Raw genomic sequence first — 136,771 nt, forward strand, 5'->3', positions numbered from 1 at the left:
GTACTTCCTTCACCTCTGCGTTTGCCCAGTCTGCTGTGTGTGGGTTGCCAGGTCAGATTAGTGGTAGTCTGTTTCTTCTCAAGGAGTTGAAAGCCAATCTTATTTACTTTGTATGTCTATTAAGCCTCTATAGCAGTGCTTTCTTTACTTAAGTGTCCTGCACTAACTTGGTTTGTGATTTATCTGTCTCCATAAATTCCTTTTAGACCTCAGCTATAGAATTAAAGAGAACTGTTATGCATGTACATTTGTGCATGGTGTGTAGATTTTTATCCATGTTTCTCTAATTGATCCATGTGTTTTAAGACCTCGGTGGAGAGTTGTGTAATCGACAAGCAGATTACTTGTGCTGGGGTGTCTCCAATGAGACAAACCAAAACATGGACACACTGCAGTCTGTGCCAACACACGCCCAGACGAGCATTTTCTAAGATCCCAAGCAGCTGTCTGAGACACACGAGGCGAAGTTCACAGCGAAAACTTAGTGAAAGAGGGCTCTCAAAATAACCGCCCTACTTATTCCACTTTGTACTGACACCAGCGAAGAGCAGACAGACAGACTGAGGGAGAATGAGCACAGAATAGTCTTTGCCCTATATAATGGAAATAATAAACACATTTTCACACAGGTCTGTGAATACAGTAGTAAGTTTTATTCAAACTATATCTTACTGACAAAAAACAGTGTCACAGTGATTTGACAAAAAAAAACGAAAGTGCTTGCGAACTCAATCAGACTAGTTTCTCTCACAGTAAAGAAACCGAACAGATACAGTGTGTTACTATGACGTTAAGCCACACTCACAGCGAGAAATCAAAGATGCATAGGAGACCTGACGATGCCTCTCTGAAGGCTCCAGCCGTGTTACTGCATGATGAAACTGAATCAACACATTCTACGCAAAGGTTACGACAAACGGTACAGAACATGCCGATTTCCAAAACAACAAGGCTGCTTGTTATTTTGAACATCACATCGTTACTAAAAATTTGACAAGGATTATGTAGAAATTAGAAACTTGTCGTCGGAAAGGTTGAAGGGGTTTTTTTTTGTTGTTGTTGTTCCTGTCAGTGATGACGTGACAGTAGCAAAGGGATATTAACAGGCTAGTATCATTAGAGTGAGGTGTGCAGTGTATTCAAATAGGCTTACATTTGCACAAATACTTAGAAATGCAGCTTTTAATTACCAAACACCTGATGATTTCATAGTTACAAATGAAAATAAATAAGTCAATAAATAAATAGTCTTTTTAAAATTACATCAGGAAGCTTTTGTTGCTGTTTTTTTTTTTCCACAGTCATTTGCCATGATGTATGAAACTTGCTAGACTCCCCCATGTCCACCCTCCACCTAAAAAATCAGCAGTTCATCCTCGTCTTTCAAATCCCACGCGGTGACTGGCATCTTCTTTCTGGAAATGATCTTTGAAACTTTATCTTTTAAATCATAAAGTTTATAAATGATTACAAGAAATAGTTCAGCAACTCACATTTTTTCGTGAGTTAGATGAAAAGAGGAATATTTTCATGTTAGCATGCTAAATATGAAGCTACAGCAGCCGCTTAGCTTAGCTTAGCTTAGCCTGAGGACTGTGTGGCCTTTACACTTCAGTCTTTGTATGAATTAAAATAATGTTATATAACGTGTTTCAGAGGTGCTCTTTGGCAGATTTTTTTTTACCTTCACACAGAGTCAGGCTAGCTGTCTCCCTGTTTTCAGTCTTTATGCTCAGTTACGCTAACGGCTGCTGGTGGTAGCTTCATATTTAGCATGGAAGTTCCCATCTACCTCTTAGCAAGAAAGCAAATAAGCATATTTCCCAAAGACTCAAACCATTTCTTTAACATTATCAAGTTAAACTGACAACCCATTGGATGGGAACTGCTGTGTTCCTTCTTACACATGCTTTAGACATTTCAAATCAAGCTGCATCGCTGCCCAAGCACATCTTTATTTAATCACTCCATCCTCTGCCCATTCCCTGACCTTCCTCCCTCTCCTTTCCCCAGTTTCCTTCCCTAAACCCAAACCCTCTGGCCTGGTTTCCCAGTGGCAGGCCCAAATAACATCCAGCTACTGTCTCTACCACCAAAACTTAAGACCGTCATAGGAGCTGGCTACAATAATACTGGATTTCTACATTTGCCAAGTATACAAAATACAGTAGTGCTACAATATTAAGAAGGAAAATAATTCCTTAAATGTGGAGCTTGTCACAGCTCCTGAGGCCGGAACACATTAAGAGTTATTTGGATCTTTGTCAAACTTGCTTTCCACTGTAAGTGCATTCATTGTTTTCATTTGGCAGCCATGCACTAGCAGGGTTTTGTGGTACGTCACACCACCTTGTAAATGTTGAAAGGCAGCGAGACGAGACGGCCGATCTGAGCAGCTGTGCCTTTCACATTAAGCTGAGCCTGGTCATTAACAAGAGAAACAAATGTCATTTCCTTTTCCTTTTGATTCGATGTTCTACTGTGAGGCAGCCATCTCCATCTCTTGTTGTAAACACAGACACAATATGGCTAAACTGTCCAGTTATCAATCAAATGTTTGTCACATGACTTTTGGCAGTGATGGCACATTATTTACATCAGTTGGTTGCTTAGTTGTAAAAAATAAGAGCAGGACTCCACTGAGCTGGTCCCTCGAAGCTTAAACTCTCCTGCAGTGTGACCACGGAGCGGCAAGAAAGCTAAACTGGGTCAAATTTCTCAAAATGTGATTCGGCCTCTTCAACATCCCAACTCATTGAAGACATTGCTTCCCGTACAACCACTATTTTCCCAACTAAAATATATTCCCTGGGTCAAAAATAAAATGCGGGCACGAAGCCCTGGACCCTAAACTTCAAACCCTAAATCAAAACAGTCAAACGATGAAACCACGACCTCCAAAGAAAAACATTCAAACGTATACATTCAAAGCTTAATTTCAAATGCTAACCTTGATACTCAAACAACCTTCCATAACCAGGTCACCTCTGGCCGAACTCTGCGGTACGCCAAGCTCCGATCCCTCCTCCCCAGACCTGGTCCCAAACCTCACACCCGGAAAACATAAAACCTAAAATAAAATCCAAATCCCCCATTGCCTTTGCTGCCTCGTAGCCTGGAGTGCTGGTCTAGGAGCTGATGATCTGACCTGACCAGGTCTCGTGTTTGGTGCCTGGATTCAGATGGGTGATCATCACGTCGACAGCCTGGATCTTCTGGTTCTTGGGTGGGATGGGGCACACCTTGTACGTGACCTCGTCCCCTTCCATAGGCACGTACTCTCCCTCAATGCTGTCCGGGAAACACAAAGAAAAAGACACATTCAACAAAGTATTGTGAATTCTGTCATCATTAGAATAAATTTTATTTTTTTACTACAATGAGTCGGACAAACTGAACTGAACCCTCTAGGTAGGAGATGGGATTGCTCCATTGATAACCTCGGCATCCACACAACCCAAGGCATCTCCTTGCTGCTACCAGCCCCCAAACAGCTACCCCAGCAATTTAGTGCTGCACTTCCATAAAGCTGGGGGCCTTGGTAGAGACCCTCCTTGTCTGGGAAAAACACCACACTATCAATCTGGAACGCTGTGTTTTCTTTTGTAGTCTCTAGGGCCAACTGAGGTAACCCTGATGACATAACTATGACATAATCAGGGGTTATTTTTTCAGTCCCACTGCAAGTAGGAAACTGATCTTGTAAGTGGTCTCATGTTCAAATTTAATGGCGTGCTCCTTTAGTATAAATACTTGCATATCCATGATCTGTTGTCTGAATTCCGTCCTGCATATTTTGTTATATGAAAGTATAAAGTCTTCCAGGATGGTCAACCTTAGTCCATATGTGAACAGTTTTAAGGTGATCACCACAAATTAATTAAAAGATGCAGACGGAGAATCAAATTCTTCAAATAAAGATCTGTCTAACAGCATTGTATTGTGTTCATAAGCTGTCTTGTTTCATCTTTTAGCCAAGTTCATCTGAATGCTGTACATCCACTGGTTCTGAGGGAAGGTGTGAGGTTCTCACATCCCTGGAAATGAGGTCAGAAATGTCATAATATGTGTGAGTTCAAAGGTCAAGTCTTGCAGTCTCGTAGAAGCAGGTCTACTCCCACAAACCTTCTGATGTCAGGAAACCCCTGACAGTGCAGACGAAAGAACTTGACTCACTCAGAGATGTGGACAAAGATGTCCTCTCCTCCGTGAGAGGGGCGTATGAATCCATGACCCTGAGATCTGGAGAAGTTTTTACACACCCCTTTAAATACTGGACCTGATCTGGCTCGCACTGTCCTGCAGAGAAAGAGAGACATGGACAGAAACAGAGGGAGAAAGAAATCATTACCGCAGTTATTCAGAGACAGTATTCTGAAGCTTTGTATCACCTCAAATGGAACGAAATGGCGAAACAGATTTAGAATTAAACTAAAAGCTGCCGAGACTCTGGAAAAACGTGTTATAGACTCACGCTGAGTATGTGCGGGTACGTTTGGTGGGCAGTGGGCTGGGCAGCTCTCCAGGCTGTGGCGGTTTCCTCTCCCTCTCCCAAACCCGGCTGCCCTCCCTCAGGAAGGGGAAGGAGAGCTGCAGGGGGGTCCGGGGGGAGGTGAGAGGCAGCGGAGGGTCTGCCGGCGAGGAGGCATCAGGCTCTGACATCTTGACGGGTTACAGGTTGTTTTTTTTTTTTGTTATTTTTCTTTATCAGGTCTCCTCTGATGGCGCACAAGGAAGGAGAGGAAGGAGGGTTACACCTCCTGCATGGCAAGAGTGTGTGTGTGACGGCGAGGAGGTGGAGGAGTGGAGCACCAGCACCCTGCAGTAAAGGAGAAAGAAAGGTTTCAGCACCTATCAAAGGTAAACAAAGACATACAGGCATGTGATGTGACCTTCAAACATTATTTTATGACGACTGATCCTCAAAGTTTTCCTGTACGAGGCTGACGATCACACTGCTGACTCAGCTGAAGGTTTCGTAAATAGAAAAGGGTAAACAAGCTCTCTCCGATTAAAACGAGAGGTTTAGATTAGAGTTAGATATCAACTTTTTCCCCACTTAGGCAAACACATTTGTAGTGGCTGTCCACGGAAAACTCCAAGTATGGCGACGTGGAAACTTCCAGATAAACAGGAGGATTAAATGCTCCTTTATTAGTTCAGAACAATCTTTTACATCTTAACATAAATAAATCATTAAAAAATAAAGGAGATTCATTATTGACAGCTCAGTGTCATAGCAGCCGTAAAAAAAACCCCAGCACTGATAATGACTGACATATTGTGGGCTCCTAACTGATTATCTCAAGAGTCTTCCTCATATTACAACATGTCCTCTGACTGCTTTGCATACTGGGCCTTAGAGGCTCTTATGAAATGGATTTCTCTCTGTGTTAACGTTGGTGCTAAATAGTGAGTCTAGATTAAAGATGCCCATGATCTTTGACTTTGAGGCACTGACACTGTTTTTGAATGGAAAGGTTTCCAGTCAGACTCCACTGAGTTTAAGCTGACTATAAGCTATAGGAAAGAATCATAAAACAACATAACGGACCCTGACAGCGGCTCTGGAAATGACCAATGATTTTTCTATCAGTGTTAAAGTGGATCCTTCCTTGGTTGTAGATATAAAAGAGGGTATGCGACGTCTGGATGCTGCTGGGAACAAAATGAGAAAAACCAATTTGATTACCGAGCGCCTGACTGTAATCTCGCTGCCTTTGAGAAAGTCCCAAGATGATGTAAATAACAAACCTGCCCCGGAGGGCCTCGGCTCAGCTCGTCACACTCTATTATATTAAAATCCCCACTCGTGCAAGACAGACGTCCATTACAGGATTGCTCCTTCCGGTGTGCACTCAAACAACAAGCTGCTCCCTGAACCGTTTCAGACAGTCACTTTAGGACGAATGAGCTCGGTCACCATGCCATGACACAAACCCAATTATCATTCTGTAACTGGGGGTCGTGACGTGTGCGTCATTATGAGACTCATTGTTCTGACACTCACAACAAACACAAAGGGCTGCAGGGCATAGCTCTGCACAAGCTCAACGCTTCCACTCAAACCTGGTGGATGTGCTGCTGGCGCTATCAGCTGCCACCTCCCACTGAATGAAGGTATTGATGCAACATCTGCAGGCTGAATGCTTGACAGGCACTGATGAGTTCAGTGTGTGTCAGGCTGCGTTCAATATCACACTCGGCCTCTCTCGCTGTCAGTCTAAATATAGCAGTTTGTGTGTGGTTCGATGGGAGCAGTTTTTTTTTTTACACTGGACAGCGTGTATTGGGATGTATACACACACATACATATAGAGGTGCAAACCATCATTTCAGTGAAGGAGTGTGTGTGTGTGTGTGTGTGTGTGTGTGTGTGTGTTTGACCACAGACATATCAGGGTTGTTCAGCTTTCAATTGTGCCATAACAATTTTTACTGCATTTAAAGAAGTTAGCATCAGTGTTCTTGAGGTAATGTAACTTGAGGTTTAATGCTAACATGAGCACGTGTTCCTTTAGCCTCTGTGGAAGCGGGAAGTCATCATTCCACCTGCTAACGGCTCTGTGAGACTGTACCAGTCACGGCTGCGCTTTGAGCTGAATGCTAATATCAGCATGCTAACATGCTCACGATGACAGCGCTAACGTGCTGATGCTAAGAAAGTATCATGTTCATCATCAGAGTTTAGCGTGTTAGCATGCTAACATTTCTCCTGGGCAGCCTCAGTCAGCTGCTGGGACAGCAGCATATCTGCTCACAGGTCTAGCTGAAGTGATTTTGTTGATGATGATGTTCATATTTATTGTCTTGTTATTGGTAAGATGATGTCACCTGGTGACCTGCCACACCTGCATGTTTTCAACCTTCACATCAAGGACCACAGTGATTTAATACCTCCATCTCATACTGTCAAATAAACTTAAAGGTACAGCATACAGGAGTTGTGGGTCGCTGTTTGTAAACAGTTTTCGCTGCTGTGTCCACCATTTTCAGAGATTCCTCTCAAGTGCACCCTGTTTATGGTCTGGCACCTCATCGCTACCTGTTTACAAAGGCCTGACCTCGCCTGTGCTGTTATGCGCTGGGGTTTGGGGGACCTCCTTTGAATGGATTGCAAGATTTTTATCCTTCCAGAAGCATATTTTCCCAATTAAATGGATTCAAAAAGAGACTTAGCAGGTCAGGCATGACCACAATTCCAAAGAGTGAAAGGTCTCCAGCATCATGGCAGGAGTGGCTTTAACCTCCACTGCTTAGGAAAAAGGCCCTGCACTTGGCTGATGAGCGAGGCTTTTCATCCCTCGGTCATATGCGGAGAGTGTTGATGCAGCGATGATTAACACACGTATCCATCGTCACGGTGGCACAGGGGGAGGCTGACACTGCGGCTGATGGATGACACGGCATGAATATGTAGCCTAAATAATTCAGCAACTTGACCGGCTGAGCTCCTCTTTCATTGGCCCTCTTTTTTAGGCAGGCCAGCAAGTGGACGCCTTTAATTCTCTGCAGTGCCTCAGTGTGAGATGAGTTGATGAAACATTTAATCAGGAGGAGCCACACTGGACCGGAGGAAGGACGAGAGCTGGAGGAGCACAGAAAAGACAGACAAAAGGCCAAGAGCACCTCCCTGTGAAACCAGGGCACTGTGGCTGTCTGTACTCCTCTGCATCAGCATGGCAGACACGTCAACTGCCCTGCACACACACACACACACACACACACACACAGAAGGAGCCAATCTTTAAACTTTACATTAACCTTTTAAAGGGCCACACAGCCTGTTTTAGGGTATACTTCATTTGAATGTGAGGCTGGCAGAGCCTAAATAATTCACTCCACAATAAAAGCCCTCCAGGCGGCTGTTTCCAGAACATTCTCACACTGTGGCAGCTTGAGACAAGGGGGCGAAAGGATGCTTCACTGGTGGCCCCAAAAAAAAAAAAATTAAAAATGTGACACCAAAATGCGTCGCGGTAGAAAACAAAGCACGACTGAGATTGAAAATCTGAGCTCTGAGCTGAAGACATTTTATCACAGTGCTGCCGTGAAGCGACGCCGTCCGCCCGCCACAGAGAAGAATGGGCTCGGATGCGAGGGAGCCACGCTACAAATCACACAGAAACCCGATCGATTACGCGATCACTCACCGTCAAAGCGCCGATCAGCTGTCGGTCAGACGATCGGCGATGCGGCCCCCGTGTTTTGAGGCGATACGAGGCGATTATGTCATAAAAGCCGGTGAGAGCAGCGGGGACATGTGGTGAATAAGTCAGGGGATCTTGGTATGGATGCGGCGCACACAGGCGGGATGAAAAGGCAGCAAATGAAAAGGAGGCAGCGGGGATGGGGCGGGGGGACGGCGGCAGGGGGTTACTGTGCTAAAAACAACAGAGGGCTTCAGCGCACTACAGTCAACTCTTTGTGTCCTCCGTGGACGGACACATTTCTTAATGTTGTCTTTTTAGCACAGTGGTGAGATTAATTGGATGTTGAATGGACTGGGCCAGGGCGTCTTTCTATTGGATACAACTATCACATAATGCACGCGCAGGTATTGCATGCACGCTGAATATTCTTTAAATATAATACGGATAAATCTACTTATAAGTGATGGATTTCTCACTTTTTACAGAGGATATAGACTGTGCCATTTCTTTTTAAACCCCGTCCTTTGCTTCCCTGTGTTGCTCCAGTTTTATTAACATTATCGTCTAATTCATCCTGTCACATCTTGGCGTAAAGTGATTTTGACTTTGTTTCCTTTCAAACAGTAGTTATTGTATTGCAGGCTGTGTGTGTGGCAGCTTTGAATCTGAAAATGTAGGCCTATACTGGCATTTATCCCCATTTCCCACAAACTCTCCCATTCACTGTTAGTGGGCCACTTCCTTCCATGACGTGTCTGATGACATCATTTAGAGTAAATGACAGTGGACAGCACCGTGTGCTTCCTCACACACTCACTGACCACTTCATCTGTACTGCAGTTCAATACAACGGCCCATTTAACTTTTTTTTTTGAAGGAAACCATAACAGATGCAAATTATTTTTTGAGATCTTAAAACAAGTCTGGAGGACTTCTTTAAACAAAGTCTACTAACTGATGTTATTGCTCTATGTTAAGGTATATTGATAGTATTGTTGCTCTACAGCCTGTTGCAGTTATCAATTTTTTTATCTTCTCCAAGAGGAAACTGGAAATTCCTCCATATAAATTGTTTCCGGGCCCTCAGAGCTGCTTCTTGTTTGTGACATTTCAGTTACCGCTTTGTCAGAAAGAGACCTTTTTTTGGCACATTGAAAGTGTCCTATTGCAGAGGGATGACAGTATTCTTAAAAGGCTACTTTGGACCATGATAATGAATAGAGGGGAGGCACATGTAGAAATGCACAGCTCAAGCACTCTTTAGACTGGCTTCCTATCCAGTTTATCCTACATCTCCACAGCTGATCAGCGTTAGCAGTGTCAGCTTCAATCAGGGGAAAGGCTCTATTCAGCCCTGAGCGTCTCCTCACAGGCCATACTTACAGGCAGCATGTCCTGTGTGTGTGTAACATTAAGCCCGATTGCTATATTCAAAATGAAGTAAGGCAGCTTGTGACCAGTCCAACTGCTATTAAACTACATTACCTCCCTTTTAAATTGTCTTATTTCTTCCTGTTCTTCGTTTCAGATGTGTGAATGTGCAGATCCATCTGAGCTGTTAAGAACTTGCTGCTCCTCACAGCTCACAATGATTCATTTATACATCAACAGAGATGATAAACACTCGATTCTTCAATCTAACTATTCTTTCCAAAGCCTCCTTAATGAGACCAACAGGATGATTATGACCACTCTTTAGTTTTAATACTTTGTTCAATTGTTTATCTTGCACAGTACAGTACATTGAGTTTCAATGAAGAGGATGGATCAGTATATTGCTGTGAATCTCTATAAATACACACCTTGTACAGATTTAAGTCACATCACTGAAGCCAATATAAATAAATGAGATCTGTGAATTTTTATTGTACAACCCATTGGTATTTCTGTAGCACAGAAAAGATCATCTGGGAGCAAAAAAAACCCACAAACACTTAAATGTACATGGAACCAGACATTTAACATAAAGCAGGTCCGGGGAAGAGAGTGGTATAATTTCACTTCATGTGATTAACTGCATTTTGTTGGCAATGGCTGGAACAGTGAAGGTAAAGATGAGGACAAAAACATCTTGTTTCTGATCTGATTTCCCATGTTGAGGTTTTGGCATGAAATCCAGTTAACTATATCCACAGAGGACCAAAACCAGCTGACACAGTAATCTGGGTTCATGAGCAGCCACATCACTGAATTAAAGTGAGTGTTTCCTTCCTTCTGTTTCTTCTTCTCCATTGCTACTTGTAAGACTGAGTGTGCTCTTTCCTTTTGTTAAATCTAATTTCATTTCATTAGGGTAAAAGTCACTTGCTGCCCTACAAAAAAGGCCCTGAAAATATGGGATGGAAGAGGACACAGTCAAAGTTCAGCCCTGTTCAAGGAGACAACCGATTGTGACGTATTTTATGTAAAATGCTCACAAGACCTGAACCTTTTTCAAGAAAAAGTTTAAATAAATAAACAGTGGGAAAAACCATGTGATGCGTTTGACCTTGTAGAGAGGTTAGGACTGATCAGGAGGGCAGTGTAAAGATGGTGTTAGTGTGAGGGAAGAGGAGGGTTTGGTTCTGTATTCTTCCACAGTATTCAAGCTGCTAAGTCCTTCTGTATATTAGGAAGTGTCTGCAATGGTTCTCTGCAGCCTTTTCTAACACTGACAGTCAGTACTGTGATGGATAAAAACACTGCTAAAAGACATGGATACAAAAACTGACCAATAAACATTCTGTTAGATATACAGTAATCAATCTTTGATCTTGATGTTTTCATCATAAGTTACAGTACGTTCGCTTAATTTGGTATTTTGATGAATCCACCCGCACTCAAACTGCTTCACACACTTCTAAGATTTCCCAAGTTTCCCTTTCAACAATCCCTAGAACACAGATGTATTCAAAGTGGGCCTTGAAATCAAATTAGTGAGCTACCCTGTAGACACTGTGATGTCTCCTCATGGCCACGAGGGGGAAGACTAGCATGTGAGGAAATGTGAATGAACTGGTGTGGCCACAAGTTCCCTTTAGATCTGTGTGATCAATGCAAGACCTATGCTGAACAACAAATGGACCCAGAAATGCAACCAAGAGCAGAGTTTACCTGTTCAGGGTAACATGGTGAGTGAGTGTGATCATCTGGCTGAGCTCCAGTGGGAAGCTGTTTGAACAGCTGCAAAAACACCGAGAGTGTTATGTCACTGCTTGGGTCAGAGCTTAGTGTGTCAAAGTGCATGTATGTATATGTGTATGTCTATGTGTGTATGTGTATGTGTGTGTGTCCTTTGACTGATTTCTAACTGGCTATCACTGTTTGACTTTGAAACATAGCAGCGTATTGTACCTTCAAGAGCTACGAACTGACAAATGAAGGGTTTCGAGATATCTGACCACAGACCAGTTGCTATTGTTCCTTCATCAACATTAGCTTGGCACTTCGTCTGAAGTCATCTACTGACAACATTTAACTCTTTGAGGTATACCGACAAGTTGCTTCAGTCCAAACTGTGTGCAAATGCAGATGATGGAACAATCGTTAACAGGATCTGCATTTCTTCATCCCTCTTCTTCCCCACAATCCGCACCACCCGGTCTCCCCTCTGAAAATCCTCCTCCTCCACATTTTGTCTCCCCGCTCCTCTTCTTCATTTCTGCAGCTGCTTCATCCTGTTGAGGGCGGAGCCTGCCTTGAACCATTCGATCTGCGTCTCGTTGAAGCTGTGGATCAGTTCCAGGGTCTCCTCGCTGCCGTTGCTGTGCTTCACGACCGCGCTCAGAGGCTGGGGAGAAGGAGAGGAAGACGAGAGGCTCTCATCACAGACGCTTTTTGATAACAGGGGAAGAAAAGCCACTTTTCAGCAGCCATGTCCTCTTACCTTCCCTGGAGCAAAGGTTTTGAGTCCTCTGATAGAGATCTTGTCATCAGGGCAGATCTTGTCATAGTCTGACGGGTTGCTGAAGGTCAGAGGCAGCAGACCCTGCTTCTTCAGGTTTGTTTCTGACAGACGGGAGACATATTCATTAACTGAGAGGATGAATGGTATGAAAAAGAACAACATTTACTTCACATAAATTCAGCAAATACCACTAAAGTGATACGCTATTACACAAATCAACAGCAATGGCCCCTCTAGGACTTCTTTTCATACACTGAAGCTGATGACAGTTCCACCATCTCCAGCAGTTACTGTGCAGTACCGTGAATTCTGGCAAAGCTCTTGACGATGATGGCTCTTCCTCCCAGATGCCTGGGCTCCAGCGCAGCATGCTCTCTGCTGGAGCCCTCACCATAGTTGTCATCTCCAACCACCACCCAGGACACACCGTTGGCCTATGCACAACAGGGTGGAAATAGTATTAAGGCGGATTTATACTTGATACAAGGGGTCAACAGGAGCCCTGCTGCAGATATCTATGGCAGTTTAGCACTGTGGCTAAAGGACAGGCTTGCAAAAGTGGTGGTGTGTTGCCAAAGAGCAGCTTTGGCCCAATAATCCGGTACCTGTACCATTCCCCCCTGCAGTCCTCACCTTGTAGTGACGGGCCACATCAGGGACTCCTCCGTAATCCCCTGTCAGGTGATTCTTGATCTTGTTGATGGCATCATTCTCGCTGTTGACTGCACCGATCAGCATGTTGTTGGAGATGTTGTCCAGGTGGCCACGGAACTTCAGCCAAGGTCCAGCAGCACTGATGTGGTCTGTGGTGCATTTGCCCTTCACCTGCGGAGACAGAAAAGGGGAAAGTTGAAAACATTTCCATTCTACAACTCATCTGCAGCATTTAAAGACAAACTGCGACAGGAGGATTCCCTTTCAAAGACCTGACCTTGATGAGGACCTTCATGTCCTCCAGATCTTTCCCGTTCCATTCGTCAAAGGGCTCCAGCAGCTGCAGCCGGTTGCTCTCAGGGCTGACGTCCACCCTAAGGCTGAGGCCTTCGGCAGGCGGGTGCTGGTAGGTGTCCTGGCCTGGGTCAAAGTCCTTGGCAGGTAGTTCATCTCCATTGGGGGGCTCCAGCTTGAACTTCTCACCGTTGGGGGCTGTGAGGTAATCTGTCTCTGGGTTGAAGTTCAGAGTGCCGGCGATTGCGAGGGCAGTGACAATCTGAGGAAGAGGAGGAGATGGAAGGCATTCAGCTTCAAAATGTAAGCTTGATGTTGAACATGTGACAGGATGGATTGGCTTGGAGAGAGTTTACCTCAGGAGAGGTAACGAAGGCGTGTGTAGCAGGGTTAGCATCATTCCTGGCAGTGAAGTTTCTGTTGAACGAAGTGACGATTGTGTTCTTCTCTCCCTTTTTCACATCACGCCTGAATGCAAACATACACAACATAACTCACATAAAACTATTGAATTGAATTGAACTATTGTCACACTGTAAGTCATGGCACAAACACCTACCTGTCCCACTGTCCAATGCAGGGTCCACATGCGTTGGCCAGGACCACACCTCCGACATCACCAAGGATCTTCGACTACAGGAAGACACAAACACATCTGAGCATTTGTCACATCACATGGAGCCGAATCACCAGTGTGACAGAGACGCAACTCCCTGCTTTCTTTGTGCACCAACACTCACATATCCATCTCTTTCGATGGTGGCGCGAATCTGCTCAGAGCCTGGAGTGACTGTGAACTGAGCTTTGCACTTCAGGCCTTTATCCAAAGCCTGCTTGGCCACAGAGGCAGCGCGGCCCATGTCCTCGTAGCTGGAGTTGGTACAGCTGCCAATCAGACCTAAAGGGGGAAGGACCAAATCTCAGAGACGATCTCGCTGAAAACAAACTGCAGGTTTAACAGTGAAACAGCAGAGGTATGACTAAAGCTGCACAGCCTATCCATCCCTGGTCACTTCTTACCAACTTTAACCTCCAGCGGCCAGCCGTTCTTCTCAGCAACAGCACCGACATTAGACACTGGGTGAGCCAGGTCAGGGGTAAAGGGTCCGTTGATGTGAGGCTTCAGCTAGAAAATGAAAGAACACACTGTTCAAGGAACTCAGCTGTTCTGAAATAAATCCAACTCTGAACCTGTCACCCATGCATAGATTTCACAGCAATGTCTGTCAGTCAAGTTTAATTGCAACTGTGCAATATATATCTGATAAAAGTCAAATTCTGCATTTTACTTGGACAGTTTAGGTTCTCCCTCCAGGGTACACCTCATAAATCACCAAAGTGGTGTTAAGTGATCCCTGGCCAGAGACCTTTGTTTCATGTCACCCCCTCCTTGTATTTCCTGTTGCTCTCCACTTTGAACTATGCAACAGGAGCCAGACACACCAAAAGATGATTTCAAAAATAGACGGACCTCGTCCAGATTGAGCTCGATGAGCTCGTCGTACTCGCAGCCTTCATCAGGTACCAACAAGTCAGAGTATTCATCAGCCAGGGCAGCGATCTCTGGGAAGAAACAAGAGGACGAGTGCTGAGACGCTCTCACAAGACACCAAACTTTCCATGAAAATTCACACTGGCACACCCACACACACTGTTTACAAGGTTGAAGCAGACACTTTAGAGCTATTTTTGCTTGTAATCTTGAATTGTTGCATCCATATTTCAGGTGGTGAAATGGTTTACACGTCCAAATCTAAAGCAGAAGTCTGCAATTTGGGTTATTATAGGGAGAAGATGAGTGACAGAGATCCAGGCCCAGATTCACACTCAGAACATTACATTTATCTCAACATTAACATTTTAGAGTTTATTGTCTGTGGATTTTATCCTTTTTCTCTTCCATTGTCTCTGTCACTATGCAAAGGGATAAAACTGTTTAAACTGTGTGACACTGTAAAAGACCAAAGGCCTAAACATACGTCCACGTCCAGTCTTCTCCAGATACGTCCTCATGCGGTGGTTGTAGGGGAAGACAGAGGTCGTTGCTCCGATCTCTGCTCCCATGTTGCAAATGGTCGCCATTCCTGCAAACGCCACACGACAAAACAGATGATTATTACATGTGCCAAACAGCTGAGAAGTGTAATGACGCCAGATTGAAAAAGCTTTTCTTTTACTGACCAGTGCAGGAAATGGAGTCAACTCCTGGTCCATGGTATTCTACAATGGCTCCTGTGCCTCCCTTCACTGTCAGGATGCCGGCCACCTTCAAGATGACATCCTTAGGAGATGTCCAGCCTGAGAGGGTGCCTGTCAGCTTCACACCAATCACCTTTGAGGAGAGATCAGAGAGTTCACTGTGCTGAACAAAAAGTTCAGAGATGGAGAGAAAAAAGAAAACTACCAAAACAGAGTCCCAAGAAGACACAGTTAACAGAATGTGTGCAGTGTGTTGTATTCAGCTGACCTTGGGGCACTTGAGCTCCCAGGGGATTCCAGCCATGACGTCTACAGCGTCTGCTCCTCCAACCCCGATGCAGATGGATCCAAGGCCGCCACCGTTTGGTGTGTGGGAGTCTGTGCCAATTAGCATCACCCCTGGGTAGGCATAGTTCTCCAGGATGATCTGTTTGTATAAAAAATCTGAATGTTAAAGTCACAGTGGCTTCATTTGCTGTCTGATCCAGGCGCTGCATCCAGACTTTAAGGGATAATACCTGATGGATGATTCCAGAACCTGGTTTCCAGAAGCCAACTCCATACTTTGCAGCAGCGCTGGACAGGAAGTTGTAGACCTCTTGGTTGACTTCCTATAATGGGAACCATGACGACAGAACATGTTAACAAGTCATTACAACATTACTTTTTGAGATTTGTGTAATTATCCTGAATAAATAAAATCCCTCACCTTTGCTCGGGCCAGATCCTTCACTCCTCCAGTCTGGGCCTCGATGAGGTGATCACAGTGGATGGTGGAGGGCACGGCCACCTTTGGCAGGCCGCTGCTGATGAACTGGAGCATTGCCATCTGGGCCGTGGCATCCTGCATGGCCACGCGGTCGGGACGCAGCCGCAGGTAGGTGCGACCACGGTCGATATCCTGATTGTGGGGGTCATCGAGGTGGCCGTACACGATCTTCTCTGACAGGGTGAGTGGCCGGCTGAGTCTGGACAGAAAAAAACAGACATTTTTTTTCATATTAGGTTGCTGCATGCAAGCAAGATAATATGAAGACAGGAAAAATAGAAAGATGACCAACGAAAGTAGCTGAAAACACTTGTGTTTTTACATATTGAGATTAAAACAGCGTGGAAAGAAGAACATTATGGTACTAAAAATGTAGCTTGATCCTAACTAAATAATGGGAGTTTCCTCTTCTGGTTTAAGTAAAACATACTTTAGAAATCATAAAGTCTTTCTTTTTTCCACCTCACAGTCCAGTGTTTCACCACTCATCTCTTCATCTTGGCATCTTATAACTAACAGTTCATGCCAGTCTAAACCTCAGGAGTAATTACAGGGCCGAACAAGCAGAAGCCATTGATCTGCACATCCACCAAAGAAACATGTCTGCCCCATGCACACACACACACCCTCCAAAGAAGAACAACTGCACTAGAGTTAGTAAAAGCTACAATTATGACCAAAAAACTAAACTGTGGTAAAGGGCAAACAAACACGAGATTCAAACATTCACACAGATAAGGGCATGTTTGAGGAAACACTGATGCGCGTCAGAGCAAATACACAGTAAAGTAGACCAGGAGGACACTGACCTTTTTCGCACAATGTCCACATTGGATTGGAGCCTCTCATAGTTGACGAAGGAGGTGGGTTCAAAGCGGCTCATAGACACATTGGCCTTGGCTCTGTACGCTGCTGATACATGCAGGCGCCGTGCACCGTGGCCCAGAGCCAGCTGGGGACAACAGCAACAAAAACACGGGCAGCTTAAATTGATTCGCCCTCACACAAAAAGGTTTTTGTACATTTTTTGTCTTCTTTTGAGAATCTTCTTAGAATAGAGCTGAAAGAGCAGATTGAGAATACTGTGTCTAAAATGGTACTGATGGAAAATGAAGTCAGCTAGTGAATGTAAGGCTCTTTTATAGTCCACTCTCAAGCATCAGATATCAGGGTGACACCAGGTGAACATGACCACAAATACAGTTAAGATAAGCTACATCTTACCATTTTCAGATCAAATGGTGTGTGTAAATGTATCTACACTGTGTAATGTTCGCATTATATATAGGTAACAAGAGGACAAGGACCAAATCAGCAGCTCAACTCTTCCAAAATCCATAAACTATCAAAGAAGACACACAAGAGGACAAGCTGTGAAACATCTGAAGGTCTTCAGTGAGCAGACAGTGTGTGCTAAAGATCAGCTGACGCTCAGTGAAAGAATTGACAGTGAACAGCTGAACAAGCTGACTTTTGCTGTTGAGGTGCTAATGGAAAAGATCTGCTGCCAATCAAAAGACAAGCTGATTCAAGTGTTAATGCACTGTTTTGACATCAGTCACAGAACGAGTCAAACTGAGGCTGGGCATTTAATATTCACTTTCTATTAGTCTAAACCAAACCGTGGTATTTCTTATGAGTTACAAAGCACAGATTTTTCATACGTGTAATTCTAAAAGGGCTTTTAATGGCTCAAGTTTCTTCAAGGACCTCACAAACAGTGACAGTGCCCGCTGAAAATGTCAGCCAGTGCTTGCTGTCCAGTGTCATGAACTACTTAACATAGTTTTCAGAGACATTGTTAATCATGTCGATATTAGCAGAGGATGCTCTGGATATCTGCTCTTTTTCTTCTGTATCACCCAGATCGACGTAGACATCAAAGTGAGCTCGTGCAGACGTCACTTAGGGCTCACTTGGAGGTCAGATAGGAGTTTAGGCTCACCTTTATGTGAACTGAAATCTGAACAGCACATTGCTGTTGTTGAACATTACAGCACAGATCCTTAACTTTAAAACGCGCTGAATGAACTGATTTGTCTTGAGGCAATAAAAAAAATGTGTAAGACTGTGTTTGCTGTCTTACGTGCTGTGATTTAACATAGCATGTTTACACATGTCTTTTACACGCTGCTCGCCTGCTGGGAGCTCTAACCTTGTGGTTAACCTTGCTGTTAGACACCAAGCTCCATTTCTAAAACTAACCTAGCTATGCTCATGTAAGAGCTGAGGATATCGGCAATGGGTTCCTGTGAACAGAGACATTAGCTGTGCTTTATTCAGGCAGTGGAAATAGTTGCTGCCCGGTGGACGCGTTCAGTGCAGTCAGGACACGATGACCTGGCCGGCTAGCCGGTGACTGATTCACAGCTTTTTTATGCTCAGCAGAAGCTCCTAGCGTTTTAATTAGGTCAAGTTAAGGTCACAGTGGATTTATAGCAAGTGACATCCTTCACTTATTTGTTAATATGGTCAAATTAGCCAATTTTCGTGTCTTACCTGGAGCCGGGCGACAGTTAAACAGTAGGTTGCCATTTTGTTCACTGACAAAGATGTGTCGGTCAGTGGTGACGTCACAGCTTTGTAAGGCGCCGTCTTGCAGGTCCTTGAAGGACAAAACATGCAGGGTCGTTGCATTTTGTATTTAGATTGTTTTTAAATGTAATTTTGACGTAGTTGTGTTAGCCTCAGTTTTATTATATTTCTAGATTTAATAAAATATAAAATCAAATTGTACCAATGCAAGATATTTTAGTATTCGATTGACTTTTATGCAACTGAAAGGACGAGAAGGATTTTTGTTTTATTTCCACTTTTGTTTTTATCTACTTCTTTTCCATTTTTGACAAAAAAAAAATACAATTATAATGTATGCACTTTTTAAAAAAATACAAACAAGGTGGATGGAGCGAGATAAATTGATAATCGTTTTTCCTGTCGCTCTTTTTGGAGACGCTAGGTGGCGGTAGTGCGACTCCTCACACAAAGTTCACCGGTCAAAGGTGAAAGTTGAACCAACCCGCAGCGTCCGCCTTGCGTTAGCCAACAATGGCTAAACATCATCCAGATTTGATCTTTTGCAGAAAACAAGCCGGCGTCGGTATGTTTAAACAATTTATTTTCACACATGTGCTAACACTGTTATTGTATCTGCTGCTGGTTTGTTATCATTGCTGCTAACCTTAAGATAACGTTAGCAGCCATGCTAATGATAGCGGCATGGATTCCATTATATTAGCCTCGGTGTTAACTTCGGCAGGTCCACAAGGCTAAGTCGCTAGTATGGCTAATGTTTTAGTTTCACAGAACATTGCTTTAGTGTATTTGATAATTGACTTTACTGTAAATATGTGAAATATAAAGACTATTCACTGTAATTTAACGAATGTGAATTAGCTAACGCTAGTTAACTGACTCTGCTTTTCATTCATCAGCTATCGGGAGACTTTGCGAGAAATGTAAGTGTTTCTGTCTATGATTCATATAACAAATTGAGTGTTTTAACCGTCCTGTGTTTTCCCTGAACCTTATAGTAAATATTAAAGTCTCCTGACCTAAGTTTTAGTTTATTTTTTCTCAGTTTGCATCTGTGACAATAACGCCAAGTTATCAGACAGTTTAATCGAAACTGAATATATTCTCGTTCTGATCATCGATGTAGTAATGTTACAAGTAAAGATAAATACAAAGTGTTTGCTGTAAATTGCAACAATATTAACACACTATGCACAGTACATTGTGTACTTACTTATGCGGCCATTGGAAAAACAGTCTGCTCAAAGATCTCTCATTGAGTCGAGGATAGTTTCAGTAATTATTTGTCCTTATATGTGTTATTTTATTCACTACATTATCAAGCAAATACTTCATACAATCAATGATGAAAGTCGTTTGTGGCTTCTGTACATTGACAAACACCCAAAAAAGTACATGTCTTGATAGGGGAAAGATTGATCTGAAAACGCCTTTCTGACCTTTTCCAACTCACCATAATGTCTCCAGTTCTCAGTATTGTTTCAACATTGACATCGGTGGTGAAGGCTGTTACACTGCAAAGATTCATTGATTAGTTGCCAACTATTTAATAATAACCACCCATTATTTTGCTAATTGATCAGTCGATTTGAGGATTTCTTTGACATGACAGTATCCTGAATATCTTTGGGTTGCGGACAATAAAACACCTTAGAGGACGTCATCTTGGGCTTTGAGAAACTCTGATTGATGTTTTTCACCATTTTATAGACCAAAAAACTAATTGATGACTTGAGAAAATAACTGACAAATGAATCGACAATGAAAATAATCATTGTTTGCAGCCGTAGAATACATTCTCAGTCCTCTTGTCCGTCCTTTATTCCCAACAGGTGATGGGAAATGTGTCATCTGCGACTCCTATGTGAGGCCATGCACGTTGGTGCGCATCTGTGATGAGTGCAACTACGGCTCCTATCAGGGACGCTGCGTCATCTGCGGAGGACCCGGAGTGTCTGATGCCTACTACTGTAAAGAGTGCACCATCCAGGAGAAGGATGTGAGTGTCCTGAAGCACACTGCACCTTTTTTTATGTGTGCTGATGCAAATAAATAGAAGAGGGACTGTATAAGGCTGTGGCCTGGTTATATTTAGGAGCTTTTTGTTGTGTTGTATTACTTTGTATGTTGCAGCGAGCCTTAAGGAAACAGATTGCTGTAAATGCAAAGATTTAGTTGCTTTGAGATGAAAAATTAAAGTTTATTAACGGGCTTCTTCCCCCTCTCCGTTTCCTTTCCAGCGAGATGGCTGTCCTAAGATTGTGAATTTGGGCAGCTCCAAAACAGATCTGTTTTACGAAAGGAAGAAGTATGGCTTCAAGAAGAGGTGAAGATGCTCCTGCCAAGTCCCTCTTTTAGTTTTTCAGCTTTTTTTTCTTTCTGTTTTTTTGAAACCTCAATAAATGTTTTTGGACTTTTCAATAAAACTCTCTTTTATATTTCTGTCCTTGTTTGTCCAGCTTGTTTCTTCACATCATCTGACTGAACTTCCTCTACCAGTGTTAAGGTGTTGACAGGTGATAAACTAGTGGAGACTTGATGTTTGAGCTCCACTGTTTTAAGTCAGTGTCTATTTTTTTTTTCTATGTGTGATCATCCTGACGCACACATTTATTCACACCTTGATTCAAATCAGAAGGCAGTATGTTAGTGGTACTCTCACTTATTCTGTATCGTCTAACTGTGTATCTCCTATTTTGGTGATTCTGAATTTGAAGTTGCCTGTTTGGGTTGAGAAAATTCAGTTAGCTGGAAAACGCAGTGTCACTCAGGAAGACGGGGCTGTTGTTCTGAGCTCATGAAAAGTTGACTGTTTAGAAATATGTGTTTTCCACAGGACGTTACAAACAGGATGATCTTATAGAATATGAAGCATTGCTGGATATCCAACTTCCCAACAGTGCATAAAGTAGTTAAAATGAACTCAAGCTTAAACATCTACAGCAGTGAAATGCATCATACACAGTAATGCAGCAGTGGTATTAATCCAACAACACTGACAGCGAGTATTTTACTGCACAGTGAGTACTTTTCATACTACTGTGCTAATAATTTGCTGACATTCTTTTCCTTTAAGTAAGGTTTTGGATGCAGAGTATTTGTGGTGGTATTGCTACTTTCACTTAAGTAAAGGATCTGAACGCTTCTACTACTACTTCCCATTTTCTTTTCAACCTGGTTTCATCTCGTATTGACTTCACTGTTGATCTGAGCTTCAGCTCATTTTATTTCTAAATGAGCTGCTCACTGCTAGACAGAGATCACCTCTTCAAGAATAAGCCTTTATTTATACACACTGTATGAATAATGAGCGATGTCTGAACGGTAGACGAAAATTTAGGCTGAACAAGTCCAAGATTTCACCTCCAACTGCCTTTAATGAGGCACCAATGAAAGACATCTAACACTTCATAATTTGATTGCCTGGTGTCTGTCCAAAACTGAACTGTATCTGAGGGGGCTGACTGGCAACGAAGGAAAACATCAGTCTGAGTTTTATTCGGCTGCTGAGTCACAGTGAGTCTCCAGCACTGCTTCACTGTGACATGACCTGATCTCTATCCTGAAACTCAAATGCAATTCTCTGCTGCTCTTACATCAGCAGTGCACTTGGAGATTGGCTGATGAAATTACAAGTCAATAAAATACTTAGGTTCCATTTCTTAACGTCATTTTATTTTAGAATATCAAACTTCCGGCGTGCTTTGAGGAATGTTATCAAGCGCTGTTTTAAGTCTGTGCTGGCACATGAAAAGCAGTCATTAAATACTCTATATGTCGCCAGATTAGACCATTCGAATTACTCTCAACATGATCTTACATTGTAAGAAGAATGACATGACATTTTTTTTTTTTTTTTTTGTATCATGGTGTCAGCTAAATTAGAAATCATTATTACGCCTTAATATGAGCACAGGCTGCTATTCTGTAGCACCCTCAATTCTTCCAGCATACAGCTTCACAGTTGTGTTTCTGCTGTTTTCTGCTCAGTCTAAGAGACTCTGGACTACAGCATCAGCAAATGTTTTCAAGCTTTGAATTCATTATTCTAAAAACTTGGCATTGTTTAACATACTTCTAGGGTTGCTTGTGTAAAAAATGCATTTGCCATAATATATCATATATTACATAGAATCAAACGGGAGTCCGGTGCTTATAATTTTATGTCTTGTAGGAAAACCGCAGGAAACTCCACACTTTGAGACTTTCTCAACAAGGCTTTATTTATACATACTGTATATACAAGACACAAAAGGTAGCCACACTCAAAATGCCAAAGCATTTCTTTCAAAAGAAATACAAAGACGGAACCAGGAAAGTTAAAAACAACCCCTCAAAGTTAACAAATTGACCTGTTGTAGATAGAAGGCAGATGCAATCTTATCTTACTATATATATCTATAGCAGAAAATGTAAAAAAAAGATAATATATATATATATATTCAATCGAGTCAGGAAGCTCATCATCATCATCTTTGTCAGAGTTATTGTAAAAATTGAAATCTAAAAGTTACACTTCAGAGACATCATGATGAAGAAAGTGACTCATCGTGGCTGAAAACAATGATGTTGGGAGTAAAAGTGTTTTCACAAAAAAAATGTACAATCCTGACTTTTAGTTTTACTCCACAAGAAAGATTTACCGTGTCTGTCCATGAGAACGAAACAAGCACAGAGCAACACCAGATGGAGCTGTTCACTGCAGGGTGTGATTAAAAAAAAAAAGGTTCAACTCTCAGGATATTGTTCACATATGGACACATGATTAAAAAAAAAACAAACCACACTGAATATATTTTGGTAAAAAGTCACTATAGCTACGGATGGAAGCACAGCAGCAAAGAACAAGTTCTCCTTTTTGTCAGAAGTGGACAGTAGAATAATCCTGGAGTTAAGTTCCATGTTAAATTTGGGCTGTTGCGTTCGACAGTACACCCCCCCACCCCACCCCACCTGTAAACTGGCAGACCACACACTGCATTGAAATGGCTTTAAGAGTTCTGGGGGTTCCTTGTTGATGACAGATCCCCTGATACAGTCTGGAGCTGCTGAGGCTTCCTGGTTTGTCAAAAAACAACTTTAAAAACCAGCTGGCAGCAGAAACTAATGAACACGTTGGGTGATATCAACACATCCTAAAAAGCTGACAGCTGATACCTTCTAAATGCACATGTGACCCCTGTCAAAGGTTTCTGAACACTTGGTTTTGAGTTTCAAGCAACACATTGTCACAAATAGGCGAGTATGAGCTCGATTACTCTCATCAGCAGACAACAGGTCACCTCCGCCTGCCTTTAACGAGGCACTAGCTTAACTCCTGTTAGCATTTTCAGCCATTAAGCACTCGATCATTATGGAGGGCAAATGTCAGATGACAGTGCAGGCAGTTAGCTCTTACAATGACACTGCTCGATATCTATCCAAAACTGAACAGTAGTTCAAAAACTTGACTTGCACTGATTTTAGGCTACAACAATTTACAGTACATGCATCAGTGGAATCTACACACGACACTTCTGAAGCGTTACTGATGTAAATGGACGAGTCAAGGCTGACCACCTGCCGAGGGCAGAGCAGGCGTCCTACCTGATGACAAAAACGACACGAGAGCGACAGTGACAGTGACTGAACGATGGAGAGCAGAGCGTTTGCATACAGCTCTGCACTGCTGGTAACGACGACTTGTACATGAAGAGAAGTGAACATGGCCGCACTTTGTTTTGCCGCGTCACCGCGATCCCCTGAAGAAGCTTAAATTATTGGAAATGTCACAGTTAAAAGTTTTTGTGGGCCAGGAAAAGCCCAGCTCTTCACACAATCTGCCACATCGTGAGAGAAATTTGAAAACAAAAGTGGACAAGTGGGTTTTCCCACAATTCAATAAAAAGGCGAAAAGAACTGAAAGCAACCTGGAAATTTCTGCAACACTACAAGAATGGCTGTCAATCTAGTCTAAACTGTTGCAGCACCACCTATCTCATATGAAAAACTGACAAATAAAACTCAGTTTCTCCAAAATAAACATTAAAAATGATCTCATTCGGCCAAAGGCGTACAAAACATGATAAAGGCGCACGTCAAAGAGGTGCACCGAAGAAGCACTTGAATATCCTCACACTCGTCTCACTCATGTGGATGGTAAATTAAAAAAAAAAAAAGCCACTGCATCTCCGTGGCACATCCCTCTTGCCACCACACACGCGTTCTCCTCCTCTTCTTCATCTGATCGATTCTAGCGTTTTCACACACCGTCACCGCTGCTTTGATTTATTGATTCATGAGGAAAAACAAATGAATAAATCAAGTGCTGTCTATTGGTCTTCTGGCACCTCACTTGAAAGAGAAGAGAAGAAGGACGGAGGAGGGGAGGAAGGAGAGGGAGAGAGGGCAACATTAAACATCTGGAACACAAGGTCACATGGTTTTAGACGAGCTCTGACCGCTGCGGGGTGAGTCACCCAATCAAGAGGCTGAATTAAAAACGACTCGTATCAGGAAGTAGAGTACTCAACGTAACATCCCATAGCAGGCAGTCATTCATATGAGGCTGATGTCTACCCAGGGTGCATCTGGCCCAGCTCTGCTCAGGAGGCAGGGGTCTATTTTTATTTTTTTCGGATCTGCGAACTCAGATTTAACCTCTAATGTGGTTGTATTAGTCTCAAAGCGGTATTCCTCTCCCTCCTTGCATGTGGACTCCGTAACCCAACAGTCAAACGGTGTATTTGGTATCTGTCGGCCAAACTCGCGTCTCTAACCTGACGTGTTAAAAACAAAGCGACTGGTACTGAGCTAGCTGCTATAAGGATGTCCGTTTAGTCCCACTATCCCTTACAGCTCTCCGAACTTGTCCTCGTAGCGACCCACGACGTTCTTGTAGCGGCCGCACTCCTTCCGTAGCTCGGCGACCTCCGTCCGCAGCGCCGCGTTCTCGCGCTCCAGGAAGGCTGCTCGGACGGTAATCTGATTCTCCTTTAACCTGCGGGCGTCACGTGAGCGTTTGGCGGCCATGTTGTTCTTCTTCCTTCTCTGCCAGTACTTGTCGTCCTGGAGAGGTGGAGGAGAGAGAGAGAGAGGCGACAGCGGGGTTGGACTGAGTCAAGAAACACAACACCAGACGCCACCACGCTCTGAGGCAGCCTGTTGAGCAGGCTTATTCTGAGAAACATCAACCCACGAGCTCAAATCTGAAAACGGCAGAGTGCAAAACATGGCAACCAGCCAGGCTCTCCTTTGTGCATGTAAACAAAACCCATGCACTGAGGCAGACTGGGCAGGAAGGAAACATCTATTTGTAAATGAGTAGACTGCTGAGTCACTGTGAGTCTCCACAAGTGCTTCACTGTGACATGACCTCATTTCTACCCTGCAAAACAAACCCTCGACTGCATCAGTGGTGCACTTGGAGACCGGCTGATGAAATTACAAGGCAATAAAATATTTGCATTCCATTTCTTTAGGCAAACATTATTTTATGATGATATCAAATTTCCGAGTTATGGAAAACGATCATTAAATAAAAAATAAACTGCACAATCTCAGTGAAACAAACTGCTGAGGCTGCCTCTTTCCCTCGCAGCGTACCTTCTGTTCCTCAGGCACAAACACCTTCTTGGCCTTTTTGATCATAGGTTGCGGCTTGAGCTCTTCCTCGGAGAACTTGTGTTTGCGGGGGTCAAACAGCTCGCCTCCAGGCACGCTGGACAGGACCAGGTCGGTGGGATCTGGCTCGTAGTTGATTTCGACCTCGACGTCGTCGGGGCTGATGGGCTCGGGCGTCACTCTGTCCTTTTCGGTGGTCACCTCTGAGCAGATCGAAGAGGAACACGAGAACTGAAGGTCAGCGAGACTGAGTACAGTGACAGGATGCATTTTTAAAAAATGATTGTTTCTTTCCACCTTAACACAAAAAGGAAGAATTCAAATTTTAAGAACTCTCATAGAAAATGACATCTGGAATTTGCTGAATCTGCCAGCTTCTACACATCTGAGTAACTGATCGATTGAGAGGTCAGTGGTGACCTTCATCTTCCACTGCTTGTCTTACACTCTTTGCAGGGTGGGTGGGTGGGTGTTCTAACATGTCAACACGTACCGACTGCTGATAATCCTGTGGTTAACTCTGCTATCTTTGCTAAACAGGATCTATCTATCTATCCATCTATTTCTGCCATCAACCATTACCACCCACAGCTTGTTTCAGGACTAACTGACACTCTGAGATCACCCCGGGGTCACAGCACATCACCTGTGACATGTGTGACAGAGGCAAATACTTACACATAATTGCAATATGAAAAACATGAGCATACATTCACTGATGCTGGCACATTTTAATCTTCTGGTCAGACCCATTTGTGTCTAAATGGGATCTAACATAACCCAAACACCCGATTTTCTGCCTTGTAAAATACAGATAGTAAGAGTTATGTGAACCCCTGCAGCTGTCTAGTTTCTGCTCCTCAGACCTCCACTCACCTGTGGTAACATCATAGATGATATCAGACTCGTTCTTGGTGATGATGACCACTTCCTCCTCACACCTGTCCAGCTCCTGAATGGGCAGCAGGGCTGCTTGAGACACGCTCGCAGACTTGGTAACCTTCACCTGGGCCGCCTTTGGTTTCTTCGTCTCCATGGCGCTTGTTTCTGGGCTGCCCTTAGGGGAGTCCTCATCAGGCAAGGTGGGGATGCCGTTCTCCATGAGGAACTCCTCGAGGTCCATGTACTCCAGGTGGAAGTTTTCACCATCGTAGGGAATGGTTTTCTCCCAGATGGCGGGGGTCAGGGCGGCTGAAGGACCAATATCGCCACCTCCTCCGCCCAGGTCGACATCATCTCCCAGACACAGCTTTTCCTTACTGGTTTCTGAAATACAAGAAAGATCCATATTCACATTACATGCAGTCTTCATGACACATCATCAGACTGGAGGTTTGAGTCTAATCTTACGAAGGTCAACGAGAAAACTGGTCAAGCGAAGCTCAACTGACAGTTCACCCTGTCTGAAGGGGTGGGACTTCTTCTGTTTTTCCTATCCAAAGAACTCAATGCCAGAAATGTCCCTCGGGTGTGAAACTTCAACAGGAAAAGGACGGGGTCTATGTTCCCACAGCTGCAAACTGCTGCAGAACACCTCAACTCTGCAGAAAACAGCATCCAGCCAGTGTTCTCTCAACTTCATCAGTGTCTGGATATCAATGTGACACTAAAAACTGAATATTTTTGTCACTTATCGCAGACGTGGTTAACTTTTAAATGGACTGTTGTTAAGAAGTCATCTGACACTGAAACCTTTTAGTGGACAGCACAGTGAGCACAAGCATGAATGAAGGTGAGCCTGTGGACTCACATAAAACAGCTGGGACGCACAAACTTTCACATGTGGCGCTTTCCGACATTCATTTGTGTCATTAAAACACTCACTGCGACTGAAAGGAGCGAACTTTCGGTCGAAATATCTGCATTTAACTGACGGGCGTGTTCAGAAAAGTCTGGATGCTGAGGTGGGTCTCAGCGATGACTGACGCAGCTCTGTCGCCATCCGCCGATCACTCTAAAATTAAAGCCGTAGACTCTTTTTTATAGGTTAGTACACGTTTTGTTGAAGATAGTAAAATGTTGAAAATGGTAAGAGATTTTATTTTTCCCGTGCAAATAGCAGACCAAAGCTTTTGCCTGCAGGTGTCGCCATTTTCTGCATCAAACTCTTCGACACAGTGAACCACTTTGAGCACAACAGCTTCGAAATGTTTCGGTGGTTCAAAAAGCTTCATTTGCATCAGTCGATGGCTCTCAGACTGTGGGCTCCATCATGCGCCCCGTGTACACATGTTAAAATGGATGCACTTGTGTTAACTCCGAGGGGAAGTCTCTGTCGGCTGCGTTGTTATGACCCCGTTTGTTTTCACGTGTTTTCGCCTTTTTTTCGGCTAAGCTCGTTTTAAACCTACATCGGTCGCTTCCTCCCCTCCCCCCGACAATTTGCTGCACTTACCGTCGTCGCCGTCCAGAATATTCGGCGGAGGCATTTCCATTATCTTCTTCAAAACCACAGGGAATGAACTGTGGGCCCCTGTGGCCGTTTCCAGTGTTATGAGGATCGGCTCTCCCGACATTTTCCCCCCTTGTTGTTACTGTGATCCACGTAGCGAGTAGCGACTGACCCAAAGGGCTCTGCAGTTGTCCTGTTTGCTCGATAAGGTTAGCTATCCTCGTATCAATGTCGTTCCGGCTGTCTCGTATGTTTTTAAAACCACAAAATTCACGCTGAAGTGTGACAACGAACGTCGATGTATCCCCCGAAATTAGCTCCGCTGCCCCACTTCCTCGAAAAACTAAGCAGCCGGGAGGTTTTGGTGTTAAAGATAAGCCACACCTCCTCTTCACAGATCCCCACCCAGCCCTTGTTTTTGATTGGTGGACCATACCCTATAGTTATGAATATTCAATCAAATCGTTCCAATGGGGGCGGGAATTCTAGTGAAGAGACAATAGCTGCTGCCAGTCTCAAGTAGCTGAGCTGTCATTGGTTGACCGAGTTACATATGTTCCACTATATACGTTAACTGAAAAACGTGCCATGAACCAAAAACATTGACGTCACTGACCTGGATCGAATTCGTTTCTGCAGTGATCGGCGTCATTCATGAAAGTTTGCTTTTTTATCCAGATCTTAAACGGTGTTTCACATTGAACGCACAGATAAAGGCCGACAGACGGGCTTTACAACTTTCAGTGAAGTGTGTCAAGTTGCGTCAGTGAATGTCTCTGCTGTGCCGTCGCATCAACACCGATTCCATTTCTTTTAATCTTGCAACTTCATTCATTATTCATCTCCTAGCAAAACACTGCCTAGGATGTATATACATATGGCCAACGTAATGCTGCTCCCCATACATGGCTCCGCTCACGTGCAAAAACACGTGCGGCTGCCGGCCTTACATATCTGCAGGCTCCGACCAATGGAGCGGCGGCGGCACGCGTGCTCACATGCAGAAACAGCAAAAATGCAGACACGCACTGAAGACGCACGTATAGGTTTTAAGTTACATTGCTGCAGCCCAGTAGACACCCCAAGGGCAAAGATTCGCGTGTAACACCACAGTCCTTGTTGTGTTGTGGCCCCCACAGCACGGATCAATACAAGTAAGCTGCTCGTTGTGTTTACTGTGTAGCAGGAAAATAAGAAGGTCAATTTTGTGCGACTTATAGAAAACATACAAGGTAAATCTCATTTAGGAAAAAATGCTTATTTTTCATTTGTTAAAGAAAACAAAACAGTACAGTTCCAAACAAAACAGGATGTAAGAGGTCTTGATCTTCAACAAAACATGGTTCTAATATAAGTACATCCTGTTCTCTTTGACAGAGGAATATAAATAGAGGCTGGATCTCACATAACATCCAATTTTCTCTCCAAAGTGTTTAGCGATGTCTCTAAAGGGGTTAGGTCAGTCTATTTGTACCCAACCCAGGGTTTTACAGCAGTGCTGATGCTGGTGGGGGCCTCTTCCTCCCATGTTGCTTACATGTGTCACACACAATCTGTTTTTGGCACAACATTATGAGGGGAGACCAAACCTTCAAGGTCAGCTCTTCCAGTGAGCCAGTGTTGGATTCACAGTGAACATCACCTTCAAAATACTTAATTTAAAACATATGGTATTAAACTAATGGCACAAACATTTCTCCACATTACTCCAGAAATATTACTCTCAAGTCAACGATAAAGGCAGGACTTTCAGCACCTTCCATTTAAGTTCCTGCGATCATTGACCATAAAGTAAGAATCTCGTACTCGTGTTCATGCACATCTCTACACAATTCTACGCTGACATTTCCCAAACAAGATCATCGTATTTTTAGTTTGCAGGCACTCGTCACCTTGACATCATGTGTGTGAGTTGAGACAGGAGCATGTTCTTGCCCTGCTATTTCACATAAACACCTTAGCTGGCAGGTGCAGACATGGCCAGACACAGCAGCAGACACGGACTATCTTGGCTCACGTGGATGCATGGTCCCAAATCTAATCAGTCCACGATGCCATTTCCGTGTCTGGGACAGTTAATAAAAAGTGAATGGATTTCTCTGAAAACAAGCTTTGTCGTCAGCATGACTGCGCGGTTTGGAACAAAATAGATTTCACTGACACGTCAACTTAACCAGAGCCACACGTTCGTACTGTGCATGCACATTGGAAATGTGCAAAGTATCATTACTCACTATCACACACAGTGAAAACAGCCCACGTTCAGAGCAGATAGTGAGCCCTGCGTGAGATCATCTACATAAAGATGTGACTTAAAGTGCACATGTTAGGTTCTGTCCCATGGGTGCAACAGTTAACAACACAATCTAAAAATAAAGAAGGCGACGCTTTGAAGCCTACATAGTAAATTCTTAGCAAGTGCACGTTGAGGGTCCTGCAGTGCACATACAAACAGGCAGGCAGGGAATCATGAAATCTGCTCTGTGCTGGTACACTGTCTCTGCACACCCTGCAGATCATGATCACGGACTGTAGGGTGTTATGCTTTAATCGTTGGAATAAAAGGAGCCATTCAGCTGTCAAAAATCTAAATCTGAGAGAAGACAATTAGAGTCACGAACCCCATGACTTCATCTCACACTCCTGCCAAACTCCTAAAGACACTGTGAACATCTTCAGACAGCTCTAAAAGCCTTAAATAATTAAGTACCTCCAAATAATTTCTGCACAGCTGCAATATTCTGGATCCAAACTACTGCAACTACTACAAATCCAAAACTGCCAAAGCAGCTCTATTCTACTCTAACATGGAAGAGAGAGCATGACGATTAGACATTTGCGAAATGTTTTGTGGGGCTCCTGTAACACAACACACAACAGACTGAGAGGTGATTGTGACATCCTGTTTAATGGGGCCAGCAGCAACAGTACACCTCTCAATGTAATGGCATTATTCAACTCTAATCTGATTTATCCAAACACCATCCGCAGAAGGCAAACAGAGCCATCTAGTGATTTAATCAGGAATCTATGGACCCCTTCACACATGCACATCCACTCAAGCCTGACAGACGAAAGCAGGTGACAGACACAGATGCACACAGGCTGGGGGTTACATCAGCACAGAACTGCCTTCACCATCACTTCGATTTGACCACAAACATTCACTCAGGACCAACATCAAACAGATGGACAATAGCAGGACCACAGTGTGCTCGCTTGTCAGCAGAGGGAGCTTTGTTCTCCTTTATCTGATCAACACATCAAGGACAGGATTTGTTTAGGCAAAAAGAACACTGATGTGTTTCAGCGATCGCCCACCAAACATGTGCTTCTGGTGAAGCTGCTGGTGCTGAAGGACACTTGTGGGATCTGTTAAAACAAAGATGCAGCAGGACAGAGACACCCTGCTGGCAGCAACTGTTTGTTTTTGTCACTACACAGGCAAACCACTGTCATGGTGTGAGTGGGCTGACATTAATCGCAGCTTTTATATGATTACTGAGCTGAGTTTGGGGTCTAAAACACATGGATATAATGGTTAAGCGGGCAGAGACATTAACTGATCATCTTACTACAGTAGACAAACATACATTCAGAAAGTGTGATACATCTAAGTTAAGGTCCGCAAAGACATTTTAAACAGGCCGCTTTACAATATGATGAGGGCCAAAAAGTTTGATACCAAAATATGAATCATTTCACTGCTCCACTGTTATCTTCCCAGACCCCAGGACCATTACAGATGGTGCTTTTCTTTAAAAAGAGCTGGAAAAGTACTGATGCTACTGAAGACCGAGTGTCTGCGCTGCTTCTGAGGGAAATGGGGTAGATTCTGGCAACCTTTGCTCTCTAACTAAAGCCAGAGAGCAGAGCCCTGCAGTCCAACCACTGGCACAACTCCCCTTCCAGCTCAGCTGACAGCGATTACGCAACAAGCATGCAGTTGTTTGCAGAAACTTCAGAAACAGTGCATGAATGGTGATCCTCCTTGGCCTTTGCACGAAAACAAACCCTTAAGTCCCGGAGCTGAATGCAACTTTAATTAAAACTTCAACAAAACACACTGCACTGTGTGAGTGGACAGCCACTTACCATTTTCCTCAAAGTTGGGGAGAGTAAATGGATGCTCAAGAAGAGCCCTGAAAACCTCCGGGATCTCTGCAGACATGTTTTTTTTCCCCTTTAAACTGCAATTAGGTCAACAGATGTGTCAGCGCAGGTCAGCAGCTCAAAAGAGGTGATATTAGAATAAAATGAGAAGACGGCACTAGATCCAGATGGCCGAGTGACGGGCCCCACAGCCCCCGTGCAGAACTACGAATGACAAAACTTTCACAGGTCACACTACGAACTCCCCACAAGTTATTTAACGCGGCCCGCCCCCACAGCTCCCGTGTAGCCAATCAGCGGCGTGCATTCCTGCAACAATCGCCAGAAAGAGCAACGATCGCTCGGTAAATGTGTCCATCGCAGCGGTGACAGCCAATCACGAGCCGAGTGTGGATTACCTAAGGTTAAAAAAAAAAAAAAAAAAAAAAAAAGGGAAAAGAAGTGGGGACCCTAAAAGTAGACCGTTATGCAATGAAGCGGGTAATAAAACACAGAAAAGAAAATTATAAGTTACAAACTTCAGCTCGAGCCTCGCCTGATTGTCTGTTGAGACGAAAACAAACTGAGTTTCGTAAGAGATGCATTACAAATATCACCATTGAAGTACAAATATTTTATTAAAGTGATGCTGCAGGGGCTGTGGGAAAAATCAAATATATACCTGTGGCTACAAGGAGCTAACTTTAGCTTTACGTCCCTAGCGTAGTTGTAATATCTTGAAATGTGAGCTGGTGGATGATGAGTTTGTCAGTGTGTCACACACCCGTGTGAAGAGAACACGTGTTTCTCACTTCGGCTTGTCGCTGCAGGGAGGGCGCAGGTGAGGCTCAGCTCATCAGGACTCATTTCTACCTGGGTGTGCCTGCAGGTGAGGAAGCACGAGGACCAACTGTCACACCTGCGTGGGCCAAACCGACTATTAAAGTCAGGTGTTTTTGTCAAACGTGTGAAAAAGCGCGCCGAGCAGGTCGAAGCTGGAGTTCAGTCACATTAGGTTTTCACTACTGTCCATGTGCTGTATGTGCATAGGTAAATATCACAGAGGTGTGAATGATTTGACCTATGAAGTGACCCTTTTTAAGTGAGGAGTGCCTTAACTGCAACTTTTAATGAAAGTCTAAAGTCTATTAATTAAAGGCGATCAGTCTTCAAACAACAGTCGAGCTCTATATGAATACTGAAACATGTTGGACTGCTTTAACCCTTCCTCCTGTCCATCATTAGACATCCCCTCCTAGCATACTGTGGAAAAACTTATTCCAGAAATACCAACTTTATTTGTCTAAGCCTCACATTTACTTAAGTTAAACTTTGGGATGTATTCAAGCAGAGTGCTCAGAACAGCAAACATTCATGTGCTCTAATTGTACCAGCCACACATGTCAGGGTGTGTGCTTCAATAAACAGAAATAATAATCAATGTATGCTTCTTCTTCTTTTTTTCTAAAACAGTCTGTTTATTAAATGCTTTCAAGAGATTTGGTCCACTTGTGTGATCATGAACGTCCAACCAGGGAGGAGAAAAGAGAAAACAAAGTCAAGAGGATAAAACAAAGCATAAAACAACAAAATGTAAAAATACAGTACAAAAAGAGGCCTTGTTTTTTCCACTTCTTACAACCCTGGTGTCTTCATCCGAGTTGTTGCAAACAATTTTAAATAACCAATCATTTCTGACGGAGTGAAAACCGATAAATTAAGAGTTCTGTGTGGCTGTGTAAGGTGTGTGCTGGTGCCGGGAACCGAATGACACAAACTGTATCGGGGGCCGCAGGGGAGAGGCAGGGTGTGATGAACGCTGGCTGAGCAGCTGATAGCTCAGTCCCTTTGACCTATAGCAGGGTGTAAGAACCAGAACTGATGCACGAACTCAGGTTAGACTGGGACTAGAGCATGTCAGAGGATGCATAAAGGTAAGTTTTAAGTCAAGTGACTTCGAGGAAACAGCTACCGAGGATGACGATTACCAAAGTGCCACTGTGCCTGTTTGATAACTGTAATAATGATGACTGTAAAGACGGCATGAAAGGCAATACGAGAGCTTCCGTGTGTCTTATCCTGCAGCCAGTGTGGGGAGGTTAAGACAGTTTGAGATAAAAGTCAGAGGTCAAGGCACGCAGTGTGTAATAATAACCTTTCGGGGTCATTATTGACGCAATATGGACCATTAACTGATATTACCCTCGTCTGTTAAACAAACCCTAAATGCTGTCAGTCTGAGTGACACAAAGCCTGCTTTCTTTGAGTTTAGCCACACTTTCTGAGCACCATTCATGTTGAAAATCAGAAAGCTGCGAGGCATAGGTAATTCACTACTTAAACAACTTACTGAGCAAGACGCCTTCTGAAGTGAAAGGACTTTGTTTTCTTGGTTGCGTACAGCTGACTGATGCAAAGCTTTGAACGTGCTTTGCAGGACCAGGAAGACAAAAAAAGATGGACACAAACGGGAACAATGTAAAGCCAAATCTCCTCCACATCTGCAGACATGTTATCAATGTGCACAATGGACTTTTTTTTTTATCGTAACAAGAGTCAAAACAGTGATTTTAGCAGCAGGGTCGAAGTCCTCTGCCCAGCAAACCTCAGGACCCACGGACTGGTCTCTCCACTGTCTCAGCATGAATGGAAATCAATAGTATTTGGTGCAGCTGGCTGACAAAGCATACACTGTGCAAACCAAGTGTGTTTGAGACAGAAAATCTGAGCTTGTTACGTGCACAGACAGTAGCAGAAACCTGCCTCTCCTTCAGTTTGTGTCATGATTCACCGGCCTGTAACAACACACACACAGAACATACAGCACAGCTATCCAGTTGTTTTTTTTTTTTTCCCCTGTGTGTGTCCGTTACATCATTAACGCTGGCCATTCCCCCACAATAGAAGAGGAGCCCCCCCCTCAAATGCTCTATTTGATTCAAATCCGATTTGCCCAAGCTTCATCCATCCCTTCCCCAAATATCCTGAATGATACAGAGCATTTGAGTGTGTGGCGCTCTCCTAACAAACACCCTTCCACAGCCACAGAAAGAAAAACAGCTCCACCATCTCTTATCTAAATTACCTTATAAGGGTGTCTAAGTATTATAATAGGTATCAGGTATCATATACTGTATATAGTAAGCAGGATTATACAATAGGGGCATGTATCATCTTATAGGTGTAGTATATCGAATAAGGCGCTATACGGGAGTATATAGGCTACTATGTATGCTTTTGTTTCCAGATCTGTCTTTGCCTGGTGAGTCAATTTCAACACAAACGCACAGCACAGGCAGTGAGCAGCGAGCTCTTTTGGTAGGACCAACACTGCGAAGGGGGAAACAATTAACAGTGCATATACTGAGAACTTTAATCAACTTCTTTTTTTTGTTCCTTTGGTCAGCGCTCCAACAATCCTGAAGCTGACAAACAGAGCTCAGACGACATTATATATAGCAGGTGTACGATACTGTGTGAAATGTCTTGTACTACAGAGAGTCTGCAGCTGCTGGCAGCTGACGACTGACATCACGACCACCTGCCGCATTAAAAACTCAGGAGCCTGACGTGAAATATGGGAAGCTGGACGTGTTCTGCTCACTGCCTCCCAGACAGAGCTGTGCACTGCTGCATACACAGACGCATATTTACTGTCAATTATTATATTCATACATGGATACATATATAAAGAGAGTTATACATTGCAATTAACATACATATATCAATAGCATATAGAGAAGAAATAGTCAATAGATAGCAATCATTATCGTCATCATATTCATCATAATACTAGGAGGAGTAGTAATACGATCCCTCGAGGAAGCTAATACCTGGGCTGTTCCAGACAAGGGCTCATTAGCAACAATCCCCAGAACTGCTGCTGGGTGAGCAGCTCGGATCTGCAATTTGGGCCGACCCTCGGCTGCGCTCGTCCACGCGATTCTGATTAGGCATGAAGTCAGTTTTGTGAAGCCGGATAATTAAAGATACGTTTTGTATTTCTCTGTGGGCCTAAATGTCACGAAACAACCGTAGACTCTTCTCTACTTTACACTTTCTTCTAAATGTTTTGGTCCAATTGAGCGTAATGTTTTTCAGCACTGGGAATTTAAGTCGTTTGGTGTTTTTCTGTGCTGAGCTGAAGTCACTCTGGACAGGAAAATTAGATTAATACTTAAATTATAAAGTGCCTCTCCTCGGAATTTTAATCTATACAGCGCAGAACAGGAACATTTTCATATTCTGTACATCCAGGTTAGCTGCTGCACTCGTGAACAAAGAAAGAAAAAAAAAAAATAACTGTCAAGTTGGGTCACCCACTCGATTTCTATCCCCCCCCCCCCGCTCACAGCGTAAAGATTTACCCCTTTGTCATCTATTTCGACACATTCAGCCTGAAAACTCAAATCAATCTCCGCTGCGACCCCGTCTGGAACAACCCACACAGAAGGAAAAATTACGAAATAAAAAAAAATCATTTAAAAAAAAAAAAAAAAAAAAAAAAAAAAAATCACTATAGTCATCTAGTTCAGCGATACATGTCATATAGCAATACCTCAATAACAAGAAGTTCTTCTATGTAATCAATACAGGTTTTCAGGTTATATATTTATTAAGCTTAACCGCTAAGTTATCAATTATTATTAGTAGTATACCATTATTCGTAAATATGTATAATATGCGTGTATTTGTATCTGAATATAGACATACCTTCCTCGTGTCTCCGTCCACATTAAAGGCTAGAATAAGATGGCAACACATATCCTGCCTCTGTGTGTTTAAGTGTGTGTGTCACATGTTGATGTGTTTATAGGCACAATATGAGGTGCGAATGGTTTCCCTGTCTAAAGCTAGCAGGTTTCCCATAATGAAAGGGTTAATCTTAGGGCTACCGTTAGCTATCAGGAACATACCACTTGGATGCATATGAGGAACACAGGTTTCCGTCTGAAGGCTGTGGGGGCAAGATTGGTTTGCACTGGAACGACGACCCCAGCTCAACTGAAGAAGCGACGACGTGTCCTTCCTTTCAAATTAGCTTCAATTTTCTCACAATAAACTACAGAAAATAGATCCTTAATAATCTTCCATGAGGCGTTTTCTCCCAGCTCTTCACTCTTTAAATTATATATCATCTGCACATATTTTTTTTCTTTATTACATAACTCTTTTTTTTCTCAAATGAATTCTTCTTCACGGTCGGTATTTTGAGTATCTCGTTCTTCAGTTCAAGTGGGGTCGTCATTCTTTGTATGGGCATCTGCGGTCTGATCTGATCTATCGCTGAGAGCAGCTCTAGCCAGGACTCTGTATGTGTGCTGCAGTCACTTCTGTCAGCTGCTTACTGACACACCTCAAACTATGTGACGGTGAACAGCATCTTGGTTGCTTTGGCAGCAACTGCTCAGCCATTAACCATGGCTGCTTAAGCAACAGGTGATTTTTTTTTTATCCCCCATCTGTGTCAACCTGAGAGGAGCTGACATTCACGCATGCTTTGATTCACCTGGGCATCGGCTGACTGCATGGTTAATATGTGAGTGTGTGTGCGTGTCTGTGCTCATCCCATGCAGAACGGTTGGTATGAATACATAACCAGCCATCAAGGGGCCTTCTTACATCAATTAAAGGGAGGGGGGAGCTGTCATGTTACACAAGTTTGTTTTTGGGCATGTAAATATACTTGCATACATTCCACGACCACAGCAACATTTTAAATGACTAATTTCCTAGTTTTAAAGGCCCATGCAGGCGTTACATTCATAGCATTCTACCAATATGGCAGACAATATTACAAGGAAGCACAACTCCCCTTGAAAAGAAAAGAAAAAAGAAAAAAAGAAGCACTCAGAATCATTCATCTCAGAGTTTGATTCTCTCACTATACCCCAGTGAAGGAAGGAGAGTGGGATTTGGTTGTTTTGCAGCTCAACAAGGAGTGTCCAACAAGAACCCCTTTAAACAATGCTCCATAGTTTCTTCAGTCTCGCCATCGACAGCACTGAGGGCTTGGCGTTTTTTGGCACTCCAAAGTTCAAATTTTAACTTTTAAGCGCACGAGCACGGAGCTTCGATTCAGTGTTGAACTCTCGCCAAGCGACATTTAAGGGCTGCGACCAGCGCGCCCACCCAAGAACTGCATCAGTGCTGCGAGGATTTAAAAAAAAAAAAAAAAAAGAAAGGAAAAAGAGAAGAAGCACTAGGGAATACGAGCTGATTACTTTAGTCAGAGCAAAACTAGCCGTCTGTGGAACATCTGCAGTATAATCTGCTGAGGGGGAACCTAAAGGTACTGTGTGTAACTGCAGCATGATATTAAAACACAACTATCAAGCAAAGTCCTGTATTTTCACTTGCAAAGCTTTCTCTTTGTGTTAATCGGTGCCTGTGACTGTTGTATCATGTGCTGTGTGAAAGTGTTTTGCGTGTGTGTGTGTATTCGTAGGTCAACCATTTTGTTGCGTGTCGATCTGCTCTCACGCTGCTGGCTGGACGCTAGAGGAGGTCAGACTGGCGAGATGACCGACTGTTCAGTGGTAGCTGGTATGGCAGGCCTGTCCCTCTGTCTCTGTCTGCAGAGTCTCCATTCACACAGTGACACTCAGAGATCGTCCCCGTCTGACAACCGCTGGCCTCCCTGAAACGGTACACATCGACGAGTCACGTTCCACTAACCACTGAACTCCCAGCGCAGAACACTATTGTTACCACAGAACATCAACAGCTTCTTCTCCTGCCCCGATGACGCCGTTCTAAGCACTCACCATGCTTTCTGTGTAATCTGCTGTTATGGTGACCTGCTTGTCTTCTGGGGGCGGGGTCACAGCAGAGCTATCTGTGCGTCGACTCTGATTGGTGAGCTGCAGCCACAGTTCGTACATCTGTTGCATATCTCTCACTGCAGGGGCAAGAAAGACAAGAGGAGGGACAGGGTGACCTCTGCAACCTTGAGTGCAATGTGTTTACGCAGAACAAGGAGCAGCGCGAGCGGAGTGGGATCGGCACTTGAAAAATCTGTTTATCAAGGTGGTGGGCGAAAGGAGACACAGAGCGGAGGCCACGAGACACACACAGCAGAGACCATGATTAGAAATTGAAAAACAGGCTTAAAAACATAAAGCACACCTTAACAAACCATCTTCATTATTGATATACTATAAATAAAATGCTAAACTCAAAGCTATCCCCAATTAAGGCCAAATTTGAGGTGGAACATGATCTGAATGTGCAAAGTACAGATCACACACCACCACTCAATGTGCACCACTTGTATATTCAAAAGCTCTGAATACGCTGATCTCAAAATGCAGCCGTTCTGAATGGAGCCAGGAGCTTACAGCTGTTGTTCTTCATGTACGTCCACACGTCCCTCTCCTCCAGACTGTGAGCAAAGGAGCAGTTCCCAATATAGTGGCACTTCTTCTGCTTCATCACATGCACACACATCTGGATGAGACACAGGCAAAAGCAAAGGGTTATAGAGTGACATCAGAGTGCACGGCTGCAGATTTCCCCCTCGAAACTGTGACAATGTCACCTTGTCAATCATGTGCTGTGACCAAGTGCGTCAGATAACCAGGGTTGCAACTCCTATGGTTGCTGGTAAGAGTTGGATAAAATATACTGGTTGTTTGAAACACCTTAAAATGAACTCTCTTTCATCACTACAACACTGTGATCCTACACTGACTTCAGTACTGTGTCACTTTCCAGTCTCCACAGTCACAGACAAGCTGGCAGCTACAGACTAATAAGACGCAGGGGAACAGAGGTTCACAACAACACCTGCCCCTGAGGCAAAAACAGAGTCAGCTGTACTCTGCATGTGAGAGAGTTGGAGGGGCGGAGAGCTGAGAGGACTGTGTAACGACTACAGGAAAAAGGAGGAACTCACGTCATATTGCTGTGGATAGGTGCGGGAGAAGGGCAGAGGGCGAACAACAACCCACTTCTTCTTCTCAAACGATTTCACCAGCAGGACGCGACGCTCCTTCGTCCAGCTAAGGAGACAGATTGCCGACGTGAGTCCAAACAACGGAAACAAACATAAAGGCTAAAAATCAGCAGCTTTTGTCCTTTGGTGCACGACTTGAAGTGTAATATGGACAGTCAACCTTAAGGAGAAGAGCCACAGTGAGGTACTGATGTGCGTGCGTGCGTGCGTGCGTGCGTGCGTCGGGCCTCACCTGTGCCGTGCTTTGGCAGTGCAGTACTTGAGGTTCTTGTCGGGCTCATTGACCTGTCCTTCCCTCCAGCACTGGCCACACACAAACTTCATTTTCAGGTTGAGGGGGCGCCCTCTTCCTGCGACCGCTCCTAACCCTCCCACCCCCACCCCGCCCACTGGGCTCACACCACCCCCGCCAATGCCATCTCCCCCGACCCCGCCGCCCCCCATCCCCCCTACTCCTCCTGCAGGTATGCTGCTGCTGGGGTGGGGGATATGGATAGGCTGAAACACACAGACAGAGAGGGAGAATGAGAAGCTGACGTTGACAAGACAGACTAATCAATTTGGGTTTGTTAAAATCCTATAAAAACACAGACAACAGTTCAGCTGTAAATAATCGTGAAGCTAGATATACAATCATGGCCTGAAAGGTGAAGGAAAAAGAAGTGAGACCATCTGACAAAACACACGATTACATTTAGTTTGAGCTACACAGGAGACTCAATCCAGCAACAAAACCCTGTCTAATAAAGAAACAACTCTTGAGTCACTTTGACTCCAGTTTGGCAGCCAAACAACAAACTACTGGTCAAACTGTAGATGTGATCTTAACCCTCAAACAGTTCACCCACACATGAACATGAAACAAGTAACTTTATGCTCTTAACCTACAACTCTTATAAAAAAAAAAGATCAATGGTGAATTCATTTCTGTGCTCACTATGCTCTACAGGTGCAGCTCCTTGTCAGGTGAAAAGAGCCGTCTGGCTGCCATGAGTATCAGAGGACGTGCTGTCCTCAACCCTCCAGGGCTAACAGGGAATTCGCAGCGACAGTACAGGAGGAACTGCCATACTCGACTGGTGAGAAAAAGAGAAAAGCCGGGCGAGTTTTCCAACTGTCTCTGTGCCCTTTCTTGTCTCACCTTTTGCTGCTTCTGTGCGTTCTGCTCCAGCCTTTGCCAGTGTCTCTTAGACTCCTGTACCATCTCTTCATGGGTGATACCTGAAGGAAATACCAGGAGAGCAGCTCCATGAATGGAGTGATAGATCACCGAAGCTCCCTTCATGGATTCCTCGCTCGAAAAGACAACTGACATGTGTTTTCTACCCACCAGTGTCCTGCTGCAGGACCCAGCACTTGAGCTCTATGACAGAGTGAGCAAAGGAGCAGCTGTCCTCGCGCTGGCAGCCGTAGCGCACCTCGTGGCGACACACGTCGAACTGGCAGAGAGGGTGCAGAGGACGCACCTTACTGTAGCGCACATTGGCTGACCTCACCACGTGCACCAGGCACCTGCAGCGGATAGAGATGTGTAAGTATTTAGAAATAAGACAAGAGACAAAATGACATTTTTGAGTGTCCCCTCTGGCTCTGATCACACTATTAATACACCTAACTCAATTGAATTTGAAGACTCCTTTTAAGCAAACTGAAGACCCAGAAAGTCCATTTCACTCACTTGTTGTCGTCGAACGGGTGTCGAGCTGTGAGGTTTGAGCAGACCGCTAAGTTTTCTTTGCTGCGTTTGCTGATTATGCGAGGCTTACTGTCAAAACATTCCTGTTGAAAGAAGAAAGAGATGCCGGTGCTTCAAAAGTGCAGGTGTGAAGAGACCAAAAAGAACAAGAGAAACGCAGACTGTGCTCTCACCTCACAGAGGAACATGAACATGCCCATGTGGAGCTGCAGCAATCTGGTGACGCTGAGCGCCCGTCTCTCTGTGCTGCCCAGCGGATCGAAGAGCAGCTCTCGGCTCAGCGCGCCCTTCCTCTCCTGGGTCCACACATCGATCTCCTCCTGGCAGTAAGCGAACGTACAGTTCTCCCCATACTGGCACTCCTGACGTTCCTGCACCTCTGAGGGAGACGGGAGAGAGAATGTTAAAAAGAATATAAACACACTTTTTGCCGTACTTCAACTCCATTTGGCTGTTAGGGATATTTCACAAACTGATTTCCTCCCCTTAAACAGACATTCAATATTTTACTCATAATATACAGATACCTTTGCAGAGTACAAATGCCCCCAGGAAGTTGTTACGTGCAGGCCGTGGCCGGATCCTCTTCCAAGTGGGGTCGTCTGTGTTTTTGAGGCGGCACAGCAGCACATCCCGCTTGCAGCGGTGTGCTGCCTCTGGCTGATACTTGTAGTCCATCACTCGTGGACCTGTAAGCAACAGGAAGAAAGAGAAGGTTAAATTACTCCATAAAACAAGTTACAGCTACAATTTGCTTTTAAATCTTTCGTAAGATGAGATAAATTTACAAACAGAGCTTAGATATTTCACATGACAAAACACAGACAGTGTGCTAACACTGTGCAATGCTAGGCTAACAGGAGAAGGTGATTCAGAAGTCAGTGACTCGAACCAACCTATTCTGCTGTAGCAGGCATGACAGGCCTGCCGAAACTCATGTGTGGCTGCCAGAGGATTCCTGGAGAGGAGAGACAGGTTGGTTCCTGCCGGACCATTCTGAGGAAGAAGGGGACACAGAAACGTGATGTCAAGCACAAAGGCTTCTTAGCAGCATAGTCAGAAATCATTGCTAATTAATAAAAAATGGCAACATTAATGTACCACATAAAAGCAGTTTGTCCTGCAAAAAAATGATGTGATGCAAAAAAATTACTAAAGAAGCCCTTTGTGTGTGTTACTCACTGCATGTGCAGCACTGTGGTTGCGCATTCCAGGGATGAAGCTGTGACACACTCGTCCCCCTGAAGACCAAGACACAAGGACACTGATGTCAGACACCGTATTGTAATAGTGCTGACTCACACTGTCTGCTGCTGATGCACATCTCAGGTTAAAGCCAGCTCCTTAAGAACTGCTCTGCTAACCGAGTAAGAGCAAGTTCAGACACTGCACTGACGCAAAATGCTACAATGAGGCAATTAGTAATGATTGTGCATGTAGTTAAATCAGCATTCAGGTGTTTTTTTTTTTTCTTTAAACATGACAGCTGGCATGCTTATCATTCCTCTAAACAACAGCACAGTGTGCAGGTGTGCAGTATGTCTAATTTTCAATTAACAAGATTTCTGGTGATTCAAGTTTTAAAATATCTGAGATTTTGTCCCCCTGCCATGTCTTTGAAAAGAGAACTTAATGCAAAATTTAGAAAAAATTTATTTCCCCTAAATTATGTAAAAACACAGATATGACTTTAACCCTCTGCTCACCAGGGAGAGTGTACTCAGACAACGAGTCTAGCCCGCCTGCAGCGACTCCCGCCTTCCCTTCTCCATCGGTGGCCCCTGTGGGGAAGCCTCCCAGAGCGTCCTGCGCCTGGGTGGAGCCCAGTGATGAGTAAGGATCCAGAGGGGGCATGTCACTGATGGAGGAGCTGAAGAAGGCTGGGGGGAGCTGGGACGACGTGGCCGGAAGGTTTGGGGAGTATGGAGGCCGGAGACCCACCGCCGTGTTGGGGAGGTTGGTCGGGATAGCACCCTGGACTGGATTCTGAACCAGGAGGCAGAAAGAGGCACAAGCATTACTTTCTAAATCTTAATCAAGCAAAAATACCAACTACAAATGATCAATTTACAGTGTGTCCTGAAAAAAAAAGAGAAAAATGCACAAATAAAACAATTCTGGTCATGGTTGTGGCCTATCTCTCATTCGCCTGTCCTTCACACACCTCACTAACTTTCTTGGGGATGCACTCCAGCAGACTGTCTAGCTCGTCCTTGATGACACTGCTGCTGCATTCTTCCATGTGCTCCGACACAGGAACAGAATATGGCATAGGAGGCAGGGCCTGGCTGCTGGGACTCTCTGACAGGTCAGTGCATGGAGTCACCACGGAGGTCGCTGGGTCATCACTGACTGGGATGGGTGTGGCCAAAGGAGCAGGTATGCACTGCGCACTCGACAGGTCAGCTGAGGGGGGAAAAAACAGCAATAGAGATAAGGAAAATGTATATGGGAAACAGATGTGAGTCTGGTTAGGAGCAGATATGTCTGTTTGTCATACCTGGTCCAATGTCACCCAGAGATTCCAGCCCATTGGAGGACATCTGAAGACAAATTTTTTTTGAAAACAGGATTAGCCTCTCATTCAGTCTCTAGCTTTAGTCTATAACTTCACACTGCATCAACAGCACCCACCTCTCCTGTGGGTGGGGAAGTCTCCCCATGGCTCTCCCCTTCTGTGGTGGTGGACTCTGTCTGTGGGCTGACGTAAGCTTTGCGGCCTTTCAGGCCCAGTTTATTGGCCAGATCCTGGGCCAGGTCACTGACCTGTCTGTCCTGTAACATGAGTCACAAAAACAAGAGGTCCCACTTACCAAAGACAAGTTTCACTCACTTCAAGGTAAACTATAATGAGGAACACAACATAGTCCAGGAAGTCACCAAATAAATTATATCCATGACGCAATATGTACAAACACTGAAATGGACTATTCTAATCCCGATTTCAGCTAAAGCGCTTACCAACTAATTTCCTGGGGAAAACCCTGAGAGGTAATCAAAAAACTTTGACTAGATCTCAAAAATGACAAGCGGAAAAGGTCATTTGCATTTATGTTCTCAGTGTTGATGACATACATGTGGTGCTGTGAGGAGACACTTGGTTCCACACTCATAGGCCTCTCTGAATCGTCCCAACTCCCTCAGACAGAGCGCTTTGCGGTACAAAGCCCTGCGGCTGCCTTCTGACAAACACAGTGCGCTGTCACAGTCCTGAACACCACGCTCATACTCCCTCTGAGACAGAAAGGCACGGAGATATAAAGTGAGAGCAAGAAAAGGTTTTGAAAGTTAAGCATCATTTTACATGCACCAAAAAGTGTCTTACACAAGAACAAACTGGACTTACAAGGCTTTCCTGCAAGTGAAAGTACTAGACTGGCAATGATCCCTTGATATTATAAGCACAAATGAGACCACATTCAAGGACTAAGAGCTTGTATTTCAACCCAGCACTATCACAGATACTGTGTCTCTAATTATTACATTTCCCATTGACCCCAACTGCTTGCCGTCAGAAATAGGATCTGGCACCTTGTTCCAACCCTGAAAAAGTGGGAAATCATGTGATCACTACAGTGCTTGTAAGCACAATAATTCACAGGAGCTATTCTAAATTCTCAAAAGTTTTGGTGGTGATCAATAGAAACTATGCCCTAAATCCAACGTGGTGCCAGACAAAATACAATATTTTTTGTGTCAATACAACACAAAAAAGAAAAAAGAAAAAAAACTGTTCACTTTGTTGGTTTACCAGTAACTGATCTATAAGTCAAACTGATAAACATTCCCTACTGTGTTTTCTATTTGTCAACACACGCCTCTGCAAGTTACGCTTCTCCCTCACCGTCTGGTAGAAGGCAGCTGCCCTGTTAACATAAAGGCTCTCCAGCAGCTCGTAGGGGATGACGAGGGCCTCAGCCTGAGCATAGCGGGCCACACTGATGCCCTCCCCATACTGCTGGGTCGCCTGACGCCAATCCCCATCTCGAAAGCAAGAATTGCCTTCGTCCAGCAAGTTACACACCAGCTGGGTCAGAAATGCCTGAAGGGAGCATGCAAAGAAAGGTCAGAGAGAGAGAGAGAGAGAGGGAGGGAGGGAGGGAGAGAGAGAAGGTGACATAGAACACAAAATGATCAAAAAGAGAAGAAAATGAGGGGGAAAAGAAAAGAAAAGCAAGAGAGAAAACAATTCAGGACAAGAGAAATCACAACCTCTGAGCTCATCTAGGTCCAGGAGATAATAGAAAAAAATGTGAGTATGATTCACTGTGAAATCTGTGTGTGTAAATATTGTGGTGATTAAATTGGGAACTGTTGGGACAAATGGGATAATAAAGATCAATGCAAACCTCATAACTCTCCGGCTCTGGGAAAGGCAATGATGACCTGTGGTCAGGAAACAAGAACACTGTCATTGGTCTCCACATAACAAGCGGCATGCACTTTGGTCGTCATACCGCTAGTTAGTTATAAAGGAGGCAAAGTCAACATTATCTCTTCACTTACTGGATAAAGCTCATCGCTTTCTGAATTTCCTCTCTTCGTTTCTGTCGGTCTGGATCCATAGCCTGAGGGTGAAGACAAGGTTGACTTGCAACAGCTTAAATCTCCACTTCCTGGCAAACAATCCTAACAGCTTTGACAGCGGTCAGAATACCCCCACACATTAGTATCCTGGTGGATGAGGTTATGTTCTGCCACTGTTTGCAAAAACCGCTAACTACTGACAGTTCTCTTAGAAAAGCCAAGGCCTGCCTCTAAAACACGCTAAGCAAACCATCGGACTTGCGTAAATAAACAGCGGAGACATCGAACGGTGAAGCTGGCTACTAGTTAACGAAGGTTACAATAACATTTCTTTAATCTGAGAAACAGAGCCGAGAAATTTTTGAATGATCTTTAGAAGGGAGTATAAGATGGCGTGCAAACGTTAACAGTGGCATACAAACTATAAACGTTAGCCATCACAGTGTTGGGGGAAACGATAGCGTTAGCTAAAGTTAGCCTGAGATTTGTAGGCTTACAGATTGTCAACTCCAACTAAACGCTGCACCGACAGCGATGCACGTAAAACATGTTACACAACTCGCATTGGGTTTACAGCTGATGGCATAAGTGAGAGTAACGATGTGTGAGGTTACAAAGCGTTAGTTGGGATTAGCCACCTAACGCTAGTTGCTCATTCGCCTAATGGCTAATCACTAACTTAGCTTAGCTAAAGAAAAGCCGAATAGCAAAGTCAGCTTTCAAAAAAATATTTCTCTCCCTTCTAAGTCACAAGCATTGTTTTGTTTAATTTACAGACTACAAAGAATAAATATTGAGCTGACATGTGTGGCTAGACTGCATAGAAATCTAGTGTTAACTAGCTACCAGGTAAATTAGCTAACTTCATTTACTAGTACTACAGCCCAAGCTAATAGCCAAAGCCCTCATTTAGCACGGCAACTCACCGAGAGTTCAGTTAGTGCGCTTTTCAGATCAGAGATAGCTTCACAGAGCGTTGGCGATAAAGACAGGAAAACTGGCCAGCCAAGTATCACTCAATATCCAGGCGCATATTTGTAAGTTTAGTGTCCCTGTCATTGGAATGTGGACGGAGCACGAGTTTCTCTGCGCTACGACTGCTGCTGGATAGTGACTGGCTAATGTTTGCTAGCTAGCTAGCTAACTGCTAACTGTTTCGGTCAGTGCAATATCGCAACAAGTTTGTAGAAGCGTCGTCAGAAGAGGGCAGCAAAAAGTGTTAAGGTTGGTCTCAGTTTCCACCTGATGTGCAGCGGTGCTTTCCAGAGGTAGAAAATTATTCAGTCCTGTACATAAATAAAAGTTGTAATACAACAGTGTAAAAATACTTTATAATTAAAGATCCTCCATCTGTCTAGATTGAGTTAATTTCTCCCACTTCATACACTTCTGGTTATTAAGCTATAACAACACATTATATTCTGTCAAATTCTTTCACATTTTGAATGTAAAATCTTAATCTGCACAACTGCCAGGTCAGATAAATGTAGTGTAGAGTGAAAAGTACAGTATTTGATCTATGAAGATAAGTACAAATTCCATTAAGTTGGAATTAAATACAGTACTGGAGTGAATGTAGTTACATTTCCATTACTGGTATTTACACCTTTGAGTTTCAAACATTTCCCAACACACACATCCCTCATAGATTTAACTGTATAATAACCAATGTTAACAGTTATTGCCTCTTTGTTTTATTATTATTTACAGGCTAATATAGTTTTATCATCATATAAAGCAGCTCCCTTTGTATTAAACTGTTTTATAAAAAAAAAAAAAAAAAGAAAGAAGAAATGAATTTAACATATATTTTCAGCTATTGTGGTTTTGTACACGCCTAAAAAAGTATTGGTATTGGTCCAAGCCAATAATGTAATAAATGTCCTCTTAAAGAATATGATGATGAGTATGATACAGGTTCAATATGTTGCAGCATTATTGGATTTTCATCACTTTTATTTTTATTACATATGCTCAGCCTTACCTCTCTGTCAGGTGCAGGCCTCGATGCCTCTCTCCCTGTCGGGGGTTTCTGCAGTGTCTTCTGGGTGGGGGTGACCATACTGGTCTCTCTGCTCTTGACCCCCAGGTCCTCCCACAGAATGGGCTTTCTCCAAGGCTCCAACTCCTCACATGATTCCACCTGAGGGTTCAGATCATCCTCAATGGACGTCTGCTCTGTGAGTTCTGCCATGAAAGGGTCAGGATCACCTCCAACTGACTGGAGACCAGCTGGAGGAGCCAGTCCTGTCGTCTGTGTGAGGGTCTCTTCCTTTGAGGAGTTCTCTGAATTCCTGAACTTCTGCCACATTCTAGTAAGGAGGCCAAAGAAGGTAGCAAAAGCGCACGTTGAATAGCGACCCAAATCGTGCAAAGGCATTCTAAGTTCGCTGAGCAGCTTTTACAGGGATGAGTTGAGAGAAAACCACTCGCCTCGCCTGAAGCAGCAGAAATCCAATGAGTAAATTTTATCTGAGCACTGAAATAAATCCAATAGTACCAGCAGGTGGCGGTAAACAACCTGTAAATCAAATTTAATTGACGGACACAGAATCAACGAAGAAGAAACTGGGTCAGCATGACGTCACATAGTTTAGCTACCGGCGCGCGGCGCGGAAGAGCGGCGTATGTTCGTGATCGCTATCGTTTCCCTGGAAATTACTCTTTGTGGTAAGGTTCAGGACTTCATTGAGAGCGGTATGATTGACACAGTGACAGAGAGACACGAGAATAGACTTTATAAAATCCGGACTCACAGTCACATCACTTTTAGTTTAGCTATTGCTGTCATGTTCACGTACCTCTAGCAGCTAGCACCGGCGAAGCTACATAGCTACCGTGAAAGTTGCTGATAGTTCCGCCACTGTTGTAATGTTAGAAAATGATTTGTTTGTCATGTATGAACTCTCACTGAGGAATATTTCTCGATTTTGGGTGTAGTTGGTAATTTAAATGCAATTTCTGTTCATTCACATGCTGAGGAAGTCACCAAACTCGAATCCTTTATTCTATTGTCTGGCTTCTGGATGTCTCCATAGAGTCATCATGGCCTCAGATGACATTGCTCAGCTGGCTGATGCTCTTTCCAAGACCCATGTTGGAGATGGAGAGTTGAGCTTCAAAGGTTTGGGACTGAAGCTGGACAACGCAGCATCAGGTCAGATGCTGAATGGGGCTGTAGAGAGGGTTTTGCTTTGTTTGATAAGCCACTGTATATTTGTTGACATCAGAGGACTGGCCCCCGTGTCCTCTTCAGACCTAACCACCTGTTCTCTGTGCCCTCAGTGGAGGAGCTGATCCGTGAGATAGAGCAGTATCAGGGTCTGAGGGCTCTGCGCCTGGAGGGCAACACTGTGGGAGTGGATGCAGCCCGGGCCATCGCCAAGGCTCTGGAGAGCAAAGACCTGCTCCAGGTACTCCTCAGTTGATAGTTTGCATTCACAGTGAACATGGGCCAGACCACAAATTTTGGCTGCAGACTGTCAAATAGCCTAAAATCAGTGAAGGTATCACCAGTATTGATCATAATAATTTGGACCTTTGAATGTGTTTTGACAGAAGATAGATATTAATATAATAAACAATAGATTTCCCTTGTTTGAGGTACACCAGCTGAACTTCTTTGTATCTAGAGCAGGCTTTCATCCTGATTAATTTGAACCCAGTGTTATGTTCTAAACTCTGTGTCTTTCAGAGATGCTATTGGAGTGACATGTTCACCGGAAGGTTACGCTCTGAAATCCCAACAGCCCTGGTGAGAATTAGAGCCACTGGTTTGTGCAGTTCATTGGCCTTCCAGGATTTGCTTTGTGATGAAGCATTATGTCTGAAAACATGGCTGCTTCACACGTTCTCTGTCTCTGCATTCATCAGAGGTCCCTGGGCAGCGCATTAATGAGCGCAGGGGCCCGACTGACGGAGCTGGACCTGAGTGATAACGCCTTCGGGCCGGACGGTGTGAGGGGAATCGAGCAGCTGCTGAAGAGCCCTTCCTGCCACACCTTGAGGGAGCTAAAACTCAACAACTGTGGCATGGGGATCGGCGGAGGAAAGGTGAGCTCACAGTGCTGAATGCCTTAATATGTTTCTGTCAATCTCCTGTGCACGTCCAAATAACAGACTTCAAATAGTACATTTCTCCTATCCGCAAACAAACTGGAAGAGAAGAAGTTCCAGACTTACAGTAAACCACGACAGATGTTTACATCGCAGTGCAGATCGTAATAGTGCTGTGTGGTGTTTGTAGATCCTGGCAGAATCTCTGATCGCGTGCCACAGACAGTCATCAGCGCATGGAGCTCCACTCAGACTGAGAGTGTTCATTGCAGGGAGGAACCGCCTGGAAAATGAAGGAGCCCGAGCCCTTGCCAAAGCCTTTCAGGTAGAAACACTCACTCCCAGACTGACTGACAGGTTTTTTAACACAATAAGGAACACTAGACTACCTAATCAAGTTTTTTTTTTCTTGATGGTGTTAAAGCTTCAGTATTATTTGTTAATCATCAGTAATTACAGTTACTATAGACAATTACCAGATGAGGAAAACACTAAAGATATTTTTCACGATTTCCTCAAGCTCATCTGCACTGTATTCTCCAAAAACCATTACCAAATGACAGCGATGCCCTCTGCGGTCTACTCAGTGGTTAGATTGAGCAGGGTTAATCTGTGGTTTGTCACTGTGCTCAGCTGATGTTCTGTGATCTCGCCAACTCGCCTGTTAAATCCAGCTTGTTCTCGGCATCAGTGTGCACTGAAACAGCAACCTGCTCCAATTCAAATCTGCACAGATTTTGATGCTAAGCTTCTTATTTCTTTCACCAATGACTGGTGATTTCTTCTGTTTCTCAGAGGTGCAGTGTCTTCTGCCTTTTCAGTTGACAGTTTGAATCATTGTTTTTTATACAAACCTTCATATAAAATAACGTCTATTTGTAAAGCAGACGTTCCACAACATAAATATATAGTAGTCCTCTCAGTCATCCGACAGCACAGCATCAGGTTTTTGTGACAGGAGGTTCCAAACTTTTGAATGGAAGTGTATCTCATTAATATTGTTAGAAAATAAAAACACATGAAACACTAACTGTTACATCATCTGATAATAGAGGCAAGATTTCACATCGAGCTGAAGCCAATTTGATTAATCACTTCGTCAGTTGAGAAAAAAATGGAAAACTATTTAATAATCAGTTAATTGTTAATATGTCATGTCAAACATTCCCTATTTCCAGCGTATCAAATGTGGGGATTTACAGCTTTTCTCTATTTTCTATCACTGAACACTGAAAGTCTTTGTGTTTTGGAAAAGATGTGACCCAGCTCCTTAAACCTCAAACTCCCCTCTGTTATTCCATGTAAGCTGATGGGCAGCCTGGAGGAAGTCCACATGCCCCAGAACGGTATCAACTATTCAGGCGTGATGGCATTGGCTTCAGCCATGCGACACAACCCAGAGCTCCGCGTCCTCAACTTCAACGACAACACCTTCACCAAGAAGGGAACGCTGGCCATGGCGCAGGTGAGGCCTGTTCACACGCTCCCTGTAAGTGAAGCAGACATGTAGCCGAAGCTGTTTCTGCACACGGTTTTCTCCTGTCGCTCGCGCAGGCTCTGAGACACCTGAGGAACGTACAGGTGATCAACTTTGGCGACTGCCTGGTCCGCTCTGAAGGAGCCATCGCCCTCGCCGCAGTCCTGAGAGAGGGACTGCCAATCCTAAAGGTCAGTTCACCATCGCCATCATCAGCCTTTTTATGTCTGCGTGCGTCTGCCTGGTTACAGCGCTCTGTCATGTGCCTCGTCTTCAGGAGCTCAATCTGTCATTCGGTGAGATCACAGAGGCAGCAGCACTGGTGGTGGCTCAGGCCGTCACGGACAAACCTCACATGGAGAAAGTGGATCTGAACGGTGAGTGCGCTGACTGTGTAGTTCCCGTGGCTGTGAAAATCCTAGAGAAGTCATGGAATTTGTTTTCAAAGAATGGAAATGTTCAGGGAAAACTGTTCAATGTGGTGAAAATGGAGATGCACAGGAGTTAATGAAAATATCAAAGGACCCCTATTCTAAAAACCTAGAAAGAATGTGATCATTTGCTGTGTGTTTGACCTCATCTGCTTCGTTGATTTTTGTAAATATATGCTTATTCTGAATTTTATGTCAGCAAACAACATTCCACAGGTAAACAGGTTGATTGTTAACAGGTGATAGTATCATGATTGGGTATGAAAGGGGCGTCCTGGAAATGCTCAGTCGCTCACAAGCGAGCATGGAGCAAGGTTCATTACTGTGTGAACACATGATTGTATGAAGGATATTAGTACACTGGCGTAGTGTCCCAACTTTTTTGGAGTCAGGTTTGTAAAGGAGTTAAAAATTACTCTTTAATTTGACTTGAACAGGTAATTGTCTGGGAGAGGAGGGCTGTGACGCTTTGAGAGAACTAATGGAGAACATGGACAAAGGAGACATGCTGTCATCACTCAGGTAATATTGTTTTTGTGTGTGTGTGTGTGTGTGTGTGTGTGTGTGTTTGTGTGTTTGTGTGTGTGTGTGTGTGTGTCTTACTGTAACATCACATACTGAAACAAATCCTGCAGCTCTCACCTGGTTCCTTCAGCATGAATAACACCACATATCCATGATCAGCTGGTCATCCAGCAAAGAGCCAATGGCATCATCAGTGTCTCAACAGTGTTTGTGTAATTCCTCTCACTGCCAGAAGGGGGAGCCAAAAGATCTGCACTGCAAGTTTAAAAGAGAGGCTGAAATTAACTGACAAACAAAATGATGTTCCTTTGACTTCACCACAGTGATGATGAGGGAGAACCTGAGGATGAAGAGGACGAAGACGACCAGGAAAACGGTGATGATGATGATGAAGATGATGCAAATGATGACTGTAATGAAGACGATGAAGAGGACAGAGACATTGTGAAGGAAAATGGAATCATAAGAAAATACAGTCCTGAAAAACCCCAGAGCCCAGTAAGATGACACAAAGTTAGATCTGTGTTATTTCTCTATTTCTGTACCATCATAGATGACTAAGAAAAACAGCAAATCCTTACATTTAAGACGCTGGAACCAGCAAATGTTTGACTATTAATCAATTATCAAAATATTTGAGAATTGAATTCTTTCTATCAACTAGTCGATTAATTGACTAATCATTGCGGATCTACGCCGGGGTCTTGGAGCGCCCTGTTAAGGCTGAATGACTCGACATACAGCACATTCAAGCCCTTGATTGTTTTGTTCTCACCTGCTGTGTCCCTGATTGAGACTTTGTGTCCTCCCTCAGCCAGAGGTCATGTCTTTCCTGAGCTGCCCCTCTGCAGAGAAGCTCCTTCAGATGGGAGAAATGAGGACAGACCTGTCGCAACAGGTAGGAATTTAAAATAAGGCAATATAAAGTGTCCCCTGGTCTGCTGTAGCTGTTCCGTCCTGATGTTCAGTGTGCTGGGCGAGCTGTGTGGATACATCCTGTTAAGAAAACTCCTCTTCTCACCAGGTGGATGTATCTGACCCACGCGAGGCAGCAGGTGTCTTTCTGAAAATCGCATCTCTGTACAGGGAGGAACCAGAGACCAAGACGGCTGTCCTTGAAACGACGGGTGAATAAAGTGCTGCTACGACTAAAACAATCTGGATGTTGCTGTTGATGTCGTCGTTATGAGAGTTAATCTCTGCCATGTCTTTTCCCTTCCTGCATCACATGTCCCACCGCAGACGCCGTGTTGAAGAAGCTCCTCTCTGCCTCAGCCCTCCACTCATACTGCTTCCTCTCCACGCTGCTGGTCATGATGGGACTCCTCAAGGTAAAGCGCCGCTACAAGTACCCCCAACCCCGAATCTGACACAGAACTCATGGGCACCAGGATTATGTCAGCACGTCAGAGCGCCTTGATGTGCTCTTGAATCTGAAGCTGGCACAGTCCTCCTCTGTTAAAGATACTTACAGAGTTCCCCATTGATTTTCTCTGCTGTTAAACCCGACGTACTGCTCATTTCTTTTGTTCACAGTCATTTGATCTTCCTACATCTGAAATGGTGAAAAAGAAAAACCAGCTGATCCTTTCAATCACATCTGCCTTCCTTCAGGGCGCCTTTAGTCCTCGCTGGCTTTTCTTTGCTGGTGTTACTGACTAAAAGTTCAGTTCATTTAGTCTTTACTCTTCCGTCTTTCAGGGGGAGGACAAGGTGAAGAAGGTGTCACTGGTTCCAGGTCAGCTGTTGTGTTTGGAGCATGCCATCCAGCAGGAATACTTCCCCCAGCACCATGCCTCGCTGCTTCACGCCTTCACGTCCAAGTAGGCTCTCCCTTCATCGACACAAGTTTTGGTTTACTGAAGCATGAATGCAGCGTGTAGCGGTTTGTAACCCTCGTTCCTGTGCGGTTTTTATTTGTTCTTCGTGAATCTGCAGGAACAGCGAAGCTCTGAAGTGCTGCAGCAGTGCCGGAGAGAGGCTGAGCTCTGCTCTGGAGAAGAAGTGCCGCGACCACCACTGATCGACCGACGCTGGGACACAGACGCACACACACACCGCACTGACATTCATCTTCTCACCAACAAAACCAACAGGGACGCTTTGCACTTGAACAAGGGACTCAGACAACCACTCAACATATCTCCACTCCTGATTTGTATATTTTATGACAAAGACTGTCCAGGATCTCTTAATTTTTATTTTTTTACTTATACTTCCGATTTATATTTTTATATGAAATAGAGATACAAATAACAAAAATATAGGAAGGCGCACATCATTTCATTTTGGGTTTGCGTGTTAAAAAAGGAACTGATTGTAACCTGGACTGGAGCTGACGTAGACGGTGTCATTGCGGCACCTTTTGCAACATACTGCTTCGCATTTAGTTAGAAATGGTTTCAAAGTTCTCCGTTAGACAACAGCAAAACAATGCATCTGTTTCACAGCCAGCCAGAGAAATGTCCAGATTAACTCAAGGTTTTTTCCAGGTCCTGATAAATTTTGGGAATTGTAAAAAATTTGGCAGATATTGTGACAGTATTCTGATAAACACACAGCTGCACATTGGCTGTTTTTACACCTGTATCTCACATACTGGCATTTGTCGCTGTGAAACTGTTGTTATGGAGTGCTGAGACCGAAATGGGAAAGCAAAGGCAACCAATGTAAATCATAGGGAACAAAACAAACCATCTATAAATCAAAATGAATAAAGAGCTGACTTTATCGTTACCTTTTACTGCTAGTACGTCTTGTTTTTTAATCCTTGTTTATTTGAAAAATTCTATGATAAGGGGAAAGAAAACAGACTTTCAGGACAGTCCCTCCAGTCAGAGTGCTGAGTGTGTCAGACTGTGAGCGGGCATGCAGGAGCACCACACACTCACAAGCCTGAATACACAGCATGTGTGTGCATCGCCATAACACTGCAGAGCTCAGGGGGAGCACGATCACCTCTACCTGACGCTTCTTTCTGTGTCCACTGTCAGTTATAAAAAAATGTGCTCTTATATGACTTTGTGTTGCAGGAGTTCAGCTGCTGTGTGTTACCTCGTGTTGGTGATGTGACGGCACGAAAGAGAAGCAGGATGACAACAGAAGACACCTAATGGCCTTTAGATACTCCTTTGATTAACATTAGGCCATGTGGACTGCATTTACTGTATGTTGTCAGGATGTTTGTTTACAGGAAATCAGAAACAGAACTGATCTAACAAGCCTGACTCTTGGTCTGTGAGTAAGGTTTTCAGAGTAAAATTACCAGCATCTTTAACATTAGTTTATATCAGTGAGTATTATGGACAATGTAAATGCTGGACTTGGGATGTGCAACATTAGCTCTCTTCTACAGAATGAGAAAGCTGAGACGAATCTTCCAGCATCAGTGGAGATTCAACAGGCCTGGCACTGAGGTGAAACAGCCAAATAACTTATTTTGACGCCAACCATTCCCTCGCCGGGCTCAGTGGAGCAGTGTGCAGACTCCAGAGGCGGGAGGTGTGGGGGGAGTGTCGGTGAATGAAGGGATAAACGCAGTTTGTTTTGGATGGGGGGACAGCCGGGGGAAGAGCTGCAGAGGGAGCAGAGACCGTGAGAGAGTCAGCGGCCACTGAACGACCGGCAGCTGACGGAACCACGACGAAACCACGGTGAGTCTGTGCGTAAAATGGATCCTCACAGCGAAGAGTCAAATGTTAGGGTCTGTCTATTTATTGGAGTGTCTGTAACGCTGACAGGTGGGAACACAGAAAATGAAAACTTGAGTCTTTAATATCCAAGTTGCTCAATTCTAAAACCTCGTGGATACGCTTTGTTTTATTTTGTGCACTTTAGCGTCAAAAAGAAAAAATAAACACACTTTAATCACATTGGTGATTTCATGCATTCTTTGTTATTAAGTGCGAGAATTGAACAAATACATACAGCTGGTATGTACTGGCCGAATCAGATCATTTTGCAGGTTTTTGTCAGAGCTTCGTTAAATCAGCGTCCGTGTTTACGCACGACAACATGAACATAATGTTGAAAACAGGGGAAATGGTGCAAGGAAATTTCTGGTGTACGCACTCAGAGCCGATGGAGAGCAGTTTTCTCACCGTTCCTGGGCAGAGGACACATTTTTTCGGGAGGAAACGCATTTTGGCACAACACCGGCAGGGAAAGACACTGTGCGTCTTTGTGCGCGGCCGGCGCGGCGGCTTCTCTGCGGTCGGGCCTGTTGATCCCCGGGGGGGACGCGGACAAACAGTCCACCCGGAGGAAATTCCTCCGTCTCCAGTTTCTTTCTTGGCCCCTCTCTGCTCAGGGGGTCCAAGGAACAAAACTTGGTGTGATGCTAAATGATCCAGGCTTTTTCATACTGCATAGTCAGCTCGATTCCCATGCAAGCTTAATGTCAAGTTCAAGCGTACAAATTAATAAATGAAGTTTAACCATGTCGTCTGTGCTTCTGTGATTTGCACAGTCATCATCCCTGACAGGGTCTGGTGCAGCAGCTTTGACAGAAAGGTTTAGGCATGGCACCATTTCACCGTGTCAACATTTTGAGACTCCAAATTTCAGAGTGAGCTGTGAAGCTTTTCATGTCCATTCCTGCGGATCAAGACTGTTGATCCGACATGGGAATGTGGTTTTAAGGCATTCCAGCGAGAGCTAGGGCAGCCCGATCTGACCAAAATGACACTAATCCCCCAAAGCACAGAATGATGGAGAGGGTTTTCGTCAAGCTGAGCATTGGTCAGTGAATGTAGAACAATGCGACACACACGTTTCTCTGGAAGAACGGAGTCAAATCATTTGAGGCTTGGTCACTGTATAGTATATTCTGTCATTTACTGTAAATCATACAGCTCCAGCAGACAATATGCTGACACTCAGGGACCTGTAGGGGCCCCTGAATGTTTCTGAGTGTTTACATCCTCTTTACATTTTACCTGCGCAGGTACACATTCTTCTTGCTGTTACACCAACTATAAGCAGTAGTGGAAGAAGTACTCAGATCCTTTACATAAGTAAAATTAACACACTGTAAAAATACTCAATTACAAAGTCCTGGAGGTTTAACAGCAGGTTTGTACAAGAGCTAATCATTAAAAGAAGATCCAAACATTTACTGCTGAAACTGTTTATTTCTGGTAAACTACACACAGTGATAGATGTGACACACTGCACACAGTTCAGCAGTTTGCACAGAGCAGAGTGAATGATGTTGATTTACTGGGTCCTCTGTGGACACTGCCATGGCCAAATAAGCTGAATGAAATGTGAGTGAATGAATGGGTAAGTGATGGATCTATTAAGGTACTTAACATCTAAAAAATGGAAAGAAAAAACTGCCATTTGTGGTGGTTTTTTTTTATTTTTCTTATTTCCTAGTTACTGTGTCACTGGCCAAGAGGAGCCTCAGAACAGATTATTAACCACAAATCACTGTAAAGGCTGTTATTGTCCCCCCTCAGATGTACTTCCAGCTTCGTCCTGACAGCCTCTGGGTCGTATTGCTGCTCTGCATCCCTACTGCAAGTGCATCAAAATGTCCACAGCAGTGCATCTGCGACCAGATCCAGCTCACCGTGACCTGCGTCAACAAGAACCTGACCCAAGTTCCTCCCACAGTCGATGAGGTCTCTTATTCACACACATGCACCAATTTCGACAAGATACTTAGTTCCCATCTTGTTCCATCTAATCCCCTTTCTTTATAGATCACGGTGAAATTAGACCTCCGTGGCAATGACATCCAGGAACTTCCTACCGGGGCTTTCAAACACACTCCCTACCTGACTCACCTGTCGCTGCAGCGCTGTAACATCCGCAGGGTGAAGGAGGGGGCTTTCCGTGGCCTCGGCCGCCTGGTCTTCCTCAACCTGGCCAACAATAACATTGAGATCCTCTACCAGGTCGATCCACACACGCAGATCCAGTTCTCACAGCTGTTATTTATCCCATTACCACTTTAAGATTGTTTTTGAACTAGAATCACCTCCAGTCACCTCCTCATTAAAACAAGCTCCCCCCTGCTTGCTATCTGTCCTCCTTTGTGTTTGGTGAGTCCAGGAGTCATTCGATGGCCTGTCCTCACTGAAGCAGCTTATGATTGACCGTAACCGTGTGGAAGAGATCCAGCCTGGAGCTTTCTCTCAGCTCGGCTTCCTCAACCTGCTCTCCCTCACACACAACCAGCTGGTCTACATTCCCAACATGGCCTTCCAGGTATGCACACCACCACCTACACAAGCTCCTCAAAATGACAAATTGAGAGGATGACTGTGTTATTATGTTCTTTCATTATTAAAAAAGTTCATTAAAAATGGGCGTCACAAGAACTGCTTTAGCATCCTGTCCAGTATGGCACAATGCAGCCTCCACTCCCTGAATTTTAACCTTTGAGGAGCTTAGAAGGAGATGTAACTCAAATACAAATACTTTCTTACAGTATGCCAAAGTAAGTAATTTTGTCCCACTTAATTATTTATAGTCACTTTGACTGCAATTAAGACACAGATAAACAATTGAGATATTTGGCATCAGACAGAGGTACAGCCTCAGGTCTGTGTAGGATGCTCAATCACTCCTCCTCCAATCTCAGCAGTCAGACTCAGTCCCAGTGGGGACTTGGTTTAAGGGTCTCACTCAGCTCAGTAGAGCGGGACAGAATGCAGAGGGAGTCAAAGCCAGTCAGATTCAGAGTGATAGAACTGAAAGTCCATCACAGAGAATATATCACTCTCTCCTTTCACCCCAGCTCCTCTGATATCTGTGGACGAGTGTGGATTCATACTGTATGCTGTGGCACTGCCCTGCAGTTAAGTCCTTTTGGGCAGCATTGTTTAATTCAATTTCTGTAATAATGAATATAAATCGCTCTCCGTGTCTGGGTGTTTTCTTGCTTGACCTGCACAGCTCAGATCAAAAAAAGAAGAAAATAGCACTTTTAAATCGTATTGTTTTGGAACGAATCGCTGATATGATCGATACATTCTGGAATGAACTGGGATCAGGTTTGTGAATGTGTTGCAGCATCTTGTATTTGCAGGTAGTACAGACTGGAACTGAGCGGCCTTGTGCAAGTTTATTTTGAAACCTTGGGTCCCTCTCCCTATACCCTACTCCTATGTTACGTGTTGTTGCATAATGTGTCATTGTAAAGTTCTGTACTTTTTGTTGTGTTTTTTTCTTACATAAATGTAAAAGTACAAAGAAAATATTGTTTAAAGAAATGCAGACACCCCCTGTTGGTGAACTTTCATGAACAAGGCCACCTCTTCTCTTCCAGGGCTTGCAGAACATCAAATGGCTTCGCCTCAGTCACAACTCTCTGAACTACCTGGACACTGAGGCCTTCGCTGGTCTGTTTACACTCACCCGTCTCAGCCTGGACCACAACGAACTGCAGTTCTTCCCCACTGAGACCATGACCAGGTAGTGATTTGGCACCTGTGTTCTGCCACAGAGTGACACAGAACTCTCACGTGGATGCTAAGTCTACTTTAGGAAAGTATGTCTAATAAGAAATTGTCAATATTTTGATGAAAACAAATTGCTGTCATATGGGGAGCTACTTTTTTGACACTAAGAACAAACAAGAGTCTTACAGCCATGCTAGCTGCTCTATGAGCTTTTACAGTGGTGTTTTGTGCTAAATGCTAACATCATCATGCTAACATGCACAAAATGACAATCCTAACATGCTGATGTTTACCATGTTCAACATCTAAAGTAAAACACTGACTTGATGATGGAGCTAGATTGCAAGTCAGAGGTATAGAATACATCTTGAGGGAGGCACCTGTACCAACTTTCATGGTAATCCATCAAATAGTTGTTGAGATATTTCAATCTGGAACAAAGTGGTGGAATGTCCAACTGACATTACCACCTGTGGAGCTACACTACTAGCATGGCTGAAAAACTCACAGTTGCTTGGTGTTTTGCCAGGAAAACACCTGCAAACACCAGATCTGACTGCTCTGATAGAGTAATATTGGAGCAATAATCCCAAAATTTCCATCCTAATTTTTCACATTTCTCCCTCTCTGTATCCAGACTGCCAGAGGTGACCCGTCTTGATCTGAGCTACAACCCAATGACCTACCTCGGGGAGGAGGTGGTGTCCATGGCCAAGCTGACGCACCTCTTCCTGGACCACATGTCCCTGCAGGACCTGGCCAGCACGGCCGTATCGAAGTCCCCCAGCCTCATCCACCTTGACATGAGCTTCAACCAGCTGCGTGTCATCCAGCCCTTCTCTGAAGGCTCACCCAAGCTGGCACGCCTCAACCTGGCTGGGAACCCCATCCACTGCAACTGCTACCTGCGTCCACTCAGGTACAGCAGAGCTTTGTGGGTTCTGAACCAATGGGTGACATGTAGGCCACAGTGCTGTAATTCAGCCAACCAAAAGGTACAAATCTCTAATCTCTTTTTGACCACACTACAGGGAGTGGGCGATCCGTAGCAAAGTGAAGCTGATGGGGACGTGCGGAGGACCGGCCCACCTGACAGGAGAGAACTTGGAGGCAGTTTACCCTCCTGAGCTGCGCTGTCAGAGCCAGGAGGCCATGCTGAAGGCAGAGTTTGAGGAGGCGACCAGGATCACGCCACCACCCACTGAAGAGCCAGAGAACAAAGTCAAGTGTCCTGCCAACTGTGTTTGTGAGGTGAGTGGGGCATATGATGCTGGATTCCAAGGGAGACAGTTTTGTGATTTACTTACGTAGTGCACTGACACTCTTTTCTTGCCTACTTATACTTTGCTGGCTGATTTCAAGTTTGTGATTGAACCAGCAGCTTCCTGGAGTTTTGTGTGGTTGACAGGCAGCCAGTGGAGCCTCCAGGAGGTCAGTGGTACCAGTGTGCCACAGCAGAGGTAGCAGCAACTAACAGGCCACAATATAACCTGAATGCCTCAATAGACAACAGGGTGGTATCGAGTCTCTCGTCTAACTCTTGGCAAGAAACTGAGCACCGTTAGCACATTTCTTAAAATGTCAAAACTATTCCTTTAGCTGTCTATTATTTCTAAATCACTGAAAGATTCTTTGCTACCAAACAAACATCATTGTAGCTGACGGAAACACCTGAATCCATGGAAATAAAGTTTCCAGGTAGATTTTCTTTCATCAGCAGTATTTAGAAATGACAGTTAACTGATAAGAGTTAATTTGTAAAAGTCTTAAAGCCTTAAACAGGTACTTTTGAAAGAAAAATAACTCAGTCTTCCAGTTACAAATGACAAGAGGAACATAAGCAATGAAACAGTCACTAATAACCACCATGGCTGCTGTACAGAAGTTAGACTTGCTTTAAGTTATCTTTGGGTCAGTTTCCTGCTTCCATTAGCATCACAGACTTTACCAACACCACTAATTTTCTTTTTTGAAGTTTCCCCAAACACTTCCTTCTCAAATGCTTTGTAGTTTAGCTTCAGGTTTGATTTTCATATACAGGTGACAAATAAAAGAGGAGAAGACGGGGCAAAAATGTTCAAAATATAACTGTTATATTTGACAGCAGTTCAAACCTGGTCGTCGGGACCCTCGGGGGGGTCACTATAGGGTATAGTGGCAATTGCTGCCAAAACGGCCGGTGCTTATGATACTATGATTTGTGCTGTCCCATGTCCATTACCTTCCTGTCTTCAGGCTGAGACACACCATTCCTCATGTGAGAACCGCGGTCACACCAAAGTTCCTCGGGGGTTCTCTCCCAGCACACGTCTCCTTGACCTGCGTGGCAACCACTTCCACTACATCCCCAGCAACAGCTTCCCTGGTGTTGCCCAGGTGGTGTCCCTACATCTGCAGCGCTGCCAGATCGTGGAGGTGGAGGATGGGGCCTTCAGTGCAATGAAGGGACTGATCTACCTGTACCTGTCTGAGAATGACCTCACTTCCCTCAGCCCTGACGCCTTTAAAGGTCTGTCTAATGCAAAATTACATTGGTAGAAAATGCCTTTATTCTGACTTACGTGTTCATACTCAAATAAATTTCAATAATCTAAATCCACAGGCCTTCCTCAGCTGACTTACCTTCACCTGGAGAAGAACCGCTTCACCGGTTTCCCAAAAGGAGCCTTCAAACTGCTGCCCAGCCTCCTGGCGCTTCACTTGGAGAACAACGCCATCACCAAGCTGGAGCCGGACACCTTGACCGGAGCTGAAGGCCTCAGAGCCCTCTACCTCACTGGAAACGGCATCGACCACGTGTCGCCCAGGGCTCTGGACCAGGCTAGTGACCTCGATACGCTCCACCTGGGGGGAAACAAGCTGAAGGAGGTGCCCACTGAAGCGTTGAGCAAGGTGGGAAACCTCAGAGACTTGAGGCTGTCTGGGAATTCAATTCGTTGGGTGGGACCAAATGCTTTTCGACCACTGGAGAGGTCGCTGAAGGAGCTGTACCTGGACAACATGGGACTGGAGAAGGTGAGTGGGGTCCAGAAGTGAGCTACTAGTCAGAACAACTTCCAGAACAGAACTTCTTCATACCATCTTCATTGGTTTTCTCACCCATTTCATCAAAAACAGTCTAAAAAGCAGCACTCAAATAATACCTTCTGCCACATTAGTAGCAACAAAACATGCCACAACTGTTATTCAACAATTTTTCTGATGTGACATCTCGTTCTCTAGATGTCACAGAACTCCCTGGCAGGTCTGGGTCCTGGGCTGAGGAGTCTCTTTCTGGAGGGCAACCAGCTGGAGGAGGTGCCCAACCTTCACCCCTTCACTTCTCTGGAGGTCATCAACCTGGCTGACAACCCTCTGATGTGTGACTGCCCTCTGCTGCCACTACGCTTGTAAGACACTTACAGCACAATGAATCTGGTCAGACATGTCAGTTTGTAGCTATGCCCTGGTGTTATTAAGTTACTCACGTTTAGATACTCATTTGGGAGGTTTATTATCAATGAAGAATGATCTTTCCTCTTCATCTAGGTGGATTGAGAAAGTCAACCTGAAGGTACGAGCCACCTGTGCCAATCCCCCAGAACTGAGAGGTCGCAAAGTCAAGGACGTCCACGTCTTCAAAGCCTGTCCTGGGGGTGAGAGCCTCCCCTCCGCCCCTGCCATCACCCCAAAGCCTGCCAAGGCACCCAAGGCAACCAAACCCAAACCAATGCACCTCAATGGCCTTCGTCAAGTCAAAATGCTAAAAGCCAAATCCAAACCTCGCAAAAGTCCCAACACAAAACCGGCAGCAGCCAAGAAAACCACCAAGAGTCGCAGCATGGCCTGAACCTGCTGCCTTTTGTACTGATGTTTTGACACCACAGCTTCTAGAAAACTGGCAACTGTTGAAGATTTTGAGGTGAAACCGTGACTCCAAGACTCGAAAACTGCACCAAACCTCTGCTGCCTTTGAAAGCTGTAGCTGCTGAGGCTGTTTCACATCTCCTGCCAGCCAGTTTCCCTCAGCCAGTGTGTTGCAGTATTTCCTTTTTTGTTGTATAATCAATAGTGCTGAAAAAGGTCAAAAAGATTTTTTTTTTCCCCTCCATCATCCAGGGAACCTACACGGAGCACACATGCTCTTTGTCAGCACCACCCTGCTTCACATTCACAGCATTAGATACACATTCCCAGCTCGTCGAGCAGCTCTGGTGGGTGTTTTAGCATGCTGAAGGAAAACAAGGTGAATGTCATTCACTTCAGTTTCATTATCATTCAAAAATGATACTCTGGCTTTACACTAGTTATCCTTAACCACTACACCAAAACAGCAGAATGTACTGAACTCCCTGAAATTCAAGCCCCAGTTGTACAGAAACTCTGAGACAACATCAAATATGAAAGTTGAACAATATTTTTTTTTTATCAGTGATTTCACATTTACAAGAAAAAGAACAAATCTAGATATAAAACATGATGACAATCTATCTGCTACGTTAGCCAGGAATGATCGAACACTTCAGAGTCACATTCACAGGTTTGACGTTAGAATGTCAACTGAAACAAAAGAAGTTGAAACCAATCAATTCTGATCAATATCACTGTAGTGGAACTCACCAACATGGAGAAAGAGAGGTAGTTTTGAAATTGGCGAAGTTAATCCTTGTGCAAGTTAGTCCACATTCAGTCATGATTTAAGGTATTTTAAAGGTATACTATGTGCAGGAGTGGTCGGTTACTGTTCGTAACCAGTTTTGTTTAGCTTCCTCTTGGATGCACGCTGCTTACGGTCTGACACCTGGTTGCTACCTTTCTATTAATTCCCAACATCACCTGCATGCTTTTTTTAAAGAAAATCCTGAATAGTATACCTTTAAGTTATATCCTGTATCCATGTATGGGCAATGTCTTTTTCACCAATAGCTAATCAAGTATTTACATTCTATAGTTACTTCTCTATATAGCACTTTTTATTGGTAGTCCACCATTCCTGCTCTGGATTCAAATTGTCAATCTAAACCCAAGAGATTAATGGGAAACATTACAGTTTGTATCTTTATCTTGTTGATATCAGCATGGCTGTTTACTGTTTTGGTTGCCCCCAAACTTTTGCAACCCACACACTGTTGAGACTGTTGAAATCACCCAGGACTGAAATCTCAAGGATCACAACTTTAAACCACCAGAGAATAAACTTTGCACTGGCTCTCCCAACTGATGTTGTACCTTTTTTATTGTCTCTAAATATGCCAGCATGCTTTTGTTTGTCTCATTCTGGCTTTCTTTCAGTTTTTTCTTTATCTTTCTGCATCACAGAGTCATCCCAGTCTCTTTGCTCATCTGCCTTTTCTGCAGGTCTCTTCTCCACACATATGTCCATTTCCGCAGCCTCTCCCATTGTGTCCTGCTCTGCATTGCTCTCTGAAATTCCTTCCATGGCGCTGTCACCTTCATGGCTATCTTGGTCCAGCTGTGGACTCTTCTCTTCCCCACTGCTTTTGTTTTCACTCTGCTCCATGTTGCTTTCACTCGTAAAGCTCTCCTCCAAAGATCCGTCTTCACTTCTTCCTGCTGTTCTTTCACTCTGCTCCATCTTTTCCTGTGCAGCGTTTTCCAAGCTGCTCTGCTCTTGCACCTGATGTAGTCCTGACTTACTCTGCTCCGCTACTGCCTCCTGTTTGATTATACCCAGAGAACCTTGTTGGGGGTCATCTGGAGGATCAATGGGGGTCTCCATCTCCACCTCCTCCACTTTCACCTGCACTGCAAAGACTACAGAGACAAAGTCAGCAAACTACCAAAATTGTCTCTCTCTACCAAAATGAGAAACAGCACGTTGTATGAGTTTGTCCACTTACTTTCCAGCTCCTCTGGCTCAGGCTTGGGCTGAATGACGGCCACTTCTGGTGGAAGACTGAGGTCTTCAAGCCCTGTAGCACCGTCAGTGTCATTGACTTCAGGCTGCTGAGCGTCGTCATCTTTAGCTTGGTACTGAGACAGCCTCTTTTTTGCATTCCTCTTTTCTACAGAAAACAAAAGGGGGAGAAAGAGTGTTTCTATAGCTGTCAAATGTAAGAAAACACTAAATGTGATGGCTGATCTGGTTTCTGTGGCAACACACTTCATTTACATTTCTGAGTCAAAACTTACTCCTTTTCCCATATGGGAAGGTCTTGCATTTCTTATTCTGTGCTGTCTGGTTTTCAATGACATCAACTAGAAAACAGAACAAAACATTTTAATACAGAATCACAAACATCTACATGGCACTGACCACCAGCACATTTGCTGTGATGAACAGTTTTCTGCCTCATTTGGTCTTAAATTCCACCAATAATTCAAATTACAGTCGGTCACAGTCAGAATTAAAAGGCCTCATGTGAACACCTTACCAGGCCCAGGAGGCGGCTGTAGCTGGTAGCCAATGAGCTCACACCAGCCGACGGGGTAGATGTCCGGGGACTCGTGGTTGACCCACTGGTCAAACTCATCCTCCCAGCCGTCGAAGTGGATGAGCAGCAGTCGGCCAACGCAGCGCTTCACAGTGGCCACGCACACCAGGCGCGGCTCCATTAAGTCCACTGCCTCCAGCTTCATCTCGGGGAAGAAGCTGTGACCCGGGTAGTCCTGAAGAAAAGACAAGCAGCAGGTTCAGATGCTGTCTGAGGGTCCATTTTGTACCAAATTTTAAATTGCAAGTTGGGATTAAGGCAAACAAAGTGTCTCTGTGATCACTTTAATATGCTGCTAAAAAGCACTAGGTCGGGACTTCCTGTCTTACAGTGTTGAAGAGCCGTGCAGGTGCAGCTTTAGCTTTGGTCTCCTTTAGGTATTTATCCCAGGTGAAGGTCTGCAAGTCATAACCTGCCAAGACAGAGATATCAGCAAGTATTTTCATTCATTCAGAGGAAAAGGGCGGTAAAGCAAAGTAGTGCCAGCAGAAATTGCCACAGTTTGAGCTGCAGAGACTGAATGAATGGCCATGTTTTACCTTGAGGTACTGTGAGAGGGATGTTGTTCTTTTTACAGAAGTCTACAGGAAGGATGGCATGAGATGAGGCGTGGTAGCAAAACCAGTCAGAGCCGTTGTTCGATATGGTTCCATCGATGCCCACCATCAGGTAGCCATCAAACAGCACCTGAGAGGATTGGAGGATAGCAGAGTGAGAGACACAGAAGAAACAGAGAAAAGAGACAACAGGTCAGGAGAGTTTAAGACAAGGTCCAACCAGATGATTTTTACACTGACTGCTGGCAACATTTAGTTCATAAAAAGGGACGCACATGATTAGTCGTCCAGCTGATTAAATGTTGCTACTGTCGCCACCAGAGACAACAGTTGAACTTATCATATTAATGATAAACTACAGGATAATGTGTTCATAATGCACGGCAGGGTTTCCTTGACTTTTTTAACTGGGAAGTGCAACATCTAACACATCTAACTCAGTGAATTATTGGTTTATTTCAATCAAACAAAACCAGAGTTGATGGTGATTGTTTGAGCAGTGACAGGATGAATCAAGAAGATCAAGAAGCTGTCTTACCTTGTGTACAGTGGCCACACAGATACTGCCCAGGTTCAGAGGGTCAATGGCCTCCAGCTTCATTCCCTCCTCAAAGAAACCTCCCTCCATGTAGACGAACCTGGGCTGCAGATCACACAGCAGTTGTCACGAGTTGTGCTAAAGCAGTGACTACTTTTCCTTTTTGATGTCACGTTTTCCTCACCTTCTTAAAGAGCAGCGATGCACTGTCGGAGTTCCCCCGATAACTGCTGGCAGCAGGCTCCACACTTTTTGCTAAGATTAAAGCAGAAACATTAGATTTATTTCCAGGTGAACATACATCTTAAAGTTAAGGGGGGGTTTCTGATAAGTTAAAAAGTTGAGTTCAAGACAAGTGTGAAATGTGTGTGATTCCTGTCAGTCAAGGGAAAAACTGACAAATTACACATGGCACTGATAACTTTTATCCGTTTAGATCACTGCTTGTGAGTTTAAATTAAAAATACTTTATAAAATACTTCAACCACCATGTGTTTCCTGTCAAGGTGGATGGGAGTATGCACAGTCTCAACACAAATGGCCTACTGTTAATACTTTTTACTGCCTGTCCTCCCAAAATTTTTCTCCCGATGTCATTACTTCAGTCTGTTTCTGATTTGCATGCTTTCAACCATAGGTGTGAACAAACTCAATCTTAAACGTACCGGGTGCTTTAATGGCGTGACCCACTTTGTTGGACCAGCCTATCGGGTGCAGGAGGGGGCTCCACATGTGACACCAGAAGTCAGAGGTAATATTGTCAGGGGCGTCACTTTGGTCCGAGTACACCAGCCGCAGGCGGCCACCAATGATCCAGTCTACGATGGCCACGCGGGTCCGACTCACATGTTTGGGGTCCACCACCTCCACACGCATACCTGGTCTGAAAATGGGCCTCATGCTCTCTGCCAGCTGGAAGTCAAAATGAAAGGTGGTGAAGGGACAGAGATGCTGATTCATTCAGGGAAATTAAATCTTTCATCCCAACTTTGTGGAATTGGGGTTGTATAAAAAAGATGAGGTAACATTTGTGAGCCAAAGCATTCTGTCAGGCAGCATCCATTTTTACCTTCAGGTAGAAGTCAACAGGTAGCGTGTTGGCCCCCACCAGCTTTTTCATCAGATACTCTTTCCAGTCTGGGATGTTCTGCTTCACATCTATGAACACACAGTTTGCCAAGGTCAAGACCTACATAAATTCATCAGTGTCTGCAATATCAATCCCAATAAAATAGAAATGCCTCTTTATCTTCAAGTGCTGGCCCAACAAGGACAGTAAGAACCAATGCTTACTGTCCTAATGCCACCGGGAAGCCACTGAGGATTATATGTGAGAGACAACGGTCATGCAGTTCTGCGTTTGTATGGCAGTATGATTCAGGTCTGTGTGTGAATCCTCACCTTGTGGGGGCACCAGCAGCTTGCTCGTCATGGCGCACCATCCAATCGGGTTCAGCTCTCCCGAAACAAGGCTGCACCAGAAGTCATGGCTGCTGTCGTGCTCAAAGCCTTCATATCTCAACAGGGCTTTGTATCCTGGAGACAGGGCATGGGAGGAAGGCAAGGGTTACTATTCATGCTACTATCAGTATCAGGCCAATGTAAAGGTTTTATTTAAGATTAGATATGAGATTAGAACATAAATATGAAGTGCTTTCTTCTCAGTATGGATTAACTGCACTCTTGATCAATATTACTCTGGTCATTGAAGAGAAGTGCTAAACTAAGAAAAAACTTCATTTTGGGGGCTGACAACATGTAATTTTTCCACATTAAAAAAAGAGAAGACATTCAATCAGAGTTAAAATTGTCTACGGTGTCATATCCCCTTTATTCCCTCCAGCTGCTGTAACTTCCGGGAGCACAGATCAGATGATAGGTCAGACGGTGAGGAAGGATGTCCACAAACTAGCTGCTAGCCGCTCTATTGTTTAATATTGCTTGTGTTGCTCACTGGTAATGGAGCATGATTATTCATTTTCATTGACAATGGTGGTTGTTTAACAATGAAGACAACAACTCCCATGATGCCACTCTACTCATGACATCATCAAACTCTGTCTTTTGTCATTGTTTTGACTGGCGCCATGGCCTGCTGACACAAACACCAGCGGACAGATGTACACACCTGCGATCTGGATGACAGTAGCGATCCAGTAGACTTTACTGGGCAGGACCGCGTTTTTGTTCAGGACCTCCACCTTCATCCCTACGGTGATGTCATCCCACTGGGCACACAGAGGAGCCTGCAGATGGAGGTCAGATGTTTCCTTACAGATCATCCAGCGTGATGTGTGTGTGTGCACAGTAAAACTTACACACTAATATTAGAGATAAATCCCACAACAGTTATTTTCGTGACAAAACACAACAGGACTCACATGTCTGAAGCAGGACACCGATGCAGCCAGAGAGGTTTCCTTCTCCAAATAGGTGCCCCACTCAAAACCTGCAGCACTTCCTACAGAACAGAAAGAACAGAGGAATCAAACAGCTGGAGTAACATTTTGTGCAACGTTCATGCAGATGTCCCTGTGTATGTGTGTGTGTTCGGTGCCCTCACCGTCCAGTCCTGGCGGGGTTGGAGGGGTTTTGTTCACCTTGTTCAACACTGTGGCTTTTTTCGTGGGGGGCTTTCCCTGGAGAGACAGAAGGATAAGGAAAGATCGCGTAAAATCGTCTCATCGTCCCCCATTTTTGTGGCCATTTTTACCACTTGAAGCAACTTCTGGCACATTTAGCCATATGACTATGTATTTCAAACTGGTGACAACGTATTGAAGTTTTGGTTAGACATCTAAATGAAGAGAGGCCTGGAGGCATGGAAACACCTGTGTGTGATAAATAGCTCTGGACACATTAGTGTTCTGACATACAGTTGGTTCAGTATTCATAGGTGAACATCATTACTATGAAAGTGAAAAGACGACAGCTTTAAAAGTGGCAAAAGAGATGTAACATTTGTCTTTTTTTCTCCACAAAACTTCACACAGGAACAAAGACCTGGCAAATGCTTTTTCAGCCTTTATTGCACTTTTTCCCCAAGAATGTTATTCATGAATACAGCTGCACATTTCAAGTCTTGAAAAGCATGAGACACACGAAACAAACAAATTCTAACTATAATTACATACAATTATAATGACATGTCAGTAAATAGCAAAAGAGGGCAATAAGATTTTCCCTGAGTGAATCAGTATTTTCAAATTAGCTTTTTTGTCTGTCCAACAGTCCAAAACTCATCCATATTCACTTTACTGTCATAGTGCAGCGTTTCCCAACCACTTCTCATGGCACATAAGTGTGCCATGAGAAAATCATCAGGTGAGCCGTGGAAGATTATCCAATTTCACCTGATTGGTGCTTAGTGAAATCTTCCTGTGTGTCTTTCTTCAATTCCAGCAAGAATATCAGCTTTGTGTTCAACTAAACAGGCCCAGGTTTCACACTGAGTAAGTAAATTGAGCAAATTAAGACTAGATAGTGATTTTCTCTGATGTAAAATATGTGCCGTGGCTCAAAAAGGTTGGGAAACACTGTCATAGTTGACTGAAAGAAAGGTTCATATTCACACTTGAGAAGTCAGAACCACTGAATGTTGTCAGCTTTGCTTTAAAATGACTTAAACATTAATCAATAATTAAAATAACTGCTAATCCATTTTTTATGGACTGACTAAATAAAGGGCTAATGGGTTCAGCTCTCACTCAGACACTCATTTGTTTGTGAACAACCGCAACAAGATGATCCTAAAATAAACACATTACATTCGGTGACAGAGAAACGTTCAGGCAAATAATAAAATGAAAAAGAAAACATTTACACGTCATGCTGCTCTCATCTCATATTCAGCCTGTTTCGACAGGTTTTTTCCATCAGTTGCCATTCAAAGCTGAATGATTCCTGCTCTTTTAGGCCCAGGACTGATGTATCTGCCGGCTCCATCTGAGGAGAAAAAGAAAATGTATCGCATCCTCTCTTCGCCATGCCAACCTACCAGCTGATCCAGGTGAACGACGCAGGCGGCGGGGTCACCTGTCTCAGAGGTGCGCGCGTGCCTGCAGTGGGAGGGGACGGCGGTGGCCTTGAGGAGCCGAGCGCGGCGGATCGGATGCTCCGGGGTGTGGTAGTCATCCGGCTGAAAGTGCTTCTGGCAGACGTACAGCTTGCTGAGAAGGTGCAGCGGGGTGTCCATAGCCATGTTCAGAGCAAACAGCCATTGCTTCAGTCTCTCCGGGTGGACGAGCGGAAACCGATGAAAGGCGACGCTCGGACGTTTCGTGCTCCAGCAGGTATCAACGCAACACCTGTGAACCATTTGTTGTGATGAACAGACGCCTCCGGCCAATGAAAGGGCGACAAGAGTCACAGAGACCCGCAGACAGGTCGATGCACTGGTTTCAAGTCCAGCGCGGGTTTCTTCTTCTTCTTCTTCTTCTTCTTCTTCTTCCACCCTTTTCTGCAACTGCGACCGAGTGACGGCTTTGTGCTAAATACTGCCCCCATTTGTCCGCAATTATTAATCTGCACCTGGTATCAGTTTCCAAAGATTCCGGATCCAGCTGCTTGAACTTTGCGTATAAATAAAATGAATTTGATGGAAATGGTGAAACAACTCGTCACGTGACAGAACATTTTGATCACTGATCCTTTAGAGTTAAACCAACTAAATGTCTTTGGGTGCTAAAACAAGCAACTTGAAGACATAAGTTTTGAACAGCACATGCAAACCTGGAACTTGAGATGAGTCTGGATAGAATAATCGTGCTCAGTTTTTGTCCCTACCAAAAACCAATGATGTAACAATAATCACCAAATCATCACCATGATGCTGATGACAACTATTTTCTTGTGTTGAAATAGTTCCACAACACAGTGTTGCTCATACTGTAGATCTGCTGATGGAGGCTGCTTACAAGAGCAAAGGACTCCTTCCTGATATAAGACGGATGTGAAAGAGCTTGAAGTAAAAGGAGAGAGAGGCAGCCTTCATCTGTGTCTTAAGAGGAAGGACAAGAGGTGGGAAATAAAGAAGAGCTAGATGAAGACCACAGAGGTGTCACAGAGACACTGTTGTCCATAAGTGGTACCAAGTAATGACTGTCAGTGATCTACAATCCACTACCTTTCTGTATGATAAATAATTTAAGAAGCTATAGAACTGGAAACAACAGTAACTCTGGATACTAGCTCGATCACCTGTGACTCACTTACTGTCTGAAACAACATTAGTAAGCACAGCAGACATGCTGGAGGACATTTGGGGCAGAAAACCTCTTGATGTCCAATATGTAAAGGAGCACAGACTTTTAGTTTGGGAAGCATTTGAAAAAATAAAGCTCTGCTTGACAACAAGCAAGCTGAAAAACACCAGAAAGCTTGAGTGAAAAGCCTAAAATTTTACATCTCCTACATGAGAAAAATGCCACATGCAATGACATCCCTGCAAGAACTTTAATCACTCAGTGCTGCTGCACGCTCACCTGCAGACGTGCCAGTATGGAGGTCTTCTTGGAGTTTGATGAATAGGACCGTGAACAGGATGTGCTGCAGAAACGCTTGGTCTTTGAAAAGAAGCTGCTGATGTTGCCGGTGGTGCCACACATCTCACACACCACTGGAAAGATGAAAAAATACATTGAGGAAACATCATCTAACTTTATTAACAGTCCCTTGAGCTTATAAAGAACTCATTCTTATTGGTCCATCACTCCTTTTGACTCTTTTAACAATGTTAAAATTCAAATGAACAGACAGAAAAGTGACATTTTGTCTCTCTGCCCTTGTTCTCCTGTCTTGTTGACGCCTCACCTGGTCGTTCTTCTCTGTTCTTTTCTCCTGACTTCACCCCTCTGCCTGTCAGATGTTCTCTGTCACCTTCTCCGTCGGTATCATTCAACTGAATGGGCGCCGTTTCATTGCACTCTACCTGTGAAGAGAAAAATCAGACAATCATAAATAGAAAGCACAAATGTGACTTTGATTTTACGTCACACATTTAAACATACAAAAAGGGCTTGTTTGAAGCTCTCAGAATGACTGGCTTTCTCTCTGCAGTGACCTTTCCATGATCACAACTACTCACACTTATGATACGCTCTCTTGGTTCAGCTGTAACGCCCCGCCGTTGGATAGCAGGCAGGCACTTACTGCAGCCCACTCCCCCGCAGGAGGAACAGTGCGGACGGACAAACACTGTAGGAGCAGCTCCCGGCCTCAGCTTCAGGGCACACGTCGATGGTCTGGGCTCAAAGTACTCCCTGCCGAAGTGGTCACTGCAGAGGTGACAGTTGGGTGTGGCAACCCACTGACTGCGGGTGCGCTGCACCTGCTTCTCCCATTTGCGAAACTCCTCAGGGTCCTTGGGGAATTTAAACAGTGTCACGCCATCCTCTGAAGTTTTGCCGCACCCATAGGCCACACAGTGGTAGGGCATCCTGAGCTCTGTTCACGTGAGGACCATCAATGCCTGAGAGTACGAAGCAGGATCGACAGCCAGCGCTTTCTTTTAAGAGCTCTGCAGAGAAAAGTGAAGACTTTACATTACAACAAGCAGACAGTTTTCTAAATCTACCACAGAAAACACATATCTGTAACATTTACTTTTTGGTAACACCAGTTCCAGACACCGGAGTTAAGAACACAGTTGGTCAGCAGGGGCAGACACAGGCAGAGCTGGATGATAGTTTCTAAAATATCCATGCTGCTTCCTGGTGCAATATGACTTAATATTGAATTCTGCATTATATTTTCGACTGAAATGAATGATGAATGACTCTAGGCGCCTGGATATTATAGTCACATCAGAAATAACAGTTTCCCTACATCATCTTAAGAGTTAATCTTAATAGTTTGATTTTGGCAAAAATATCAAGCCCTAAACACACAGACTGATAATCAAAACATTAGATAACTAACAACAGACAATGAAACGTTCGTTCGTTTTAAGGTAAGACAAACTTCTACAAGCCAGAACTTGAAAAAATGACTAATTGTAACTTACAAAGGTTTATTAAATAAGTGAACAAAAAGTAAACGCCAGGCCTAACATGCGAAGTAACACTTGTAGCATCAATTAATTTTGCTATTAAACTCACTGTTATGAGCAAATTGTAACGGCTAACAAGTTTATTAGCGAACTGGTCAAAACATAAACAAGTAAGACTAGCTCACATGCTACTGCACGTGGAAGCTAGTCGAGCTACGAGCGCGTTTGTATAATTCAGAGGCAGCAATTAGCTTTTTTTTGCTTTAAGTGTCTACTTACAGACGTTAATAACATCTAGGTATTCAATGAAATGTTTCATACAGCTGCAAAATTGAAGCTAATAACTGTTTAACTACATCTCGCAGACAACACCGGCACTGTATGGTGGTCGCCTACCTTTGACGTCATCGTAGTGACTTCTTACGCAACAAAGCATTATGGGAGTTGACGTTTGTGCAGGTACAGGTGGGAAAAAAAATACTCTTAAAATGCTGGATTAATTGAATAATAGTTAAAGTAAAAGTTAGTAGTGAAGCTATGTGGTATTTGTAACAATAAAGGTGTCAAATAAGAAATATTAGACTATTATATATGTTATATTTTCTGAGTTTGTAAATTTTCTTTTCTGTGATTAGTATATTGGATGCTACCAAGACTGTGGAGTAAGATGTTATCTTTTTCAAGATACCTACATAAATGCTGTTCATAAATTCTGCCATAAGAAGAACCATCATGAGTAGAAACACATTGGTGATTCAACCAAAATGGTAACCGAGTCAGCACCGTAGCATGAGCCCAACAGGAACTGAGATATTCACATACCCTGGCAGAGTTTGGGTTAGCTATCTCTTCATGGTTTTCTTCACCTGCTGCTCAGCACCCTCTTGTCTGTGCCAACACCACAGCAGTTTATTCTCAGAGGATTTTATCAGTGCAGTCTGATAATTATGTTCTCCAGGCTGAACTGCCCTTGCCCTTTTTGTCTTACTGGTGGCAAGCCATAAGGGAATCAAAGTTTTGTCGTGTTCTCCTTGGTACCAGTTTCTGATTTAAAAAAGAACTGGAAACCAGCATCAATCCAAGCACAGGACAACAACTAAAACTAATCTAATAATGTGCCTTATATGGTTAAATACTTAAGTATTTCTATCAAAATAGAAGCAATGCTGTGTTTTCAATGAAAAACAGCTGAGAAATGGAGATTTTTTTCATCAGCAAGTAAAAATTCTCAGTTGCCAGTATGCACAAGCCAGGAACCTGAAGCTCAAGCACTAAATAAAATTCAGTCATCTCATTATTTGCACTTGTGCTTTTCTGTCAAAATGTCTTGTGTGAAAAAGGCTTATTTCCAAAAGAACATTGCTGATTTTATCTAATCATCCACAATAATTATAATCTAAATATAATAATTTAAATAGGGCATAAGTATTTAGACAGGAATGTATCCCACCACACCGTTAACCTCAAGCATAACATTACTTCTGTGATAATATAAAAGCATTTCCATGTCAAAACATTACAAATCATATCACCAAATCTGTTGAATTTATTTGACATTATTCATCAGTACAGATCTAAAACGGTTTATACATCACAAAAGACCATTATTCATATACATGCGCATACATATAAAACAAAAAACTACGTGCATACACACACACATGCATTATGTGCACAATACATACACAGGCAATGCACTGCAAATGCAAGTAATGTGATTTTCTTCCATTTGCAAGCATGATAAACTGAGTGCTAAACAGCCAGTTATGCCTGTTGTTTAAAAGGTGCAACACAGCACACAGTGTGTGTGTGTGTGTGTGTGTGTGTGTGTGTGTGTGTGTGTGTGTGTGTGTGTGTGTGAATGGATGGATGGTCTAAAGTCTAGACAGTATGGAAAGATATCTTAGAAATTTCTGGACAACTGAATTAGCTAATGTGTTCTTGAATAAAGACAGAATCCTGTTTTCCCTCACAAGATCTCTCATTTTTGTTATTTGATAACGAGAAGATGTTTAGGCCCTGTCTGAAACATTAGTCTCTACGTACTAGTGTGTATGTATTGTATATATTGTAAATTACCATAGGGTATATAACACTTGTGCAATATTTTCTTGTCTTCTTGTCCTCTGACTTCTTGCACTCTGTCTTGTTGCTGCTGTAACATGTGAATTTCCCCCCATTGTGGGATAAATAAAGTCTATCCTATCTCATCTTATCTTATCTAACCCTGCTATGAATAACTCACTTGATAACTATGGCCTGGCAGCCGTACTCATGCTAAAACTACATGGCAGTGCTATTACAGTAGGCCAAAGACAAATATATCAGACTTCCAGTGAAATTCATTTGCCCTTCCTCTTTAAGGAAGTTGCTTCTCTTCTCATGTTTAAAAGGTTGGTATTCAAAGTAATGGCACAGTTCCACCTCCCACTGATCATAAACTAACCTAATATCAAGTCTTCATCGACACATTTCTTTTGTTTGCTCTTCATTACTGACAACTTTCTGAATTTTTACACTACACTTAAATTAACTATATCTCTTAATTCATTCATCTTTACCAACAGCAACTGTACTAATTATGAGATAAGCCTAGTGTTTATTTAGTCATGTCTGGGACTAAATCCACAATGCACTCCACTATTGTCTCAACAACAATTGACTGTCATAAGCTTGACAAAGGAAGGTGGGGTGACAATATATTATGCAGGTGCTCATGTTATTATATCATCTCATTGCCCCTTCAAAAGGTAGATGCTTTCACTTGTTGTGTCCAGGGTAGGTGTAATGGAGTGAAGCAATAAATACAAAAAAATTAACACAATCTTTATGTATTTTAACAAGTTGTATGCGTGTCCCTGGCTAAAGCAGGATTACTCATCTGGCAGAGGTGGTAACTGCCACAGGGCCCTGAAGGCCCCAGTTTCATAGTGTGTCCATTGGTTTGTCATCTTTTGCTTAAACTGACATATTTTTGGGAATGTGTACTATTTAAACATTTTCTGAACTTGGAAGCATATAATAACTTGTGTTGTATTAAAGCCACTCTAAATGGATGTTTGTCCCCTGCTGGGTTTTTATCTTTGGTGATTTACTGAAGCTTCAATAAATGTCTCAACCCTTTGCATTGAGGGTGCTTTCATTTGTCTTTATCTTGTGTCTTCCTTTGGAAGCCCTTTTTCCCATTTTTAATTGTAAGCATAATATCTTCTGCAATGGTAGGGACCTTGATAAGGGCCATGCGTGATTGAGGCCCTGGCATGTAAAGTTTAGTCAAAATAACAGAACTATATTATTCTATTTTCAGATCCTGCACAAACAGGCTATGATAACTTTGCTTTAACATTTATGCATATGAAAAATCTACAAAGTAGGTAATGCTGACCACTGGCAGAGTGGGGGCATAGTATAGATATTTGCTCTGGGGGCCCCCTAGTGGGTTCATCCAACCATGGTCCTAGGCCTGTGAATGGCAATGGCACTGGCAGGGTTTGATCACCAGTATAACGTATGAACTTATGGTCCCGTCCCCAAGTTTCATGATTCACTGATGTGGTTATTAAATGATAATGCTGGTTTGGTGAAACCTTTATATCCTGTTTCTCATGCAGCAGAGTCTCATGTTTTCATAGCAATAAAGCAGGTCAATGGATGTGATGACTTGCAAAATATTAAAACGGAATAAAGTGCCAGCAGCAACACAGGACAAAAGCGACTGGACTGAATGTCAGGTTTCTCTTAGAGACATGTAGATAGACTTTTAATTGTAATCTGTTGGAGTTTTTTTCTTCTCCATGTTGGAATATGGACAGAGGTTTGGGGCCTTGAGGCTATGTGCTGTAGACAATTTATAGATTTGAAAAAGTTATTTTTCATAAAGCTTTGACTTGTTCAACTAAAGGAGTATTTTTCAATTAGAGGGATTTACAGTCTTACTTTTGACTCCGTCTATCGAGTTCCCGTTCAAAAAATACCATCTCCTGTAGTAAAGACGGTGCATTTGTTGTGCTAACCAAAAAAGGTAAGAAGAAAACCCACACCACATGCAGTTCTAAAAGAACTTTAACTTTAATAACTGTGCTTTAAGTGTTAATCATTTCAATGAATGTGCATCCTCAAAAGGCCTGAATAAAACAGTCAACAAAGTCATATGGTTCACATGGTATGAGTGAGTCCATTGCATGATGAGGCAGCAGTAAAATCCCACTCTTTCTCACTGCTGAAAGCAAACACGTTAGTTTTCTGCTTTTACAAACTGCCTTTGTCCCACTGGCTAGTCTTTAGGAACATTCAGGGGCCAAACACATTTCAGATTTCCAAAACTTTATCCTAAATTATTGTGCAGATCATGAAGTTTGAAAACATCAATCATGTTGCATTGCAGGGAAACATGTAAGAGAGCATGTGCGTTGTCAAGACATCTGCATGTTTTTATGTGATGTAATGGTGCAGTAACTAAAATGACATCTTTGGGTGAATCTTTCAACTCAATATAAGCACAATCTCGAAGGAATTTGTGGAAAAAAGCAGGTAAAGGACATACAGTTAAGGTGACACTGGCATACAGTGTGGAGGTTTAAATGAACCTGTGTGAATAAGACTGAGAATGGATGGGTGTGAGGCAGATCCATCAGTACTGAGCAGTGTTCACTGTAAAAGCTCCTGTGCAGCTGTAAGTGTAGGCTCAGGAGAAAATGCTTTTCAAATTGGTCATTGCTTTGCTACTATAGGATGATTTTGAACATCCTCCAGTAAATTATTTAGCATGTTCCATGAGAGAGAACTAAAGTGCAACTGAGACTCAAGCAGCAGATTAACTTTTACAGGCCGAAAAAACACTTAACAACAAGTGACAGAATATTTCTTGGGCTGAAGGAGAGAGACTGGCCGTGCAGCCAACCTGCAGAGTAAATACTGGGACAAGACGAGACAGTTGCACTTCTCTGTACTGTATGATAGAGGATTTACAAGTGTATGAATGGGGAAACCATTTTGCCCATGAGAAAGCAAGCAAATGAAAATAAGGATGACAGAATTAGCTCTTTAATTTAGTGAATGTCAATTATTGAACAATCAAGTTCCGTAAAACCTTTCCAGATACATATGCATCCAGTTTTCAGTGTTTGGTCTGATGCACTGAAGTTTGTATAAATGTGTAATTTGCTCTTTTTACTGGCTGCAAAAGTGATTAGCAGCTAAATTACTTGTATTTAAGTTAAGTGTATACTATAATCCAACTTTAATAATGGCAATTAACCTGGCCAAAAAGCAGTTGCAAGCTCAGATTGCTGCATAGATTCATTTCATAATAAATGACTTTTTCCGTTTTTCTTTTGCATGCACACGCAGGGAAATAAGCATTCTACTTTATCCACCGTTGCAGCTGCACATTTCTCATCTTTATTTTTTTTTATTTGCATCCCCTCATCCTTACCCGCTGCCACCAGCAGCACCACCATCACTTCGCAGGCAAACAAGCCTTTTCTGCCCGACATTATCTCCATCCAGAGTCCGCTGGAAAGGAGGTTGAAATGACGGATGCAACCATGGGAGAGAGACCCGGGGATAGTTTATTTACATCCGAAGAGGCTGTGTAAGTTTAGAGGGAAGCCGCTGCGTGTGTCTCCCTCTTTACTTTCACCGACCCCCTCCTCCTCCGCTGGCAGAAATTTATAAAGAACAAAAAATCCGACGAGGGAGGGAGGGGGGTTGATATACGCCGAGGCTGAAATCGAGAGGCGAACCCAGGGAAAGAGGAGTAATTTGTACACGGGACTTTCCCCCTCTTAGTTCCCCAAAAGGAGGGGGAAAAGTCGCAATATTGGAAACGAAAAGGAATGAGCTTCTAAGGGCGTGAAAACGTCTGCAATTGTGGATACTTTATATATTTTTATTTCGAAAAAATATGGCCGAGAACGTTCTGGACTCTGGCCCGCCTTCAGCCAAGAGGCCTAAACTCTCCTCTCCGGCACTTTCCGCCTCCGCCAGCGATGGAAATGGTAAGTATTGTCTCATGATATCATTTGTTACGGTGTTATTTGTTAAGTTTGTTATTTTTCGGCGGCTTGGGTTTACTTGAATGAGGGAGAAGACGCGGGATTACTCCTCTGTTTTTGTCGTAGCTTGCTAATGTTAGCCTGCTAGTAGTGAGTGTGTCGGACGTGAAGAAGAGCTCCCCCAGCTAGCTTGCATGCTAACAGCCATTTTAGCCGGAGGTAGCTCCGTTAGCCACTCGGCTAACGCTAGGCTAGCTAACTGAATGCGGGTCCTAAACTGACGGTCCTGGGTCTAATGAATACTTTAGCCGGGCTGACAATAAGCTCAATGCCAAGCCAACTTATGATAAAGTTTTTGCTGTCTTACGGTCTTGTCAAACTGACAGTCAGCTACAGCCTGCCCCATTCTGTTATTTGAGTTTTCAGGCTTCTACCGTCTAAAACAATCTGTTGTGTTGCCCCATGATAACTCGGACCCTTTCCCAACCAGCGTTAGCTAACGTTACCGTTGATAGTAAAATCAGAGGTTGGAATGGGGATAGCCTTGTGGGAGAGCTAAATTTAGGCCCACGGGTCCGACTGATTGTTGAGCTCAATTTGCCATTGTTGGTATGTTTTTTGTGGATGGCGTGTGACAGCAGCTGGAATAGTGGCCTGCGAACAAAACTGTGGAGCATGGACAGCGCCATGCCCAGCCACCGCGAATTTAACCAGCGAGTCAAGTTAGCAAGCAAATGCTGCTCCAAGCACGAAATAGTCATCCAAATTTCTATACTCGATCATCCACTCAATCATTTTACCTTGAACAATTGCATACTAGACTGTCCACTCGGCTAAGGTTGTCAGTGGCAGTCAGCCTATGTGGAAAGAGACTTTTACTGTTTAGTCATCCAGACGTTGCACACATTTGTGTTACCTTGCACGATGTATTTTGAGGATCAGTGCAATGCCTTCCAGAAAATCATCTGTATTTAAGGGGTGTAATTTATAGCACTCAAGTTTGTCTTCTGAGATTATCTGTGACAGTGCCATGCTGAGTGATTGTACTTAATTTGAGAAATAAAAGCCTATGATGAGAAATTGGTACACCTCTTGAACACCATTGTTTCTGTGCTTGTATTTTCAGAAAGGAGTTCGTAAATGTGTGTTTCATATGATTTCTATTACTTTATTTTCAGATTTAGTTATTATGGCTGCAAATGCAACCTAGTCACAGTTCATCAAAAAAAGTTGAATGCCCATCAATAAGTCATTTGAGCTGAAAGTCATGTCTACATAGCTTAGTTCACCTGACCATTAACAAAAAAAATCTAAAATATTCAGTGTGTAGGTCTATGAAACAGGAAAATTACTTTTTTGATTTGCAATGAGTAAATGTCTTGCATTGTAACTTCAAAATCGATTTCAACAACTAATTGATACAGAATTGTTGGTTCGGTGAGTTGAACAGTGTGTGGTAACTTACAGTGTCAGAAAACATATCAAACAGATATCAAGAGTCAATTGTATTCTTTACTTTGAGGAATTTGGGGGCGTGTGCTTTTTGGTCATGATGTACATCTTAATGATACAGAAGTGTACATGATGTTCATCATGAGTCTTTCTTGATTGCCTAAGCTGTGTGCTTTTGAACTTGAACAGTGAGTGTGCGTCTCTACCGACTTGGCTCCATTTTGTGGTGTTACTTCAATGAAATGGTCCATTCGTCACCTTGTCTGCACAAACCTGTCTTCGCAACACGTTGAATCACTTCACTGGTCAGGGATTCTCTGAGTGAGCAAGCCATGTGGGCGTGTGTTTGCATATATATTTGTGCAGGCAGCTTCACACACACACACACACACACACACACACACACAGACACAGGTTCTTCTGGATCTCACCTGTAGTTTATTGCTCAATTGTTTTTTTGTTTTTTTTTTGCTTGATGGTCTGTTATTCATTTCTGATGGGAGAAAATTGGTCATACACCTATAAAGAGCTTTTTATCAGTTTTTAATGACAAGCATGCAATTGCATTTTCACTCAGTCATGCTGAAAAATGAAGGATTATACCAGCTTAACATGGCTGTGGCCCTTTTTGTCCTCCTCTCACCCTTTTCCTGCTTTGTCTCCCATCTCATTGTCTCCCCTCTCCTAAACTTTGCATTTCTTTTCCATTTTAGATTTCGGCTCACTGTTTGACTTGGAGCATGATCTCCCAGACGAGCTCATCAGCTCTAATGAACCAGGCCTGATCAATGGTGGGGACCTCATCCAGTTGCACACCACACTGGGACCAGGACCTGCAGGGCTGGGTCCTGGAGGAGGCAGTGGAGGGGCAGGAGGAATGGGTCTTGGGCTTGGCCCTGGAGGGGGTCCTGGGGGTGTTGGCGGAGGCCAGGACGCGGTGGCCAAGCACAAACAGCTGTCTGAGCTTTTGCGCTCAGGAGCACCCGCTTCAACCCAACAAGGGCACCAAGGAGCCATGGGGAGCCCAGGAGGCCCCACCTTGGGACAACATTTGGTGAACATGAAGGCATCCCCTGGCCAGGGGCCTCCACAGATGATGGGCCAGGGGCAGCAGCAGCACCTCTCCCCTCAGCAGCAGGCCAACATGATGCAGCAGCAACAGAATGCTGCAGCTGGAATGATGGGTGGCATGAACAGGGCCATGATGGGAGCGCAGCAGAAAGGCAATAATGGACAGCAGCAGCCAGGCATGATTGGGAGCCAGGTGATGAATGGCTCCCCGAGGATGGGCTTCGGAAATCAGGGGATGGGTGGCAACAGCAACCTGTTGGCTGAGACCCTACAGCAGCAGGGACCTGGGGGCCAGGCCGGGATGAGAGGACAGCAGCCTGGAGCGATGAACAAGGTAGGGACTCCTCCAATTATAGAAATGTTGTTCTTTTCTAGTGGACACGGTTTAACATCGCGTATGAATCCATTTCATTCATATTAAAATTTGATGGAATTTATATGAAACAAAGCAGTAAATGCTATATTGAGTAAAAATATTTATTTGTGTATTGCAAGTACTCGCTCAGTCTCTCATATGTAGAACATCCCATTATCTTCCAGTTAATGCTCAAAGCCTTTACTACTACCCAAAACCTTAACCTCTGAAGCAGAAAAAATAGACTAATGTGGGCAGACTTAGGTGTATACTGTAATTATTAAAGACATCGTTACCTAGATTTCCTCACTCAGTAAGTACAGTTGATGACAGCTAATTTTTTCACATGATTGATTGAAGGTCAAGATCATATGTTTACATGCAAAACCTGTTCACAAATTCTATTTTGCTATTGTCTATCCTTTCTTGCTTTTTTACTGCATGCTCTAGTTTTTTTCCCCAATCAGAAAGGGATGCTTTTTTTTTTTCATGTGCAATCACAAAGTAGTGCTTTGGGACCATGACTGTATCTGTGTATTTTAACAACCACGAGTGATGCACAGCAAGCTTATGCTGGCAGTCGAAGTGCCAGAAAAATGCTCTGCTTGTGTGATTGACAGTCTCACAGGGGTGACAGTAAAAATGTTGCAGTGGCAGGCTGATGCTGCCGAATGAATGTGGTGGGGACACTGATGTTTGATTTAGCCATAGAGATCAAAAGCAGTAAGAGGGTTTTCAGGTAAGATATAGGATGCAGTAAAAGAAAAATGCAATGGAACTTGTGAATGTGATGGAAGGAATAGGGAGAGAAAAGAGACAGGGTTACTGATGATGAATAGATCATTGATTTAAAAAAAAAAGTTAAAATATCCCTTTCAGTGTGCAGGGAGAAAACGGGACCTATTCACGGCAGATTGCTGTTACATTGGCATGGCTACAGTTACTGCTGTTGATGTTGAATTTTGGTTTGCTTAAGTTTTAGATCATTTTCTAATGATTAAATGATACATTACTTGATGCTGTACACACTGATTTAGAGGAACATTTTCTCCCTTCAGTAGAATATGACTTAATTGCTGTTGAGCAACAAATAGTGCAAAAATAGTCAAGATTTAATGTTCTTTTTGGGAAATGAAAACTTCCCTTTAACATTTAGCTTTGATGGAGTTCATGTTGTATGGAAGTAGCCACATGTCCTGCTCATTAAACAGCTAAGATTTGAGATCTCGGGAAGGCACTGGAAGATTATGTTGCCAACTGTTAGAACACAAAATACTGTTACATGTACAGTTCAAAAGCTGTCACGCAGTGAAATGTGGCGTTAACCACGTAGTTAATTGTCATTTTACTTTGCCTGATGTATCCTACATATCCTACATTCTGACTGTGTCCGTTTTTTTTTTTCCCTTTTTCTCCTAGATGGGGATGATGGGGAACCCAGGGGGCCCTTTTGCAGGTCCATATGCAGGGCAAGGGAATCAAGGTCTGGGAGGTGCAGGGCTGGGCCCTCAGCTCCAGAACAAAGGTCCCATGGCCAACAGCCTGGCACAGTTCAATGTGGACAAGAAGAACCAGCCCATGCAAGGAATGGCCGCCATGGTAGGGAACACATACAAACTGACTTAAAAGATATGTCGATCCAAGAATGGGTCGTACTGTAATTCTTTTACCAAGTTGGCAGATTTAAGTATCAGCTCAAAAGTATTCCCTCATCTGTCATCTCTTCCCCCACACCGCTGTTTTATTGCCCTCTTTCATTCCACTGACCTCACTCACCTCTCATTGTAAATTAAACACCACCTCTATTTTCTTGTTCCTCTGCCCTCCTCACTCACTGATACCTTCTATCTCATCTCTCCATTTTGCCTATTTATTTACTACTCCTGTCCCGTCCACGTCATCTTTTTTTATTTCTTCCCTCTTCACTTACCAGGGCTCCCAGCAGTCACAAACAGGTGTGGGTGGTCCCTCAGGTGCACCTGTGGGAGGGGCCCCAGGGATGGTGGCCAACGCTCAGGCAGGTTTGGTGGGTCCCGGTACCCAGGTTCCTGCATCATCCGCTGCAGCCGGAGCACCACCCACAGCTGACCCTGAGAAGCGCAAGCTGATCCAGCAGCAACTGGTGCTCCTGCTTCATGCACACAAATGCCAGCGGCGAGAGCAGGCCAATGGTGAAGTTCGGCAGTGCAACCTGCCCCACTGCCGCACTATGAAGAACGTCCTCAACCACATGACTCACTGCCAGGCTGGCAAGTCCTGTCAGGGTGAGTAGAAGGGATGCTGCATGCTCCTGCTCTCAGATGATAGCTATGATGTATCTCCGTGTTTGACAAGCAGGCTGGTTACAGAGATGTTCAAGCATTATCAAGGATAAGCTATTTCATCTTCTGTATTCTAATCACAAGACTAATGAGATCACAGTCATCTTGTATTTATCCAGTTGAATATTGTCTCTGTGGTCCCACTTAGATAATGCTATAGAACTCCATTGTTGTCCCAAAAAATATAATATAAACATAAAGAAGCCACATTGAATTGGTTGGCATATTCTGTCATTGCAATGCACATGGACAGTGTGGTTTATTAGTAAATTGTGATTTACTGTCCATAGAGTAGCTCTGTGTTGGGCAGCCACTGGGCATGCTCAGGGATGAGGTTCAGTGTTTACACTGATTTGCTTGGTCGATGCGAGAAACAAACTACACTGGCTGTGTACCTCCTCACCCCTAAATTACACCAGGCATGGTTGTGCTGCGTTCTGGCTGCGTTTCAGCCGCCAGAGCTGATAGCAGCCATTTCTATACAGTGCTAGCAATTCCACCAGGCACGCCACGGTGCGTTTCAGAAGTGTCCCAGGAGAGGCTTTCTGCTCGGCTCCGTGGAGAACACGCACCTAGTCTAGTTTTGACACCACGTCAAGCTGCACAGAGCAGATTGAGCCAGGCAGGAAGTGAGACACAGGAATGGTGTAGAGAATCCAGTAAATTTTCAAAATAGAAGACCCTGTGCAGACTCCCGATCAACAATGAACACAATTAAAACAGATGATAAAAGAAACCATTTAACTAGGTAGCCCACTTACCCATGGTAGAAGCACAAATAGCAAGGATCAACAAAATCAAGCAGGCAGAACGCTCCACTTTCTACAGCTCTCTGTGGGGTTTGAAGCTGCATGGATGGAACAAAACCGTGACATAGCTGAAACGTGACGCAGTCATACCCGGTGCAATTTGCGGGTAATATGTCTGTCACCCAGTACAGCTTTTAGGCAAACAGCACAGGCGGCATAAGCTATATAAGTGTGTGACTACACAGAGAATACTGGTTAATAGATTTTTAATTAATTTCATAACAGTTTTGTGTCTTGTTTATTCAGCAGTTCTTTTTAGGTTAGGCCCAACATCTCTAATTTTATCTTCATCTTTTATTTCCTTGACCTCACTTTTTTTTGTTGTTCTTGTTGTTCTGCCTCTTTCCCTTCCCTCATATACCTCTGTGATTCCCAACTCTTCCTGTATTTCTGCCCCTTTTCGTCCTCAGTTGCTCACTGTGCATCATCAAGGCAGATCATCTCCCATTGGAAGAACTGCACACGACACGACTGTCCTGTCTGCCTGCCACTGAAGAATGCTGGGGACAAGAGGAACCCGCAGTGTGAGTGTCTGTATCTGACCAAACAACACTATACTTATGCATCCTTTTTTTCACACTACACAATGATACTGTATTGTGTTATAGTTATAATCATCACCAGTTTTTCTGTTTTTATGTCATATTATTCACCCTCTACTCTCTTCTTCTTATGTCCTCACAGCTCTACTTGGGGCGGCCACTGCAGGTCTGGGCAGCTCCCTTGGGGCAGTACCTGGTGGCCAACCAAGTGCTCCCAACCTCAACCCGCCAAGCCAGATTGACCCCAGCTCCATAGAAAGAGCCTACGCAGCCCTGGGCCTCACCTACCAGGGAAACCAGATCCAGGCTCAGACTACCCAGCCCAATATGTCCAACCAAGGCCTCCAAGGCCAGGCTGGCATGAGGCCCCTGAACCCAATGGGTGAGTTAGGTTGCACGTTCACTTGCTTCATTCTCCCAGTATTGTTTAAGACTTTATGAGAATTACGTAGAAAGCTAGATGCTTCATGTGACCTTTCAGTGGTCATTTATTGCCAGACGGCATTATAAAAAGTGCCTACCAAAAACATCTTTTTACGGACTCCAGGTAAAAACAATGTATAATGTCTTGTCCTTTCCATGTGTAGGTGCAAATCCCATGGGAGTCAATGGAGGTGTGGGAGCTCCAACTCAGAGTCAACAAGCCAACCTGCTGCAGGATACTATGATGCACCTCAATGTGAATAGCCAAGGGTAAGCACCATAACATGCTGTTGGGCACATACCTCGATTTGAAGGGCCCATCACAGAGCTTCAGATTTTCAGTGTTTTACTCAGTTCCGCATCAGACTGGCCACATCTGTGTTACTTTAAGAAGTTAATCATCGAAATTATGCCTTCGTGTCTCTTCCAGTCTGATGAATGATGCCAGTGGGGTCGGCTCCATGCCCACAGCAGGCCCTCCCTCCGCCACAGGCATGAGGAAAAGCTGGCATGAAGACATTACGCAGGACCTACGAAACCACTTGGTACACAAACTGTAAGTATTAAAGAAGAGCTACATTTTTGTTTGCACCAACAAGAATGGGATGTTGTTACTACTACTGTGTGTTAAGTAATATTTTTCAACAATGGGCATAATGAGCATACCAAAAAACTGTTAGTAACATTAGCAAACTTTCACAAGCACTGGTGGAGAGATGATAAATGGGAGCTTTTTTCCTCTTCTGTGGCAGTAAATACAACACATTGCAGACAATTGTACTATATTCAGAGCTTGACAAGATATTTATTGCTGATGAACGGACATATTATCTATGACAAATGGCACAGCTATGACAATGCACTGACACACACAATGACGTGCACACTCCCAGTAGTGAGCTGCTAGCCCGGCTACGACACAGATGCCATATCAACTAAAATACAAGCATTAACGATTACATAATTTTTCATCTCCTTCCCCCTTTTCTCCTGCTTTTGCTTCCCTTCTCTGTTTGCTTCTCCACCCACAGTGTTCAGGCCATCTTTCCGACTCCAGATCCTGCTGCCCTCAAAGACCGTCGAATGGAGAACCTGGTGGCCTATGCCAGAAAAGTTGAGGGAGACATGTATGAGTCAGCCAACAGCAGAGTAAGTTGCTCATTGTGTTCCTCAGAAAAGAAGGGGAAAACTGCCGGGAAGTTTGCGTGTCATGTTGCAGTTGTAGCCAGTCACTCATTCCATTATAGATCGATGTCAAAAGTTAAAAAAAGTCACAATTCACGTTGCAGTGTGAGACGTGGGTGAAAACATAGAGTATATGAGCCCGAGTGAATTGCCTTAAGTTTACAGCAGCTGATAAAGCTCCCCTGTGTTATAGTGTTGATATTTCAACAGTATATATATATAAACTCAATGTTCGAGAAGTTTACCCTCGAGCCACATTTTCCTCATTTTGTTCCTATCTTTTTGACAGGCTGAGTACTATCACCTGCTAGCAGAGAAGATCTATAAAATCCAGAAGGAGCTGGAGGAGAAAAGGAGGACACGACTCCAGAAGCAGGGTCTGGGCCTTGGGCCGGCCAGCTTGGGTCAGCCCCCCACTGGACTGCCTCCAAGTGAGTGGACATGCAGCATGTGTAGACTTGGATCAGTGCTAATGCTGCGCTGCAGGCATTCGTGTGAATGATAATTTAATCCAGCAGAATCTGACATTGTGATATTTCTTTCTTTTTTTTTTTCTTTTTTTTTCTTTTTTAAAATCTCTTGGGTCATGCATTGAGACTTAAAGCAAACCATGATATGAGACTATCGACTCGGATTATTTGTATCATATTGTATTATCTTGATGTCCTCTTTTTGCTGTGTTTGGCAGACTTTACTAAGTACATTTTCAAGATATACTGTACATTGTGTCGATTATTGGGCTGAGGGTGCAATCCCGCCTCCTGTGGCTTGTTAAATGCACAGTTTTGGTAATCCTCCTACCTGCTCGAAAGGCTTCACATCTGTGAAGGTTAACGTAAATGCGATTTGTTCCTCTGTTACCTTTGCCATGCGTTACACTTGTCAAGTGTTTATTCACTGCTTGGTTGGAGCATTTCCACATTTCCCTCTCTACAGTGCCCAGGTGATGGCTTGTCTTTCTTAATCCTGGGTATCTGTTTTTACAGATGGTCCCCTCCCTGAACCATCAATGGTTCGACCAACAGGCCCAAATCAAATGGTCAACAGGATGCAAGGCCCAGGTAAAGAACAACAGGGAACGAGGATGCATTACTGTTAATCATCAGTTTGTGGAAGGACCAGAAGTGTGACACTGTGTATATGTTGTATCAGCCCAAATGTTACTCTAAGTCAAAGAGACTGAAACCTGTTGTCACAGGAATGTTTTACTAGTGTTAGAACTGGAGATTGTAGTATTTTGTTTCTCTGGTGTTGACATTGCATTATGTTTAGGACACTTCATACTTGTACACAACAACAAATAAAGCTCACTACTGAACATATTTAAGAACAAAATACAATATGTAGTGTTGTTTGCACATGAAATGTTAATGTGTTTTACCACAACATTCGCTGTGTTTTGTCAGGTATGAGTCAGTTCAATCAGATGGGGATGCAGTCTATGGGCCAGAGGTCCACACCTCCTCTTCCCATGGGAGCATCAGGCAACCAGGTCAGTAGTGAACACATCAATGTTTTGTTTTTAATGTGCCATTAAAAAAAATTAAGAATCCACCAAATTTTGATACAGTGGCATATTGTTATGCTCTGTTAGCCACAGTATGTAATGTTTTCAGGACAGAAGTATGCTTATCAAAACACATGAAAATGAATTCTTACAGACTAGCTCCCCAAAAGCTACTTTAATAAGTCAACAGGCTTGGCAGAAAACATTGGATACACATTTTAAGACCTCTGCCCCATGCTCTTCTATACCTGTAGATGGGAATGGTTGGAGCCAGGATGGGGCAACCCAACGTCAACCAGCTTCAAAGTCAGTATCTGTCCCAGGGACAGTTTCCAGGCTCAGGACCAGGAGTTGGGACAGCTCAGCCTGGGATGGCCCAACCTGGAGCACAGGCGGGCATGGCACAGGTAAGATGGATTCAAGTTCTTTTTCCTTCTTCAGTTCTTTATTCAGTCAGAGATATCTTAGTCGTAGGTGTGTGGTAAGTTACATTTAAGTAACTAAGGACCGAGGTTAGCACAAAAACATGAACCAACAAAATAACATCTAGTAACTTACAAACATACCATGCACACAACACATTCAAAAACTGAACGAAAATGAAAAAATAAGAATGAAACAACGCTCCCAGAGGATATGAGTGGGACATTTTGAGACAGGAGCTTTGGATTTTAGAAATTTAGTTTAGAAATGCTCTGGGTAAATAGAAAGATCCTGCATCTTGGTAAACAACTTCTCCTCACGCATTGTTGTTATAAAGTTATCACATTCCAATTTTCTGGAATGCAAATTGTGAATTTCAATGCAATCCTAAGAGTGATACTTTTAACTGACCTCTTCCTGTCTGTCGCCTCTTTCTTTACCTTCATCCTCTGCTATCCTCAGGCGCAGATGGGCACTCCACCCTCCCTTCCAGTCGCTAGTCCTCTAGCACAGCCGGGTTCAGCCAGTGGTCCTGGTAGTGTCTCCGCAGTGGGGCCGATGGGTCCTCAGAGCGTAGGTGGTGGAGGTCCCAACTCAGCTGTTGGAGCCCCTGCTTCCTCAATGACTCCATCTAACACAAACCAGCAACCCAACTCCATCCCCCACTTGGCAGCCATGCGTGGCAGCTCGCCCTCCCCTGCTCACAGCCGATCTCCTACACCTCACCAAACACCCCCCAGACTAGCTGGGTCCCAGACCCCACAGCCACACACCCCTAATGCGCCACAGCTGGCTCCACCTTCAGCCCCCCAGCAGAACCAGCTTGGACAGGGTCCCGGCTCCAACAAGTCCCTCCAGCAGCAGCACATGGGGCCAGCTGGTTCAACCACTCCATCTCACCCTGGTTTGTCCGCCAGCTCAACGCCGCACGGTTCTCAGCTGCCACGCACTCCGGTCAGTGCTATTTAGCCTTTTACATACTTGCACATGTTAACCTTAAGACCAGTCCACCTTATTCCGCAGATTCCATTGATCCTGTAGCAGTAACTCATGTTCTTGGTTTATTTTAATCTCCTTCTGCCTTCTGTATTGCATGTCTTAATCATGATACCAAACATTATTACCCCTGCCTTACTGAAAACCTTAATCTTTTCAGTGTACCCTGTTATTTAATTGTTTGTTTACTTTCTTGCATAACTGTGTCATATTCACTGTTTCCATGCACCTGAGTTTGTTTCTGTGTTCCTCTCTAGCTGTCCCAAAAGGGTTCGTTTCCAGCGGACAGTCAGGCCCTGACTCCAGCCTCTGTCAGCAGCCTGGACACATCTTCCCAGCAGCCACAGTCAGACACTTCAGCTGCCAACCTCGACCCCAAGATGGAGGTCAAGCAGCAGGATGAGGAGGAGGAGAGCGATACTGGCAGCTGCTCTAAAGGAGGGAAGCTCAGCAACCTCAAAACAGAGGAAAAGCCTGTGAAATCAGAGCTGAAAAAGGAAGAGTGTTCTGGAGAGGGAGGTAAAGGTGTTCCCATGGATACATCGTCAACAACGCCAACGGTGGCTGTGAAGACAGAAGACAGGAAACCGGAAGTGAAGCAGGAGGTGAAAGAGGAAGAGGAGATGTCGGAGACAGCTGCACCACAGGCATCAGTGAAAAAGAAGAGTAAGGAGAACTTAACTTAACCATCTCCTTATATGTTATTATTCATCCAGATTGGGTGTATTTTCTTTTTTGTAATCATGGAATCCAAAGGGGTAATTGAATAAGTCTAAAACAAAACTTTTCTGATCACTTGTTAAGCCTGTTCTCCTCTCTGATCTTTATTTCTTCCCAGTCTTCAAGCCAGAGGAGCTTCGTCAGGCCCTGATGCCCACACTCGAGTCTCTCTACAGACAAGATCCAGAGTCCCTGCCTTTCAGAATGCCTGTAGACCCACAGCTGCTGTGCATACCTGTATGTATCCCTGCTGGAGTTGAGATCTATTTGTTCCTGTGCCTTGTTCTCAACTGTACTGCCTCTGTCAGTGTTCCCCATGTCTCTGCATGTATTCTTGTCCACACTTGCTTAATTGAAACTGCAACCCTCTGTACCATCTGTGGTGTATATGCCCCACTGTGTGAGAACTTGGGTGGAAATTCAGCACGTCTTGACTGCGGCTGCATGTGTTTTTTTTGTTTCTTATGCCAGTTTTTTCAACATGTCTTGGTGTACTTGTGTCGAAAATTAACTCACAAAAACTGGGACAGAAGTCATAAGTGCTCATGCTGATTGTGTCGTTGCAGGACTACTTTGAGATTGTGAAGAACCCCATGGACCTGTCGACTATCAAGCGAAAGCTGGACACAGGTTTGTACTTTTGTCACTCTGCTTATCTTACTCTGATTATGAAAAAGAATAATTAGTGATCCTGTTAATTTAAACCTCACAAAAATAAGATGACTTAGGCCTGGTTCAGGTTACAAGATTTTTTTGTCTGAAACGATTGTCGCCGTGTCAGATTTAATGATCACACTGCCAGAAACTCGTGCTGTGTTTTGGTCGCGTGACTGGTCAGATAACATGTATGACCCCAGTCGATCACGCATGAGTTCAGATGTCATCGAGGAGGTGGGCGAAGCAACTGTCAATCTGGGCACAATGTTATGACCGCACAAGAGCGACTCACCTGGCTGATGAAGTTTCGCTCTTTCTCGCCAATATTTGTCTTTTTTGACTCAGTCGTGGTACTCCCTCGAGGAAACATCAAATAGGCAGGGTTACTGTTGCCACTGCTCCATGAACTTTTCCTCTTTTTCTCTGTCCTACCTGACGGCAGCAACCTCAGCATCCCCCCTCCTCCTCCTCGCTGTCATCACCTGACTCGACTGATGCTCTGCAGTGTGTGCAGTTTTTATGACCTGTAATATATCAAAAATTGGGACATGGTTGAGCACCAGAAAAAAACAGATGCTCCAGTGAGACAACTGTCTTAAGTTGGGAAAGTTTTCTCAGTCCATCATTCCTTGCGTTTTGTTTTGGTTGTAGGTCAGTACCAGGATCCCTGGCAGTACGTGGATGACATCTGGCTGATGTTCAACAACGCCTGGCTGTACAACCGCAAAACATCCAGAGTCTACAAGTATTGCTCTAAGCTGGCTGAGGTTTTTGAGCAGGAGATTGATCCTGTTATGCAGAGCCTTGGCTACTGTTGCGGGAGGAAGGTAAGACAAAGTGCTACAAGAATGCCTAGATGGGTGGATATGAAAATGTATGTGTAGGTCTGACGATGAGACAAAGCAAAGTTGCGCTTCATGTTAGCATTAAGTACTTTTTTTGTACAAAACTAAGCCAAACACAGATTAGCTTAGCTCCGATTGGGTGAGTTTTTAACACTGTAATGTGGATATAGGTTCATCTCAAACAGCAGGACCGGCTCTGTCTTCATTAACATATTTCATTTTCATACATTTCATCGCGTATTTTGCAGTGTTCACATTCAAGTCAGTATTTTTGACCACACAAATACTCATTTTTACTTCAATCATTTAGTCAGACAAACAGGAATTTGTACATGAGAATGATAACGTAATATAATACAATTCCATGATGAGTCCATAAACTACAGGTCTTGTTGGGGGAAACCATGATTATATTTGACTTTAATTCTATCACCAGTGGAAGTCGAGGAAATGCTTTTTTTTTGTTTTTGTATGAGTGCGATGACCTTTGATTAGCTGAGATGAGTCACTGAAGTCACCGTTGTTGATAGCCAGAGATTAATATGTTTATGTTTATCTTTTTTCCCCCCTGTCCATCAGCTGGAGTTCTCTCCTCAGACACTGTGCTGCTATGGAAAGCAGCTGTGCACTATTCCCAGAGACGCTGCTTACTTCAGCTACCAGAACAGGTATGGAGGGGGGGGACCGTCTAATAGAGGGTGGAGGCACGACTAGATGGAGATGTCAGTTAAATAGGAAGAGAATATAGTAGAGATTAATTGAAGATTTATACAGCCTATAAAAAAGTACAAGTAGTACTAAAAACACCTAGTATTTACCACATTTTCTCTTACAAAGTGTTCATCTGATAAATTTTGTTTCCTTAAACGCGTCCCTTCACTTCATGTTGTCTGTTCTTAGACCTCCGTGTGATGCCTAATGTGATGGCATTTTAACAGTCGGTCCTCTGTTACATTCTTTAAGCTGTTCTTGGTGTCATTAAACTAAACTCTGAATAATTCCTCAGCACAGAATGTTTGAAAAGAAAATATTTGTTCATGTTTACAGAAAAAGCTTCCCACACAAAGCAAAGAAAATGTCCAGTTTCTGTGCTGCTGTTATCTGAAGTTATCTTTCTTTTGAACGCTCCATAGTGGCACAGTGGGCATTTTCTGTGTGGAAGAACCACCAGATTCCTCCTGTCTTCTGTGTTTCACACCTATGAAAGCCTAACATGAATGTGAAAGGACCGACTTTAAAATGAGCTGCTTGAATGAATGAACAGCTGAGCAGTTGTCTGTGCCTTCTTGTTCATATTTGTTCAGTGTCTGTAATGTCCTGTGCTGCAACTTCCTGCTCCAGTTCCCTCCTCACGTTTAGCTCCCGTTGATTCTGCTCCTGCTCTGCCAGCTGTGATGGTGGTTGTTGTTGCTCATCCTCTCATGTCCAAATTGCTAATCTGTGCTTTGCCTCGGCTCTCTGCTGTGTGTTGTCTTGGATGTTTGTCTCGTCTTGTTCCCGGTCCACATGACTTGTCTGTCTTCCCTTCCAATGGCTGTGATATCAACATTGGCTTGCTTTTGCCTTGACCAACCATGCACCTCCAAACTCATCCCCTCACCCTCACCCCTCAAAATCATGACTGGCTGTTGCGATGACGACTTCTGCTGTGCTGCGCTCCCACTTCCTGCTTGCTCCGCTTGTGGCACCCTACCTTGCCCATGTCCTGTACCAATTGGTGACTGCCCTCCCATGCGCTGTCTGTGGTTGACTGTGCTGTGGGGAACGCCGTAGTTCACCAAAATTTGGGCTTCTTGCTGACAGGTACCACTTCTGCGAGAAGTGTTTCAACGAGATCCAGGGAGAGACGGTTTCCCTGGGGGACGACCCCACCCAGCCACAGACGTGAGTAATGGTCCTTTTCAATAAGTTAAAATTTCTTGTACGCTCTTGAAAAGTGAGCGACCTGGCATTTATTTTCACGAACTAACTAGCTCCAGTCCTCTTCCAGCTCGGGTCCTGATAGTATTAGCTGTGCTTTTCTTTTTCTTAAAACCGTATTTGTCTATTAAAACTTCTACAGTGGGGACAGATGTGTAGCTTGTACTCAATGGTTTTGTTTTCATCGGTGTATTTTAACAATTTCTTCATTTTTCTACATATCGTTATACTCATTCTTAATTAATTTCAGATCGATTAACAAGGATCAGTTTGAGAAGAAGAAGAATGACACACTGGATCCTGAACTGTAAGTTGCTCACCAAATGTCAAATCTTAGCATTGGGAAAGAAGACGTAACCAAATTTGGCATTTGTATCTTCATCTCTGTCCCTCCTTTCAGGCTTGTTGAATGTATGGACTGTGGGCGCAGGATGCATCAGATTTGTGTCTTGCACAATGACACAATCTGGCCAATGGGGTGAGGAGCAATTTCTATTTTCAGTTGTTTTCAAGGTTCATTTGCTAAAAAGTGTTTTATTAATGTAATTTGACTCTAATCTAATTCGGCTCTTTTTCAGTTTTGTATGCGATGGCTGTTTAAAGAAGGCAAATAAGACAAGGAAGGAGAACAAGTATTCTGCCAAGAGTAAGTGGCAATGCTTTTTGAGGTTCTGTCCCATGTTATCCTAATGTTGTGTTTTCCACTTGTTATACCCCTTTCATACCAGACAGTAGTATGCTGAATGTGCATTCAACCCTCATTTGACCTATTCATGTGAGACTATAAGCTAAACAAATATTTAAAATGCAATGCCTGGGTCTCTGTCAAACAGGGTTACCACAGACAAAGTTGGGCTGTTATCTGGAGACAAGAGTAAATGACTTCCTGAAGCGTCAGAGCCACCCAGAGTCTGGAGAAGTCACCATTCGCGTCGTCCACGTCTCTGACAAAGTGGTGGAGGTTAAACCAGGCATGAAGTCCAGGTACCAGAACAAGACACATTATGGGGCTTGAACATGAACAAATGTTTTTCTTCTCATCCAGAGTTGGAGATGCAGTCACATGTAACCTCACAGCAAACCCTTATCACAATCGACATGATGAATCATGAAACATGGCTTCCGTATTTTTTTTCAAAATAATTTTAAAGAATTGTATGTAAATATGGAAGATTACTTAACATGGATACATTTTTAAATTGTAGGATTCTTTAATTTTAGAATTTGTGTTGATTTAAATAAGTATGGAACATTTTCTAAATGTCTGTTTCTCTATTTTAGTTTTACAGTTTTATAGTCAGTAAGTCTAGACTCGTGTTTTTGTCTACAGATTTGTGGACAGCGGAGAGATGTCGGAATCTTTCCCATACAGGACAAAAGCCCTTTTTGCTTTTGAGGACATTGACGGAGCAGAGGTCTGCTTCTTTGGCATGCATGTTCAGGAGTATGGATCCGACTGCCCTCAGCCCAACCAGAGGTAAGGATATATCAGAAACATTATTTAACCAAGTACTTTCTTGAAAATGGAATGATTTTTTTTCCAGCTCTTGTAATATATTAATATTTCCTCTTTCACCCACTCAGACGAGTATACATCTCCTACCTGGACAGCGTACACTTCTTCCGGCCTCGCAGTCTAAGAACAGCAGTCTACCATGAAGTCCTCATTGGCTATTTGGAGTATGTCAAGAAGTTGGGGTAAGTGCTGCTACTCTAAGGAAACATTTATTATGGCCATGACTGGCTGCATGCTTACACAGTTTTTTGTCCCATTACAAAGGCACTTTTGCTAGTCTGCTTATGAATTTTGCTCATCATGCACTCTCATGTGTCCTCCTTAGCTACACCACTGGCCACATCTGGGCCTGCCCGCCTAGTGAAGGGGACGACTACATCTTCCACTGTCACCCTGCAGATCAGAAGATCCCAAAGCCCAAACGCCTCCAGGAGTGGTACAAGAAGATGTTAGACAAAGCTGTGGCAGAGCGGATAGTGCACGATTACAAGGTAGACATGGATGTATTCAAATTTGCTTTTATATGTGTTGGAGAAATGGTCATTTTTGTGATTCAGGATTTGATGCAGAGGCTGTCACTCTGCTCTGATACTGCTCCAGTGTGAGGTGTGTATTACCCATGCATAACACTAATGTTGTTTTCAATTTACTCCAAAAGGATATCTTCAAGCAGGCGACAGAGGATCGTTTGACCAGTGCCAAAGAGTTGCCTTACTTTGAGGGTGACTTTTGGCCCAATGTGCTGGAGGAGAGTATCAAAGAGCTGGAGCAGGAGGAAGAAGAGAGGAAAAGGGAGGAGAACAGCACTTCCAATGAGAGCATTGATGTAAGAATGCTATCAGTACATTCTGGAAGAGTCTCGATTTACTGTATATTTTGTTATGTGGCAGAGGGGAAGAAAAAAGGCCGGCAATTATGAAGACAGGTTTGTCGTAGGTGTGTGTAAACATATGACCGTGTGAATAAGGTGATCTCTGATATTCCCAATTCTTTCTTGCACAGGACACAAAAAGTGACAGTAAAAATGCAAAGAAGAAGAACAACAAGAAGACAAGTAAGAACAAGAGCAGCCTGAGTCGAGCCAATAAGAAGAAGCCAGGGATGCCCAATGTTTCTAATGACCTTTCACAGAAACTTTATGCCACTATGGAAAAACACAAGGAGGTATGAGCAAAAAGAAATGATACATTGACAATACTTTTCTTAAATGTCTGCATCTAATCACTGTCAAGCAACATACTGAATGACTGGAATCTAGCTGAATTATTGACGACGTTTCACTCTGAATTTTGGCTCTGAAATCAGTGCTAGCACAAAACTGCATTAGCACATTTAGCCTGTCTCTGATCTGTTTGCCCCTCTTTTTCCTGTTTTAGGTGTTCTTTGTGATCCGGCTGATCGCAGGCCCCATGGCAAATGCCTTGCCCCCTATTGTAGATCCGGATCCCCTGATGGCATGTGACCTCATGGATGGCCGTGATGCTTTCTTGACATTGGCCCGGGACAAACACCTGGAGTTCAGCTCGCTGAGGAGGTCCAAGTGGAGCTCCATGTGCATGTTGGTGGAGTTGCATAACCAAAGCCAGGACCGCTTCGTCTACACTTGTAATGAATGCAAGCACCACGTGGAGACTCGTTTCCACTGTACTGTCTGTGAGGTGAGTTGGGAAGGGGTTGGTCTGGTTTGTGGTACTGACAAAAGAAAAAATGCAGCTTGTAGAATTTGTTACATGACTGTACAACCTACTACACGTCACTTCTAAACTTTTATAACTGTCGTTCATGTCATCCTTCACAGGATTACGACCTTTGCATCACATGTTACAACACTAAGGGCCACGAGCACAAGATGGAGAAATTAGGCCTTGGTTTGGATGATGAGAGCAGCAACCAGGCTGCCGCTACCACTCAGAGCCCTGGAGACTCTCGTCGCCTCAGCATCCAGCGCTGCATCCAGTCCCTTGTCCACGCCTGCCAGTGTCGAAACGCAAACTGCTCTCTGCCGTCCTGCCAGAAGATGAAACGTGTTGTTCAGCACACAAAAAGCTGCAAGAGAAAAACCAATGGTGGCTGCCCCATTTGCAAGCAGCTTATCGCGCTATGTTGCTACCATGCTAAGCACTGTCAGGAGAACAAGTGCCCAGTCCCATTCTGCCTAAACATCAAGCACAAGCTCCGCCAGCAGCAGCTGCAGCACAGGCTCCAGCAAGCCCAGATGCTAAGAAGGAGGATGGCTAGCATGCAGAGGGTGGGCCAGGCCACTCCTGGAGGAGCCCCTGGGGGCAATGGCCTGCCCTCTCCGGGAACCAACAATGGAGCCACTGGTCCTGGTACACCTACATCTGTGGGCACACAGCCTCCTACTCCACAGACACCCACCCAGGGGAACCTCCCTGCACTTCCTCAGCAGCAGGGAGTGGGGATGGGTGGAATGGGAGGAATGGGAACTCCAGTCCAGCAACAGCAGGTTCAGCAGCAAGGTGGCCCCATGCCCCCTCAACACCATCTCCATCAGTTTCAACCAGGTGGTGGAGGTGGAGGGGGGATAATGAACTCTCCCCAGCAGCAGATGGTGCCTCAGCTCCAGCAGCAGCCTCCCAATGTCCAGCAACTCCAGCAGCACCCTGGTGGTTTGCCTCCATACAATCCAAGGCCACCTGGAGCATCTCCTCTCCACCAGTCTCTGGGCAAACCTGGACTAGGTCCAGCCACCCCACCCCAGCAGCAGCAACAACCCAACCAGGGCCAGGGGTCCATGCCTGTACAAGGCCAGCAACAAGGGCCCCCTCTGGCTGCTGTAGAGACAGCCCTAAAAATCCAGCGCCTAGCAGAAACCCAGAGACAGATGGCTCAGGCCCAGGCCCAAGCCCAGATACGTGGCTTGGGTCAGGGCGGCATGATACCCCCACATCCTCATCATCAAAACACCCAGGGCCAGATGGGCATGGCCCACATTGGGGCCCAGGGCATGCCCCCCCAGGCTCAGGGAGTTGTTGGCCGGACTATGTTAGACCCACAGCAACAGGGAATGCTAGCAGGGATGCAGCAGGGTGGCCCACAGTCACAGTTGCCACCTCAAGTTCAGCAGCAGCTCCAGCAGGTCCAGCAGGGAGGTGGTGGACAACTTCAGGCAGCAAACCAGCAGTGGGGTGCTGGGGGACCAGCCATGAACCCACAACAAAGGCCAGGCATGATGGGTCACATGGCACCACAGCAGCAGCCAGCGGTTGCTCAGCAACAGCAGCAGTCAATGAATCAGCAACAACCGCAACCAGGAAACCGTGGGCTGATGCAGGTAATGGGTGTATCAGGAGGGGCAGCAGGGGTACCTGCTTCAATAGCAGGAGCAGCTGCATCAGGAAACCTACCCCAGGCAGCACTACAAGACCTCCTGAGAACACTGCGCTCCCCAAGCTCACCCCTCCAACAGCAGCAGGTCCTGAACATCCTTCGTTCCAACCCAACCCTTATGGCGGCTTTTATCAGGCAAAGAGCAGCCAGGTATCAAGGAGGTCAGGGTGGCCCTGGAGGAGGGCCTCCACAAGGGGGCCCTGGAGGTGTGAGGTTCCAAGGGGCTGCTGGAGGGCTGCCTGGTGTAGGAGGGCCTGGGGCTAACCAGCTTGCTAACATGGATGGACAACAGCAGGTTAATGTGAACCAGGCAGGACAACCAGGGATGAACATGGCTCAGGGTGGAACAGGTGGCGGGAATATGCCTACCATGGCTCAGCTTCAGCAGTTACAACAGCAGCAGCAACAACAACGCCCAATGTTGCCCGGGAATCTGCAGCAACAGCAAATGGCTGCATTACAGCAACAGCAACAGCAGCAGCAACAACAGGGAGCGATGCAAGCAGGGCAGCAAGGCAACATGACCAATATGACTCCGCAGTTCAGAGAGTTGTTGATGAGAAGACACCTGCAGCAGCAGCAGCAACAACAACAACAACAGCAACAACAGCAGCAGCAGCAGATGGGAAACCTCGGGCAGTTCCAGCAGCCTCAAGGTCTCCAGCAGCAGCAAGGTCAGCAAGGCTTCATGCAGCCTGGCCAGGGACAACCGGGGATACCGCCCTCTTCCCAACCCCAGCCTGGAGGTGGAGGTGTAGGGGGGCCACAGCAGCAGCAAGGAGGACCACAAGGTGGGCCAGGACAGCTAGGCCAGCAGCAAGGGTACACCAACTCTATGTCTCAAGTAGCTGCAGCGCTCCAGCAAAGGCTTCAGCATCAGATGCAGATGCAGCAACAACAACAACAACAACAGCAGCAGCAGCAGCAAAATTCAATGGCTGGGCATCAAGGACAAGATGGAGGGCCTGGTGGAGGCACTGGAGGACCAGGAGGACCTCCAGGTGGACCAGGGCAAGGGCCACAACAGCAAGGTGGAGTTGGCGGAGGGGGTGGTGGGCCCCCTCTGCCACAGACGTCCCAAGGCATGCTTCACCAGAACATCCACCAGAGGCTTCTGCAGCAGCAGCACCTTGGTGGGGGCTCTCCAGCCCAGCACAGCAATCCCATGAGTCCCCAACAGCCGATGGCACAGTCCCCCCATCTCCAAGGACAAGGAGGACTTGGTCCAGCAGGATCGCTCAGCAGTCAGGTCAGGTCACCTCAGCCCTCGCCAAGGCCACAGTCGCAGCCTCCACACTCTAGCCCGTCCCCTCGCATGCAGCCCTCGTCCCAACCTCAGCCTCAGCCCTCACCTCATCGCATCTCCCCGCAGACCCAGACTGGCTCACCCCACCCAAGCCACCTAAGCCAACATCACCCCAGTATGGCACCGCCCCAACCTCCACAACCCCAGCAGCAAGCGTTATCTCAGCAGCAGCAGCCAGGTAGTTCTGTGGATCCTGGTCAGTTCAGCTCAGACCAGAACTCCATCATGTCCCAGCTGAGTGGAATGACAGGGATGCATGGTGGGCAGGGGGGACAGTCCGACATGTTGGGTGGGAATAATAACAGCAGCAACAACAACCAGGAGCTGGGAACGAACATTAACCACAACAGTTTAGACCTTATGTAGCCTTGACTCCATACTGTCTCTATGTCTTGATGCTCTGATCAGTTGCCCCAAATGACGAACAGCCATGAAAGGAGAGTGAGGCGGGACTACGGCTATGGGGTTTTAGAAGTTTTTATTTTTTATTTAAATATTTTTGTGATGTATAAATAAGAACTGAAGCTTCCTTCCTATGGGAGATGCAACATAAATCTTAGAAGTCAATAAATGAATAAATTAAAACAATGGTAAGTTATTGCTGTTAATATATATCTATATATTTTTGCCAATTGTGTACAAAAAGGTGGAAGGGCAGTGTTTCAGGTTGAAGATATTTCTTCCTTAGTCTATGACACAATATTTTTGGGGACTGAGATTTTTGCCTTTTTATGAATATTTTTAAGATTTTAAATGTGGCTAAAAATTAAAGCGAGTTGACACGATGTACCTTTTTTATCATTTTGTTTTCCTCCTCAATTTACCCAGTCATGATTATAGTCTATTTTGAAGGGTAAGCATATTTTATTTCTGAATCCCCCCCCCCCAATGGATCATAAAACAAGCATCAACATATCTTCTGTTCAAGGACTCGTCTTCTTCTGGACCGTTTTTCACAGCAGTGTACATTTTACAGCGACTGCAGCATTCGCTTACAGAGTTTGTTCCATCTGATCGGAGGGAGGGAGGGGGCGTTAAATGCAGTTTGATTTTGCCAGGTTTCCTAGTTTGTTTTTTTGTTTTTGTTTTCCTTGACAGGGTTCATAGGTTGGAATTAAACCTCATCAGTGTTTTGGGGAGTGGTCGACACTGACCGTGGGTTTGGCCATATTTTTCTGCAAACGATGGCCAGATCATCAGAACAAACCCTTGCACCCGTGGGCCACCTCTCCACCCTCCATCTTCAGTTGTCCTATGAATGTCCACCTCTTCCTGACCCCCCCACCCCCCCCTCTGTGTTTTGCCGTTTGGAGCTGGCTGATGTTAAAAGGTTGTGTGTGTACATATATTACAGCCTTGTTTATGAACTGTGACACTGAGAAAGTTGTCCGTTTTTTGGGCTGCAGAGGTTTAAGAAAATCCTGCCTGTATCCTCAAACCCCCGACGGTTTCCCTCTCAGTAATCTTTTCTCTCTTTGCCCTTTGTTCCTCACAACTGCCTCTCAGCCACAAGATTTACTTCAATGTTAGTACTGTACAAAGTAAGAAATGGTGGACTTGGATACTGTTTTTTGTAATGAAAGTGAAAGATGTAAAAAAAAAAATAAAAAAAGACAAACAAACAAACAAAAAAAACAACCCTGTACATACTTTATGAGCAGAGAAATTATTTTCTGCTGCTTGTTTCCCCTCTTGTTTGATTGGATATTTGCTGTATCTGTTAAAAAAAAAAACCTACAAAAAAAAAAAAAAAAAAACTTCAAAAGTACTCCTGAGCTACTGTACAGTATTGAGATTTTTTCTAAAAGGTACAGTATGGGGTGTAGTAGGTCACAAGCACCAATGCGCCTTTTCCTGTGTATTTTTGACAAGGTTTTCAGGAGGAAGGGGTTATGGCAACAAGTCACACACCTGAACAATCTCAAAACGTGGAGGTGAGAGCCGAAGGAAGTAGAGCTGATGCAGAGGTTGGTTAGAGGTGTGATCTGAAAGAGTTTAAATTTGGTCATTTAGCTTTTTATGAAGAGGACTGAAGACACAATATTCACATGCTCACTATTTTTTCTCAAAAGGTTGGGCTTGCTGGGTATGGGGAGGGGACGCATCAGAACCAGGTGGCAATATATCTTGAGACTTATTTTATAAGAAAAACAAGGAAAAACTGTCTTTTATATATAGATATATTATTTAATTTTATTTTTTGGAAATAAAACTTGAAGCTACAGGAATTATTAGATAAAAACATGTTTTGTTTTGTATTAAAGATGTTATGGTGATGCAAAAAGACACTGCAGACAGTCATTCAGTTTGCCCCGGGGAGGCCGTGGAGTATATTATACCATCCTTTTTAAGAAATGTTTCATGTACATGAATATAGTTGTAAACATACTGAATCACTGTACAAACCGATGGCAACTGAACAAATAGTTTTGTTTTAATCATTTCTTCTCCTAAAAAGAGACTGGAAATAAGACTATTTAAATATTTGTTTAGTATTCAAATGGAATCTTTGACCACTTTTTCGTTCTTCTTGTTAACAATTTTTGGTGCTTGCTGAGAGAAAGCAAAAATAACTGTTGCTCCATTTTCATTAGTTTCTTTTTTTTTTTTTTTTTTAAGTTATTTTGGTGGTCTGATTGTTTTTTTTTTTGCCAATAAATTAATTGTACAATAAAGTATGTTTGTACCATTGGAAAAATACTTGGTTGTTGCTTCTTTTTTCAAGTGTACCATATTTCCTGCAGGTAAATAATTGATTATTTAACAATTTAACATACATTTAAACAATCAGTGGAATTTCATGCTATTTGTAGATTGAGGAAAAGTCTCACTGGTTCACATTTTAAAACTTTATCTTCACAACTATGAAACTGGTTTGAATTAGAGCTGGGCCGATCAGGCTGATCGACCTACTATCTAAATCTAAGCGATCACTTTGAAAAATCATCTTATACCCAATTTTTGTGTCAGCTTCAAAAATCCAGTTTTCAGTTAGGATGTATTTAAGTATATGTAAATAAGAGCCTGCAAGAAGTATTGTGGTGAGGAGGGCGCTTTAATCTTGAAAAAGCAAGACCTCCAGCATTGTCCATATCTTCTTTGGCCCCCTCCCCTTCATGAAAAACGCCCTTCACCTAATGTCTGAAAAGTTAGTTTTACCACTGCTAAGTAAGAAATCTAAAGAATTTAAGATGGCGTAATCTGAATTAAAGCGCTGTATTTTAGTGAAATAATAATGTTTACAATAGCCACTGATGTGCACTTTAGAAATGGAAGTGGACATTTCTAAATGTAAAGCAAACATAAAATGAGTATATAAAACTCTAACATTGGCAAACTTTCTGACACAATGATGTTTTTTACTTCCTGTTATGATGCAGATGAATGGAGGCAATGACTGTTGGTACAGACAACATCTAATCACTGCTATGAAAGATCCTCCTGTGTTTGTGTCTCTCATAACTGACATATTGGTGCTATCAGCAGGCTGACTGATGGGAAAGTGCACCTTTATGACTAGTGGCACACAATAAAGCCCATAATGCTCATGTGATGGGTGTGAAGGCTTTGCTTTAAAGAGTCTGCTCATAGGCACCCTGTAAACATGTCTTAATATCTGAACACTTTATTACTAGAAACAAGTATTTTGGGATGTCACTAAGCAACTGACCAAGTTGGATTAAAATGATACTAAACATGAGCAACATTTATTTTAGTATTACCATAGAAATATCCTATACACAATGACACTTCATAGACTGGAGCAGGTAATGTGCAGGTTTACATCACAATAAAGTGCAAGGTTCTCCGCTCAGTGGTGGACGAAAGCAGCACAAGCAACCACATCAGACGACGTCAAATCCAGGTGCTCGCTTTGTCATGTCAGTACATTTATGGCGTCAGCTCGGCGGTTATCACAAACTATATAAAACTACTCTGTTCAGTCATCTGCGTGACAAATACACAGGTATCTTTAAAGAATAAATATACATTCAGGTCAATTTAGAAAAATAACGACTGAAAAAATACGTTTCTCCCGACCGTCCGCTCCATCTTCCTCAAACGTCTGCTCACATTTCAAGTCTTGATATCAGTGGAGGATCGTTTCAGACAGAAACCAAATAAGCTGGGACGGAAATAGTGTGTGTGTGTGTGTGTGTGTGTGTGTGTATGTGTGTGTGTGTGTGTGTGTGTGTGTGTGTGTGTGTGTGAAGGATAAAGTGGGACGTCAGCCCTACAGACAAAACAACAACAAAATTATTCAACGTCAGGCACTTCCATTCCCTGCAGCTTCATTGTCACACAGAGACAGTTTTGAGATCACCAGACGCCGCCCCATCATCCTCAGAGCAGGATAAACAACTTGCGGACCAATGGGACGCCACTGTGGGAGATTCCACAGATTTGACACATCACATCAGCTCCTGTGTCCACCGGGCAGGACGCCAGCAGGGTTAGACGGATACACTGGGCACACGGCGCTCTGTTCAGGGTTTAGCCCCGACCGCAGTGACGTGAGAGAAGTCTGGAAAGCTGTGGAGAAACTTTTCACCATCAGTTTACATGTTCTTACAATTTGTTGGGTAAAGTAACTTATTTTAATGATCATTAAGATTTCTACCCATCTGATTGATGGGGCGAGCTGGGTCCACATTGGTCTGTTTCTCATGCTTCTATTACCGCTAATCATTTTCTAAAGCATCCTGCAGGTTTTTAGATTCACTTCCTACCTTCCAGACAGCAGCAGTATAGTTTATATATATTGTCATGGAACTGTAGATTTCAATAATGGCCCCTTTTCTGACTGATTCAATTATCATGAGTCTATATCCATTTGGATTTTTGTCACTCCAATCACACTGACACTCATCCTACTGAAACTGGTTTGGCTTGCTGAAATCATTCCATCATACTGGCCATTCAAAGTTCCCTTCCAAATTTGATAAACTGGGGACAAAATCTACGCCTTTTTGGGCAAAAACGTATTCAAAATTTGATCTGAAGCTAGTGTGAGCCGTCTGTACAGCTCAACAAAGAAACAGTGTTTGTTGAAAGACAAAGAGAAAGAGCAAACGTGGAAGATATCCACTTGATTTGTTGAATCAGACTGCTAACACCTCGTAGTAGCTCTCCTATTAGCTTTTTTTCACAGAATCTGGAGTTTGGATCATGTCCTCCATCACTTCCATAAAAAGTACCTTAGGCAGTGATCAGTATGAACAAGAGCAATTACTAAAAAGCAAAGAGTGTTTCAGTGTTCATATGACTATCATACCTGTGTGAAAGGTAACTGGAAGGTAGAAAGTCAGGGAAACCTTTTGGCATATTTTCATTAAAAAGTTGTGATTTACCCTGTTGGTCGAACTCTACACAGAGGCTCCTGATGGACACACAAGCCGTTATGATGCACAGTGAATACAGTGCAATTCCATAGTACATTCTGTTATCAAGTCTCCTCTAGTTTTGTAATTTTGGTACAATACTCAGTCATCACTTGGACGGTGTGTTGTATGTTCTGAAGAGCTGGGTGGACAGAAGAAACTACACTGTGTCTACTTGCATTAATAGAGCTGTACTGGAGGGGAAAGGCTTGCAGGCGGATCAAATCATCTCTCAGAGGATTTCGAAATGCATACAAGACTAAGCCACGCGTTGTACAGAAGTAACAGTCTATGTGTTCACAGGTTACAGGTACAGCACTGCATGTTAGTATGGGACTGACGGCTAAGTCCACCTCACTGTAGTGTGGAGTATGTACAATGCGTATGAGTCCGGTACTAAACGCTTAGCTTAGTGTGGAAGAGACAGAAACGGAGGCCATGTTTACATGCACAGAGAACTCGTCGTCTTCTTCGGATTCACATGATTACTCACATTATTTGATTTCAGACGTAAACGTCATAACTCTGCTGCTTTATACTCTTATACCAACACATTCATCTGATGACGGTAGTTACTGTGACTTACTCATTCATCAAGCCCGTTCTGGTAACTGCTTCAAAGGAACCCTGTGCAGTTTTGTTCCTGGGCCATGTGACACACATTCCTGCTGCTGGTTTCACACTAGTCCACTGATCTCCAGGTGGCAGTAATGCACCAGCAACGTAAGTAAGTAAGCAAGAAGAAGGCTGTAAGCTAAGCAAACATGGATGTATGCAGCGCAGGGTGCAAACTGTTTTCAAAAACCTGCTTAAGGAAATGTATTGTATGTTTGTTAGACCGCGGGGATACATACAATGCTTTGGTGAGCAGCACTGAATGAAATATAACTTTATTCATTTAGAAGAAAACTCCACAGGGGACCTTTCAGGTGGTAAAGTTAGGACCCATGACCATAAAAAGAAAGGTCATCATATACCTGTGACGGCACATTTTAACTGATACTAACAAGTCAAAGCTTGTGTCATGAATCCCTTTGACTCGTACCTCACCTGCCTTACTTACAGCAAGTCGCATTTTAATAGACCAGTGTGTCGGATCTAGATAAATAAAACACAAACTATTCTTATTTTCATGTGACTATACTAAGAAAACATAATTACGAATATTATATCCCATTTCTTCCATCCTCTGCCAATAGATCCCCCTAAATCCTACACACTGGACCATTAACCGTTTGGCACTGGAAGATTCCAGGGGCCAACAACAGGGTCCTCCGCTAGCCCAGGTGCTGCTAACTGGAGCTGACTCCAACCCCTAAAATGGACCTAAATCTGGCAGCCGCATAAAGGCAAACCTAAACCTCAACCTTGCACCTAAATCAGCCTGGCGACCTGGGTCACACGTTTTGCTCCAGAAGTCACAACCAGTTAGAGCGACACCCCTTTGATTAAAGGCAACTCAGTCCCACCACATCGAAGGTGACCAGCTCAACCTAAACACAACGTTAACTGGAGTCTGGCTTCGTTCCAGGTGACTCTGTGCATGTAAACACACCACTGACCAGGCTGGAAGTAGCTGGTGAGAGGAAGAGCAGAGGGAGAGGTTACAGAAAGGGAGTGAAAACACCAACCCCGTTCCTCAACCACCATTCACACGCTGTGAAGACACCAGCGCCCTCCCCACCGACACACTCAGACTTCATCGCATTTCAGACCTCCAGGCCCCACTCTCTGAAGAAGCCTTTGGCCACTCTTGACTCTCGGAAAGTCACTGTGAGGGAGTTGAGGGTGACGTCTGTGACGGTCACCTCCCCCGGACTGATGACGGGTCGCCAGACGTCGTCGTCCTCCGCCTTCTCTGATGCGGTGACCTCATCTGGTCCGATAGCGGAGCTCCACTCGTCCGTCCTTCTCTGTCCTGAGTGAGACAGGAGTGTGAAGCGGAGAAGGCAGAGGGAGAAAAGGATAGAGTTGCATTACATTAAGCCAATCATACGCCTACTGTTATTGAGTTAACCTTCCTGGACTGGCCTGGATAGATCATCTCTGCTCTGACAGATGTTACAAACTGACAAAGGCAAACAGGATGCATTTGACTGCAGGACCTGACAGCTCAGAGTGCTTCTGAGGTGAGAGGGAGGACAGGAGAGCTCCATTCCGCCCTCCACATCATGATTTTGACAGGATTTAGTAATGTCTCACCTTCAAATGGTGAATTAAAATGGATTCTGTCTTGTAACTGTCAACGTAAAACTCATTATTCACATATTAAAAATTCACATCTACTGTGGTGTTGACCTTTGAAGTGAAAGGATGTTACGTTACAGGACAGACTGTGTGACTGTCAGCAGATCTTTGTGGAGGCTCTGCAGTACCTGTTGCTTCGCACTTACATGCACAACAGAGACTTAAATGACTCTATATTTTGACCTCTGCACAATTTGCTCTTTAATCAGCTCTGGATGGAGGAAGTTTTATGTTTTTGGTTGCACGCCCAGGGATAAAAGAAATAGCCTACGCATGTCTGCGCCGACTGAAAGGTTCACAAAAAGTCAAGTAAACTGGGTCGTGATGCCGATTAGAGTCTACTGGCTGACCGACTGACACACTTACCATCTAAAATGCCTCTGCTCTTCTCTGTTGTCTCCTTTAGAAACTCCTCTTTGCCCTCCTCTTCCTCCTCATATTCTACATTGTCCTCCTCCTCCTCCTCCTCGTCCCCCTCCTCCAGTTCTTCTTCCTCTCCCCGATCTTCCCAGTCCTCTTGCGTGGGACTTGGAGGGTTTGAGTCAAGGCACTTGAACTGTGACCTCCTGGGTTTGCTTTTTCGATGTGCCAGTTGCGGTTGTGGGTCCTGCCTGCAGGCACTGTACGGCTGATCCTCGTCCTCAGACACCAGAGAGCGCGTCAGGGAGAGACGCAGGCGAGGCGGAGGCTTCTCTGGAGTCCTGTGAGCGCTGCGGAGATCCATGGTGTAGACAGTGTTCTGAAGATCAAACAGAGAACGTGTGAAAACTGAGCGGCGAGGTGGCAGCATGCAAAAGGCAAAAGAACTACGGTACAGATCACAATCAGTGGACAGAGGCCAAAGAGGGGAAAGGAAAGGAAAGACAGTTCTAGAAACAGGTGTAAAGTAATGCACAAGTTATTTAGATTAAAAAAAAAAAAAAAAAAAAAAAAATTGCCAATCTTCAACCTTTTTACTGAACTCCAAACTTTACCTGCAGAAGGAGTCTTTTGGCTTTGGATCCTTTTCTCCTATGACCCAGAGCTCTGTCCCTCTGCTCTCTAAAAAGCCAAGCACACTGTTAAAAAGAGGCTAATGGCACAACGTCTGTACATATGATTACTGACCATTTTCAGAGCTGCTCTCCTGCAACGCTTTTGTGTCCAGATGTTTCATTGGATTACAATTTGACATGACATAAAAAACATATCCTGGGCATTAGCAATTATTCATTCATTCATTCATTCATCTTCTATACCCGCGTATCCCTTTCGGGGTTGCGGCATTAGCAATGAAACATCTAAAATAGGATGTGGAGTTTTTGACCAATAGTGACACTATGGAGCAGTGTTTCAAGAGAGGGCACATGTCACTGACATAATACACTTTTCTGCCACTGATTTTAAAATATTCCACTGATCCACAGGTGGCAGTGATGTGAGCGAGGGAAAGACGGCTAGCAAGTAAGCGTGGATATAAACAATGAGTGTTTCAAACGTTTAAGAGAATCAACTTTGAAAACGATTATCAGTCTTTGTTTTCGCCAGGTGACATCAGTCGTAAAGAAAAAGCAGACAACTGTCAGGGAAGAAGAAGAAAAGACAAAAAAAAGAGAGAGAAGAAGAACACAGGCCAGTTTCTTCACATTCTATAACTTCCATGCCTGAAACTTTGATACAGTCCAGCTGAAAAAAAATGCATCCAATGTGTTTGTTAGACCTAAGGGATACGCAGAATGAGTTTTGGTGAGTAACACTGAATGTAAACAGAAACTTTGTTTACGAGAAAACTCTACAGGGCCCCTTTAAAGAAAAACTGACTACATGTTTTAAAACTTGTTAGCAGTCACCAGAACCTCCAGAGTGCATTTACAGCGTTGTTAGAAATGTGGCCAGATGTGTCTCTGACCACCTTTACAGGTGATTCAAGAGGCAACATCCTCCTCACATCTCTGATGCCTTTAGATAGGGATCTGATGTGTTTTTACACATCTAGTTACAACAACCCAGGACACATGCTGATGGAATCTGGAGAGAAGTCTTGGGTCTGGTCCTCGGTTTGCTGAGTCATCATCTCTTTGTGATTAATATAATGAGAAGAAAACTGATTTACTCTGCACATTCCTGCTCCAGTATGTGTCAAACCCTGTGGGCTTTCCTGGATTCAGGCAACAATTATTCATCAGGAAATCATTACATGTTGTGGAGCCTTACTTCTCTTCATAGGCCTGCACCAAGCGCTGGTCCAGAATGTGCTCCTCAGGTTCCCATGTGCTGTACCTGCCAGATGTACAAAATTAAATACAAGCCTCCTTTATTTTTGTATTTATTTCCTTCATTCGTTCGTTCGTTACTGCATTCAATCAGGTAATTAAATCTGTCTGTCTATTACGGCATTGTTGCTTGACATTTTCCATTAAAAAAAAAAAAAAGGTTCTTATTGAAAACAGTTACTATGTGCTGGCTGGAAACGGAGCTCAAACAACCGCTCCATCTTTTTCACTTCCACTCAAACGGTGACTTGGATGGTATCTTCTACCAAGTGAACCAAGCATTTACGTCTTAAGCACAAATGTGAAAGAAAAAACTATTTGGAAAAAATGTTTGCACAGTGCCAGAGTTTAAATACAAATTATGAATGTGTAATGTTACATGTTAATTTGAATATGATGCACATTAATGAGCGTCATGCAGTCCAGCCATTCTTCTGATTGAGCTCATATACTTACTTTGGAGGCCATCCTTTCCACTTCAGCAGATACTCCACATTCCCCTGTGGAGACATAAAGTTTAAGAGTGGCATCAGCCCAGAAGTTCATTTCATTGCAGCCTTTCCAATACTACCTTAACACTTGTGTGACGCATCACTGTTCCATCTACATGAAAGGTACAAATCTTTATGAATTCAAAAATTATAGAATCAAACAAGTACATTATCTGAGCATAAGGCAGCATAAGTAACAGAGCTGACCCCTGTGGAAACTCATGGTTCTCTCTCCTGATGATAATGATTGCTTGCTGTATGGTGATATTTCCCTCCATCTTCTTATCTACTTAATGCCTACATTCCATTATATTCTTGCTGTTCAATAACCTTCAGACAATATGTATAATTAACAGATAATGTCAAATGTGCAGTATGTTTTCCATACACCAGCCAAGCCTCTCAGAGTTAGTCATCCTAGGTGACATCACCCGGTAATAACTTGCAAGCCCTCAAACATATTCTCAGCGAGTGAAGTCATCACTTTTCCCGACTTCGTTTCACTCACCCAGTTCTCCAAGAAGCCATGACTATACTGTGCACTGGGTGAGACTTTTAAATACTTTAACAGGTCAAAATTGCATGCGATTGTTCTAAAAATGGTGGTTGTTAAAAGGAAGTGTGCAAATCGTTCATTACTTGCAATATAGATCACTTAATTAATTTATCGTGGTCTTATGGCGATTACTGATATATTCCATAGTCCAAAGGACAGCTCGACTCAAGATGCCTCTGTGCCCTGTGGTAACCCCAAAACCTGTCTGGATTTGGGTTTGATTAAAGTCTAACAGCATTATCAGGATATCACCAAACATTTTACATTGATCTGACATTTAAAAGATAGTCGTAGCATGTGTGCACATGTGTTTGACTTGTGGATGGACAGATGTAATGCATGGAGTACTACATGGTTTTAACATTGACCTACGCATACTCATACTCATACTGTGTACTGAACTTTCACTTTACACACCACAAAGTGTCCCTTTAAGGTCAGCTGCAAACCACTCCTACGTGAAGTCAAATTAATCTCAAGTCTACATCACAACCACTAATGAAATAGAAGCTGAAGTTAGGCTGCACACCAACTAGTGCATGTTTCTTCTTCTTACGCTGTATATTTTCTCATATAGCTGTTGGTTGCATGCACCTTGTGAATGCACTGAGTAAACGGAGCATGTCAGCGGGATGCACTTCATGTGTCCTGCTCTGTACCTGAAATTATTATTTCATTAATCAACTGGTTGATTGACAGCAATTCTGATGATCAGTTAGACATTTCACGAATTTGTCATGCAAAATGCAGAACATTTGGTGAATGCGAACACTTTAACACAGTCTTGTCAAACTGCAGCCCTTTTATTATTGCATGGTGTCACATATTGAGCAGTTAGTGCTTTCCAGTTAAATCTGGACAGAAGATGCAGCTAGCTGAATGTCTTATACTGGCTAATACGTGCTACCTTTCTATCTGTGCTTATAACTTAGCATACTTCAGAATCAGAGACACTTTTAACACGAAGTGCTTCAATCATCTTATTTACCGCTGTTCATTTAAACAGTTTTAAATGTAAAACAGTCCAGAGAGACGCTCGTCACGAGAGGAATAACAGAGGGAACAACTCGGAACTAACAGGCAGCACAGAGCAGTTTCGGGGGGCCTCCTGCGCTCTGGGGGACCCATCATTTTTAGCTGCGCACCTCTTCTGTCAACACCATATGGTAACTTACAACCAAATCCAATTAGCAAGCAAACAGGCCCGAAATGACGGTGTTTGGTTGATAACATCACCCCGTGTCCTCCTCCAGCCTGTCACCTTACATGTTAAGCTGTAGTGTAATGACAACACTGTCCACGTTCATTTAAAGGGACATCCCCCTTCCACCCGCCCCCTTTACACAGCCTGCAATTAGATAACCAGATTAGCCGCGCGATTCTGTTCATTTAATCTCTCAAGCTTTCATTAGCATCCCTCCCTGCAAAAAATGAGTCCCCCTTAAATGTCCCGCGGCTAAACGGGCTGACGCGTGTTGACAAAATTGACAATGGTTACCTTTCTAACTCTTTTCTTGACGATTGATTCCACAGCAAACACTTGCTCTCCAATCGCTGACAGCTCCATCTCTGCGCACGCGGCCGTCCGTTGGCTTTTAACTGTCAAAGTAACGTCTTCCTCCTTTGGCAAACTAAGCTAACATTAACCGTCTGTGACAGCGCTTCCACGGCTCTGTCCTCTTCCTCCCGTCTCCCCCTTAGCCGCCTGGTTTTCCTGACAGTTTACGGGCCCATTTATCCGGAGCCACTTCCTTGTGCTGGATCTTTCCGAGCGTCCAGTGACTTTACAAAATCTGCGACACATCTGCACACCGCTTCGCGCGCGCCCGTCTGCGAGAGCGCGCTGCCTTTTTACAATGAGTCCGCGCGCGCCACCAGCTGCCTCATCATCCTTATCATTCATGCAGTCAGTGTATGGATGATACCGAAACCAGTGAGGAATGAGGCACTGATATCAGTCACTGAAGTCAAAACAGAAATACTGCGATGTAAAAATACCGGCAGTGAAAAAGTCTGACATTCAGAATCTCACTGAAGTAAAAGCAGAGTATCATTAGCAGGTATGAAAAGTAACAGTACTCACTGTGCAGAAAGGCACCTGTGACTGGTTTATTACTAAAAATTACTTAATCAGACTGACAGTACTGACGCATGAATGAAAAAGTAGCATCTTACTAAAGTAGTTGGGAGAAAGAGGTTAGTTTTAACGGCTTAAGTATATGCAGTTTGTTGTTAAATCCAGTGGTTTCCAACTTTGGCCCCCTCTAAATGGTCACAAGAGAAAACTATGGGGTTGAGAGACGAGTGATGGGGTACGAAAAACATTCCCAATAATTTCTGACGCACACATTTGGATTGACTTTTTGGAATGAAGCCATCTGAAAAGTTCGTAAGGTGAAACAACTCTTTGGTGGAACTACAAATAACTCATAACGACCTGAAATGTGGTGTTGATTTCTAAGGGCTCACAAGCTAAAAAAGTTGGAAACCAGTGGTTTAATATTTAGCAATTTTTATAAGATATAAGATTACGCTTTTATGTTAAATCTTAATTTGAATAGTAACTACTAGCTGCAGCTGTCAAATAAATGCAGCTGAGTAAGAAGTACAATATTTCCCTGAAATGTAGAAGGCTAGAAACAAAATGCATAAAATGAAAATACTCATGTGCAAGTACCTCAAAATTGCATTGCAGTCCCTGAGTAAATATACTTAATTACTTTCCACAACTGACCAAAACATCCGTAACCAGGCTGAGAAGAGGGACGTTCTGCTTTCTAACTCAACAATCATCCTTTCAGAGCAAATAATAACCCATTTAAAACACCCACACTGCATCTTATACGTAAAGTGCCATTATAAGCATTTTATTTCTATGCAAAAAATGAAACAAAAAAACACAATGACAATCTGTAGAGCTGAAAGATTGTCATGGCAAAAAAAAAAAAAGAGCAGGTGCTGATTGTGTGAGACACTAGCCATGATGTGATAGGGTCCAAAAATCAAGTTCTTTGACGCTTCGATGCAGGTTCACTTGAATATGACATTAAAGGTCTACGGACTGGGCTGGAATCAAAGACTTTCATCCAAAAATAAGACATGCACCATTGAAAAAAAAAACCAAAAAACTGTGACCTTGTCTTTATAAAATCAGACGATTTCAAACAAGTGTAAAGAACATAAAGCCCTTGGCTGCAATAGTGAAAACATCATATTTGATGAGCTTCAGCGGTTTCTCCTCGAGATTTATGATAAATTGGTGCTTTGGAATAAAACTCCTGAAATGGCATCAAACTGCACAGCCCCTCTTAATCTTTCAGAGCAACAAATATTTTCTTATGTAAACAAGTTAAGGCCAATATTGTCGTCAACAGACAATACATGTATAGTATTAACAGTTTCTCTTAAGATGATCGATCTGAAAGCTACAAACTCTCTCATAAGGCTCATTTCACAATAATCCCTCAACTTTCACTTTTCATTCCACGTTGTCTTTTTCTACACTACTCTCGACTCAGGCACACTGCGCTCCATCTGACAACTTCCCTTCGTACAACCACCCACAGAAGCCCTCCTCGGACCGAAACCTCACACGTTAGAGACCCCCGCTGACTGTACATGAGTTGGTGGGACAATCTGTGACATCCTCTCAGAGCTGTGTTTGGCAGGTTTGACAAGAGATATTTCAGAAGAAGAGGAGGAGGAGGAGGAGGAGGAGGAGGAGGAGCTCTGCATCAGCTGAGCTCCCGTGCTACAGAGGGCTGCTGTGGTGGTGACCCTTTGGACCAGAGTGGAGCCAAAGGGAAAATAAAACAGTAAGTATCATCCCTTATTTTGTGATCTGTCTGCGTGGTGTCGTTTTACCACTGTGCAAGAAATGATTGTGGCGCTTATTAAGCAAGAGTGGCTGACATGGACAAATAAGAAAATTTTATATTGATATGACCACTTTTAACAACTAATATTCAGAATTCAGATCACTGTTGACAATCCAGACTCATAGATCACTTACTGGCTTGTTGTGGAGCTTTTGACTGTATCACACTGTCCTCATCAGCAGGTTAAGTTCACCATACAAGCATGTGTTGGAGAGAAGGGCTGTGACTAACAGTTGTTTTTAATAATCGATCATTTGGTGAGTAAAATGTCCATCACAATTTCTCAGAGCTTGAGTTCACGTTCTTAAATTGCTTGTTTTCGATCAGTTATTACTATCTATCATTACTATCTATCGTAACTATCGTTGCTATCATAAATGACAGGAAATTACCAAAATTATTGCCGATTCATTTTCTGTCGCTACCAGTCAGTTTGAACATCTGCCCTCACTCTGCTGAAGAGGACCGTGCCATGCAGTCAAAAGCTCCTGAACAAGCTAGCAAGCAGACCTTGAGCTGAGATAAGTGTTGTTTTTCCAAAGTCAGATATTAACTGCCAAGCTAACTGCGCATGCTAATACAAAGTATGGCCAATTTTGGGGAAGATCTCCATAACTGTAGCTCGATAAATCTTACATCATGATACAGTATAAGTATTAGTATTGCGTTTTTTCCTCGATGACAAGCACTCTTCATTACATTTGAAGGTGAACAATGAAAAAAACTAACTGGATGAATGAATGAATGCCGTTCCTCTTCCCTTGAAAGGAAACTGAGGCAAACATCCACTAGAGGGAGTGCTAGGCCCAGCTGTTGCATTGTTTTGTTGCATATAAAACTGTTGTGTCAGCACAGTCTCTGTACAGTAAAGGCTCAGACTGTGCCAGAAGTGTTTGGAAAGTAGATGGAAATACAAATTTGGCAACATGACGAATCACTGATTTGGACATGTGATATGAGAAAGGGACAGGGAGGAGGAGTGAGATGGAGTCATGCTGAGGCAAGGAAGGGCACGCTTTGGTGAAAGTGAAGGACGGAGGACACGGACAGAGAGACATCCACGACGGGAAGGACAGAAACACACAAAGAGACTGCATCACGGAGGGAGACGGCGGACTAACGCAGCGTTTCTCAGAAAGCCTGAACTCCCGTGACTTTGGAAACTTAACAGTAAAAAGGACAAAAAAAATAAAATAAACGGATCAAAACTGACATTGAAAAATAGTCAATATATATATAAAAACACAAGAATAGCAGAAACAGAATAGTAACGTTTTTCTAAGTCATAACTGTGTTATATGTAAAGGACTGTGATTCTTTGTTTCTCCCTGTAAAGTGTTTGCCTCCTTCATTGCTTTGTATCTTATCAGAAAAGAGTCCAGCAATGGCTATGTAAACAAAACCCAAAAAAAGGGGGGGATACGTCTGCAAGTGTGCATCCATGTGATTGGCTGTGCACCACTCTACTTCCTCTCCCATTCATTCGGTGATTGGCCCGTCGGCCCAAGTGGAGCTGTGGTTAGTCGGTAAAACCCTTAGCCATCAGACCGCCATGTCTGGTGTGCCTCCACTTCCTCTGAGACGACCAGAAGGAGTTCACAGTTCTTTCCTCGCAGCTGCTGGCGGAGAAACTTTCTGGGATGTGGTCAGATGGAGAGAAGAAGGACAGCCACAGTTACCGTGATGAAATGCAAGATGAGCAACTCTTCTATGTCAAGTTGTTTAAGGAAGGCAAACCCAACAACACGCGGGGGAACAACTTTAAAGGGTAGACCTGCTTTAAAGCTGTCAATTCATTTTTTTCCCTCTTGGGGGCAGCAAAAACAACACGAACACATTATCACTGATCTGAAGTTGCCTATATACACATTCAGCAGTTATGTTGAAAAATGTTTGTTTTGGTTTCCACTCACTCCTCAAGGGAAGGGAAGGGAATTGCTTGCTCAATAGCTGTTTAATGCTCTAATATGTTCACAAGCTAGATGCTATCCTTGCCTATTTGGCAGGCAGTGGGTTTATAGGAGCTTACAGTTGGCTGCAACATGCTAAACTGTCCAGTCTGGTGATCAGTCTCTGTGGGTTTGTCACCACGTGTGACCCCATGGTCATCTGATCTGCTGTTTATATGAAACTATTGATTCATGTAGTTTTGGGAATAATTTTTGGGAATATATACTTCTTGCCTTTCTTGCCAAGAGTTAGATGACAAGATTGATAACACACTCATATCTGTGCAGTAAATATGAGGCTTCTACCAGAAGCCATTAGTTTAAGTGTATTTCCCAAAAGTAGGTCTGTCCTGGGATCTGGTTTTCAGAGTTGGCTCTGAGTCTGGAGGCCTTTGGTATTTTCATTGTCATGTGCTTGTGATTGACTGATTCATGCTTTTCCTTATCTATAGTTATTGATACTTACCAATGTGAAAAATATATCACCAGCTGAGCACAGTAAAACAGTAAAATGACCCTTGTGTACTTATGCAGGGAACTGGAGGGAATTTTCCATAAAACCGTGTCCACATCTGTAGCTCATGTTTAATCGAGCAGCCGTTGCTCTGTCTTATCTAACAGGCAGGAACCAAACTATTTTCTAATCCTCTCTCCTTTGCTGTGCTATCAGAGCTGTCATGATTTGTTCATTGTCAACCCACTGCGAGGTAAGGACATTCAGCATTTTTTATTAGAATCAGTGTTTTGTTTGTCCGATCGGCGATAAAATAAATGAATTTTAAAATGTGCTCCCCTGGCTCTGATGCAGCAGTCTCTCTTTGTTCGTCATCAACATTTTGCGGTCTCACTCAATGTCCCGCCAACAACACTATCAGACTGGTTACACATCACGAGTAATAGCCTATCAACACTGAAGGTTACTCTGCCACAGACAGCTGCAGAAAAACGTTTGCAGACTGGAGCAGCTCTGATGAGCAAGTGGAGCTTTGTTTCAAAGGTAAGGCAGCAGATATTGCTATACTTACATATTTATAGACATCACAGTCCTCTATGCTGACGTTGCAAAAACACCATGATCTTGTGATCTATGTCTATGATGACAAGCAATGCTCAGTCATAGTGAACGTCACAAAGTTCATTTGTCAATCCATAATTTAGCCGACTATTATGATAAATCTGCAAAGTAACTAGTCACTAAAAGCACAGTGCTTGCCTCCAAAATGTACTGGAGTGAAAGTATACGCTAGCAAAAAATGGAAATACTCCAATCAAATTGTTGTTTAGTCAGTTGTGAAGTTTTTCATTTTTACTGAAAATGCGTATCGGCTCCAAATATCAGTTATCACTCTGCTTGACTAATAATAATCAGTATCAGCCCTGAAAAATCACAATGGTTGACCGACATAACCATCCTTACATCACAAGCACAAGCCTGCTGTGCCCCCTTGACACAGCTCCTGCGTTTGAGAGATCACGTCCCATCACTCTCACCTGAGCTCATCCGGGTTGCCGATGGGTTGAGGGTTTCGCAGCTTGGAGTCCAAGTTGTAGTAGACCCCTCCCACCTCACGGACTCCTATCCAGTGCTGGCGTTTGAGCGGCAGCCGGAGAGGCCCCCAGCGCAGGTTGGATGGCACGTTCAGAATGAAGCCCGTCACGTTGGACAGCTCGATGCTTCCTACGTCCCTGTAGAAAGAAAAGCAATAAATCTTCAGTACATCATGACATTGATAGAGCTGGAAATTAGAAGAAAACGCAGGAGCTGATTGTACAGTATATGTATTTACTGTATTAAGTGCTTTTAATCCTTTCATTTTCATAGATAACTGAGATTAAACTGTCTGTGCCAAACTGTACAAAGGTTTCTCTTTTTTCTCAAATACCATGCAGACTCTCTGAATTTCTGACTTTCCTATACGCACCCAAATGCATCACCAAGGATAATTATGAAAACAGTCCCAGATCACAGGCACATGACAATCCTGACTTTCCCTGGAAATCTTGAACACATTTCACACAAGCGCCTTATCATTTGTACGCGAAGGTTTAAGTTGTAATCGGTAAATTGTGTGTTTTTGTTTTAAAGCACATCACTCCCAAATCACCACTGTCTTCTCAATCAGCAACAGAGAGCAGCATTGTTGTTTTTGCCACCAGATTAGGGGTAGCTCTGATTTCGTTCCTGTTCTGGTCAAAACAGAGAAACAGGAATATGGCCTCTCTGATAACATTAACGTTTTACTGATAAAAGTGAGCCTGTGGCTGCTGTTGTTGTCAACAGTCATGCAAGCCTGTTAATGAGGGAGGCAGGAATGCTGATAAAAAAAAAAAAAAAGTCACGTCGACTTCGTCAACTGCTGACTAGTCAAAGAGATCATTCAAGGCCCTGTTGAGTATGTGAAGTGTTGTGTGAGGTGCACATGAGGACACAGGGAACATGTTCACAACATTTACCTGATGTTTACTTTCTAGGATTTACTTGCTGCTGTACTGCAGACGTCACAGCTCGTGACAACTCTAATGGAAGATGAGACAGTAACAAAGGAAACACGACGCGGGATTAAGACAAATTGTCTTTGGGTTTCGGTCGGCCTCTGGGACCCTCTCATTGTTCACTTAGGGTCACAACGAGGGTATGTGTTAAAGCAGCCACAACATAAGCAACTGATGTGAGCAAGGGTGAAAAATCTAAAAATAAATAAAAGCACTACCGCCCTTCACCTGCCCTACATTTCAGACAACAGAGATGGAAGCTTCCAGCACCAGCCCTACAAACCTTCTTTTATCCCACCAGACGGCCTCGAACCCTCGGGTCTGCAGGGCTGCCATAATGACATTTACATCATAGTTCCCATTTCCCAGCATGCTCTTCTTGTGAGGTGTCACCAGAGTGCTGGGAGAAAGCCTGCGACGAGCAGACAAGAGAGATGAACAGATTATCCACAACATTTCACGTACTCGGGCTACATGCTGATATATGCTGGCACGCCGGCTTTCCCACCTCTGGTATATCTCCTGCAGGGTGTCCCTACTGAAGGCTGTCCCGTCCTGGAAGACGTTGTTGAGCGCGTGCAGGGCGCACAGCTCCCTCCGCTGCTTCTCATGATAAATGGCCGGAGGTGTCAGAGAGGGTTGAGGAGGCGGTGGGGGGGTGAGGGAGGAAGAGGAGGATGAGAGATCCTGCTGTTGCTGCTGAGAGTCTGTGGGATCCCTGCACCTCCTCTCCTCTGCTCCCACCACCACGTCCCCTCCTCCTCCTCCTCCTCCCCCTCCTCCTTTCTGCTTGCTGACCTTCCATCGCATGCAGCCCAGCTCCTGCAGGCCGCCTCGCCCCTTCCCCTTCCACTCACCGGCTGGATACGGAGCGCTTCCCATCCCTGGACGTTCACCACCACCGCCGCTGCCGCCGCCACCGGCACCGCCTCCTCCGGCTCCACCACTACCTCCACAACTACTACCTTCAGGACGCTACATCAGCATCATGACAACCATTGCCATAGCAACCTCTCAGCCGCTTGGAAGAGAGGAGCTTGTGTGTATGGCTGAGGAAGAGGAGGGGGCTGCAAGGTAAATGAGACCTGTGGCTCTTTAACGCAGCAGCACCTGCTCGCTCTGTGGGGAAAGGTCAGCAGGAGGGAGGGAGAGGGGGGTAAAAACTGGAACTCAAGATGGGATTTCCAGCAAAAATTGCAAACAAAGAAACTCCCAAATGAAAGATTGCTCCTCCAACCACACCACAGCGGTGTTGTCAATCAAAGTGCCGCCGCTGTCTGTGCGTTTCCACTTCCTCCATCGTCCATGAGTGCGTCGACAGCTCTTTCCATCCAGCCACAGAGCCTATGGCTGTGCGCTTCTTTCCATCACCAGGCTGATGACCACCAAGCGTCACTCCCACTGGAACAGACACAAACGGGGCGTCTGACGCTGAACACTGATGGTTGCCTGAAAAACACCTGAAATAAAGACAAGAGAGAAAAGCTCATTAAAGCTCAGTGAAAACAGCAAACATGGTCAAGCTGGCAGAGCCCAAAGTGCCATCTTAAAAACGGCTTCCTGTGTCTGAACAGCAGCCAAACACCTTCAACTACATTTTAAAGCAGTGCTGATTTTGTAGTTGATGGAGACAGAGAGCTGAGATGACACTACAAGCTGCTGCAATCTCGTCTTGGTCAGCAGACCCCAAAACGAGAAGGTAAACATTTCCAGCAGCTTGGGCTGGATAGAGGAAGCAGGCTGTTTGGTAAGTAAGCTAGCTAAATGTGACAACAGCCCCGCACGAGCCAACACACACACAGCACAGCTTACAGTTCACCACAGCAGGATGGTCGATATTATTCTCTGAAACCACACATGTACGGATCCAATTAATCCATGATAGTAACATATTCCTGGCGTTAATCTTCTGGTTGCTCTACGTGACTCCCGTGTCTACAGCAAACACAGCCAACAACGCTTCCTCTACGTCTTCTAACTTCATTTTCTCCGACGGACCACCTACCTGGAAGCTTCCCGCCGTCGGTTTCACAGCGGGACTATCATAAACCGGCTTAAAAACGGAGTCTACGCTCTCCTGTTTTCCTCAACACTGTTCGGTCCTTTGTCTTTACCAGTTTTCCCTGGTACAGCTCTCCCTCTCTCCCTGTCTCTCTCTCTCTCTCTATGGTCTGTCTCTCTCCGGCCGTGCACACGCGGACATGCGCAGTAGCGTCCGCCTGGCTCCATGTTGCTGTCACCGCCTGCGTCAGTAGACAGCGGAGCGGTACCTCCCCTGAGACTGCGAAACCCTCTATTTTCCACTTTACTTTGGGTGGGTATGTTTGAAATATACCAAGAAATAAAGAACACAGTGCTGCTTTACAGTCACTGATGTACAAGTAATAAAAAACATGTTTTTTGATGTATTAACATGATCAACTTAAGCTTTTTTTTTTTTGTGAGTGCTGAATGCTTAAAGTGGCTTATTCTAACAATGACCAAAGAGTGGCTTATAGTGATAAACCCACAGATATTTTTCTCCTGATGGTAGTTTTGCTAAATATCTATGTGAAGCTTTTTTTTTTTTTTTTTCTTTTTAGCTTCTTCATTGTTTTAGGTTTTGAGTTACTCCCAATGCTAAGCATGGCAGACAAAATCATCAGCTGGCTGGTGAATATTTAGCAGCTACAGTGCCAGATATTTTTCAGTCGGTGGAGACTAAAAAGGAGCTTAAAGAGGAGAGAATGTGACTCAACAGCAAGTTGAGTCATCAGACCAGATGTCAATACAAATACAAATACTGATGAATCACATCTTTGATTTTCCTTCTGTCCGGCCTCATTTGATGGGACTTGTGGCTGATGTTTCTTCAATTTCTCTGAATTCTTTCACTGCGTCTTTATGCAGTAGTTTTCAGTGTGACTGGTGGTATCAACATTTCTTGTGCAGAATTCAAATCACATGCTATTCACGAGGGATTCACAGGAAACAGTGGATTCATGTACTGGCCATGATGTGGAACACAAGAGCTGCTTCCCGGATATCATAATGTGCCTGTGCCTTGTTCAGCTACACTGCAAATGCTGAAAAAGAGTTGCTCCTCTTCCCCTGAATTTTTGAGAGTAGCTCAGAATGACACACATTTTCAATTATACACTTGCAATTACCACCAGTAACCACAGGTGTCGCCAAATCAACCAGAACTGTAACTTTAAAGCTGCAAAGTCATTTTTGACCACTAGAGGGGAAAAAAAACAAATGTAACCCTGAACTTCAGTTGTTAAGGCCAAAATGCTGGCAAACCACACATCCAACAGACACATTATTATCCCTTTGATGTGGTGTTTCGGGCCATCTGAAGAATATTAATCACTTTATTTTGGCTCTATTTTGGTCTGCAAATTCTTGTGAATGTTATGCAGCCATAAAATCTACAACAAAGAGCTAAAAGTGCAGTGTTGTTTCAGCTAAACTGATCCAAAGGCCAGTATTTCCCAGTAAAATTTTGTTTTTGTCACACTTCTTCAGAATAATTTTACTGCACAATAACAAGTTATCCAGTAGTGGCACCGGAAAGTCTTGGAGCTGATGAGGTACATATTGGATTTTGGACCACTTTTGCAGGACTTTTGTTCGACTGTAAAACACTGCAGATGGTTCACTGAACAAAGCTGACTCATTTTTCAAACTGTTCTTAACCTTTAAACAGTAACGCAACAGTAAATCGAACTACTTTTTCGACTGCTGTTTTCTCCTTTGCTCAGGTCAAGGGTCAAGCTTGGCAATGGAACAGCAGACCAGTTATGTTATTTTTTCCTTGGCTAAAGTTTGCCCTCAGAGATGATCAAATATCCATCAATAACGCAGCATTGCAGAAATTGCTATCAGCTGAGGGAAACATGTTAAATCAATGGTTCAATCCTGTTTTCATGATGTTGCTCATGCCTTTAAAACCAGCCGTTTGGATCACTGTGATTCTCTGGCATTGGTGAAAAATTACTCTCCTGCTTGCAGCTCATCCAAAACTGCTAGGATTTTGACTCAGGCCTGGAAACATGATCACATTACACTAACCCTGTCTTCCTTACACTGACCACCTGTTGCTTTTAGAATTGATTTCAAGATATTATTGATCACTTACAAAGCCTTGAGAGGCCTCACCTCTCTTATTCACCAGATCTGCTATTGCCCTATTCCTTCCCAGTCGTCCCTGGTTGTGCCAACGTCCAGGTTAATGTATAAAGTTGATAGAACCTTTGCTCCTCCACTTTGCAATGACCTGCCTGAGGAGATCAGGGCTGCAAACTGTGCAGAACATTTTAGTTTGTTTTACCCTCTTTGTGTTTTACGTGTGTTTTACTTTTATTGTAAAGCACTTTGTAACTGTGGTGCTATAAATAAAGCATCATCACACCTGTGAGGAACCTGATTGAAGACCCTGCTGAAAGTCTGTACTGTCTGGTTGAATGTTCTCTCGAACCACATGGCCTCTCTGCTTCATGAGTGTAATTTGTGTTTCATTAACTCATTAAGATTTGTCATACTTCAAAATGTGGCCAACCTCAAGTCTGAGAATGGAGAGTTCATAAATTAAAGAGGGTTTACACAGCAATACATTGACAACATATGCTTGCAAAATAGAGATTATATTAATGTCACAATTAAAGCTAGGCTGATTAGTGTTTTAATGATTTGCAATATTATACCATATATCAGCTTGTCACGGTCAAATGTTGCCAATATGAGACTATTGTAAAGTCTATGAAACCTGCAAGCCTTTTCATATTTAAGTGATTTGTTGGGAGGCCTCTGGAGAAAATACAGAGAACACTGAACAGTACTGCTGAACTTCCCTATGACCTCAGTTTATTTTCTCTGATCATCTTTAAAGTTTGATACCTCTTATAAATTATGAAAGACAGGGCAGAGCTAAGCACTGGAGCAGAGTAAGAAAACACAGGCCTAGACAAAGGAATAAACAGACATTGAAGAATTACAACACATCAGAATGGGAACATTAAGTGTGTGTGTGTGAGCAAGATATCTAACCAAAAGCATCTGTGGCATGTTGAAAACCAAAATGCGGCCAGTGGTGGTAAATTCATTTGGACAGTGGTAAACCAGCAGAGTGACAAAAATACCTCAGGCAAAGAATCACCCTTGCACTTAAAGCCCAAATTGCATGTTTAACACTTGACTGAATCCTGCCTCCTTATTTTTTCACTGCCCCAACAACTCTTTCACACAGGCCAGCGACAACAGCTCTCCTTCTCCCTCTCTTATTTACATGTGTCCCAGTTTTCCTGCCAGCGCAGAGGCCATGTCAGCCAGTAGCTCCTCCCTGATGCGGTCCTCCCTCCTCTGCAGCTCGTGGACGAAATGCCCCCTCAGTGTCCTCATCTCCATCACACGGCCCACCAGCTGCCTGCGTGTCACTACCTGCTCCTCTGCGGGGCAGTCTGAACTGTTGTCCACCAGCTCAGGCCTCTGGCCACATAGAGACAGAGCCTTTTTCAGTCCCCCCGCATCCGCATCCAGCAGCTGATCCACAGTATGTCTTCGACCCAGGTGGTCTGCATGGCTGAACACTGGGATGATGTGCCCCATGGCCTGGTCTCCATACAGCTCAAGGGTGGCTTGGATCGCCTGAGCCACATCCTGGTCAATCCCCTTGCTGGAGCCCGGAGCTCGGATCACCAGCAGGAAGGCATGTGGTCCAGGACCGGCGAGCTGAAGGCTCCTCAGAGCTTCCCTGGCTCTCTTATTGTTCCCAAGTGAAGGCCCCAAAAGATCTGGGGTGTCGATCACTGTAACCTCTGTACTGTCTGTTACTGTCCTTCTCTTGGTGCTCTCCGTTTGGGGGCCGATGGGTGTCCTTGGCTCAATGTTGCCCAACAAAGTCTCTGCCAGGGAGGTCCGCCCTCCACCGGCGGGCCCTAGCAGGATCAGCCTCAGGGCTGATTTGTTGGGGCTGCTGCTGGTCGGACTGATCTTTGATTCCAGTGCTCCATCTCTGGACGACCCTGCAGAGAAAGTTTCTATTAAATAAATAATAAAACACCTCATAGAATCAGGTATCAGCCCAAATTGAACGTTTCAAACATCTCCCATCTGACAGGACAAACAAGAAAAAGCAGAAAACCCCCATAAAATGAATCGAACTAAGATTAAGATGAACTGACCTGTGATTGCTTTGATGACAGCAGCCAGCCACTTGAACTTGGAGGAAAATCCTGATGGAGGAGTAGATTGTAAGTCGGTTGGTTTAACTGTTAATTATAGGCCTATAATTATTATGCAGCTCTATCACTGAAATAGCTCCAGCCCCCTGAGATACAAAATTGCTGTCATCTGTCTGGCGAGTTTCTCACTTCCTCTGACGACTCCAACTTACCCACTCAAACTGTAAACTTCTCCTGACCTGTTTACCTTCACTTAAAAAGTCAATTTGAAGCACACAGTGAAGAGTAAACAGCATCCAACACAAATGCAGGCAGCACTCACCCACGAAAAACCGCCAAATTCGAGACAGCCATTTAAACAGGCTCTGGATTCCTAAGACCCAAGACATACAGACAGAAACGTCAGCATCTGATTTTTTCAATTCGCAGGTGACATTTGCCACATTTTTATTTTATTTCTGGGGTCAGAAATGAGGGATGTATATTCTGTACCGCGAAGGGTTCCCACTAGGCGGCTCACCCAGCTCCAAAGAGCTGACAGACCTGAGACAGAAACAACAGCATGAGCTTGATTAGATCATTATTATGTCATCTATCATGCATAGCTTTGTGCGCTGTGAGTGAAAATCAGGCTGTGAAGGGGAGCAGAAAGTGACCTCTGACCTCTGACATATCACCCTGACTAAACTCACCAGTGAGAGAGCAGAACAGACGAATCGGCCATCGAATCAGAGCTGGGAGTGCTGCAGGGAAAACACACTACAGTCACTTATAGGAGGGGCCGTGAAAGATAAAAATGTGGTTTATATAGAAATGCACCATTTGAACATTGCTTGTGTTGCTTTTTAGTGGGGGTTATGGTAAATATAAAAAATATTTTAGGGCTCATAGCAGCTTTTGTAATTAATCTTAAAGTGAATCTGCTGATGAGAGACATTCAGGTTCAGATCCTGCAAACTGTCTACCTGTACGACAACTGTACACTACAGCACCCATGTTCATGGTGTGGCTCCTTTAAGTATGTTTCATAATTCTCGGACGACAATGGAGGTCTATAGCACAGATGAAACATTTGTTAGCAGAATGAATTCGTTGGTTCTGGTCTTTTCATCAGGATCTTGTTGTCCATCAGAAAGGTATCATCTGCTTAATCCTTTAGGGATGTGCACAGGTCTGCGGTTGTAAGTTGGTTTACCACATGTTGATATTAAGCACTAAAAATTGAGGGAGGTTAAGGTCAACCTCTGTATAGGACCCATAATTCCTTGCTAAATCCCTGATAATACCAACAGGGATGTTTGTAAATTCAAATAAATTCAAGCAAGTTAAATCTACACGCTCTTTAGTTTCCAGACTCATTATTTCTGAGGAGAGACCAATCAATCACCAAAAAAATATGGCTTATACAGTAGGTGAGGGGAAGTGTATGGTTTTCCAAATGAATATGGACGTGTGTGACTGACTCTGTGAGAATCTGTAGAGAAGATACCCCACCACAGTAAAAGCTCCCATCTGGACACTGTTGCTGTTCAGCCACAAGCCTTGAGAGAGTGGAGGGAGGAGAGCGAGACGTTAGTACTGCAGTGCTGTGCACAACTTATCATGGGGTTTACCTTTCACCCAAATGTGAAGTACAGAATGAAATACTCTGTGCTTCACAAATACTAAATTCCAAGGAAACCCTATTGTTCAATGCATGGCTTTGTATGTGTGAGTGCCTATAGGCGTGTCAAAGTTTACCTTCAAAGTAAATGCTTTCATTGTAATCTTTACAGCTATGTAAAGGCTGACAACACAGTTTTATTTCTTCCAGGGTTTTTTGATGGTGGGACCGTAGTGGAACCGTAGCACAAAGTAGTTTCAAACTGAATATTTCGAGAAACTTTATTTTGTTTATTTTCTCAAATTGCCAAAAGTGAGAAGTTGATTATTTTATTTTGAAAAACTAACCTGGAAGTCAAAAAGATTTTGCTGCTACCTTCATCTCAAACTACATACTTCATATTCCACATGTTTTACAAGATATGCTTGATGACTTCTCCAACTCACCTGTAACAGCATCCTCGGAGTTGTCCTTCTCACACTGACACTCCATTTCTCTGTGGTTGACAGACCTTCCGTGTCAAGAGAGCCAGAATATGCGCCAGCACCCCTGCTCAGAAGTTTCAACATAAAAGCCCTAAAAGTTTAACACAGCGCCGGGCTGACAAATGTTTTGCAATGTTTTCGTCACGATACAAACAACTCAAACTAAAACTAGGACTTCGACCAGGATTCAACTTGTTACTACAACAAAAAAAGTGCCTGGATATCATTTTCACAACATGTCACAATACATTCAGACGGTGGAAAGGCTACATAATCACTCAGTTGTATGTCAACGTGAAGCAAGTCTCAAGACTGGGTACATTAGAAAACTTGACACATACAATATTAAGAAGTTAAAGAGTCTACTTTAGCCCTTAGCAATGGCAAAATGCTCCTCAAGCTCCATTACCTGGTGTGCAGTCATATGATCCTCTCCAAGGAATGCCATCTACTTTCAGTCTATCAAAACCCGACGCAACCCACATGAGGTCAAAGTTCCACGTGATCCCTCCTTCCTGCTGTTGTGTTGAAACATCTGCCTGTGCAGGCCTGCTCCCAACAGGAACACTGCCCTTACTTTAATTGTGCTGTGTGGCAAAACAAAGCAGTGAAAAGGTCCAGGTATGCTGGTAATGCTGCAGTCTTACCGCGGCAGGACACACCTTCCTTCTTGCTACAAGAAGAACCGGAAATGCTGCTTCAGATGTACAGTGTACGGACGAACAAGAGCAAAGGCTGCAGCTGTAAAAGGTTTTATTGATGCAAATGCAGGATTATCAAAAAGGGTCATGTAGGTACCACATTTTCAGGACTGCTTACTGCACAGTGTGTTATTTTAGCATGTTGTAACTCACGTCAACCAGTTTGAGCGTACTTGATTTTTACATTCACACATTGATCGTGTAATGTGGGACTGAGTGACACACTGCGGACATTATCACTGATCTGCACAGAACTGTGCTGGCTTGCAAATAAAAAAAAGAGTTAAGCAACAGGTTTAATCTTTTCAAGCATAAGAGGAAATGTTTCTGCTGAACGCTGAACTCAGCGTCCCGGTCTGTCCCGACATTCACAGGCTACACCGTAAATTTGGAACTTGTTGCTTGATGTTAAAATAGTCCACAAAATTCACCAGAACAGTGGCTGAAGATATTTCTTCATCTGGAATCAAGCGTAGCCACAGACACACTGATCTGAATGAGCTCACGAAGGCACAGAGCGGTGTGTATCTAGCGCTTCATGGGCCCAGTTGGGCAACCAGAGCATCTATCAGCTCCTGCTTCTTTGTCCCAGTGGTCCGAACCCCAAACTGCTTACAGGCCTCCTTCAACACGGGCACGGTCAGCTTTCCCAGGGTGCCGTTCTGCACGTGGGCCCTCAGCTCATCTTCTGGCATCTCCACTTTGGGCTTCTTCTCGGCTCTGCCTCCGGCATCAGCTGCGAGTTCATTCATGGAGAAACCAGTCAAAAAATAGTCAGATATTTACTGTACCCTCCCACAAAACAACCACAACTGTCTGAAGTATTTCAAAGCCATCATAACTGATCAGTAACCCCTGCAGATACTGTGCATTCATTTTTGTTATGACTCTGACTCTGACCTGTTTTGCGTTTGGCAGCTGGTTTGCTTTCAGGGTTGTAGTCTGCAGGGTAGACCAGATCCTTAAACTCCTGAGCCAAAGGACCCAAACGCTGGTTAATCTGCTCCACTTTTGGCACTGAGACACAGACAAAGAGAGACACACCACACATGTACAAAATGTGTGAATGACAAAACAAGACATGACTGTACCAGCCACAGGATCTTTGCCTGATGCTCGTCCGTCTGCATCTTACTGATCAGGTCCTCTGTGTCCTCTGGAGCCACCATATCCAGGGCCAAGGCCTCCAGGTTCCTGTAATGCTGCTGGATGACTGGATTCTCAAAAGCCTCAGTCCTGCGTTACATTGTGCAGAAAGAAAACATGTTACAGAGAGAAACCAATTGATTGACTTGAATTCCACGAGAAAATGCCTCACAAAATGTTGCCAAAACAACACCACAGACACTTAGAGGATTACAGAATTTGATATGGTTTGTTTCTTTTTGCCATCTCCAAACTAAGACCTCGGCAAAGCAGCAAGCATGTACCTGTATTTGAAGCGCAGCTTGGAGACAATCTCCTTCATCTTGTCCACCTGCACTTGTGAGGCGGACGGACACTGGGGAGGATCCAGAGCGCGGATGTCGTCGGCGTATGGCAGGTAGATGACGTTGAAACCTAATACAGGCAAGAGAGATGACCAGTTGCCAACAAGCTTCAGTAACACCAATGACCTTGACTACAATAAAGGTGCCTTATCAGTGCAAACTGATCAGCTCTTTTCAAAGCTAGAGTTATAGAAACTGCAAAAGGAGCTGAAGTTTGTTTAAGAGTGAGACTCTTTGTATTAATCCGGCTGAGCCCAGCGGTGCAATACCTGGTGGTGTAATCTGCACTTTCCCTTCATCGACCTCCTCCTTCTGAGGCACCAGGGCAACGAATCGAGGCGGGTAGTTTCGGCGAGAGATGCAGCGGCACAGAGCGAACACATTCTTCTCGCTGCACTTGGTCAACAGGGCAGAGAACAGACACGCGCTGCCTGACGTGGAAAACACAGGATATGTCTGAGCTCAGCAAACCGACAAGGGAGAGGTTCAGTCCCACGAGGCCACTGTTCATTCATGGTGCTCTGAGACACTTTTGATGACAATGTCCAACAAATTGCAACAGTAGAAGTAAACATTTCACCATTGGCATGCATATCCAACAACAGATACTCAAAACTAAGATCTGGGGAATGTCTGGTACTCGTCAATCGGACACAGACAAATGGCGCTACCTTTCACCTCGTCCTCCTCAGGATAGAGGAAGACGGCAGGTCGGATATGGTGGTGAATTTTGAGCCTCTCCATCGGTTTGAATCCGATCAGGAAAAGTCCAGGATCTTCAAACTTCTTGATGGAGTCCACCTCATCCCTCTCCATCACTATCTGCTTCTTACCATACACCTACAGCACACACAAACGCACAGGGAGAAAAGAAATCACCAACATAATCACTGATAATTATGTTGATCATTGATCATCAATTCAAGTATGTCTTTCTGTGGCTGACACACTCTTCTGCTGAGTCTGCTCTAACCTGGGCTTTCTTTATTTCACTGGGCAGCAGCAGGCTGCCGGTCTGGGTGTGGAAGGTTCGGGTTTTGCTGCGGACCGGCTCGTTGGTTTCCCTGTAAAGTCTGACAGGAGCAGGTTTCCGAGCTGTCACAGCTGTCGCATAAATTCCCACGGCTACATTTACACCCTCACCAAGACACAGGTTTAACCTAAAGATGGCGGAGAGGGGAGGATGGTGTGAAGAACAGGAGAGGAGGAGTTGAGTGACTGAAACGACACAAAGATGAACCACAATGGAAGACGAAAAATAAACAGCGGGCAATAAATACACTGCAGAGTGCAAGACAGCGAGAACAACATTTATCTGTCTGGAAATGCTGACGTGTGACTTATCTCTACCTGGCCAAGGCTCTCTTCTTCTGTTCCTTGGCACGCACTCTCTTCTGGAGGTCCTCCAGTTTGTCGCAAGGCTCCAGCTGCAGGCCCAACTCGCTCTCATCCTCAGGAGGACTTACAATGTCACGAAAGAAGAGTGAGACATCAAAGCCGTCTGCTTTCATCAGATGCATTAAATCAATGATGACACCTAAGAGAGAAGAGACGAGTCCATGACATTTAGTCGCAATGTATCAAAAGCTGCAAAAGTTCCACGGCCAGCCATCATATTGCAGGTTTTCAGGAGAGTGGAGCACCCTTTGCTTCAGACATACCGGTCTCTTTGAGGTCACTGGCCTTGGTGCGAGCCTGTCGGTCCTTTGCACTGTCGCCCCCGTGTGGTTCGTCCCTGCATGTGAAGATCATGAGGCGCTTGTGTGAGAGGCGAAACTTGATGTCACCGTAGAGGTTGGCGCAGCACCACAGGGCATCGCCTAACGACGTCTCCCCGCTGCCCATGGTCTCTGCTGCTAACTGGGCACCTTTTTCCCCCCGCAGAGCGTCCACTTCCTGCACTCTCTTTGCACCTGTGGAGCAGACAGACAAAGGTAAGAGGACAGATGAGGGAAACAGAGTGAACAGGGGTGTAAGAAAGATATGTTTTAGCAATTTAAAACATTATTTTGAGGAAAAGAAAAAGCTACACAGATTATGAAGAAGGAAGGCTCAAGGCTTTTCATTGCAGTACTGACAGTGCTTACACTGAGCCCACATTATAGATGAAGTATGGCTGTATGTTAATTTGCAAATTGCAGCATCTTACCGGGCTCATCAAGGTCGTGGTAAACATAGACATGCTTGAATGAGTTCCTGGGATTTTTGCTCTGCTCTGTGCCGTAGAAAACCAAAGCCACCAGGTCCCTGTAACTACTAATGATCTTACTGGTGTACACACTGCGCACAACCTACAGGGACAGAACACAGACCCTTATTATCACAGGACGTCAGGCACATCAAACATAGAAGAAGAATCAGTATTAGTTTTTAGTTTTCTCCTGCAATTTCAGTCAAAAAATGTCTTCTTTCCTCCAAGTGACTTTTAGTGATCAGAATGATCAATGCCTTCCCCCACTATGCTGTCTCAACCTATACATGATCTTTGAAATAACTCCATATAACAACTTTCAACATTTCCAGTTGTTACAGCACAGTAATGGTTATTACCCTAATAAAAGAGACTAAAGATAACTGTCCATTTTACCTGCATGGTAATGTCAAAGTTAGAGGGCTGTCCATCTTCTCCTTTGATGAACATTTCCTTGGATGCATCAACCAAGAAAACCAAACTGTCTCTCCCTGTGCTCTTGTAATCTCCTGATAAAAACAGACAGCTTGATTTGTTATTATGTAACTTTAAGGGTTCCTACCGTGTCACACCTTTTGGTATCAAATACTGATAACACATTTAAACCTACATGTTAAAAGACATGGTATTAACTGCAGTTCATAACACCAAACTGCATGGTATGCAAATGTAATCAGATCAGATTGACCATTTACAGTTCTCTGATTGGTGAAATGCAATATGAACTATAACAATGTGGAGCAAAAACAAAACAGCAGAGAGGAATAATGACCAATTCAGAGTGACAGATAGCAGTTGACAGTTGTGCATTGTTTGCACTTCAGGTGTGATGAGAAGGCTTTCGTCTCACCTCCAGATTGCTCTCCTTCCTCTTGCTCTTCCTCCTCGTCCTCATTCTGGTAGTAGGCGTTCCACTCCGCCATCTGTGCTGCTTTTGTTTCTGTGAAATGATTCAGCGGTTCAGTAGGACGCAACACCTGGAAACATAAAGTGGCTTGAACTGTGTAGCAACATTTGATATCTAAACTGTGTAGAACCACCTCCATCTATGGGGCAATGGCCCATCTTACACCTTGTATTTTCTAAGGAAACACAAGGGTCAAAACCTCGGCCGGACCCAATCCCTGATCGAAGGTAGATCAAGCAGGACCAAGCAGTGGGCAGACCTGCATTGAGGAGTATTGCTACTCAAAGCACTTTATCTATTCAAAGCTAATGTCACTGAGTTAAAAAACATCAATAACGTTAAATCGTGTCTAAATTGCAAAGCTCATTTAAAACTGTAAACCTAACTTTAGCAAAGAAGCGTGGTGCCTATTTAACTTAATAAGGTAACATACTTGTGCAAAGGACAAAGTCATTCACATCAATTAATAATGTGTAATTAAGATACTATTAATGTTTAATTAAAGGAAACGGACATTTCAACTTTACCAAGGTAACGTTAACGTTAGCAGGTTAGCTTAGCCTATGTCTAGCCACTGTACGTGTCACTGATTTTTCGGGGTCGCTTAGGTAGCAAATGCACATTTCTCATGATGTACACATACTATCTGTTCTAAATACATTACAGCAATAATTCGAAGACATAGTAAGTCATTGTCGTTGCATTTATTCACTTACTGTAAGACTGTCTGCTACCCTCTGACCACAAGCCCAGACTAGTTTCAATGGCTGGCGCGTTCAGGTACGTGAGCGAGCACGCTGAGAATCGTACGGAACACCTCGTCGTCTATTGGGCACTTGTATGCCCATCTAAGATACAGGCCAATCCTAGTAATGGAGGCGGGATTTATTTACAGGGAGGCTCGACTCCGGAAGAAAGGTCCCCGCTCCATGCGAAAGCACTGTTTCTGACAGTTATGTTATTGTTTACAGTTAGACAGTGACACAGCAAGACCTGTCAGCACCCGGCAACTGCGGTGTATATTTGTGACTTTTTGTATTTTTTACTTTTCACTTATATAGTCTATAGCCTGTATTTATAACCGTAACAATTCCACGATAAGAGTTTTACTTTAGAGGTTGTTTTTAAAGTTTTGTTTGCTAGCTGCCGGTAAGCTAGCTAGCTGGCCAACTCTTGGTGAATGTGAGTCAGCTAACTTTATGCTAGTTTAGCTACAGCTGTGATATTGAACGAATCCCTTTGTATCATCATGGACCAAACTGACTCTTATCCAGTGAAACTGTACATTTACGACCTGTCCAGAGGCATGGCCCGCCAGCTGAGTCCTGTCATGCTGGGTAAGTTTCTGACGAGCTACCCGTTGGTTGGATGAGGAACGGTACTCAGGCCTGACCTCTGACTTTTTGATGGCAAC

The 136,771-nt window shown here is 43.9% G+C and overlaps 14 protein-coding genes across 21 annotated transcripts in view; 5 read left to right on the plus strand and 9 right to left on the minus strand.

Moving 5' to 3' along the window:
* Positions 1-632: 632 nt before the first annotated feature.
* csdc2a (cold shock domain containing C2, RNA binding a) lies at positions 633-8,425 on the minus strand. The gene is made up of 4 exons (XM_076760209.1): positions 8,154-8,425; positions 4,475-4,819; positions 4,177-4,299; positions 633-3,291 (listed from the first exon to the last, which is right to left on the minus strand). The coding sequence occupies exons 2-4, from the start codon at positions 4,660-4,662 to the stop codon at positions 3,129-3,131; spliced, it is 474 nt and encodes a 157-aa protein (XP_076616324.1). The 5' UTR covers positions 4,663-4,819; positions 8,154-8,425; the 3' UTR covers positions 633-3,128.
* Positions 8,426-9,991: 1,566 nt separating this feature from the next.
* aco2 (aconitase 2, mitochondrial) lies at positions 9,992-18,506 on the minus strand. The gene is made up of 17 exons (XM_076759943.1): positions 18,455-18,506; positions 16,765-16,907; positions 15,896-16,154; positions 15,705-15,797; positions 15,455-15,613; positions 15,169-15,319; positions 14,967-15,071; positions 14,459-14,550; positions 14,008-14,113; positions 13,728-13,885; positions 13,547-13,620; positions 13,344-13,455; positions 12,971-13,249; positions 12,673-12,864; positions 12,341-12,473; positions 12,019-12,140; positions 9,992-11,922 (listed from the first exon to the last, which is right to left on the minus strand). Exons 1-17 carry the CDS (start codon positions 18,488-18,490, stop codon positions 11,788-11,790), a joined length of 2,349 nt encoding a protein of 782 aa, XP_076616058.1. The 5' UTR covers positions 18,491-18,506; the 3' UTR covers positions 9,992-11,787.
* Positions 18,507-18,946: 440 nt separating this feature from the next.
* On the plus strand, positions 18,947-20,936 carry phf5a (PHD finger protein 5A). Its single transcript, XM_076760301.1, has 4 exons — positions 18,947-19,055; positions 19,390-19,413; positions 20,323-20,489; positions 20,731-20,936. The coding sequence occupies exons 1-4, from the start codon at positions 19,004-19,006 to the stop codon at positions 20,818-20,820; spliced, it is 333 nt and encodes a 110-aa protein (XP_076616416.1). The 5' UTR covers positions 18,947-19,003; the 3' UTR covers positions 20,821-20,936.
* A 1,758-nt stretch (positions 20,937-22,694) lies between these two features.
* tefa (TEF transcription factor, PAR bZIP family member a) lies at positions 22,695-32,828 on the minus strand. Of its 3 annotated transcripts, none has more exons than XM_076760098.1 (5): positions 32,580-32,828; positions 26,969-27,358; positions 26,075-26,295; positions 25,326-25,537; positions 22,695-24,823 (listed from the first exon to the last, which is right to left on the minus strand). In XM_076760098.1, exons 1-5 carry the CDS (start codon positions 32,653-32,655, stop codon positions 24,802-24,804), a joined length of 921 nt encoding a protein of 306 aa, XP_076616213.1. In that variant the 5' UTR covers positions 32,656-32,828; the 3' UTR covers positions 22,695-24,801. The 3 variants fall into 3 exon arrangements, with proteins under 3 accessions (XP_076616213.1, XP_076616212.1, XP_076616214.1); XM_076760097.1 differs by lacking the exon at positions 32,580-32,828 and adding an exon at positions 28,488-28,879; XM_076760099.1 differs by lacking the exon at positions 22,695-24,823 and having other exon boundaries at positions 25,106-25,537; positions 32,580-32,819.
* A 1,191-nt stretch (positions 32,829-34,019) lies between these two features.
* Positions 34,020-47,896, minus strand: zc3h7bb (zinc finger CCCH-type containing 7Bb). Its single transcript, XM_076759969.1, has 21 exons — positions 47,683-47,896; positions 46,736-46,797; positions 46,579-46,615; positions 46,074-46,271; positions 45,305-45,463; positions 44,864-45,004; positions 44,730-44,772; positions 44,394-44,635; positions 43,936-44,215; positions 43,412-43,470; positions 43,126-43,225; positions 42,757-42,918; positions 42,403-42,608; positions 42,212-42,312; positions 41,864-42,045; positions 41,675-41,754; positions 40,766-41,031; positions 40,474-40,579; positions 39,917-40,025; positions 39,344-39,477; positions 34,020-39,216 (listed from the first exon to the last, which is right to left on the minus strand). Exons 2-21 carry the CDS (start codon positions 46,792-46,794, stop codon positions 39,181-39,183), a joined length of 2,700 nt encoding a protein of 899 aa, XP_076616084.1. The 5' UTR covers positions 46,795-46,797; positions 47,683-47,896; the 3' UTR covers positions 34,020-39,180.
* A 1,158-nt stretch (positions 47,897-49,054) lies between these two features.
* rangap1b (Ran GTPase activating protein 1b) lies at positions 49,055-55,991 on the plus strand. Of its 2 annotated transcripts, none has more exons than XM_076759144.1 (16): positions 49,055-49,071; positions 49,795-49,913; positions 50,042-50,169; positions 50,451-50,510; positions 50,630-50,809; positions 51,003-51,137; positions 52,119-52,277; positions 52,367-52,480; positions 52,567-52,666; positions 53,158-53,242; positions 53,569-53,743; positions 54,060-54,143; positions 54,270-54,372; positions 54,488-54,576; positions 54,947-55,068; positions 55,184-55,991. In XM_076759144.1, exons 2-16 carry the CDS (start codon positions 49,802-49,804, stop codon positions 55,266-55,268), a joined length of 1,731 nt encoding a protein of 576 aa, XP_076615259.1. In that variant the 5' UTR covers positions 49,055-49,071; positions 49,795-49,801; the 3' UTR covers positions 55,269-55,991. The 2 variants fall into 2 exon arrangements, with proteins under 2 accessions (XP_076615259.1, XP_076615257.1); XM_076759142.1 differs by lacking the exon at positions 49,055-49,071 and adding an exon at positions 49,347-49,426.
* Positions 55,992-58,707: 2,716 nt separating this feature from the next.
* Positions 58,708-65,853, plus strand: chadlb (chondroadherin-like b). Its single transcript, XM_076760544.1, has 10 exons — positions 58,708-58,872; positions 58,954-59,148; positions 59,306-59,461; positions 60,525-60,670; positions 61,295-61,576; positions 61,689-61,908; positions 62,893-63,166; positions 63,260-63,672; positions 63,880-64,046; positions 64,186-65,853. The coding sequence occupies exons 1-10, from the start codon at positions 58,708-58,710 to the stop codon at positions 64,484-64,486; spliced, it is 2,319 nt and encodes a 772-aa protein (XP_076616659.1). The 3' UTR covers positions 64,487-65,853.
* Positions 65,039-75,580, minus strand: l3mbtl2 (L3MBTL histone methyl-lysine binding protein 2). Of its 2 annotated transcripts, XM_076760542.1 has the most exons (18): positions 75,454-75,580; positions 74,272-74,703; positions 73,998-74,115; positions 73,670-73,803; positions 70,750-70,825; positions 70,568-70,647; positions 70,315-70,432; positions 69,588-69,722; positions 69,256-69,344; positions 68,852-69,098; positions 68,371-68,441; positions 68,187-68,291; positions 67,631-67,778; positions 67,421-67,503; positions 67,032-67,266; positions 66,790-66,855; positions 66,498-66,662; positions 65,039-66,411 (listed from the first exon to the last, which is right to left on the minus strand). In XM_076760542.1, exons 2-18 carry the CDS (start codon positions 74,620-74,622, stop codon positions 65,909-65,911), a joined length of 2,724 nt encoding a protein of 907 aa, XP_076616657.1. In that variant the 5' UTR covers positions 74,623-74,703; positions 75,454-75,580; the 3' UTR covers positions 65,039-65,908. The 2 variants fall into 2 exon arrangements, with proteins under 2 accessions (XP_076616657.1, XP_076616658.1); XM_076760543.1 differs by lacking the exons at positions 73,670-73,803; positions 73,998-74,115; positions 74,272-74,703; positions 75,454-75,580 and adding an exon at positions 72,184-72,660.
* A 5,170-nt stretch (positions 75,581-80,750) lies between these two features.
* ep300a (EP300 lysine acetyltransferase a) lies at positions 80,751-106,815 on the plus strand. 2 transcript variants are annotated; one of them, XM_076759031.1, is made up of 31 exons: positions 80,751-81,173; positions 83,336-84,027; positions 85,468-85,647; positions 85,982-86,312; positions 87,589-87,708; positions 87,863-88,102; positions 88,308-88,413; positions 88,574-88,699; positions 89,175-89,292; positions 89,618-89,759; positions 90,315-90,389; positions 90,735-90,820; positions 91,090-91,242; positions 91,721-92,212; positions 92,512-92,920; positions 93,093-93,211; positions 93,541-93,604; positions 94,283-94,458; positions 95,056-95,144; positions 96,280-96,360; positions 96,647-96,703; positions 96,797-96,874; positions 96,975-97,042; positions 97,230-97,380; positions 97,727-97,873; positions 97,981-98,094; positions 98,238-98,403; positions 98,571-98,738; positions 98,915-99,076; positions 99,289-99,570; positions 99,711-106,815. In XM_076759031.1, the coding sequence occupies exons 1-31, from the start codon at positions 81,080-81,082 to the stop codon at positions 102,933-102,935; spliced, it is 8,511 nt and encodes a 2,836-aa protein (XP_076615146.1). In that variant the 5' UTR covers positions 80,751-81,079; the 3' UTR covers positions 102,936-106,815. The 2 variants fall into 2 exon arrangements, with proteins under 2 accessions (XP_076615146.1, XP_076615147.1); XM_076759032.1 differs by having other exon boundaries at positions 87,589-87,702.
* cbx7b (chromobox homolog 7b) lies at positions 105,164-115,351 on the minus strand. The gene is made up of 6 exons (XM_076759033.1): positions 114,995-115,351; positions 112,906-112,949; positions 112,391-112,456; positions 111,172-111,238; positions 110,564-110,936; positions 105,164-109,868 (listed from the first exon to the last, which is right to left on the minus strand). The coding sequence occupies exons 1-6, from the start codon at positions 115,061-115,063 to the stop codon at positions 109,660-109,662; spliced, it is 828 nt and encodes a 275-aa protein (XP_076615148.1). The 5' UTR covers positions 115,064-115,351; the 3' UTR covers positions 105,164-109,659.
* A 986-nt stretch (positions 115,352-116,337) lies between these two features.
* josd1 (Josephin domain containing 1) lies at positions 116,338-123,999 on the minus strand. The gene is made up of 5 exons (XM_076760750.1): positions 123,822-123,999; positions 122,325-123,276; positions 122,100-122,228; positions 120,815-121,009; positions 116,338-119,009 (listed from the first exon to the last, which is right to left on the minus strand). The coding sequence occupies exons 2-5, from the start codon at positions 122,696-122,698 to the stop codon at positions 118,910-118,912; spliced, it is 798 nt and encodes a 265-aa protein (XP_076616865.1). The 5' UTR covers positions 122,699-123,276; positions 123,822-123,999; the 3' UTR covers positions 116,338-118,909.
* A 2,648-nt stretch (positions 124,000-126,647) lies between these two features.
* LOC143339533 (GTPase IMAP family member 4-like) lies at positions 126,648-130,701 on the minus strand. Of its 2 annotated transcripts, none has more exons than XM_076760826.1 (8): positions 130,478-130,701; positions 130,030-130,132; positions 129,444-129,521; positions 128,673-128,723; positions 128,473-128,523; positions 128,303-128,353; positions 127,981-128,031; positions 126,648-127,821 (listed from the first exon to the last, which is right to left on the minus strand). In XM_076760826.1, exons 2-8 carry the CDS (start codon positions 130,073-130,075, stop codon positions 127,082-127,084), a joined length of 1,068 nt encoding a protein of 355 aa, XP_076616941.1. In that variant the 5' UTR covers positions 130,076-130,132; positions 130,478-130,701; the 3' UTR covers positions 126,648-127,081. The 2 variants fall into 2 exon arrangements, with proteins under 2 accessions (XP_076616941.1, XP_076616940.1); XM_076760825.1 differs by having other exon boundaries at positions 130,030-130,159; positions 130,478-130,498.
* Positions 130,702-130,804: 103 nt separating this feature from the next.
* Positions 130,805-136,141, minus strand: xrcc6 (X-ray repair complementing defective repair in Chinese hamster cells 6). Of its 2 annotated transcripts, none has more exons than XM_076760823.1 (13): positions 136,074-136,141; positions 135,301-135,390; positions 134,847-134,959; positions 134,409-134,550; positions 133,921-134,172; positions 133,610-133,796; positions 133,233-133,419; positions 132,931-133,099; positions 132,529-132,690; positions 132,200-132,329; positions 131,905-132,005; positions 131,670-131,786; positions 130,805-131,505 (listed from the first exon to the last, which is right to left on the minus strand). In XM_076760823.1, the coding sequence occupies exons 2-13, from the start codon at positions 135,371-135,373 to the stop codon at positions 131,306-131,308; spliced, it is 1,833 nt and encodes a 610-aa protein (XP_076616938.1). In that variant the 5' UTR covers positions 135,374-135,390; positions 136,074-136,141; the 3' UTR covers positions 130,805-131,305. The 2 variants fall into 2 exon arrangements, with proteins under 2 accessions (XP_076616938.1, XP_076616939.1); XM_076760824.1 differs by having other exon boundaries at positions 135,301-135,427; positions 136,074-136,116.
* A 98-nt stretch (positions 136,142-136,239) lies between these two features.
* The window catches only part of desi1b (desumoylating isopeptidase 1b), a 3,664-nt gene continuing 3,132 nt past the window's right edge, over positions 136,240-136,771 (plus strand). Inside the window, exon 1 of the mRNA XM_076759172.1 lies at positions 136,240-136,694. Coding sequence (XP_076615287.1) covers positions 136,607-136,694 — 88 coding nt within the window. The 5' untranslated portion in view covers positions 136,240-136,606. The remainder of the gene's footprint in view (positions 136,695-136,771) is intronic.

Source organism: Chaetodon auriga, chromosome 20 (assembly GCF_051107435.1).
Source record: "Chaetodon auriga isolate fChaAug3 chromosome 20, fChaAug3.hap1, whole genome shotgun sequence".
NCBI classification, from domain to species: Eukaryota; Metazoa; Chordata; class Actinopteri; order Chaetodontiformes; family Chaetodontidae; genus Chaetodon; species Chaetodon auriga.

What these genes read in the sequence shown, in the direction of transcription:
- rangap1b (XM_076759144.1), top strand. Translation starts at nt 49,802, where the DNA reads ATGGCCTCAGATGACATTGCTCAGCTGGCTGATGCTCTTTCCAAGACC. An exon ending in AGGGACTGCCAATCCTAAAG is followed by an intron (nt 52,481 to 52,566) that starts GTCAGTTCACCA and finishes CCTCGTCTTCAG; the next exon opens with GAGCTCAATCTGTCATTCGG. An exon ending in GGCTGTCCTTGAAACGACGG is followed by an intron (nt 54,373 to 54,487) that starts GTGAATAAAGTG and finishes GTCCCACCGCAG; the next exon opens with ACGCCGTGTTGAAGAAGCTC.
- chadlb (XM_076760544.1), top strand. Translation starts at nt 58,708, where the DNA reads ATGTACTTCCAGCTTCGTCCTGACAGCCTCTGGGTCGTATTGCTGCTC. An exon ending in CTGCCAACTGTGTTTGTGAG is followed by an intron (nt 61,909 to 62,892) that starts GTGAGTGGGGCA and finishes TCCTGTCTTCAG; the next exon opens with GCTGAGACACACCATTCCTC. An exon ending in ACAACATGGGACTGGAGAAG is followed by an intron (nt 63,673 to 63,879) that starts GTGAGTGGGGTC and finishes CTCGTTCTCTAG; the next exon opens with ATGTCACAGAACTCCCTGGC.
- ep300a (XM_076759031.1), top strand. Translation starts at nt 81,080, where the DNA reads ATGGCCGAGAACGTTCTGGACTCTGGCCCGCCTTCAGCCAAGAGGCCT. An exon ending in CAACAGGATGCAAGGCCCAG is followed by an intron (nt 90,390 to 90,734) that starts GTAAAGAACAAC and finishes GTGTTTTGTCAG; the next exon opens with GTATGAGTCAGTTCAATCAG. An exon ending in GGCATCAGTGAAAAAGAAGA is followed by an intron (nt 92,921 to 93,092) that starts GTAAGGAGAACT and finishes ATTTCTTCCCAG; the next exon opens with TCTTCAAGCCAGAGGAGCTT.
- xrcc6 (XM_076760823.1), bottom strand. Translation starts at nt 135,373, where the DNA reads ATGGCGGAGTGGAACGCCTACTACCAGAATGAGGACGAGGAGGAAGAG. An exon ending in AAGCTGCGCTTCAAATACAG is followed by an intron (nt 132,006 to 132,199) that starts GTACATGCTTGC and finishes AATGTAACGCAG; the next exon opens with GACTGAGGCTTTTGAGAATC. An exon ending in GGACACAGAGGACCTGATCA is followed by an intron (nt 131,787 to 131,904) that starts GTAAGATGCAGA and finishes TCTGTGTCTCAG; the next exon opens with TGCCAAAAGTGGAGCAGATT.
- tefa (XM_076760097.1), bottom strand. Translation starts at nt 28,608, where the DNA reads ATGTCGGGAGAGCCGATCCTCATAACACTGGAAACGGCCACAGGGGCC. An exon ending in CATCTATGATGTTACCACAG is followed by an intron (nt 26,296 to 26,968) that starts GTGAGTGGAGGT and finishes CGATCTGCTCAG; the next exon opens with AGGTGACCACCGAAAAGGAC. An exon ending in GAGGACAAGTTCGGAGAGCT is followed by an intron (nt 24,824 to 25,325) that starts GTAAGGGATAGT and finishes TTCTCTTTCAAG; the next exon opens with TGAGGTGCCAGAAGACCAAT.
- csdc2a (XM_076760209.1), bottom strand. Translation starts at nt 4,662, where the DNA reads ATGTCAGAGCCTGATGCCTCCTCGCCGGCAGACCCTCCGCTGCCTCTC. An exon ending in CGTACCCGCACATACTCAGC is followed by an intron (nt 4,300 to 4,474) that starts GTGAGTCTATAA and finishes CTTTCTCTGCAG; the next exon opens with GACAGTGCGAGCCAGATCAG. An exon ending in ATCTTTGTCCACATCTCTGA is followed by an intron (nt 3,292 to 4,176) that starts GTGAGTCAAGTT and finishes TTTCCCGGACAG; the next exon opens with CATTGAGGGAGAGTACGTGC.
- aco2 (XM_076759943.1), bottom strand. Translation starts at nt 18,490, where the DNA reads ATGGCAACCTACTGTTTAACTGTCGCCCGGCTCCAG. An exon ending in AGGATCTGGCCCGAGCAAAG is followed by an intron (nt 15,798 to 15,895) that starts GTGAGGGATTTT and finishes TTCCCATTATAG; the next exon opens with GAAGTCAACCAAGAGGTCTA. An exon ending in TCGAGCTCAATCTGGACGAG is followed by an intron (nt 14,114 to 14,458) that starts GTCCGTCTATTT and finishes TTCATTTTCTAG; the next exon opens with CTGAAGCCTCACATCAACGG.
- josd1 (XM_076760750.1), bottom strand. Translation starts at nt 122,698, where the DNA reads ATGGGAAGCGCTCCGTATCCAGCCGGTGAGTGGAAGGGGAAGGGGCGA. An exon ending in CTGCAGGAGATATACCAGAG is followed by an intron (nt 122,229 to 122,324) that starts GTGGGAAAGCCG and finishes TGCTCGTCGCAG; the next exon opens with GCTTTCTCCCAGCACTCTGG. An exon ending in GGCAACCCGGATGAGCTCAG is followed by an intron (nt 119,010 to 120,814) that starts GTGAGAGTGATG and finishes ACCACATCCCAG; the next exon opens with AAAGTTTCTCCGCCAGCAGC.
- LOC143339533 (XM_076760826.1), bottom strand. Translation starts at nt 130,075, where the DNA reads ATGGAGTGTCAGTGTGAGAAGGACAACTCCGAGGATGCTGTTACAG. An exon ending in CTCCGAGGATGCTGTTACAG is followed by an intron (nt 129,522 to 130,029) that starts GTGAGTTGGAGA and finishes CACTCTCTCAAG; the next exon opens with GCTTGTGGCTGAACAGCAAC. An exon ending in AATTTGGCGGTTTTTCGTGG is followed by an intron (nt 128,032 to 128,302) that starts GTGAGTGCTGCC and finishes CTCCTCCATCAG; the next exon opens with GATTTTCCTCCAAGTTCAAG.
- phf5a (XM_076760301.1), top strand. Translation starts at nt 19,004, where the DNA reads ATGGCTAAACATCATCCAGATTTGATCTTTTGCAGAAAACAAGCCGGC. An exon ending in CGGGAGACTTTGCGAGAAAT is followed by an intron (nt 19,414 to 20,322) that starts GTAAGTGTTTCT and finishes TATTCCCAACAG; the next exon opens with GTGATGGGAAATGTGTCATC. An exon ending in GCACCATCCAGGAGAAGGAT is followed by an intron (nt 20,490 to 20,730) that starts GTGAGTGTCCTG and finishes TTTCCTTTCCAG; the next exon opens with CGAGATGGCTGTCCTAAGAT.
- l3mbtl2 (XM_076760542.1), bottom strand. Translation starts at nt 74,622, where the DNA reads ATGCCCTACCACTGTGTGGCCTATGGGTGCGGCAAAACTTCAGAGGAT. An exon ending in CGGTGTCCTGCTTCAGACAT is followed by an intron (nt 70,433 to 70,567) that starts GTGAGTCCTGTT and finishes CTCCATCTGCAG; the next exon opens with GCTCCTCTGTGTGCCCAGTG. An exon ending in CATCGCTGCTCTTTAAGAAG is followed by an intron (nt 68,292 to 68,370) that starts GTGAGGAAAACG and finishes TGTGATCTGCAG; the next exon opens with CCCAGGTTCGTCTACATGGA.
- zc3h7bb (XM_076759969.1), bottom strand. Translation starts at nt 46,794, where the DNA reads ATGGATCCAGACCGACAGAAACGAAGAGAGGAAATTCAGAAAGCGATG. An exon ending in CTTCCCCACCCACAGGAGAG is followed by an intron (nt 44,773 to 44,863) that starts GTGGGTGCTGTT and finishes ATTTGTCTTCAG; the next exon opens with ATGTCCTCCAATGGGCTGGA. An exon ending in TCCCCAAGAAAGTTAGTGAG is followed by an intron (nt 44,216 to 44,393) that starts GTGTGTGAAGGA and finishes CTCCTGGTTCAG; the next exon opens with AATCCAGTCCAGGGTGCTAT.
- cbx7b (XM_076759033.1), bottom strand. Translation starts at nt 115,063, where the DNA reads ATGGAGCTGTCAGCGATTGGAGAGCAAGTGTTTGCTGTGGAATCAATC. An exon ending in CCAAAAGACTCCTTCTGCAG is followed by an intron (nt 110,937 to 111,171) that starts GTAAAGTTTGGA and finishes TTTGATCTTCAG; the next exon opens with AACACTGTCTACACCATGGA. An exon ending in GAGCAGAGGCATTTTAGATG is followed by an intron (nt 109,869 to 110,563) that starts GTAAGTGTGTCA and finishes TGTCTCACTCAG; the next exon opens with GACAGAGAAGGACGGACGAG.